The 144,179-nt window shown below is 36.4% G+C and overlaps 2 long non-coding RNA genes across 2 annotated transcripts; one reads left to right on the plus strand and one right to left on the minus strand.

Moving 5' to 3' along the window:
• The first annotated feature begins 21,901 nt into the window (after positions 1 to 21,901).
• On the plus strand, positions 21,902 to 60,991 carry LOC128315532 (uncharacterized). Its single transcript, XR_008298366.1, has 3 exons — positions 21,902 to 22,082; positions 60,004 to 60,065; positions 60,585 to 60,991. It is a non-coding gene; the product is annotated as an uncharacterized LOC128315532 (long non-coding RNA).
• Positions 60,992 to 91,068: 30,077 nt separating this feature from the next.
• Positions 91,069 to 106,273, minus strand: LOC128315417 (uncharacterized). Its single transcript, XR_008298159.1, has 3 exons — positions 106,101 to 106,273; positions 92,516 to 92,562; positions 91,069 to 91,550 (listed from the first exon to the last, which is right to left on the minus strand). It is a non-coding gene; the product is annotated as an uncharacterized LOC128315417 (long non-coding RNA).
• Positions 106,274 to 144,179: the final 37,906 nt, after the last annotated feature.

Raw genomic sequence — 144,179 nt, forward strand, 5'->3', positions numbered from 1 at the left:
TACTTGCACAATTCTAAAGTTTACTAAAAATCATCAAGCTGCAAAGGGTAAATTTTATGGTATGTGTATTGTAGTGCAATAAAACTGTTAAATATTTGTTTAATTAATGGAAAAAAACAAAGAATATGATTTATTGAAGTAGTTAATATGTTTAAAATAAGCACTCATTAATATAGAGGTCTCTTTTGGGATTTTTGACTTCTAGTAAATTTCTGTGTTCTCCTTATCAGTTGAATGAGTATTTTGGCTTCTGTCAATAACACACTGTATTTACATATAATTTCTCATCTGCTGATCTTAAACATTTTCTTGTCATTACATCACCTGATAGGAGTGAAAAATATTGTGCACAGTGTGAGACTTCTGAATTCAAAGAAAGGACAAAACAGGCTTTCTTTGAATACCTCTGTTGATGAATTAAAAACACGGAGGCAGAAATGCCACGATCTGATCTCTGACTACTTCATTCCACCATTACACATAAAACTATGATTCATTATCATTAAGAATCATAACAAAGTCTGTTTGTCAGTTAATTTTCTTCATAAATATAAGGTAAATATTTGTTTTATAGTTTCCCTTGCCTGACAAGTAGTAGCTCACATCTCTGAAAATTGTATGTTTTCCCTAAGTAACTTATTATAGATAGTCTTAGTAATTCAAAAGACTATATAGTTGATACACATTTACTCCAGAAGTACCCAGGAGTGTTATTTTACTCCGGTGAGGAATAAAGGGACATACTTTGCCCATTTATTAATGATGACTCATTAATTTATTCTCATTAGCCTTAAGGTTTTGAATGAGTCAGCTGGCTGAATTGTGTGAAATGGTGGGTGGTACAGCAGGAAGTCTGATGCTGACATATTTAACTGTAAATGTTAGCGCCTGGTTATGGATATTCCCATGATCACATCCATTCTGGTTTTACTTTGTGCCTCAAGCTCTCCCAGAACTGGAGGTGTGATGTTTATATATTGCTTTGAAATGAAAAGTATACCCAAAGAGAGGCGATTACTGTACTACAAAAGCATCCATGTAAAGCTTGCCAAACAATGTAGACAAGAGTGAGGGCCCTAAATGGACATGCCAATATCATCTCATCTTGAAGTACAAAAATGTAAAAATCAACACTTAATCTCCTAAATCAAGAAAGCTTGACAGTTTGGCTGATTTATTTCCTTTTATTATTTCTTTACTCCATTCTTTCCTATTTTTTTTTTCTTATTTCCTATTTTACTCCATTTTTACTATTTTGGATTTTTCAAAATCCCTTAACATTGCTGGTCATACATTGGCTTTTAATTTGGAAGGTGCTAATGTATTTTCTTACAGGGCTGTTTTTTTTTAATGTTTATTTATTTTTGAGAGAGGCAGAGACAGAATGCAAGTGGGTTAGGGACAGGGAGAGGGAGACACAGAATCTGAAGCAGGCTCCAGGCTCCATCCTGTCAGCACAGAGCCAGACATGGGCCTCGAACTCAGGAGCTGTGAGATCATGACCTGAGCCAAAGTGGGACGCTCAACTGACTGAGCCACCCAGGCGCCCCACAGGGCTGTTCTTGAAATCACAGGTGTCCTGGAATGGATAAAATGAGGAAGGAGCAAGGAGAACCATGTGAAAATTTCTCAAGAGTAAAACCTGTCAGAAATGTGCATAATTCTTGCATTTTCCACACCTACTTTTTGGCTAATTAGAATGACTGTGGTCAATAGTAATTCTACTACTGGATATTTATCCAAAGAATACAGAAACACTAATTTGAAGGGATATGTGCACCCCTATGTATACTGAAGCATTATTTACAATAGACAAATTATGGAAGCAGCCCAAGTGTCCATTGATTGATGAATGGAAAGGGAAAATTATATATGTATATATACACACATACACACAATGAAATATTATTCAGCCATTAAAGAATGAAGTCTTGCCATTTGCAACAACACAGATGTAGAATCTAAGTGAAGTAAATTAGAGAAAGACACATGACTTCATACATACATACATACATACATACATAAGACTGAGTAATGTATAGACTTGTTGAATGACTATATTGTACACCTGAAACTAACATAACACTGCATGTTAACTACTGGAATTTAAAAACAAACAATTATTGGGGCGCTTGGGTGGCTCAGTCGGTTAAGTGTCCGACTTTGGCTCAGGTCATGATCTCACGGTTTGTGAGTTCGAGCCCCACATCAGGCTCTGTGCTGACAGCTCAGAGCCTGGAGCCTGCTTCAGATTCTGTGTCTCATTCTCTCTCTGCCCCTCTCCCACTTGTGCTCTGTCTCTCTCTGTCTCTCAAAAATAAATAAATGTAAAAAAAATTTTATCAAACAAACAATTATGGTCAGAAAGGACATGTAGCTTAGATGCTAGCACTCATTTAATGAAAAGGAGAAATGGGAAAAAATTAATTCCAAAAATGAGGCAAAAACTTTAACTTTCCCCTGGCTACCCCACCCCCAGTGAGGCCAAACCAAACATTTGTGGGGTTTTGCCAATTAGAAGTACAGTAAAACCTTGGTTTTCGAGCATAATTCATTCTATAAACATGCTTGTAATCCAAAACATTTGTATATCAAACCCAATTTCAAGAACCATTGAACCATTGGCTCAGCTGTGATCATGTGACATCCGGCATCATGTACTACTCACATTGCAAGACATTCATTTATCAAATTAAACTTTATTATAAATGTTTGCTTATCTTGAAGAACACTCACAGAACAATTACTTGCAATCTAAGGTTTTACTGTAAATAGTTTGGGGTGCAGGGGTGGCTCAGTCAGTTAAGGTTCTGACTCTTGATTTTGGCTCAGGTCATGATCTCATGGTTGGAGATTGAGCCCCGCATAGGGCTCTGCATTGGGCATGGAGTCTTCTTAAGATTCTCTCTCCCACTCCCTCTGCACCTCCCCTGCTCCTGCTCTTGCTCTCTCTCTCTCTCTCTCTCAAAAAGAAGAATAGAAGAAGAAGAAGAAGAAGAAGAAGAAGAAGAAGAAGAAGAAGGAGGAGGAGGAGAGGAAGAAGGAGAGGAAGAAGGAGAAAATAGTTATAGCTATTTCAGTTTAGAAAACTTCACTGAGGAGCATTTCATGGGACAAACTCAGACAAAATCCAAAAACTGTACTCTACTAGCATTTTATCCTGGTCTTATCTTAATGTTCTTTTGACCTTGTTTCAAATGTCTTAGTTCAAAAGCCAAACATCTAAATGGCAGAACAATAAGGAATTATGTGGAATCGTAGCTTGATAAAAACTAGAGGAGACATTTTAAGCTGGTGGCTGTATTGGTAGTCACTGCTGATCTCATGCCTGGCACAGTGGTTGGTGCATGGAGCGGACCTAAAGATTTTGGACTGACAGATAGACATATCTAAGTAGGCTTAATTTAGGTCAATTCTATCCCTGTTCTCTGGGCAAGGGGTCATTCATGTAAGTGACAAACAGGAGTTATGGGAATGGTTTATTTAATCTCTTTCTGTGTCTGTCTCTCTCTCCAATCTTTCAACTAACACTGATTGCTCTCTGCACCTTCTGTGACCATATTTTCCTGGAATGTCTACATCACCAATATTACTTAGGAGATAGAGCATTTAAAAATAACAAGTCCTTTGACCAGAATGTCTGTTACTCGACCCACAACTTGAACTAAATCATCAAACCTCAAAGCCCATGGAATTTTAAAATTGGGGGTTGCTAGTGCTGAATATTTTGTGATTTTTTTTCCTTTCTTGCACTTAAAATAATTCTGTGTTTGGTACAAATAAATATTCCATAAATACTTGACAGATAAATGACTTTGACTGTAAACTGTAAGACAAATGAGGAAAGATTTTATGGTGAAATTTGGCTGGTTTTCACAAAGCCTAAATGCTTTGTAGCTCAGTCAAATTTATCTATGTTCTCAGATTGACACTGGTTTACCTCATGCCACATGGGCAAATAAAGTTTCAAGAGTTTATCTCCAGAAGGAAGAGCTTCTTGTCCAACACAAAAATAGGGAGCAGAGAGAGGTGGAGTTTCCTCATGAAATCAGCCATCAGCATGCTGTGTTTGTTATGAACCCTCAAATTCAGTAAAGTTGAGAATGTTAGGGTACTATAGCAAACAGTTTTGTTGAAGATCAAAGCCAAGCAAGCTGCTTTGACTTTATGTTCTTTCTTTTCATTTCCTGTAGGTGGTGAGCTCCTGAACTGTACTAATTACCAAAGTCTCTGATTAGAGGTAATTGGTTTCCTTCCTGCTACTGAAAATGTCAAAAAGCAAGCTGCCTCTGGATGAACCTCATTTGTGATGATTCCAGTTCGTTCTAAGGTGGTAAGAATCACAATATACTTTGTTTCAGAGATTCTTTGACATTATTTATTGCAGCTTATTTTTAATTATCTTGAGTAGTTTGTTTCACATTCATAAGCAAATTCATTTGATCACTGATAATTCTAACTTACCAATTTTTAATGAGAGTGAGCAGTTAACAAGAAAACTGAACCTGATCCAGTCATAATTTTATGAAAAACTTTATTTCATAATTCTATGATGTGCTAATTAAATTGCAAAGTTTAAATTGGGTATAAGGTGCTTTTTTATGTTGAAGTTTAAAAAATATGTATTAAGAAAATACTTATATTTTTAAATTTTCAGATAGAATGATTTACACATAATTTTTTATCTTATGCAACTCCAAAGATAAAATTCCTAGGATCCATAGTACCTACAGATTATGATCACTTGAGATTAATTAAATCACATTTTTTGTGGCACCTGGGTGGTTCAGTAAGTTGCGTGTCCAACTCTAAGGATAGTGGGAATCAAGCCCTGTTGGGCTCCATGCTAAGCGTGGAGACTATGATTTTCTCTCTCTCTCTCCCCCCCCTTCCACCCCTCTTCCCTACTCTCTCTCTCTCTCTCAAATAAAAAAAATAGGGGTGCCTGGGTGGCTCAGTCAAACATCTGACTCTTGGTTTCAGCTCAGGTCATGATCTCACAATTTGTGAGATCAAGCCCTGTGTCAGGCTCCACACTGACAGCGGGGAGCCTCCTGGGGATTCTCTCTCTCCCTCTCACCTGCTCTCCCTCTCTCTATCAGAATAAATAAATGTAAAATTGTTTAAATAAAGGGCACCTGGGTGGCTCAGTTGGTTAAGCGTTTGACTCTTGATTTTAGCTCAGGTCATGATCTCATGGTTGGTGAGCTTGGGCCCCATATCAGACTCTGCACGGACAGCACAGCTTGCATGAGATTCTCTCTCCCTCTCTCTCTCTCTGTCCCTCCTCTGCTGGTGATCTATCTCTCAAAATAAATAAACACACTTTAAAAAAATAAAATAATAAAACAAATAAATAAATTTTTTAAAATCACATTTTCAGCAGATGTTCTAAGCAAATGCAATAATAGTAATTAATATTATTATTAGCATGTGAGATAGTGTCTGAATTAGATAAGGTTTGAATAAAGAACTATGAGATCAGTATGGAAGAAATTTAGACTGGAAAGTTAACTAAAAACTTCTGGTCTAATTCCTGCATTTTATAGGTGAGAAGATTAAGTTTCAGAGGAATAAACTGTCTCAGAAATAAAGTTAGTTAGTGGTCACATTGAGACAACAATCCATGTCTTCTACTTTGAATTCACTACCTTTACTCTCTGTTTTTTTCTGTATATACTCTCATAACTATATTATTGAGCTATCCATGTAGTTATTAATTTAAATAGAACCACATCAAATCTTGATATCCAGAATTGTCCTTTAACGTATTTTGTATAGTGCTGTACATTTTGTAGATAAAAGTTCAATTATGTATTGCTTACACAGTACTTCTATCTGTTGTACAAACAGAATTATGACAATACAGAAAACATAAAAATAAAGGAAGAACAAACACAATTTTCACCATCAAAATACACAATTTGCAGTTTTTACTTCTAGCACCCATGCTTACATATTTTCTGAAGTTGTAATAATGAGGTAATATGATCTTTGCTCTGTTTTATTTAATTAACATTATATCATAACATTTTCCTGTTATTACATAATGTTCAAAATTATTACTTTAACAACTACATAATATTTCATTGACTTGTTTTGATATTTATTCAACCATTCCCCCCTTGTTGAGCAATTAGATCATCTCTAATGTTACTATAAATAACACTGCAGTGAATTTCTTCATGCACATTGCTTTGGCACATTGCTTTTCTTTGAATTAGTTTTCTGTGAATAAATGATAAGTTACTGAATTTTAACTGGATATGAATATTTAGCTATCAACAAGACTCATAGTACATTTTGCCAAATTGTTTCCCAAATCAGTTATATCCCATAACTAGAGAAAAAGTCATATAGGCTGGTTTGGTTAAATAGCACACCCCCTGAGCCTGCTTGGGATCCTCGCTCTCCTTCTCTCTCTGCCCCTCCTCTGCTTGTGCTCTCTCTCTCTCTCATTCAAAATAAATTAAAAAACTTAAAAAAAATAGCACAACTCCTCCTTTCCCTGAAGTGGACCATGACAACAGAGAAGCCACAGGCAGGACTGGCCTTGTCTGCAGAAACATGTCCAGAGATCTCAAAAAATAACTTACAGGACATTCCCTAAAAACGACCCCGAGTGATCTTTCCTGAAATTTCCAACAATGCAATTTCTCAGTTAGTACTTTCCTAAGGAGCTAGATTTTTAATAAAGTTAAAACATTTCTAGACCCAGAGGCACCTGGGTGACTCAGTCAGTCAAGAGGCTGACTCTTGATTTCAGCTCAGGTCATGATCTCATGGCTCATGAGATTCAGCCTTGGGCTCTGTGCTGACAGTGGGGAGCTTCCTTGGGATTCTTGCTCTTCCTCTCTCTCTGCTCCTCCCCACCCTTCTTTCTCTCTCTCAAAATAAATAAATAAACTTAAAAAAATTTTTTTCTGGATACTAGAAGGGTAAAGCATGAGCTTATACATATACAGAGTCTAGTTTATATGATTAATTCCCATTACCAGTCATATATATTTAGACAACATAGACTTAATGCTTCAAGTAAGTCTTAAGAATAAAGGTTGAGCATATGAGACTTTTTTGCCTGTTAGGTGAAAAAAGCAGAGAACCAGAGTTAAAATTCTTATACACCATAAACATGTGTTCCCCAACACACACACACACACACACACACACACACACACACACACGTCAATGAAGCAGCCATGCTTTTTTAATTTCACAAGTTCTTTAGGACTCAGTCAGACCCAAGACTCACAGGGTTGTGGTGATTTATTTGCTCATTATTGCTCAGCATTTTTCTTCCTGGCTATAGCTATATAGCTACCGTTTATTGAAAACCTGCTGTGTCCTACACTTTCTTAGGTGCTTTGTGTTCAGGACCTCATTTAATCTTCAACAACAATTCTATATAGTACTTTTTCTTTTTCTCTTGTACATTTGTGGAACCAAAGGCCCAGAATATTTACATAATTTGCATAAACTCACAAGTTCTGAGTTAGGAGGTGCAGAGCCAAGATTCGCCCTTCTCTGCATGATATTACTCTAGGAAGTACCTCCTAGTGTGGCACAGTCAGAGCGAGGTGGGGCTCTCTACATCAGTATACTAACAGTTTATTTTCTGGGGTATCTTGATCCTCTCAGGATTTTTCTATTCATAAAACTTGAAAAACCTTTCAGTTAATTCTTTTTCTCATAATGTCAGTCATATTGGACATTTATTCTGTTGTTAAATGCATATCCAGAAAAATACAAATGGAAACCCAGTAGTGACCCAGAATGAACTCTATAATGTTTTATGAAATATTATTTAATATTTTGCCCTCAACCTTCATGACTAAATACACTAAAGTCACAAAAGATATTCCAAGTCAACAGTTTTGTTGGCAATGAAATCTCAACAATATTAATTCAGATTTTAACAACCACTCTGATTTATCTCTTTAGATTCAGGTCCCATAAAAACTAAAGATGAAGTCTCATAACTGAAATGCCTCTAAATATAACTCCTAAAAAGTAATTAAATCTGATAAAGTGTTTAGGTCTGAGAAATTTTTAGAGAAAAAAAGTGTAATAAGAATGTACCTGTATCATAGCACAATGACCTCAGATTTAACAATACTTTTCCTCAATTAAGCTGATCTCTTAGCAAGTTATTTAAAATCACTCACAAGAATTTGAATATGTACTATTAGTGAGAATGATCTCAGTGCAGAGTTGAAAACAATCTTTCCTTTCACAGCTTTGAAAACTTCACCCAAGGAAGGATTAGATGAATTCTAAGTTTTTAGAATTTGAAACAATTCTATCACAAATTTAAACTCAAGAGGAAAACATCATAAATGTATAATTATGTTATTAGTGAATATTTAGGATGAATAAAACTCATACTCAGAACTCCCCCTAAATTCACTTTGTGTCTGGCCATAAGTATATCTTGAATATTTTACTGTGAAGAAAGAAATTTTACTACATATTCAGCTTGACTTTATATACGTAGTTAAACTCTAAATAGTTATGTAGTTATAAATATAGTTATATGACACATTAAGTCCTCTAAGGGAGAAAAACATGACTCCATGTAGGTACACACAACCCTCAAAATTTGCTTGTAAATGGTTTGGCTCTTAAATGTAATTTCTCACAGAAAAATATTTCAAATTATAGCCTCTCTCCACCTGAAACCCATTGAATGTATAATTAAGTTGAACTGTGGTTATTATATTTGAGACAGAGCTCTGAGTTCAGGAAGGAAGGAGGCAGAGAACACACATTTACTTCTTTCCTGTCTATAGGGCTGACTGTGCATAAAATTTTGGGATAGGCAGTATATGTTGGGAATCTTTGACTTTATATTTATATAAATATATAAATATATAAATGAATGTTGCTTGGTGAACAGTTCTTTGAATATTCTATACTCATTTGCTGTTTTAAACTCTGCTTGTTGGTACACTACCCATCACCAACCTACTTCCCAAAGTACTCTGTACTTCAAAATGTTCTCCCACCTCTCTTGTCCCTACTGCAGTGCCTTGCCCATAGAAGGCATTCAATAATTAGTCACTGAAAAAATAAATGAAATCAGAAATATAGGAAGTAGGGGCGCCTGGGTGGCTTAGTCGGTTAAGTGTCTGACTCTTGATTTCAGCTCAGGTCATGATCTCATGGTTGGGGAGCTGGAGCCTCGCGTGGGGCTGTGCTGACAGTGTGAAGCTTCCTTGGGATTCTCTCCCCACTCTCTACCCACCAAATAAATAAATAAACATTAAAAAAAGAAGATACGGCGAAAGTGAAAAAGAGAAGAGGTGGCTTTAATTGATCCTTAATCTTATAGCCTCTTCACTTTCCCTACATTTACATTCTCAGATATTTTCCTAGTTTCATATGGTGGTTGTTACTGAGAATGGCTTTCCTGGAAGCACGGACTTGATTTCCAACAAGTGTGTGAAGGCAGGGTGGTAGGGCAGCAGTGTGGATATTTTATGCAGATTTTTAGATTTAGTGTTGATGAATTTTAAATAGTGATGCTGTATGACTCAAAAGGCCCTTAGGAATCATAAGGCAACAAGGTAAACACCCAGTTGTCATGGGGCGCAGCAATTCTAGACTTGCTTCATATATGCTCCGGTGACGGGATCTTAAAGCAGTCACAGCTCTGTCCTATCGGTCACGTAGAGACGCACAATGGAACAGTGTCTCCACAGCGCTCCTTTTCCCCAACTGCAGTTCACAGCCAACAAAGCTCAGTGCTAAATGTGCTGCTGTGGTAATTCATGGGCGAGGTGCCTCCTTAGGCCTTTCCTGTGCCGCATACCTATCTTATTGCTAAGCTGCTTCTGGTCAGAAATCCCATGCACATGCTCTTGTATGGTCAAAAGGAGACTTCCTCTGAACAGAACTCACTCAAGGCCCGACATGGGCACATGGCAGGCTGCTGGCCAAAATGTGCCCACTAAGCCCCTGACAAATGAATCATGAATCTGGATGACTAGAGAGACAAATGTTTACCATGGAACAGTAACAAAAAGTCTGGGCTTTTTGCCATTTGGGGCGGGGGGAAAGCATATAAACATTCTTATCCTTTCCTGGATAGAGCTCTAAGAAGGTACAGTGCACTCAATTCAGTCTTTGGATAAGCATATTGACAAAAAATGAGACTTTATAGGTTCCCAATGAAACTATATATACATATATAAAGAAGTGATTTTTCTTTTTCATGATGACTAATTTACTTTAGCATAAAACAGAGTAGGAGGATATTATTATAACTTCACCCTTTCCTATTACATCCCCTTTTTGTTTAAGACTATAGAGCAACCAGCCTGTGTTATTACTCGTTGAACACCAAGAATGAAAGTGGAGTAAGATAACGCTTAAGAACATGGACCTCTGGGGGCGCCTGGGTGGCCCAGTCAGTTGAGCATCGACTCTTCACTTCGGCTCAGGTCATGATGTCACGGTTTGTGAGTTGGAGCCCCACATCGAGCTCTGTGGTGACAGTGCAGAGCCTGCTTGAGATCCTATGTCTCTCCCTCCCTCTGTGCCCCTCCTGCATGTTCTCTTTCTCAAAATATAAATAAATGAATAAATAAATAAATAAATAAATAAGAAGAAAGCACACCTTAAAAAACAAAGAGCGTAGCTTTTGTAGTCAGGCAGAGGGGTTTTTGATTTCAGCTCTGCCTCTGTCTGGTTATGACTTTTAGCAGGTTGTTTAACATCGTTCTCTTTGTTACGGTCGTTGCAAGTAGACAACATGTGTTAAGCACTTACAACAGTGCCTGGAACAGATTAAATGCTCAATAAATGCTATTTGAAGATTATTTGTTTAGTGACATTATTCCTAAAATTCATGTTAGCATAAATTTCCATTGCAAGCATTATGGCCAAAAAGGCAAAAATATACACAAATGGCATTATGGTCTGTTAGGCTAGATTTGTTTGTTCATCTAAGGGAAGCTATTTGGGAAGAAGTATTTTAAAATTAAAAAAATAACATTTATTATTTTTTTGAGAGAGAGAGAGAGTAGGGGAGGAGCGGAGAGAGGGAGACAGAGGATTAGAAGCAGTCTCCACACTGTCAGTACAGAGCCTGACATGAGGCTTGAACTCGCGAACTGTGAGATCATGACCTGAGCCAAAATCAAGAGTTGGCCTCTTAACCGACTGAGCCACTCAGGAACCCCATGGCAAGAGGTATTTTAAATTAACAATTTGTTTATTATTTACCTTTTCTTGGCTTAAGATCTTATTCCATCCACTTTGTGCTTTTATCAGCCTTTCTCACTGTACCTGGTGAATAAAATGTTACTCTAGAAAATGGAGGTAAGATAAATAAGAGCTTCAAGATAATAGGATATCCAGTATGGTTACATATTCTATTTCAGTGGGAGAAAATTAAGAAAAAAAGGTTTTAGAATATTTATGAAAAACTTTTATTGATATTCTATGTTATACATGTATATACATACATATGTAGCTAAGCCTAATCTTTGGGATGGAACGTGTGACTCAGGTGTGCTCATCTTTCCTTCTGGTCAACAGAATACTTTTCCTTCAACTGCAGTTTGCTTCTATTTGACGCCCTGGCAAGCTGACAAGCTATGTGATGATCCCACGTTCAGCATACAGAGACTTTGCAGGTTCTCTAATATCTTCATTCAAGTATTCAGGGAGAATTGAGAACATCAAACTATTTTCAGTTACGCTGGAAGTGTACCAGGAAGTTTCCCACTGTGTAGCAGAGTGGAAGTGATTTATTGAATGAGAAAATGAACCATTGGTCAATGGAAATCTGACAGCTGATAAAAAATTTATAGTTGGAACTCATCTCTTCATGCAAAAAATATCTAAGAAAAGCCAGGGGAATTAAGGTGATGTGGACTACTTACGACACAAACTTCTGACACTCATTCTGTAAGACTATTAATATAAAATATGGTTTTCCAACTTCAAGCTGAGTGATGAAGGAAAGAAAGACATGAAATGTTAGAAACTTACTTCACAGGAGATTTATTTCAGGTCCTCTAAAAATATCTGTAGGACCTCATGTAAAATTTCCTTGTAAGGTCCCCTTCTTAAAGAATTTTGCTTTGCAATCCAAACCTCAAGTTCAATCACAGTGTGAGCTAAAGAAGAAAAAGGTAGGAAAGGAGAGATGGAAGTTGATACCATCAAAAACACCCTCCAATCACATACCTGTATGATCTAATAATTACTTAACATTTTAGACAGCTTTTTTTATTATTTATAAAATTAACCATGCTTTGAATGAGAACATCAGTAAGATGGCAGAATAGGAAGCCTCAAACCTCTTTACCCCATGTACAAACCTCTTTCCTCCATGTAGATACCAATTCCACAACACACAGACCAATTCCTTTCATGAAAAATCTAGAAATCAGTTAAGAAATCCCTTCACCCAAACAAGTATGAAACAGGTTGCATCAAACCTGATAGAAAAATTAATGGCACTCACTGGCCAGAGTCCTCCCCACTGGTTCAGTGCAGTACAGTACAGCATGACTGGGAGAAAATCCCCAACTCCCAGCCTCCCCTGGGGTGGGAAAGAGAACACTGAAACATACATCAAACATTTAGACTTTTTAAGGGTGGGGTGGGAGGGCTTGCCAGAGGGATTGGTTTCTGTCTTGCTTGAATCTAAACACTGACAGGAAAGGAGGCCAGGTTGAGTGCCACTAAGAACAAAGGTGGAAGTTTTGTTTACCTCACTCACTCATGATTGCCTGTCCCCAGGCTCAGCAGGGAGCAAGTGGGAGAAAACCTTCAACTTCCAGCTTCTTCTTAGAGAAAGAAATAGTTGGACCATGTGTCCAATGTTCTGCTTTTTGTGGGGCAGCGGGCTTGCCCAAGGAATTGGATTTTGTCTCATTTGAGTTGGGTGTTGACAGAACCTAGACTACACTAGATGCCTAGGGATCTTGAGAACAAAAAAAGAGCTGGGCAGTTTATGGCAGTTCCAGAGAACTTGTAGTACCACACACAGACAGCAGACAGAAAAAGAGATTATGAACTCTTGAAGAAAAAGCCTACAAATCTTCTCTAATTGGAAATTTAGCACTATAAACTTCCCTCTTAATACTGCTTTTGCTGCATCTCATAAGTGATGACAAGTAAGTCCAGGAAAGGTATATCCACAGAAAAGACTGAGACGCTCCCCAGAATCTCTAGTCAAGATAATTGGTGAAGGTCTTTCCTGTACCAAGCCAATCCATAAAGACTGGGAGAGATGGCTATTGTTTTGAATGTACAGGCCACAACACAAAGTAATAGGTCACATGGAGAAACAGGGAAACATGGCCCAACCAAAGAAACAAAATAAATCTCCAGAAACGTACCCAAAGAAATAAAGGTATGTGAATTACCAAAGAATTCAAAATAATCCTAATAAACATCCTACCAAACTGAAGATGTGATGCATGCACTAAATGGTAATAATTACAAAGAACTAAAAAATAGACCTTAAGTGAAAAACTCACAAGAGACAAAGGAGGGAATTATATAATGATAAAAACATTAATTTACCAAGAAGATATAGCATTATGATTATATATGTTCCCAACACCAAAGCACCCAAATATAAGAAGCAAACAATGACAAAGCTGAAGGGAGAAATAGATAGCATCACAATAATAGATTTCAATACTCCACTTTCAATAAGGCCTAGAACAAACCAGACAGAGATCAATATGGAAACATAAGACTTGACCAACAATATAGACCAAGTGGACCTAACAGACATATAGAAAACATTCCATCCAACAGCCACAGAATACTCATTATTCTCCAGGAGCATTATCCAGGATAGATCATATGTTAGGTCACAAAACAAATTTTAACAATGTTAAAAAGATTGAAATCATACCAAGTATTTTTTCCAAATGCAAGTGAGTAAAACTAGAAATCAATAGTAGAAGGGAGACTATAAAATTCACAGATATGTGGAAATTAAACAGCATACTCCTAACAACCAATGGGTTAAGAAACAAAGCAAAATGGAAATTAGAAAATATCTTGAGACAAACCAAACCAAAAGCTATAAACTAAAAAATAACATACCAGAACTTAAAAGATGCAGCAAAAACAGTACTAAGAAGGAATTTTAGGGGCACCTAAGTGGCTCAGTCAGTTAAGGGTCCAACTCTTGAATTTGGCTCAGGTCATGATCTCACAGTTTGTGAGTTTGTGCCGCACATTGGACTCTGTGTTCACAGCATGGAGCCTACTTGGGATTCTCTCTGCCTTTCTTTCTCTCTGCCCCTCCCCTGACCACTCATGCTCTCTCTCTATCTCAAAATAAATAAATACATATTTAAAAAAAAAGAAAGCAGTTTATAGAGATAAACCCCTGTGTTAAAAAAGAAGAAATAACTCAAATAAACAACCACTTTATACCTCAAGGAACTAGACAAAGAAAAAAGAAAGCAAAGAAAAGAAAAGCAAAGAAAGCAAAGAAAGCCCAAAGTTAGCAGAAGGAAGAAAATGATAAAGATGAGAGAAAAAAATAAATGACATAGAAGATAAAAAAAAAATCAACCAAACTAAGAATTACTTTTTCTCAAGATCAACAAAAGTGACAAAACCTTAGTTATACTTAAAAAAAATACTCAAATAAATAAAATCAGAAATGAAGGAGGAAATAGAAAATCTAAACAGACCTATAACTAGTAAAAAGATTGAAACAGTAATTAAAAAAAAAATCTACCAGCAAAGAGAAGCCCAGGACCAGATGGCTTTGCAAGAATTCTACCAAACAATTAGGGAAGAATTAATATCAATCTCCCTCAAGCATTTCCAAATAATTCATTTTCATAAGGCCAGCATTACTCTGATAACAAAGATAGACAAAGACACCACAAGAAAGAACTACAGACCAATATCCCTGATGAATATAAATGTAAAACACTTCAACAAAACACCAGCAAAACAAATTCAACAGTATGCTAAAAGGATCATACATCAAAAAATAAAATAAAATAAAAATAAAAAATAATTTTAAAAAATAATAAAAAGGATCATACTTCATGACCTAATAAGATTATTCCCTGGGACACAGGATTGTTCAACATACAAAAGCCAATCATATTAGCAGAATGAAGTATAAAAATCACATGATCTTCTCAATAGATGCAGAAACAGTGTTTGACAAAATTCAACATGCTCTCATGATAAAAAACATTCAATGAACTAGGAATAGAAGAAAATTATCTTATAGACCATATATAGACACCCCACAGCAAACATCATAGTCAGCATGAAAAGCAGAGAGCTTTTCTGCTAAGATCAGGAAAAAGGCAACTGTAAAACTGCTACCATAATGTATATTTCTATCTCAAAATTTTGAGATCAGAATATATTTATACACAATGTCCATTGTCTTTATTTTATTTTGATTAATAGTCATAGCTATAGTTAAGAACATAGTAAACAGAAATAACTAAATATTTTAGATATTTTTACATAGTTAAGAGGACTAGGTTTTGGAAAAATCATAAAGTATTAATAATGATCACATTCCAGACAATACATCTATTCTTGCAACAACCATATAAGGAAGTTATTTTATTTCAACTTTAGAAATGAGATTGAAACTTTAAGAGTGTAGGTTATTTGTCCCAAGCTAACTATCTAGTAAACTATGGAACTGAAATCCAAAGCTACTTCACAATAGAAAGAGATTACCAGCTCAAAACATCACAAAACTTAAGGAGATAATATAAATCAGTGAATAATGTAGTAGATGTAATGCAATAGGAAGTATAAGGATCTGTGGATTGATGGCTCTTGAGTGATTTTTCCCATGTGATCTGCTCATTTGTGTCCCTGGTTTTGACTTTTCATTTCTCTTTGACCTTGTCAATTTCATTTAGTAAGTTCTATTTTGTTATTTTAGTGAGTTTTTAGATGAGCAAAAGAAAATTTATGTTTAATATGTCATATTTGGTAGGAAATCACCTTGGTTAAATCTTTCTTCTTAATTTTTTAAATATTTCATCCATTTTTGAGAGACAGAGTGTTTGTGTTTCATCCATTTTGAGAGAGAGACAGAGTGTTTGTGGGGGAGGAGCATAGAGAGAGGGAGACACAGAATCTGAAGCAGTCTCCAGGCTCTGAGCTGTCAGCACAGAGCCCCACATGGGGCTTAAACCCACGAACTGTGAGATCATGACCTAAGCCGAAGTCCAAGCTTAACTGACTGAGCCACTCAGGCACCCCAACCTTGGTTAAATCTTAAATACTTAAGAGTAGACATTCAGTGATTCTCAGCATTTGAGGAGGACTGCTAGCATAAAAGGCATAAATATTCCAAAAGAAGAAGAAAGCAACTTGGGTATTCAGTTTATACAAGGAAATGAGAAGTAAAAAGAATACACACACACACACACACACACACACACACACACAAACACACACACATGAGAATCATCAGTGTCATGAAGGATATGAGAATATGCAGTATGTATGAAATAAGAATAAGGAACTATTAAATGGAAAATGAATGAATAGACATTTTATATCCTAAAATAATCTAGAAAACAGAATCAAAAACAAAAACAAAAATCCTGAAAGTAAAAGATATTATTGTAAAAATTTTAAGTCTAATAGAAAGAATGAAAGATGAAGATGAGAAGGAGGAAAAACAAGATATAGAAAGGTTAAAAAAAAGGTAAAAAAAATAGAATAAAAGAAAAAAGAAAAGATAATTAGAATGTTGGTTCAGAAGACTCAACATTTCACAAAAAACATTTAAGGGGGAAAAAAAGAACAGAGAAAATAAAGTGAAAGAAATCATAAAGCAAATAATTCAAGATAATTTTACAAAATTGAAAACACCAATAAGTACCCAGCACAGATAATGGACTCCACCAAGGCACACTATCGTGAAATCCAGAACAATTAGGAAAACAGGTCTTAGAAGCTTCCAGGAAAAACAAAAAGTTAGCTTACATAGAAAAGATCCAGAATCAGAATAGCTTTATAGTTTTTAATTGCAACACTAGAAACTAGATGTCAGTGGAACAAAGCATTTGAAAGTTGAGTGACAATGGCAATAAACCTAGAATTCTATACCCAAATGACCGATTTATTAGATTTGAGAATATGAAGATGCTTTCAAACTCATAAGGTCTCAAAATTCTTATGTATACCTTCTCAGAAATTTATTGAGAAGATGTCTCCAGCAAAATGAGGGAATACATCCATAAAGAGGAAGAAACGGAACCCGGAAAATAGCAGAACTCAAGAGAGAAACAAATGGAATGCCCAGTAATAGTGAAGAGAGAAACCACAATCACAGCTGTGGACTGGGAAATCAATTCATATTACAGCAGATCAAAAAGCTATGGGAGAAATGTATCCACAAAAATAAATCGATGAAACAGTTATATGCTATTCATAATAATGGGAATGGTTAATATTTATTTAGCCACATTATGATCTAACTACATTGAGAGTCTGGGAACAAAGTGAATGAGGAAGATGTTAAGTGACACGAGCTCAATTTTCATTTTCCATGGTAGAAAGTCAATGTATAATGCCTAAAATTGGAAAACCAACGAACACTAAGTATGTTATTTAGAATAGCAAAGGTAAGCAACAAAGGAAATAGCCAAAGGACTACAAAGTTGCTTCTGGGAGAAGAAAATGGCTTAGGGTCAGGCAGTGTGCCGCCATTCAATAAAAATAACGTAGAATGGTTGAGCTATGTGCCTGTGTTATTTTGATTTAGAGAAAATGATTTTTAATTGTAATAAAAATAATAGGCAGTCATACTATTGAAAGATAAATTGGATTAGTAGATCTTTTTATTTTAAGTCAATAAAATATTTGTGTACAGCAGTGTCAAGCTTTGACCCAGTTGAAAGGAAATAAATATGCACTTCCTGAAAAAGTAAATAAAGAGAGATGTTTCTTAATCTTCTGCTAGAGCAGTGATGTTCATTTGTTTGGATTTTTTTTTATAACAACACAGCTTTACTGGCCCAGGACTGCCTTTTCTGAGGAAGGAAAAGTTATTCCAAACTGAGTGCTAAAGTCAAAGAGCTGCAGCCCCACGCCTGCTGTTTTCAATTAGCGTGCCAGTCCCAATGGCATGTCCGGCAGACGGTGTTTTATTAGGGGTTGGTCATCTCCTCCTCTGAGCCACGTGAACAGCCTGCGGTTCTACATGCTTCCCTTGACCTTCCGGTCCCTCTGGAGTAGTGTGACCGCTGGAAGCTGAAACCACAGCTGTCTGTCACTTGACTCCCAAAGCTCAATCTTCTCTGCTCTTTCCCCTGGGGACAGAGGGGAAGCTAGTTGATGGAAAGAAAGTCTCTTCCCTGAAATGAAATAGTGCGTCTTTCTTAAGCTGTTTGAAAACTGGAATGAATGAGCAGTTGCCTGGCAGAGGTTTGGAAGGTGGTTCTGTGAATATTCAGCAGGGGTCAAGTGCTCCTCTCAGCCAGGAGTCCCATTCTGGGCTGGAGGAGAAAGTCTCTTTATGGGCTCAGAGGAGAGCAAGGATATATAAAGCCTTGGCACATAAAACTCTGAAGAAGAGCGAGTGGACCTGGAATTTAGCCTAAAGAAGAGAGGGTTGAGGGTGATTTAAAAAGGATCTCTGGAACAGGAAATGTCATTATTTTAGGAATGAGGACCAGATGTTCTCAATCTCATCAGAACAGGGAGAAAGAATGACCTTATAGAATAATACAGAATTTCATGACAGTTGTTAAACACTGGAGTGGAGTGTCCATATAGTCTGTGGAATTCTCCATAAAAATAAGACCTTGGTCTAATATGTGCATTTGTGTGTAGCTTTGCCTCAAGCAGGAGGTATTAAGGTAATGGTGTCTTGGAACACTGTCCATAAGCATTCTTTGTATCAGAGCCTTTTAGATAAAGTACCCCCATTGATAGCCACCCTTGGACCCCATGGCTGTAAGGACCTGATTGAACAATACAAAGTTAAATTTTCTTCTTTTATCCCCTCTATTTTCCACATTTCTCCACCTACTTTTAAACATATTTTTTTTAATTTTTTTAACGTTTATTTATTTTTGAGACAGAGAGAGACAGAGCATGAATGGGGGAGGGACAGAGAGAGAGGGAGACACAGAATCGGAAGCAGGCTCCAGGCTCTGAGCCATCAGCCCAGAGCCCGACGCCGGGCTCGAACTCACAGACCGAGAGATCGTGACCTGAGCTGAAGTCGGACGCTTAACCGACTGAGCCACCCAGGCACCCCTACTTTTAAACATATTAATTAGAGTGATAACAGAACAATTCTCTAACTATACCTTTTCATTAATGGATTTGTTATATTTTGGTGTTAGAGACAGAAAATTTTATTAACTAAGATAAACGTATCTTCATATCTTAGTTCTTGAGATCGGCTGAAATTCTGTTTGGGCACTTATATTCAATGAGCTGAAAGCTAATAGGGAGTATTTTATAGGGTTGAATGAAAATTTTTCTCTTATTTGTTTTTTCCAACTTTATTGAGGTGTGATAAACAAAATAGAAGGTGTGTAAAGTGTAACATCATGGTTAGTAGAGTATACATTGATAATGGATTCCCACCTTTAGTTAATTAATACATCCATCACCTAATGTTTTTACCCATCGTTTATCTGTCTATAATCTACTTAAAGTGTGAACATTTAACCTCTACTCTCTTAGCAACTTTTAATTATATAATAGAATGTTACCAACTATAGTCACCATGTTTTACATTAGATTCTCAGACTCATTCACTTAATAGTGGAACTTTTATCAACCTTTGTTATCTCTTGGGTCTTTGATGAAAGTTTCTAACAGATGTGAGGTGATATCTCATTGCCATTTTGTTTTGCATTTCCCTGATGATAAGTGATGTTGAGCATTTTTTCATGTACTTGTTGGACATCTGTATGTCTTCTTTGGAAAAATGTCTGTTCGATTCCTCTGCCATTTTTTAATCAGATTGCTCTTTATGCTGCTAAGTTCTTGGAGTTCTTTATATATTTTGAGTATCAACCCCTTATCAGATATGTGATTTGCAAATATTTTCTCTCATTCCATAGGTTGCCTCTTCCTTTTGTTGATAGTTTCCTATGTTATTCAGAAGCTTTTTTTTCTAAATAAGATGACAGTAAAATCTAAATGTATTTTTTCAAGTTTATTTATTTATTTGGAAAAAGAGAGAGTACAGGAAGGAAGGGGCAGAAAGAGAGGGAGAGAGAATCCTAAGCAGTCTCTGTACTGTCGGCACAGAGCCTGACATGGGGCTCGAACTCACAAACCATGAGATCATGACCTGAGCCAAAATCAAGAGTCAGCCGGTTAACCGACTGAACCACCCAGGCACCCGTAAAAGTATTTTTTAATTCTTCCATTTACTGTAACACTTAACTGGTAAGTAATTTTACATGCAGGTCCCATAAGGTGGAAATGCCCGCAGGAACTATATGTCATCTCATAGAAATTTTAACAAGCAAACCAATAATGGATTGGCCACTATAATCTGTAGTTAGAAAAAATCGTTTTCAATTTATATTTCCTCTGCTCCAAATTAAAGCTAACATTTTAATTAGTAAAATGACCATGAAAAGGAGGCTGACGGCTAATTACTACTGATTACTCCACTGTTAGTTGATTAATGAATTCAGTTAGTAAGATGGCCATGCATTTTGATCATTAAAGTCATCTGTGTATCTTTTAATCAACTAAATTATACAGGTGTGTTTAATAATCTGGCACAATTTTCATGAAGTTTTTTATATTATTTGACAAACAAATGTTTTTCAAAGAAAAACAAAGTCTACAAATGTATGAACTAAACTGGTATGTATAAGTTGTATATAACTATCTTTTCCTCATGGCTAAAGCTTCTTATCAAGATACCATTTTTCATGGTACTCATCTTTCACAGGGTTACACCAATGTGGAATAACTAACTGTACTTACTTATCAAATAATTTTTTCTAAACATATGAATAAGTAAGCAACATTTCTATAAATGGAAGTGTCTTGAAATCTGTTTTATCTTTCTGCTTCTGACAAGATTGAATTTAAAGCTATGTCATGAAATGACTGGCTCTCCTGTTAGCTAATAGGCAGTGAAAGGAATGAAGAGGTGGGGTTAGAGGAAAGAGTATGAAAGGCTAATAGCACATTATTTGTGTCATATGAACCACCAAGATTAAAGAATCATGGATGCCAATAACTTGTTACTCACAGTATCAGAAGCAGTTGCTGCCCCCAAAGTATGTGATCAATCTGAGAAGCCAGGACAAAAGATATGACACCTTGAGAACCCCTTTAAAGCATTACAAAAGTAGGTGCTACAGAATAGATTCAAATGATTTGTGTGCTTTATTCCGTATATATTTATTCCATAAGTATATAATTCTCCCATAATATATAATTCTCTTTTTATCTGGCTGCTGATAATCCAAAGCAGGAAAGATTGCTTTGGCACTAGTAGATATATCTACCTTTAAACTCTGTCAAGGTAAAGAACAAGTAATGAGACCAAACTTGTAGTAACTGTTTCTATTCAGAGTGATCTCTATACTAGTGGAATTAATATTTGTATTCTAAAACAACTGACTTTTTGTTCATTCTACTCTAGAAGATACAGCATGTCAGAGAACTATGTCAAAAGAAAAAAATTGGTTATTTAATGATAGTGAGGATAGGTGCGGTAGATCTAAGGGAGGAAAGATAAAGGAAATAAGATGACTCCAACATTCCTGGCTAGAGAGATTGGGATAGACACAGTGCCCCTGAATGCAGCCCAAATTTGGAGTGGAAAGTCAGTGTGAGGGAGAAGCAATGAGTTTTAACTGAATTGTAGATAATGACATAGCTTCTCCACCCTCCCCCCCAAAAAATCTTTTAGGAAGTACAAAATTAGGATTGACCATGGGTGAGAAGAGAACATTCAGGTTCTCCTAGGGATCACCAAAGAAATACAGTGTGTGAAAGCATTAGATTGGAGGAGAAGTTTTCGGAGTTAACACATGCATTGAGAAGTTGGGAAAACATCCACAAGGAGATTGTTGGGAAAACAAGAGGCAGATGTGAGAGAAATAGAAAAGGTAAGCAAGTGTAGGAATGTAGAAACTTTATTTCTCCAATATTTTATGTATTTTTATACTTTTTGGACTCTTTACTAAAACTTTTCCTTAAAATTATCTTGTAAAGAAGATTGGACAGAAATATATGCTATATAGTATTACAAATTGATAAAGGCCTATAAAATGTTACGGAAATTATTATATTCTTTCCATGAAAACATCATGGAAAAAATGCAAGGTTAAGGAAGTCTAAACTATTCCAAAATATCTGCAATTGACCCATATGAAATCAGAACTCATAGTAGTTGTATTCTGAAAGAGCCTAAATTATGTTTTGTGGGGTTTTTTTTTCATGAGAAATAGAGCTAAAAATAGAAACAGAATTACTCATGAATTTTTATCAAATCTGTGATTTTTATCAGAAGTTTCCATTGACTTAGCTTCAATTTAAGAAGAAAACAATTCTCTGACAAAATTAATTCTCTCAATACAATATTTTGGCTTGACTATTTAACTTTTTTCTCTTTCTCTTTTAAACCATTCCTATTTACTTTTTAAGTGTCCCAGATAAGGTATAACTTTGTAACTTGTTATTTTATTTAAATAACTGAATTTGACAACTTTCAATCATTTGTCACTATTTGAAATAATTTGCAGCAGTTTTTAGACCAATAGAACCAGGAAAAATTCCATTATAAGAAATGAAATAGGGTGAAACTTTTCTTTCAGTATAATTTAATAATTTATACTCAGTGGCTTTTAAATCGTTTGACAATTCAGGGGTGAATTTTTGGCTGACCAGTCTGTTATGTTTTGATGGGAACCATGTGTTTCTCAGTAGTTTCTAAGACTTTTGACCCTAAAATCAGTTAAGTTTTGATTTTTTTAAGGTTAAAAGTATGTTGAAACTGAAATTTTTTTTATGATTTTAAGAGTCCACTTTATATGGAGTTAACCAAAGAATTTCCTATAACCTAACATGTTTCACAAATCCCTAAAAAGCTTCAAAATATTTTAAGTTGGCACTTGGATTTTTCCCATGATTCATGCATAATTGTGTCAATGGCCTCATTTAGTGACTCATCCATGGAGGGACAATGATGTGCTCAGGATTTGTCTCACAACTTAATGGGCATTTTGGGAAATTAGATCCAACTCTTGATTATTTGGGGATTGATTAATGCTAATTTGTGGAGGCAAACACTAAGAGGACGCATTTGTGAAGTTCTATAATTTCTAAAAATTATCAAAAAGTTTACATTTTAGAAGGCATTTTCTTTCTGAAAGTAAACATAACCAGTGGACAAAGGATTCAATTTGATGGATGAATCTGGAAGAAACTAGATGTGTATAAACTAGCCTCTTTCTCTTTCCACTCTCTTTTCAGGAGAAAGTGTCTGGTGGTCCAGGACTGATTATGCCTATGTATACATTTCTCTAATTCTGAGGGCCAGAATTAGGAAGTCCACTTGCCCACACATTTAAGCCATATATTACTTTATCATGGATTATTTTGTTCTCCATCTTACTATTTTGCCCTAGTTATCAGTTGGTTTATGGAATCAAGCAGAGTAAAGAACCATTTTCATTGACCCCCTCAAGTCCTAGCACTCTACTCCTGGCCAATAGCCCATCATTCATGCTTTTTATACAACAAATATTTATGAAACCTTAGCTACATTCTGGGTCCTTTGCTAAGTGCTGATGACTGTAAGAGGGTAGGCTCAGTCCCTGCTCTAATGGGGACTAACTTTTGATTGAATTACAGGGTCAGCATGAAACCCAGACAAAAGCTACCATATTGGCTATAAAGCTGGAAAAATGTGGTTGGAAAGGGACTCCGATTCTGCTTAACTTGGTTCCTCTTCCTGTAATTAACAAAGAATAAATCTGTTAAAATGTAAACAGTTCAGTTCAAACTGTTTAATGGTAAAATTTTTGGACATTATTTATGAAAGAAATTGAAGCTTAGTGTCTTTGAACTAAATTTTTATTATTTTTGCAATTTTATTTTTAAATTTTTTTCTTTTTTTTCTTTTTTTTTAATTTTATTTTTTTAAATTTACATCCAAATTGTTAGCATCCAGTGCAACAATGATTTCAGGAGTAGATTCCTTAGTTCCTTTTACCCCTTTAGCCTATCCTTCTTCCCACATCCCCTCCAGTAACCCTCAGTTTGTTCTCCATATTTATGAGTCTCTTCTGTTTTGTTCCCCCCCTGGTTTTTATATTATTTTTGTCTCCCTTCCCTTATGTTCATCTGTTGTGTCTCTTAAAGTCCTCATATGAGTGAAGGCACATGATTTTTGTCTTTCTCTGACTAATTTCACTTAGCATAATACCCTCCAGTTCCATCCACGTAGTTGCAAATGGCAAGATTTCATTCTTTTTGATTGCCGAGTAATACTCCATTGTATATATATACCACATCTTCTTTACCCATTCATCCATTGATGGACATTTGGGCTCTTTCCATCCTTTGGCTATTGTTGATAGTGCTGCTATAAACATTGGGGTGCATGTGTCTTCAAAACAGCACACCTGTATCCCTTGGATAAATGCCTAGTAGTGCAATTGCTGGGTTGTAAGGTAGTTCTATCTTTAGTTTTTTGAGGAATCTCCATACTGTTTTCCAGAGTGGCTGCACCAACTTGCATTCCCATATTTTTGTAATTTTAAATGATATCTACCAAATAGAGTATTTGCTCCCAAATGTTGGATATGCCCTAAGTAATATTTTAATTAAGTCCATTTAGCTACTTTTCCTTTCATTGTAATTTGGCTTATCTTTATGCACATTCCTTTTCCCTCTGTCTCTATTTTCCAATGATAGGGAGTTGACTGTTCTCTGCTTGTTTCTTAGTCTATTCATTATATAATTAATAACTGACCACATTATGAATTTATACCTCATTTACAAGTCCATCTCCAAAATGGTTTTCCTCTTTCTTGAACAGCCTTACAGAATTCAGGGGGGAAAAAATTAAAGGAAAATGGATGAGTCCTGGAACTTTCCCTGTAGTGGGTATAGAACTACACAAAAAGAATGTCTTTGGAGAATATACTGTTAATTCAGCTGGGGAAAGTGAGTGGAGACATTTCCAAAACCCAGCCAGTGTTTCTTCCACCTGGAACCCACATCATCATCATTTTGTCTGAGACCCAGCCTATTCCAAATTCCTCTTTCACTCTCAATCTACTTTCAGGCCAACGTCTACCCAGGCCTAAGTCTGTCACCCTTAACAAGCTGGATAACGTCAGTGTCCTGGGGATGGATTTTTGCTTTCTCAAAAATATACTGTTCCAAGAAATATAATGCCTTTTTATTAATTTTGAATAGTAAATGTATGTACTGTTCATAGAACATGCCAAAATAGTTTAAAAATGACACTATGGAAAATCATTAGCCAAGCCCTTTGCAACTTTAAAAGATAGAATTTAAATACAGTTTTAGGTACTCTCCTAAAAACAATCTTTATCTGTTTCTGACTGTGACTGATTTTGACTCTGCTAAGAAAAATCTCAGGGTGGAAATTTCCTGAGCTGACATCAGGTCATGCTGAATTGAGCCACCACTCTTGGGAGGTGGCAGGAGTTAAAGAATGTAACTGGATTTATTTCTCATTAGTTATATATCCATAAAAGTATTGAAGAGTAACTTCCTAATTTCCAAGTTTTAGAAATAGTGGATCATTTTTTCCATTCAGCTTTTCATAGTAGGATGGGAGCAAAATATACCTAAATCAAAGTTTCAACTCATTTGCAGCACGTTTAAAAAAATTTTCCCTCGAGAAGAAAGTTGTCCTTTTCTTTTTGTTTTTTCAATCACCTTTTCCATGGCATGTGATTTGGATATCAAAAACAGATATGTTGTACTCTATAAATGGATCTCTAACATTTAAACCTAATTGAGATGCACACAGAATTTCACTGGAAATGGTGATTCATGTAGACTGAACCATAGACCCTGTGCCTACCCTCCATCCTCCAATTTATTCTTTTTTAAGAAAAACTAGTTCTTTGCTACTAGCTATATTTTATTCATTACTCATATTAGTAGACACCCTATAAGCTAAAATTTTGATATAGTAAGATGACAGTTTAACCCTGTATGTGAGAAGAGGCCAGGAATTGAAGGCAAAGGGGACTTTCATTCTTTTTAATAACTTCCATTCCTTTCTCAGCTTTTCAAAGTTCTATCTTGTGCTCCTCTCCTGGCATCACCTTCAGCTTTTTTAAATCTCATCTTCAGAATTTTTTTTTACATTTATTTATTTTTGAGAGAGAGAGAGACAGAGCACAAGTGAAGGAGGGGCAATGAGAGAAGGAGACACAGAATCCGAAGCAGGCTCCGGGCTCTCAGCTGTCAGCACAGAGCCTGAAGCAGGGCTCAAACCCATGAACCGTGAGATCATGACCTGAGCTGAAGTCAGACGCTCAACCGACTGAGCCACCCAGGTTCTCCTTAAATCTCATCTTTTGGTATAAATTTTCCCCTAAAACCCAATGTAACTTTACAAATCAGGGATAGCTACTATAATGCTATGTAACAAACCACTCAAAGGTCTAACACTTTGTGACCACGCTTGTTTATTTTCCCTTTCATCAGTCTATAGTTTGTCTGGGGTGACTCTGCTATAGGGGGTATGTTGGCTGGGCTTGGTCCCAGGCTATAGGTAAACTGCAAGTTGGTCTGTCTCCATATATTACTAGGACCAGGAGTTGTATGAACCAAGGTCTCTTCACAGTGGTTCACAGGAGGCCAAGAAAGCAGGCAGAAAAGTGTGACCCCTATGAAGACTTTGGCTCAGAATTCTATGCCCTTTGGCCAAAAACTTCACATGCCCATCTCCAACATCAATGGAGTGGCAAAATCTACTCTGCACTGGCAGGCTCATGCACTGCCAGCCTCATGGCAGATGGGGGAATTGAGAAAAATAATCAGCTGTATTATAATGAGCAATAGGAAGGAATATAGCTGGGCAAAATATCCCAGTGTTTCTTGACTCCACTTCAGTCTATACATTAACCTGACATAACTTGCCATTGGTCTTATAGATCACAAAAGGTACCATTAGGAAAAAATGTTTTATTCAATTTAAGAAAATTGTTTGTATACATTTTATCAGCCCCATGTAATAATGCTAATCATAGATAAACACAGAAGATTTCACAGTCATTCACACAGATGTGCAAACATTTACTCAAACATTTGTCATTTTCTCACATCCATTCAAATGTAATTATGCTTCTCAAATTCTAGTATATCCTTAGATATTACAATGACTTTCCTTTAGTCCATTTACCTCACTGTGTTTTAGGTAGAGCATGAATTAGACAAGTTGTGCAAACAAACAAGACACAGCTAAAAAGTTAGGCAATGAGGAAAGGAAAAATGTATAGAAATATGTGGATGTTAAGTACATAGGGTGAATCAGCTCTGGTAATACCCGTTGTGAGCCTGTGCAGATGGAACAGACTGGAATCTGTGGTCAGTATCCAGTGAACCCTAGAGAACATCACAATGAAGTGGATTCCCGCCATCATCCTAAACATGGAATGTTAAATGTGTAGACAAAGCTAGTAATGGTAAAGTCCCACTAACTAATCAGGAGCCAATTCTAGTAAATAAAACAACAATTTGACCCAGTATGTATCCTGTGCCTGGAATGTAAGTATGTGCTCGTAAGTATTAACCATTACTGTGTTGTTGTTGGCCTTGTTGCTGTTGTATACTCAGTACTGTGCGAAGTGCTGCAGATAGACTGTGAGCAAAATGGATATAGTTGCACTTATGCAAAATGCCCAGTAAACTCAAAATTTATTTTGATAATATCAACCTGACCTATACACAGTGACTTGGATTTGAGAGCAGTTTTGTGAGTCAACAACTGGGTATGGCTACAAAGGAAAATCATTTTTACTTATAGGTTAATTAGTAGAGATATAATTCCCCAAACAATGGAAGCAGCTATCCTACTTTTTTCTTGACCAGTCAGTCAACATATGGAATATTATATTAAGTTTATATCATTGAATTCTAACATTTAAAAAAAATACTTAAAAATTAGACTATACAGAGAAGAGAGTACCCAGGAGGATAAAATACCTATAAATTAATTTACATGAAGAAAAGCTGAAAGAACAAGTAACAATATCTTAAATAAGAAGAACAATAATTATACTGTTTCTTAATAAGTATTTAAAAGATTGCTGTGATCAAGATATTATCTTTAATATTATAGAGGTTAAATTTTGGATAAAGACATAACTAATTGCCTTTGGTATAGATATAACTATATTTACTGGTGTATTTAAACAAGGGAATAGCTACCTATATAGTTTGAAATGGATTTCCTGGAAATATTCAGGAAAAGTTAAATGGTATTCAGGATTATTTACAAATTTAATATTGCTGGATACAATTCTGTGCTCCAGTTTTTCCAAAGAAATATGCTTATATCCTGACCCACTAATTTATTCATTTATTTACTTTTTCATTCAACAAATATTCTTTGAGAATCTACTAAATATTGTGTACAGATCTTGGTACCAGAAATATAGCAATAAACAAGACAAACAAACTCTTTGTCCTCATAAACCTTGCATTCTAATAAGGGAACCAGTTGACACACTTACAAGAAGTAATCTTAGATTGTGATAACTTCTCTTAAGAAAATAGATGCCTTTAAAATTACTTGTTTCAAGAATATCAAAAATGCATGCTTTGTTTGTACCTTTTCCCCATTCCAACTCCCTTGCTTTCAGTCTCCTTCCATTTCCATGCTCATATCTAAATGTTTAAGTCATTATATGGTATAGAAGAGGGAGGAATATAAATATGCACTAGACAGGACTGTGGTCATCCTGGTCTTGACCATTTGTTTGTTATGTGATCTTAGGCCATTTACTTGGCCACCTTGACCCTCACTCTCCCTATGTATAAAATGTGGAAAAGCAGATAGTATTAGTAAAAGGATAAGATGAGATGCCACGAGGAATAGTTATCTTTGCTTCTAGTTCTTCTATTGCATCTCCCTTCCATGCCACCACCAGGCACCTCTTCATAGTTCCATTTCTCCATTCTCCTGCCTAACTCTTTAGCCAAGAGACTTATGTCCAAGGACTGCATCTTCTAGTTTCCCTAGTTGATTGGCTTCCAATGACATTCAGCCAGGGGAAGCCCTGGCAGAAGATTGGAAAGTGCAAGGAGAGAGAAGTCAGAGTTATTTTTTCCCCGATGCTTCCATGGCTTGGCAGGTATATTCAACACTAGCTTCATCCCTCCAAGTCCAAAGCTTCAACCAGGTGGTACCTTTTTTTTTATAATTCTAACTCTCTTTGTGCTTAAGGAACTTCATTTCCTCCTTGAACTTCTGGTCCTAGGACTATACATTTCCCTACTGATATTAGTGTCTGGATGCCTTACTTCAACCTACATATACACACATTGATAGCCCTTTGTTGAAATCTCTTCATTTGAACCATCTGGGGAGAATCGTGTTTTCTGTAGGGATTTCAACAAATACAGTCCTGGGCACCAAACATAGCCTCATAAAGTAGATCCTCAATATGGTATTCTGAATTGGTTTGTTAGCATATTTGATGAACACATGGTCTTCCTGGAGGAAAATGGGAGACTAGTAATGGCATGTCATGGAATCATAATTACTCCGTGCTGATGTGGGATGAAGAGCCAGATATCAAATGGCTGGAGCATTTGTTTTTGATGACAATAATGATAATTACAAAGAATATGGGGTATACCAGCTGTTTTTGACCATCCTGGGAACTTACGAAAACAAAAAGATAAGTACAGGACTTAAATTTCAAACCCAAAACACTAGTGGGGAACTAAAAAGCTTCTGTGGTGACCTTAAAAAAAAATCCCTTATTTTTAGTAACTATAGGGCACCATGCCTGAGGATTGGACCCAAAATATAGTAGCTTAGGTTTCAGAATTGCTATATTATATAAATGTACAGCATCAGCACAAATCTAATGGCAAGTTTAGAGCACTACTTGAAAAGCTGGACTTGAGACTTGGGATGAACATATTTGGATATACCCACTTAAAGGTATGAACTCTGATTCCCAAATCACCTCAAGATTTTTGTGTGTGAAGCAGTAGCCTGTCTTCCCTTGAATGAGAAAAATAATCTTTCCGTGCATAAAGACTTTCAATGACCTCATCTGAGTTGTGCCTCACAAAGGGATGTCAGTTATTAATACACACCCCTACCACTTCTCTTCACATATTTATCTATAACTACAGCTAGATCCCAGAATGGCTCAGGTGGAAAATTGATAAGCCTGCTTCCAGAAGAGATAGAGTACGCATTATTATAAGACTTAGAAGGTCTTTTAAAGTTGGATCAGTAGGAACCTGATGAACTGTGTGGGGATGGGTTCTAATAGTGTTATGCTGAAGGGAGTAAAATGTAAGCGTGAATTGGGCCAACTTACTTATAAGGATGTGTGTACCTAGGATTTTGAATTTAGTGTGTCAGCCAAAGCAGCTTTAAGTACATTTAGTAGTTTCCTTTGTTGACTACAGAATCTTGGATTTAATGAAAACCAACATTTCATGATGTCAAAATGCCATAACTTCCTTATCCTCCACGTTAGGAGGAAGGAAACCAAAGATTTCGAGCATTGAGACTTTTGAGGTAGATTTATTGCATATAACCTACACACCTTCCTTCCATGTCCATCAGGAGATTCCAGAGAATACTCTTTCCATCAAGGCAATAAAAAATTAAGAGAATTCACAAAGAAGAGAGTGGCATCCTTGAGAACTTTTAAGGTGACGGCCTTTGTAAAACTGAAAATAAAGGCAAAGGATGCTGCTATTGTATAGGATCTCTCATTTTTTGGAATCTCTCATTTCAGTGGGAATAACACAATCCTGGAATGGCAAAGACCATGTGGTAGTGCTTAACCATCATAGAAAAGGTGGTTGCAATTACCATAATCAGCCACAGAGACTGAGTGGCAACCAGTGTTTTGACCTCCAGGAATCTGTGGCTGTGGCTAATTGATGACAATGTCCCCTGGTATAAAGTGGATGGGCAGCCAAAGAGGTATTACTTGATCTGTATAATTGGCAAAAGCATATGTCTGGTAAACAAAAATCTAACTTGAGTTGCCAAAGGGGGAATTCGTTACTTCTTATAGTCCCAGTCAATTTCCAGACCTAGGATGTCTTTAAACAAAGACCCAGGAAATCCACCCCTAGGAAGATGGTTAGATGGATTTTGGAGAATGACTAGATTATCAAAAACTTTGTATGATTGTAGTTATTATTTGGAAGTGATATCTTTACTGAAGAAAATTAACACAGTCCCAGGTTCCTTGGAAAGCAACTACTCACCTGGCAAATATTTTTTTTTCCTCAGTCCCTCAGGATGCTAAGTGAAACTTCTGACACAGGGCAGACACACAGAATTTGGGGGCAAAGCAACCATTTCTTCATTTGAGAAGCAGATATCAGGAAAATAGCTAACATTTATTATTTTTGATTTTGAACACTTAGATGTTAAGCTAGAGACCATATATCTCAGCTTCCCTTGTAGCTACATACAGATAGTTGACTACATTCTAGACATTGGAATGTGAGAATACGTGGTGTGTGCAATGTCTGTCTATTGTATTTATATATCGGAAGTTGCTTGCCCTGGAATTTCTCTCTATTCCCTTTCCACAAGCTGATATGTAGATTTTCACAGCCCAGCTGTCACCATGCAGATGGAGATAATTTGCTAGGTATACTAAATGCTAAGAAACTGAGTCCCCTGGATGACCACATGGAGCGGAGCTGCCCCACCAGCCCAGACTAGCAGAAGGTTTTATGAGCAAGAAAGAGAAAGAAAAAAAACTTACATAATATTGAAGCTGCTGTTCTTTGGGGTCTCTCCATATCACCAGCTAAACCTTAACTTTAATACAATTTGAAACCTGAATGTTGTGTTACACCTATTTCCCAATTTCCCCCACTGTTAGTAGGATGCGTTCTTCATTATCCCTTCAACTTAAGTAACAATCAAATAATCATAAACTTAAAGAACATGAGATGTCATTTTTCGCCTATTCATTTGGAAAAAAATAAATATTTTAATCATCACTGTTACAGAAGAGGTAGAAAACAGAACATTCACAACATTTCGGTGGAAGAATAAATTGGTACAAGCTCTTTGGAGGACAAATTGGCATAATCCATCAAAACTTTAAAAGCAAATAATCTGATCAAGCAATTCTGCCTCTAGGAAGCTGTCCTGTATGTGCACAAAGTTGTGCTGATAAGAGTATTCACTGCTGCGTTGTTTGCAGTTGCAAAAATTTGGTAAGAAGCTATTGATAGCAATGTCTTAAATTAAATTAGTGTATCTCTGTATTTTGAAAGTTGATACCACTAATAAAATGAATGACAGGTCTACATATCATGATGTAGAATACAAATGTTGACAATGCTACATGAAAAATGTAAGACAAATTAATATATGTAGTTTATGTTCCAACTTTTGCAAAGGAAAGCATCTGTATATTTATACAAGTAGATATATAGATAATACAATACTTCCTCAGAAGTATAAATAGATTGATTAATAGATACAAGAAAAATATCAGCCCCCTTGATTTTTAACTGTATGTCAGAATTTCATGCAGGTACATAATAATAGTTAAAAATAGTAAACATAAACTATCAAACTGAAAGAACTTTAAAGGGCTTTTCAGAGTCCTAGGTTCTGCTTTGGGAATAATTATTCTAAATCCAGTGACACATTTTTCTTTTTAAAAAGCAAATTTATAATAAATTCCTTCAAATCAGTTATGTGTTTTAGGACAATCATTATTTTTTTAAGATTTTTAAAAAATATTTATGTATTTTAGAGTGCAAGTAGAGAGAGAGCGGGACAGAGGATCTGAAGTGGGTCTGCACTGACAGCAGCAAACCAGATGTGGGGCTCAAACTCAACTCACAAACCATGAGATCATGACCTGAGCTGAAACCAAGAGGAGGATGCTTAGCTCAACCACCCAGGCACCCTATTATTAATTATTATTATTATTGACCAATTTGACTTCAAGTTTCCAAATGTAAATGATGTTTTCTCAAAGTTAATTTATATTTTTAAAAGTTTGAGGTTTTCAAATCTAAGAGGAACCTTATAAACAGATAATGGCTAAGTCATGTGATAAATCATTCTGGATAAATACCTGGTTTATTTTAATTTCAACTAACATTAGGGATAGAAAGAATTCAAATTGTCTGAAAGCTTATTGATGTTCACATTCAAGATTTTAAAAATCACATTAGGGTGGCATCTGAGTAACTCAGTCAGTTAAGTGTGGGACTATTGATTTCAGCTCAGGTCATGATCTCACAGTTCATGAGATTGAGCCCTGTGTAGGGCTCTTTGCTGATAGCATAGAGCCTGCTTGGGATTCTCTGTTCCTCTCTGTCTCTTTGTGTCCATACTCTGTTCTCTCTCTCTCTCTCTCTCTCTCTCTCTCTCTCTCTCTCTCTTTCTCTCTCCCAAAATAAATAAATAAACATTAAAAAAAATCACATTAGGAACAGCGGCAACCTATGCTCACTGACCCCAAATCCCATCCTGTATAAACATCGCCAGGAAAATTTAATTTTATTCCTAAAGGAATTGGTTCAATCTAAAGAATCACATGTACAGACTCCAAACAAAGGAATTATTACTACTAACCAAAGTTCTATGTTTGCCTCTCCTTGATTATCTCTGTAGCACTTTAGTCCCCCTGATGCTTGAGGAAGGTAAGCAGTCACAGAATTTACTTTATCTTCTTGTATTACATAAAAGGTTATGTTTAAACCTGAGTACTTAATCTCAACAGTCATGCCAAGGGAACAGTTATGACATATTTTAATATAGATGCAATACATATCAGATTTTTTTGTCCATTTAAAATTTACAAGATTCATCCTTATCAATTATCACTGTTAATAGCAATGCTTACACATCTTATGAATGTTTCTTTTTCTCTCTCTTTCTCTCTTTTTTATTTGACTATAGATGACACACAATGTTACATTAGTTTCAGGTGTTCAACATAGTGATTCAACTTCTCTATGCTATGCTCACGACAAACATAGCTACCATCTGCCACCATACAACACTATTACAATATCATTGACTATATTCCCTATTCTATGCCTTTTATTCCCATAACTTAGTCATTCAATAATTGAAATCCTGTATCTCCCACTCCCCTTCACCCATTTTGCCCAGGCCCTCATCCTCCTCTCTTCTGGCAACCATCAGTTTGTTCTCTATATGTATAGGTCTGATTCTGCTTTTTGTTTTTTTATTCGTTTGTTTTTTTTTCAATTCCACATATGAGTAAAATCATATGGTATTTGTCTTTGTCAATTGAACTTATTCCACTTAGCATAATACCCTCTAGTTTCATCCATGATGTCACAAATGGCACAATCTCATTTTTCATGGTTGAGTGATATTCTATGTATATATTCCACACCTGCACCCATACCCCTCCCCCCGCTACACACACACACACAGAGAGCACATCTTTCTTATCCATATTTCTGTCAGTGAGCACTTCGGTTGCTTCCATATCTTGGCTATTGAAAATAATGCTGCGATAAACTTAAGGGTATATACATCTTTTTGAATTAGTGTTTTCACTATCTTGAGGTAAATATCCAGTAGTGGAATTATTGGATCATATGGTATTGCTATTTTTAATTTTTTGAGGAACTATCATACTGTTTTCCTACAGTAGCTGTACCAATTTACATTCCCACCAACAGTGCACAAGGGTTCCTTTTTCTCCACATCCTCGTGAACACTTGTTATTTCTTGTCTTTTGATTTTAGCCATTCTGAAACGTATAAGATGATATCTCATTGTGGTTTTGATTTGCATTTCCCTGATGATTAGTGATGTTGAGCATCTTTTCATGTGTCTGTTGGCTATCTGTATGTCTTCTTTGGGAAATGTCCATTCAGGTCCTCTACACGTTTTTAAATCAGATTGTTTCCTTGGTGTAGAGTTGCATAAGTTTTTTATATATTTCTGAAATTAACACCTTATCAGATATATCATTTGCAATCTTCTCCCATTCAGTAGGTTGTCTTTTTGGTTTGTTGATGGTTTCTTTCACTGTGCAAAAGCTTTTTAATTTGACGTACTCCCTATAGTTTATTTTTGCTTCTGTTTTCCTTGCCTTGGGTGACATACCAAAAATGTTGCTATGGCTAATATCAGACAAATTACTACTTGTGTTGTCTTCCAGAATTTTTATGGCTTCAGGTCTTACATTCAGGTCTTTAATCCGTTTTGAGTTTATTTTTGTGTATGCTGTTAGAAAGTGGCCCAGTTTCATTTTTTAACGTGTAGCCGTCAGGTTTACCCAACACCATTTATTAAAGAGACTGTCTTTTCCCCATTGTAATTTTTTCTTCCTTGTTCATAGATTAATTGGCCATATAAACATGGGTTTATTTCTGGGCTCTCTATTCTGTTCTATTGATCTATGTGTCTATTTTTGTGCCAATAGCATACAGTTTTGGTTGTTACAGCTTACTAGTATATCTTGAGACCTGGAGTTGTAATTGCTCCAGCTTTGCTCTTCTTTCTCAAGATTGTTTTGGCTATTTGGTGTCTTTTGTGGTTCCATAAAAGTTTTAGTATTATTTGTTCTAATTCTGTGAAAAATGCTGTTGGTATTTTGATAGCGGTTGCATTGAACTTATAGATTACTTTGGGTATTAGGGACATTTGAACAATAATTCTTCCAATACATGAACGTGGAATAAATTTCTCTCCATATGCTTAGAGTTCCTTTCATCAGTGTTTTATAGTTTTCAGAGTTCAGGTCTTTCACCTCTTTAGTTAAGTTTATTCCTAGGAACTTTATTCTTTTTGGTACAATTGTAAATGGAGTGGTTTTGTTAATTTCTCTTTCTACTGCTTTGTTATTAGTGTATAGAAAAACTACTGATTTCTAAATATTTCTCCTGCTTTAGGGGGTGATTGGTATTTTTTTTTTTTTGCACATCTGCAGTTCTCAGCTTAGGTATGGGGCATTTTCAAGGAGCGCCCTTAGCTTTGAAGTTGTTTTTCCAATCTTATTTCCTTTGTCTTCTGGAAGGATTGAAAGGACCTGTTTTTCCAGTTTGAACTATTCAAATAAGAAATATATTTCCTTTGCATTTATTTGAACTTTTTGTATTTTTAAAAATCACTTAGTATTGGCATGAGTTTGTTTGTTTTGGTTTGGTTTTCTTGCACATAAACTATTGCATAAAACAGTGGTTTTGAAGTATAGCCCCTGACCAACAGGATCTGAATCTCTTGGGATCTTATTAAAAGTGCAAATTCTCACCCTCCTCTCAGATTTGCTGAATTAAAAAGTCTGGGTATTAGGGCTAGCAATCTGTTTGAGAACGCCTAGCATAAGAAAATGGAAAAGGTAGCTTGGTGTTTCCATATGATGCACACAGACCTAAGTAATTTGTACCTGAAAGGTGGGACATTGCACTGAGCTGGATTCTGAGTCAGATTATGGGGTCATCAGAAAAAGTGCTTTGGGTTTGAATCCTGTTGGCCCTTGGTGGGGAGGGGTGTGAATGGGGGGCAGAAATGGTCAATTCCTTAATCTCTTGTTTCAAGTACTACTTTAGCAGGAAGTTCTTGAGCCTTGGTATTTCAAGTGTGATTTGAGAGCCAGCATCTTCAGAATTACATGGGAGCCTTCAGGAAATTCATCCAAGAATTTGCACTTTAAGTAAACCACCTGACGATTCATAATCACCTTGAAATGAGAGGAGCCACTGACATCGTGAGTAGCTGGTAGCCTTTAGTTCAGTGTCAAGGTGTTTCTTCCTGCGCATTGGTTATGATCCACATTTTTCTGATGACTGCTTTGCAGGATTCCCAGCCTGTTGCATTTATTGACTTTTGTTAACTGAGATTCAAAACATGCAATTGTTGTGTCAAAGACTGTCTTTTAAACTTTGATAGATACTACAGAATTGTCCTCAATAGAACTGTAACCCTTTACCCTATCACCAACAGTTTGTGAGACTTCCATTTTTTTTCAACCCTTTGCCATACTGGATATTTTTAAAATATTTCCTTATTTATATATTAGCCAAACTGTAGGTGAGAAGTGGCATCTCATTTTTATTCTGATTTTGCTTTGTGTCTTATATGTGGGAATATTTCTCCATTTCTGCTGTTTGTGTTCAACTTTATGCTACCATTGATTATCTATTATGTGCCATTGCATTACTAAGTATTTTAAATATATAATAGTTAATGCTTACAATAATCCTACAGGGTAGGATTTGCAATTTAGACTTTAAGGTCTTCAGGCTCAGAGCAATGAAGTCATTTATCCTCTAAGTCACACACATAGGTAATGAATGACACATATGTAATATATACAAATTAAAATTCAAGTTCAACTCACATATCTATGCATTTTCTAACTTATGCTATCTCTCTTTTCAAACAATAAGAACACGAAAATTCAGAAATTTAAAAAAAATTGGATTTAAGAGGTTTGAGAAAGAGTAAAGAGCTGAAACTAACTATCATGCGTAAAAATTGTCTAGAAAATATTGTGAGTTAAGTCACTAGTGATATCATGTGAGAAATAAAAATAAGAGGGGACATTATTCAGGTTATGCTTTAATATTAGTATAACAGGTTGAATGTGAAATTAACAAAAAAAGTGAGTTGATAGTTTCACTTGGGCAATATCAAAATATTTTTATATAACTAACTTTAAAACATTTGTCACTCAATAATGCAATGCAATAATAGTATTAACAATAATGATATTTATCAAGTTTCTACTATGTGCCAGACCCAACCGAAGTTCTTTAGATATATTAACTAATGCGATACTCATGTCATTCCTATGAGGCTGGTATTAATATAGCCCTATTTTACAGATGAGAAAACTGAGTCTCAGCAAAGTGAATTAATGTGCACAAGGTTACACAATAATCAGCTGTAGAACTAGGATTCATATAAAGGAGCATGGCTCTTAAACACTACTCCATAACACTACCACTGTAAAGATAATTTTAAATAAGATTCTTAAGTGGTCCTTGTTTGCAACAACAGAAACAACAAAATAATCAAAAATAGTTATTTGGAAAATAAGGGTACTTAATATTCAAGATCTGAACATTTATTTTTCCTTATTTGTTCACTCTATGGTAGAATTTAAGAAGAAAGAAAATTGTGTCCCTTGTCACCCTGGTTTTCCTTTGTTATTTCCAGGCAATTATTCTTGGATAAAACACATATTTGCAATTCATGTAATGCTTTACTCTTACTTGTTGCTTTTATCTACTGGGCTTCTGATAGACGAGATGGGTAAAAATTTGCACTATCCACAAGGTGAATGAGAAAGTGCCAACAGGCACAATTTGTCTAGTCGTGCTGTGGGTCCAGCTAAGGTTAGAGTCAATGAAAGTGTAAAAGTAACCAGACCAATTTGAGTTTCAATAATTAAAACATGATTTAATTGTTGTTAGAATAGCTAGTTGGATTAATAAAATAAATAAGTTCAGAAAAAGTCAGGAGAATATTTCTAAAAATTAACTTAAATAATAAATAATAAAAATAAGATTTCTCAAGAATAGGAATAATGTCTGTTTCATTATTTTAAGTGGAGACAATACTATCTGGTGCTTGATGAACTGCTAGACATTTAAAAATTCTCTTTCATATTATATTAATTCAAGAATGTTATAATTGTATAAGTAAAAATGAAATTATAGCATACTATAAAGATATATGAAAGAATCATTTTCAAATCTTAGAGTAAGAAAAATTTATTTAAGCTAACTTCAAAGGCTGAAACCATTTTTTTTTAATGTTGATTTATTTTTGAGAGAGAGAGACAGACAGACAGAGAGTGAGCAAGCAAGGGGCAGAGAGAAGGAGACAGAGAATCTGAAGCAGGTTCCAGGCTCTGAACTGTCAGCACAGAGTCTGAGGTGGAGCTCAAACCCACAAACCATGAGATCATGACCTGAGCCCAAGTCGGATGCTCAGCTGACTGAGCCACCCAGGTGCCCCCAAAGGCTGAAATCATTTTTTTAAATGTCTATATATACATTTAAAAAAGTGGGGAGAGAAAACTCTACCATATATCATTTTTTCACATATTTATAAAGTGGGCAAATATTTTTAACAGAATTAACTAACACAGTTTCTTAGTATATACATATGTCTTATTCGTCTTTTTTTCTAAGCTACAAATTGCTTGAGAATAAGGACCTATGCTATTTGACATTGGATAAAATTGCCAAAACTTCTTGAGTGAATAAATTGATGAATAAATGTCAGAGAATCAATATAAAATCAATATAGGCAAATATTAAAACATTTTGATGTGTTTAGTTGAAGAGATTTATTTTTCTTCAGACTGCAAACTATTGGCAAATACAGTTATTTTTGTATGAGATCGAGTGTATGATGATTCACTGACAGACACATGAAATATTGTTTTAAGTGATGAAAACAATCTTCAACAGTATCTAAAGAATGATTGTAAACTTGAGACTTGGTGGCTCCTTGTTTTAGAATTTTCTAAGCTATATTTTTTACAATTAAGTAGTGGCATTGAACTCAGTGTCATAAATAGGCATATCATCTTAGAAAAGCAAGTACTTTTCATAAGCTGAATGTTCTAAATGTTTTGTTACATTTCATTATGTTGAGCTTTGGGATCAAGAATAAGTAGCAAGTCATAAAAACAGTGCCATTCTTGCTACTTTGGGGGTGAGCCATCTTCTCATCTATGTCATCAATTGTCCTTTTACTGGGTTTTAAGCTTAGTCTCTCACAAATGCAAACCCATTCATTGACCTGATCATAAATTGAATATATAATAGCACCACACCAATTTGCCATACAACTTTGAGCAAGAGACTTAATCTCTTGCCATGTCATGCCCATAAAAATGCATTTTTAATATATTTATTTCATACCACACTAGAAGTGTTGATCTAGTCACAAGGTCTCAAAGTCAATACAACCATGTACAAAGAAGCCAACAGAGAATTCTTTAAATTATAGCCTTTTCTTCCCCAGAAAATTTATTTCTCATCACCAAAATAAAATATTCACAATTGGCTATCTTTATTACAAACTTAATTAGTAAGATGTAAAAACTGGTTACCCATAGGGTATTTAAGGCTCTAGGATCTTGACTTGCTCGGGTTAGCAAGTAATTATAGAAGTATCCATATATGTTCTAACTTGTTACAACTTTACCAATCCCCTTTCTTCCCACAGGCTTTATTAAAGGTCCTTTGTAAAATAGTTTCCCTCTTCCAGTCTGCCATTGCCTCAGGGTGTTGCAGCATCTACTCCATTTGGCAGAATGTTAATTAGTGCTTTTAGATACAGTACTGCTCTCCACCTATTTCCACAGACTTGAAAGTTTGAGTGCTTGCTTCCTGAGACTGCTGCGCCTAAGACATAAATTCTGATTCCCCTTATCCTATACCTGGATTCATGGACCAACTTCATACTTTCCTACACCTAGCTTCAACACAAAGCCACACACAAAATAATCTACAGTAATCACTATGGCAAATTTTATTTTACTCTCTAATGACCTCCTCATTTCCCTACTGTGGAAGCCATATAGTGAGTGGTCTCAATGTATTGATTCTACTGAAGAGGACATTTCTTAGCTATGGTCACAAAAGAGGGACCAGAAGCAAAAATAGGCTTGAAAGAGGATACCAAGTCAAGCTGGAAGGGGTTGTCATTGTCTAAAATGGATTATCACTCAAACTGCAAATAGTAACAGCTATGAGGAACAGACTGGTTTCTTTTCTCTTTGTTTCTATTCTTACCTCTTCCAGTCCAATCTCTGTACTATAGCCTGAGTTAGCTATTTAAAATACAAATATCAATTACTAGTTCTCTAATGTAAAACCTTTTAATAATGCTTTCTTCTTAATTAAAAATGAAATAAAGTCCTTTTCTATCCTTTGCTTTGATGACCCACATTCCCCTTGCCTACTTGTTCTTTTTTTTTCTTTCATGTTCTCCCATTTCCCAACATCCACATGTCTAAATCCTTTCTAGTAGACCTTAAATCTCACTTCACATATGTGTCTTCTGTTTAATTCCTCCTCTCAAAACAATCTCTTCACTGTCTCTGTTATAACATTTTATTCTAGCACTTTACTCCTTGCTTCTTCAGGCTGTAGATGGCTATGGCCCTGTCTCATCTCCCCTTCTTGCCTGAATACTTCTTCATATGTAAACAAGGAGCTACATCTGATTCATCAGTTATTTCAAAATATCTAGCAGGGTGTCAGGAACCTAAGTTGGCATTCACTAGATAAATATTTGTGCAACACTTGACTGTCTTCAGCAATCAGAAATCAATCTCTATAAGAATCTACAAAACCAAATGACTACTGACTTCTTTTGTCTACTATTGCCTAAGTGAAGAGTGCCAAATAGTCCTAGAATAAATGAATTAAGTTCCAAAAGATGAAAAAGCACAAAGTGGAGAGAAAAGAGGGAGATGATCACACCATGTGCTGATTGTTTTGCCCAGAAGCCTTTAAGGCCTTTAATTAAACAGTTTAACCATGGGAGGCAAAAGATGGAATGTGTTCCAAATTAATGCTTTAAACTTCTGTACTTCCAGGCCAGGAAATGTAATAACTGCATAAGAATTTAAAAATTATTTCCAAAGAGATCATGACAGTTTTTAAAAATTTTTTTTTAATTTTTTAATTTTTTTATAAATCTCAGTCACTGTGCTTCAAAGAAGTCTGTGCTATTAGCTGAATTGATACCATGAATCAAAACAGGACAGGTCTTGAAGATGGCTGTTCGATTTAGATATATTTAGATGAAAAAATCACCATACTCAAATCTCTTTTTCCCCTCTGTCTTAAAATTTCACAAAAGTAGTGCATAGTGTGCTTGAGATATATTGAGTAACTGGATCCTAAAGACATTTATGGGGAAGGGTTGATTATGTGAAAATTAACCTTGAAGTCCTTCATACTATGTATGAAGTAAAGTAAACATAGTTTGGATATCATTCCTTCTCCAAAAAGTTCAGTACAGTAAATTATTTTTCCCCTAAAGTAGAAATTGATACTGTTTCTTTGCCCATCAGAGTAAGTGATTGCTTATGGCTAAGGGCCTTGTTTTTCAAACACCACTTTTCTTCATCTTTCCCTTAACTTAAAAAATTGACATACATAAAAAATATACATAAAATTAAACACAACTACATGTCCTCAAATAAATGTTAAGCATTTTTAGTACCCTTGTGCAAAATTTCAGTTGAACTCCATAATTATAACTGTAAGCAATGGATTCATACAAATAAATTTCCCCAGTTTAATTATTAATACTGTACTATTTAAAGAAAGATGATTTTAAGTTAAAAATATCAATTTAAGGGTGACTGGGTGGCTCAGTCGGTTGAGCATCCAGCACTTGGTCTTGGCTCAGGTCATGATCTCATGGTTCATGAGATCGAGTCCAGTGACAGGCTCTGAGCTGACAGTGCAGGACCTGCTTAGGATTCTCTCTCTCCCCCTCTGTGCCTTTCCCCTTGCTCATATTCCCTCTCTTTCTCTTTCTCTCTCTTTCTCTCAAAATAAATACATAAACTTACAAAAATATCAACTTAAAAGAATGCCTTTAATTTTAATTATTCTTCTCGAATTATGTGAATGGACTGGACAATTTTTAATCCTTCTTTGTGTCCTTTTTCCTTCCTCTATCCTGAAAATTTTAAATGGAGGAAGTGTTTGAAATTTGGCCACAATTCCACAAATTTTATTCTCTTGATTTTATTATATAATGTTCAGAAGATTTTGATAAATCAGGAACTATTAGGCAATCAAACTTAGCCAGTCGCATCCTTAGAGTGAGTCTTCACAAGGCCAGCGTACCACTTATGATTTGATGCTGAGATTTTTTTCTGTTTGTTAGATGGTAAAGGGTATACCAAGAAATATTTTCTATTTTTGTAGACCTACTCATCACATATTATAGGGAAATCTTGTTCCCTACACCACATGTAATATTTTTAGAGCAATGCAATTCAACAAGAGTACCACTAATGTAATATGAAATGCAGTAGCTCGAGTTCTGCAGGTGGCACAAAAATAACCAATACATTATTTATGAGCTCAAGTTTTTACAACGTTTACAATTTTTAGGAGAGCTGTGATAGCCAGCTATTAGGATAGCTCTTAATGATCCTTACCTTCTGGTATTCCTACCTTTTAGAGTATCTTCCCACATTAAATCAGGATTGACCTATGTTGGAAATGTGGAAATGATGATGTGTGGTTTTCTCTGTTAGGTCAAAAAAAAAATCATTTCAGCTTCTGTCTTGGCCTGTTGGATCATTCACTGGGGTGGAAGCCATCTGCCTATAAAGAACTCTTAGTGAGGAGATTTAACCTGACTTGCAAGCTAACAAGTTACCCTGCTACGGGTTCTTAGATGACAGTAGAAGACACAAGACTCCAGGGTCACATTCAAAGGACAGTTTATCACTCAAAACAAAGGAAGTAACCAGAGTACCAGCATTGTGCCAGTTTCTTGAACCCCAATTCCCACAGTCTAATGTAAAGTGGAGATGAACCCCGAGTTTAGGGGACTCAGTTTTTTAAACCTGCCTGATCTTTGCCTTAAAGAGATATTACATTTATGATATGAGGGAAGAAAAATAAACTGTCTTTTACTCTGGAGGGAGATTATTATCTCTATCCTACAAGGCTGCTTGCTATGCAAACATCCTTGAAAAGGTAATTGAGAACAAAGTTCTCAGTTCCTCTGCTCACAAGATATGAGAGACACGGAAAGAATTATCTTCCAATATTGTAACAAGACACTCAACAGCTTTCTCGAGAGAACCATGCAGTGACGAACTGAACTTTCTTTCGGGAAACAGCACCACCCCATCAGCCCAACAATTGAACCACCTTGAAAGAGGATCCTCCAGCCCCAGTGAGATTTTCAAGTGACTTCTTTTCTAGCTGAAATCTAACTACAATTGTAGGAAGGACCTGAAACCAGAGCCATCCAGAAAGTTGTTCCCAAATTCCTGATCCTCAGAAATTACAAAGGATAAAAACACTGTTGTTGTAAGTTACTAAGTTTTGAGGTGATTTGTTACACAGTAAGACATAAACAATACAAATTTTTGTGCTTGAAAGTGGTGTGCTAGCCCAACAAAAGTTTTAAAATATAACAGTAGCTTTGGGATGAGGTAGTAGGAAGAATCTGGAGGCACCTAAATGGAGAGTTGAGAGAAAATGTAAGAGGACTTGAAGAGATTTTGAGCAAATCCTGACCTCCTTTTATGATGCTGGGAGAGCTGACAGGAAAGGTGAGAGAATGCTGCTAGATATAGGAGGGAAAGGGTCCTTGTGATGCAATGGCAGAGAGTAGTGACTCTTTTGCCTAATAACACAGGCAAGTAGAAAATGTACGTAGGAAACTAGGGGTCTAGCTAAGGACATACCCAATGCTGTTGAGGGTCCCCTCTGGCTGCTTCTTGCTACTGGGGGGAAGTGAGATGGATAGCCTTTTTGGTCATCCTTGAAGAATACATACTGTTTAATATTATAGACAACATAAATTTGTAAATAATTTACCATTTGTGCATAATGCAGTTTCAGAGGATAAATTGTTTTCTACATATAGCAAACAAAAAAGGGAACATTTTTTTAACATGAACAAACACTATTTTTTGAAGAAAAATTAAACTAGAGAGAAAAGAAAAGTAAGAACATTTGTTTCAGTTGACTTTTATTAAGTGGCTTTAAATATGAACTTAAAAGAAAAATGTTAGAAATGATAATTTCATAGTTAGTTTCATGGAATTAAAGTGCACTATCTTATAGTGCTGGAAGTCAACTATTATGAGCCAGAGTAAGACAGAAGTTTTCAAGAATAGAAGTGTTGCAGCATAACTATATATTCACCAGCATACAAAAGAAAAATGAGGAATCAAAATAGAACATTACCCTTAGAGGAACAGTGTTAAAACTTACTTTCACAGGCAAGTGCTGTTCTATTTTCAATTATTATTCTGTCTTACTTTGAAAAATCCTACACAGTAACAAAACACTTGGTCAGAAAGATTCAATAAGCTCCCAAGATGCCAACTTTAATTTGGCAGTGATACTAAGCTGGTCTGTGAAAGCTGAACACATTGGGCTGATTTAATGATGAATAATTTGGAGGCTTATGCAAAATAGTTTTTGAACCCTCAATCACCTGCTGTTACAGTCAGCAATTACACACCTTTCAAAGGCTGCTAAACGTGCTCTTATTTTAATTTTATATTTGATTTTTAACAAATAAGATCAAACAAAATAGTCAAAAAGTGAATATGGTTTGGAACATAAAAAGTACATTTGGAATATTTGATTTAATGAATAATTCTAAAATTTTCCTTTTTTATTTATGGGCCATAAACTTAAAAAATACTTTAACATAGTTTGTATATGCACATACACACATGCACACATACACACACAGAAGAAAATAATTGACAAAGAGATCACTGACATAACTATAACCATAATATCTTTTTCTTATTTTGGTTTTGTAGGAATATTTGTCCTCAGAAAGATATTGTCAATTGCTAACAAAAACTCATCAAAAAGATAAAATCGCTGGGAAAATCATTTCTTTCTTAGTAATTGACTTTCTGCTTCTGTTTAAAAGAGAGTAGAATATTCCTTTCACTCTACACTTATTTAAACTTGGCTGCCACATGTTTCTGGGCTCAGGAGAGACACTGCCACTATTTCCCTACGGAAACTTGGTTTCACATCCACTTTAGTTTCTTCAACTCAAATCTAGGTGCCTCTCTTTTTCTAACTCTGGATGCCAGAGATACTGATATGGAATGAATACAAGTATATAACCCCAAAGCTATATGAAATGTGCCATAGTGTAATGTGCATGGGGGCTACGGGGAAACAGAACCTTGACCACGCTTTGTTTATAACTTGCTATGTATCGCCTGGTATCATTGAACCTAACATTCCTCATCCATAAAGGAATATAATTATATTGAGAGATCTAAGTTTCCTTCAACTCAACTCGTCTATAATTCTGGAAGTTTCTACCTTTAAGATGACTCTAACCTGGTATCACATAATGAAGTCTGGTTTTACTGAGCAGTATCATTCATAGGTAATTTTTTTCCTCATGATGTATTTTCCCATGAAGTTAATGTCCAATTATTTTGAAATTTAAATACTCTTTGAAATGCATCACTAGTCATTATGACTTAATGACATTTTCTGAGAGTACCATGCCTTGATATTATTGGAAAGGCCTTGGTTGTGGGTTGTTTTACATGTGTAGAGTTGTTTGACTTCCTTGTCACTACAATATAAACTTGTACAAGTTTTCATGAAGGTATTCTTCATGAAAGTTGATGTCTGCCACTGAACATATGTTCTTTCACCAGATACCTGCCTCTGATTCATTATTTCAATCACAAGTCCTGATAGAGTTGGCATGACAGAGGGTATCTGTTCTGCATTCAGAGGATCATGCCTTTGAGTGAAAATATACATTGTATTTTGTGTCAGATGGTTATCTGCTCAAAAGGAAAATAGCAAGAAGTAAGACAGCCATGAAGCGGGCTTCTGGCTTTTTACTAAGACCAAACGCTTTCAGTCAGTGGATAACTTCACAGCACTGCGAAGCAAATGAACCTTTCTAAAATCCCTAGGATAAATTGAGGTTTTTAGAGTCAAACATTTTAAGGGCATGCAGCATACTGTAGAGGGGCAAAACCACTGCACCTGAAGAAAAGTATTTTGATATTGAAGAAGGTTTTGCCTGTGTGTTTTCTTAAAAAGACATGCTTTCTTTTGAAAATATCAGATTAGCAATGTTTTCCAAAGGCCAGAACTCTACAGATGCTTGTGTTGGTTTGCTGGCTTTTAAAGAAACTTTAAAAACTGTTTCCCCAAAAGAAAACAAAAGTGAGCACGTTTTCTAAAGCGGAACACTTGAATAGTTGTTCACCCATACTACTTTTATAGTCTTCTTCTTTTATGTTCTTAACATAGAGAAGAATCATACTTTAAAAAAGCTTTACCAAGCAAATAAAGTTGACTAAGAAATCTAAAACATCTGAACAGGAGCCAGACGTGTAGGTAAAATTCATCTTAACCCATTTGATTCACACATGTTCTCTCTCTGACAAGACAAGACAAGCCAAACAGCATCCAACAGCATTCCTCCGTTTTTCCTTTTGTTGTTTGCCAGTTAATTTTTATTCACTGGAAATGCCAATTTTCCACATGCTATTCAATGTGGTGTGCTTGTTTGAAAAGAAGCGAAGAAAAAGAACTTAAGATGCTGAGAACTTAACTCATTCCTCCCTTCTTTTCCCTCCCCGCCGACAAGTCCCTTTCTTCCAGGCTTAGTGAGAAACAAAAGCAGACTCATTCAACTTCAGAACTTGAACCCATGCCAGGTGAAATATTTTAGCGAGGCTTATCCTCAACTCGGTCATACTGTATAGGTGGGCCTAGTTAAGTGGTTTTTGTTGGCTCCACGGTTTATTATGACTTTACAGTCACACCCTCTGTGCCAAAGTGCAGCTCAGCAAAGTGTGTGTGGGGGGGTGGGGGTATGTGTGTGCTTTGTTTCAGAACATAGAGCTAAAGAAAATATGTGGTTCTAGACATTGAGGAAACTCATCATTTCAGAATACATTTAATCTCTAGTGAACCCTTACTAACATGTGATCTTTACTGTATACCTGCAAGTCAGCAGCTGTCACACTCTCCTTATTTTTTTCTAATTAGGTAAACCGGAAAAAGGAAGTGCTCAATCACTCGCTTCAGTACAGGTTAGAATGTTAGGACAAAACACAGGAGTACAAAACAAAACTTCCAACTTCAATTCTTTAGCCTGAGCCACCAGACAAGTCTCTGCCTGGAGAAACATGGCAAACTAATGCCAGTGGTGCAATTAACCCAAAATTTCTTATAGAAAGTGCAACATCTCTCTAGAGTGACTTAATGTGCAAGGAAGGACCCCTTTTCTCAGGCTTGGCACAGTGTAGAAGCAGTTATCAGTATGCATTAAACAAATGTAATTCAGCACAGTTGCTTATGAGAAGAGCCTAAAAAAACTATGGAATCCAAACCTAGGTTGTAGATGATTAATAGCAGATGAAATATAAAATATTGGAATATAAACATGTTCCACAGATTTCTAGTGGTGTTATGTTAATAAGGATGACTGATGCTTGGTTATTGCTGTCATACACTCTACAGCATTTTAGGACAGGAATGGGTATTCGTGATTAGCTAGTTGAACTCCTTCATTTTACAGATGAAGAAACTGCGGCCCAAAAGGATTAAGTGGTTCATCAAATATTACATGGCTAATTAACAACAAGAATGGGTTATAATGTGGTTCTCCTAACAGTCAATTCAATTCACCAAATTTTGGGCATACCTTTTATATGAAAAAAATTTTTCTTACTGATGCAAGAGATGAGAAGATACATAAGCCACAAACCCTACCTTTAAGGATGGAACAATGAAAGAATAAGATGAGTATAAAGTTAGCTATAATACAAAGAAGATGAAGATATTAACTTCTATGGGTTCAGAGGATGGAGAAGAGAAATTTTCCACAATTTCTCACTACTCTACATGGTAATGATTCCTTTTTCACAACTGTAATAGAACAGTGATTTGGAAATGACCTCAGAAAACCCACTGCATTCATCAGGTGGGTACCTAAATTAAGGGTCACCAATTTATGCCTTAGTATGTGGGGTATTGTCCTTAAAGCAAGAGGGGTAAAATTGCTATTACAATGAAATAGTACTGCATTGCACAGTAATATATAGTTTGTTAAAATTTTCACATGAGAGGGGCACCTGGGTGGCTCTGTTGATTGTGTCCGACTTCAGCTCAGGTCATGATCTTACAGTCTGTGATCTTGAGCCCCGTGTCAGGCTCTGTGCTGACAGCTCAGAGCCTGGAGCCTGCTTCGGATTCTGTGTTTCCTTCCCTCTCTGACCCTCCCCCATTCATGCTCTGTCTCTCTCTGTATCAAAAATAAGTAAACATTAAAATTTTTTTTAATAATAAAAAAAAATTTCACATGAGAGCAATGTAAAGAAATATCACTACTTTCAAAACCCCAATGATGTTTTTTTTCTCTTAGCAATAAAAAAATACTGTATGATACAGCTCTTTGTTGATTCTGCAGTCCATTATTTATTATATTGGTTACTTTTGAACAAAACTTATGTCTTATGACTTTAACAAATCTCTTATGTACTTGAACATAATAAACTCTGTTAGATTTTTATAGGACCATTTTTGCAAAGTATTAAGGCCAGTTTATTTATTTATTTTATCTTGTTTTATTTTTTATTTTTTTAAATTTATATCCAAATTAGTTAGCATATAGTGCAACAATGATTTCAGGAGTAGATTCCTTAATGTCCCTTACCCATTTAGCCCATCCCCCCTCCCACAACCCCTCTCGTCACCCTCAGTTTGTTCTTCATATTTATGAGTCTTCTGTTTTGTCCCTTTCCCTGTTTTTATATTATTTTTGATTCCCTTCCCTTATGGTCATCTGTTTTGTCTCTTAAAGTCCACATATGAGTGAAGTCATATGATTTTTGTCTTTCTCTGACTGACTAATTTCACTTAGCATAATACCCTCCAGTTCCATCCACATAGTTTCGAATGGCAAGATTTCATTCTTTTCGATTGCCGAGTAATACTCCATTGTATATATATACCACATTTTCTTTATCCACTCATCCATCGATGGACATTTGGGCTCTTTCCATCCTTTGGCTATTGTTGATAGTGCTGCTATAAACATTGGGGTGCATGTGTCCCTTCGAAACAGCACACCTGTATCCCTTGGATAAATGCCTAGTAGTGCAATTGCTAGGTTGTAGAGTAGTTCTATTTTTAGTTTTTTGAGGAACTTCCATACTGTTTTCCAGAGCGGCTGCACCAGCTTGCATTCCTACCATTCCTATACACCAACAATGAAGCAACAGAAAGAGAAATCAAGGAATAGATCCCATTTACAGTTGCACCAAAAACTGTAAAATACCTAGGAATAAATCTAACCAAAGAGGTGAAAAATCTATACACTGAAAACTATAGAAAACTCATTAAAGAAATTGAAGAAGACACAAAAAAAAAAAAATGGAAAAAGATTCCATGCTTCTGGATAGGAAGAACAAATTTTGTTAAAATGTTGATACTACCCAAAGCAGTCTACATATTCAGTGTAATCTGTATCAAAATTACACCAGCATTCTTCACAGAGCTAGAGCAAATAATCCTAAAATTTGTATGGAACAGAAAATACCCTGAATGGCCAAAGCAATCTTGAAAAAGAAAACCAAAGCAGGAAGCATCACAATCCTAGACTTCAAGCTATACTACAAAGCTGTAATCATCAAGACAGTATGGCACTGGCACAAGAACAGACACTCAGATCAATGGAACAGAATAGAGGACCCAGAAATGGACCCACAAACATATGGCCAACTAATCTTTGACAAAGCAGGAAAGAATATCCAATGGAATAAAGACAGTCTCTTCAGCAAGTGATGCTGGGAAAACTGGACAGCAACATGCAGAAGAATGAACCTGGACCACTTTCTTACACCATACACAAAAATAAACTCAAAATGGTTGAAAGACCTCAATGTAAGACAGGAAGCCACCAAAATCTTTGAGAAGAAAGCAGGCAAAAACCTCTTTGATCTTGGCCGCAGCAGCTTCTTATTCAACACGTTTCCAGAGGCAAGAGAAACAAAAGCAAAAATGAACTACTGGGACCTCATCAAAATAAAAAGCTTCTGCACAGAGAAGGAAACAATCAGCAAAACTAAAAGGCAACCAAAGGACTGGGAGAAGATATTTGCAAATTACATACCAGATAAAAGGTTAGTATCCAAAACCTCTAAAGAACTTATCAAACTCAACACCCAAAAAACAAATAATCCAGTGAGGAAATGGGCAAAAGACATGAATAGACACTTCTCCAAAGAAGACATCCAGATGGCCAACCGACACATGAAAAAATGCTCAGCATCATTCATCATCAGGGAAATACAAATCAAAACCACAATGAGATACCACCTTACACCTGTCAGAATAGCTAACATAACAACTCAAGCAACAACCGATGTTGGTGAGGATATGGAGAAAGAGGATCTCTTTTGCATTGTTGGTGGGAAGGCCGGTTTATATCTGCCTGTGTTTTGTTAATCCTAAAAATTTAGAATTTTCTAAAAATTTCATAAGCAAATTCCTGTAATCTCTGTAATTGAAATCATCAACAGAGATGGTGAATGGAAACCATCTTTAAGAAAAAGTATCCTTTCCTATGAAGAACATTGTTAACTATCTAGTTAATACTAGATCATCTTTAGATAAGACACTTGGTTTCAGCATTTATGCAAATAAAAGGACTACAGTTAAGAGCACTTTTTCTAACTTGGTTTTAAAAGTATATCTAATTTATCAATTATATATTCTATACTCATTGAAGATCCAGGTATAATGCATTGAAGATTAACGTTTAATCAATGAGTCACTTGCAAGAGTTGGCCCAAACGCCATTTGAAATTAGACAATATCTGAGAAGAGATTAATCAGTCTTGTTCAGATACAGATCAACATTAAGGACCAATGAAAGCTACAATAAACCCGTTTGAAAGAGAAGGAAGAATCTACTCTTGTTGATTTAAATGTGAAGTGAACTTTAATAAGCATAAACATAGACATTCATAAAATTGATTAATTGATAGAGGTATATTCTATACAATATTATACATTAAATAATGCTCAACAATGGCTTCATCTTTTTGTGTTATTCTTTTTCTTGATGTGTCAAAGCACTGTGAACAAACTCCTAACAAAAAAGTGACTTCTCACACACACAAAAAAGCTTAAAATGTACCTGCCACCACTGAGGTGAGAACAAGCAGATCACCATAGAGAGGATGCAGCCACCGAAGGGAATGTGTGGAATGGGCAGAGGCAACATTGTGCAAAGCACATTAAAGAAATATACTCTGATTTTTTCAAGAAATCAGGTGACAAAGATGCCATCCTCAAAGACTATCTGTTGAAGAAATACTTAGGACAGTAGTAAGAATTCAGTAATAAATGCCAGAAGCAAAATTTGGACATATCAGTATGTGTGATCAGAATACACATTATGTATTCTGTGACCAATACAGAATAAAGTATAACATTGATAGGATTCATACTATGGGACATACTAGACTCTGTTCTTAGCCATACTGATACCAGTGGGAAGTTCTCATCAATTCCTTTGAAAAAGGGAACAGGCATTGAAAATCTAATACCCATAATATGTGATTAACAAAACTAAGATAATGAAATTCCATTTGGTTTATAACATGTCACCCTTTTACCCAACACTTAATATCATTTGAACATGATGATTTACTCCAGTGGAAAGAAGTAAAGATAACATTAACTGAGCTTTTTAGAAAATGTGGTGCTAGAAAGAGGTTACTTCCATTACTTACGAAATGATTAAATTTTGAGAATTTAACATAAGTGCCTCATGGAAAATATTTCCACTCCCAGGGATGAGCCGTGGTCGGTTCGAGAGTGGGCATGTGACCTAAAAAGTTGCAATCTCAGTAAATCTCAGAACTCTTCCTTCAAATGCTGGGATAAAGGCCTTTTCTCTCTCTTTAAACCTTGTAGTATGTAAAGAAATTCTAAGGACAATGACATTTATTTCTCCACCCCCCCCCCCCCCCCACCGGAACATTTTCATAGCTTGAGATTGGGTCCAAAACACAGAGGAAAGCAAACCTCAGGAAATGACAGGAAGCTCCTGGATTTAGCTAGCCCTGAAGCCAACCTATGATGGATTTACAGCTACACCCAGCCACTACATTTCCTATTTTTAAGCCATTTACCATAAGGTGTTCTTATTCTTCCAACCAATGGCAGTCTGAATGATATAGTCCTATGGATAAAGTAAAAGCTTTGTAGCTTTGCTGCCGTCTTCCTATGCTTTGTGACTAGTCAGTCACCTTTTGATAGTTACCCTTTTATCCAGCTATAAAATACCACTGGAAGTTCCCTGACCACATCATGCTATGTTGGATCTCTGCATCTTTGTATGTGTTTGTTCCTCTCCTAGGAATGTCCCTGTCCCCTTTCTTGGCCTATCTAATTCTATTCATTCTCCAACATTTTTCCCGCTATGTGATGTCCCTAAGAGTTTCTGGACCATCTCCTACCTGACTTAGATGCCCTTTCTATGTCTATCCGTGGCTTATTTTTACCACGGTACTTATCTTGTGTTAAAATTTTTCGGGGCTCCTGGGTGGCTCAGTCAGTTAAGCGGCCGACTTCCGCTCAGGTCATGATCTCGCGGTCTGTGAGTTCGAGCCCCACGTAGGGCTCTGTGCTGACAGCTAGAGCCTGGATCCTGTTTCGGATTCTGTGTCTCCCTCTCTCTGACCCTCCCCCGTTCATGCTCTGTCTCTCTCTGTCTCAAAAATAAATGTTAAAAAAAAGTTTTTTTTTTAAAAGTAAAAATTTTTCTTCCAACCTGGTCGAAAAACTTCCCACAAGGAAGACTCATGTGTTATTTGGTTTTTTTTTCCTTACTCTTTTTCTTTTTTGTTGTTTTTACCATTACTACCTAAACTAACACTTGTTGATGTTCAAATGTTGGCTGAATTAATAAATGTGTCAGATAATTTTTTAAAAAAGCAACAAACCTAATTCCAGCTTAGGACAAATGTTTTCTATTAATTTGGTTTGGTTTGGGTCTTTAGATAAGAGAGCAAACCTAATGGATTTTAATAATGTGTTTTTGCACTTTGATACAGTTTACTAACCATTAGTAGATAGGTAGCCAGATAGAAAACCTAATTGCAAATGAGTTACCTTCTCTGATTACTCACCATTAGTCACTAGAGACAAATAAACAAGAGAGACTGAATGAATCAGCAAAAATCTACCATTGTTAACTAGAAAACTCTGAAAGCACATGATTTGCATGGTGATGTCATGCTTATTTAGACTGAATACACAGATGTAAAATTAAAAGAAAGAATTTGAATGTTAATTATGGTAAATAGTTTTGCATTAGTTGGTATGGTAAATGGTTTTGTATTAGTAGACCTTTTTAAGGTTGCTAGAAGAGATTACCTTCACTAAATGTTTCCAAAGTGTTACTACTCTAGACCTCAGTCATTCTGTGACCTGGACATTTAACGACCCACATAGAGAATGTCAGTATCATTTTAGAAATGATTGGAGCTTGGAACCTATGTTCTCTTAGATGGTGACTCACTGATGTCTTTTTCAGATAATATACACAATAGTACAAAATAGAGAAAAATTCTTAGTGAGTTTTTTTTTTTTTTTTAACGTGAAGCTTGCCAAATTTGTCTCTGCATATTCTAACGTTGGTTTTGGCATGTTTGTTATCATTCATCTAAGTGTCATGGTCCTTCCTCACAGGAAACAGATGGCTCACTCACATCAAAGTAACTAAAGCAAAGTTTACTTACAAAGGGACTAATGCCCAAGGTGTGAATGGAGTTTAGGAAATGACTTGATCATGCGGGGACCTAGGCACAACTGCAGTAGAGTTCTTCCTCACCTCTCTGGACATGGGATGGAGAGGGGAGGACTCTCCGGGAAAGATTTGCGAACAAAAGTCCACCTGGTGAAGAGAGGAATTTCTCATTGAGAGCACAGCCAGCCCTAGGTAACTTCACCAGAATGGAGCCAAAGGAACAAGTTTCCTGACATCATTCTCTTCACTACTTCCTATTTTCTGCTAGGCTCCTCTGTGATGGGAAGTAGAAGGTATGGGTTGCTTTTGTTGTAGTATGAGTTAGCTTTTTTTTTCCCCCTTAGCACCCAATATTGCCTTTGTCTGGGTGGAAAGCCTGTGTCTGCAGTGGGAGTGAACAATCTCATCATGGCTAATATCAATTTAGTCATATTCCTGCTCAAAGTCATGTCAGCTACTAATGTTATTCTTCCTATAAGAAATTCATGGGAAAAGAGAAGAAAAAATTAAATAGAGTACTAGAAGTCACAGCTTCTAAGTTCTTTGTGGCCAGCCACTAGCATAAATTGATGATCATAACTGCCTTCTTCCACCAACCATGTCCCTTTATTTTCTGCAAACACTTCTGCTAACTGAGGGTTTTTAAACTGCTGAGATGATTTAAAACTTCATTCCACTTTCTGTGGACTCAGTCCTGGTTGTGCTGGGTTCCAACTCTATGGGCTGGTGGGTGAGAGTCTGAAGAGTTAATATTTGCTCTTGAGTTGAGGGAGGTTCAAGAGAATTTAGAGATTCTAGTTTTCAACTTCATCTGTGTCTACTCATATGTCCCATCCTATGGAGGTAAGTCTCTACTGTTTACTGATAATTGCCTTTCCCTTAGTATATTAAGGGATCTGGCAGGTCCAGTCTACAATTAGTGCTATGACTCTGCAACCTTCACAATCGTACCCTGAGCTTGGTTATCAGCTGTGTCTTTCTAAGTCACTCAGGAAACCTGTGACTCAGCACATTCGTAATTACATGTTCATAGCCTGAAGCCTCTTTTTCCCTATTTGTATCCTCTAGGACTATAAGAAGAAGCTAAGTGATTCTAAAATCTTAAGTATCAGAGCAGCTAAATGCCACAGCCACTTGATCTCTGCCAACTTATCATCCCATGAAACCATAGTGATGACCTGAATATTTGAATACAAGTTGCTAAAAATCACCCCCATCTGATTCCACACACCCCCAACAAAGAGGTTTTCCCTGCACTCCTCACGTATATGGCATACCAATCCTAGAATTCCCTTCAAGGCTCCTGTTTCCTGGGGCCACCTCTGGTGCCAACTAACATATCAGCCAAGGCTCCTCCAGAAAAGAGATCATTGGATGAGCATCTATTTACAGCGTGACATATTATGAACGTTTGAGTGGAGTGGAAATTGGTCACCACAGATAGGGCAGGAGTGGGGGCTGGAAGCAGTGAAGTATTACCACCCTTAAACCCAAAGGGCTGAGGAAAGGAGAGATTAACAGAACCTGGAAGAAATAAAGTCATCCAGAAGCTAGAGTACACCAAATCTCTACTGATGTAGTTGGTGCAGACCCATTTTTGAGGCAGAGGGAAGATGAAAAAGAAGGGAATGGCTCTGGGTGGTCACATGTAGACCATGTACACATGGTATTTCTTTGCTTTCTCTCTGCAAAATCACTTTCCTATCCTCCTTCTAAATGATGTGATCTCATCTTTTCCTTGAACTATATGGTTTAATTAATCTATTGTTTCCAATTTCCCATTTCTGTGCATATTTTTATGACAATATATTAAAATCCACCCTAATTTTTGTGTTTCCTAAAATGTGCTCTTATATTTACATATCCTTTCTCATACCCTTACATATGTACATATGAATATACACATTCATTTATTTCTCCCATTTGGATGCAACCAGTGATCATGTATAGTGTGTCATTTGGATCATGCGATAGATGGGTGCACAGTTGATGCTGTACATATATTAATGAATTCTTGAGTTTAAAACGTGAGAATTAATAACTGTACTTGGAATTGCATATAGTTTTAAAGATTATATCTTTTCCTTCCCTCTCCCCACATTGCACAAGCATTCTTTCTTTGATTTAAAACATTTTTTCAACTTATTTCATCATCTGGAAGAAATGCTGGCTTTGAAAATGAAATTTATGAAAGCATAGCTTTCAAAAAGTGGCAAGAGATATTTTTAATCTTAAGGAGTTCATGGTGGGTTTTTTTAAATCTTGTTTCAGTAATGAATTCTGATTTTCTTAATAAGAATTAGAGATTTTTTTAAAAAGTCCCATTTCATTACCCTAAATTTTTATTTGAAAGAAAGTGGGCTGATCTAAATAATTCTCTCAAAGAAAGATCATAACAGACCACAACTAAATTATTTAAAAACGAAGGATATATGTTGGCCATCTTGATGTCTAGTTCCAGATAATTTTACCTCTGAATATTTTAAGTGTAACAATAACAAAATATATGGTAAATACCTTAAAATAGCATTTTGAAAAGATTATTTTATATTTGTAAAATGTTACTGATATGTAGGCATTAGGAAAAAATTCATAGTAATGGTGTTCTAAGTCCATTTTTATTTATAACAACTTAAGACAGATAACAATGATTTTATCATGGTTTCCAGACCCATAAATCAGCATCATTTACTTCCATCCTTGTTTAAAATTTGTTTTCCAAGGACCTAAATTTAATCCATAGATAGACCAATAATAGTAGTATCTATTTAACTTTACCATGTGAAAAGCAGAATAAGAAGAGCACATTCTTGACAATGAGATAACTTACTCCAAGTCCTATCCCATATCTATGAGAAAGAAGTAAATAGAAACTTAGAAATTGTGGTTCTGGATTCTCTACTGTGGCCATTTAGACTCCCATATTTCCATTTTATACTTTAGTGGGATAACTTCACAGTTCTAATCAGTCCTTTTTGTTGGCTCAGCAGTTAAAGGAGACTTGCCCTCTGTATACTACTTAGGTTTTGTGAAGCATGATTTAAATAATGCTGGTTTCAAATCTACATATGTATGTAGGTGGATGGGTTTCTGCCATTCTATACAAGCTGAAATAAATATTAAGGAATATATAAAAATTTAAGTTATCTCCTCTTTCCAGTTTTGAGAGATGATGGCAGATGGGTAGATTGACTTTACTTTTCCTAATTAAAAAAAGAAAGAAAAATCTTACTTTTAACATGTTGGTACCTAAATTATCAATATGGGACATACAGATAGCTTTAGAACCAAATATTTTTCTGTCTGGATAAAAACAAGATTGTCACAAGCCTCTATAGTTACAAAGATGATTTTTCAAACTCTCAACATAGAGCTTGGCTTCTGATAATTTTAAGTAATAAGAACATATCTGATGTTAAAATAACACTAAATATGAGTTGGAATTTATTAGTGACAGAGCAATTTAATGATGGATCTGGACAGGAAATGGTCATTTAAAATGTAATCATATGCTTTTAATTGTGATGTAGTAACCTACTGTATGCTGAAAGGCAATGTGACCAACTAAAGGAGATTGAGCAATAAAGAAATGGAAAAAGAATTAATAGCAGACAGGAAAGTTTGGAACCTTTTTGAGGATTCTTAGGAGAAAACATCTTTTAACCTGTTTTGTACTCTTAACCTGGAGGAACACTGATAGAAATCCAATGAAATAAAAATGTGGCAGAAATGGTTCCAGAAGCAATGAAAAAGAGCCAGGATGTAAGACAATGGCTTCGCCTGCCATGCTGGCCCAAAGGTAGGTCCAGAAAAGAGGCCTCGCATTCCAAAGGTCCTCTCTTGACTCCCAGACTCATACTTTTTCCACTGCACCATGCGTGTCCAGTAAGCGTTGCCTAAGAAAACATTGGCTGAAAGGCCAATTTGGATTAGAAATTGGTTTGTCTGAAGCTAGAGTTCACAGTTTTTACCACATTATTCTCCAGCTCAAAAATCCTTCAGTGGCCTTCCTTTTAAATATGCTGTGTTAACAAAGTACATCATTCTCTTGGCATTCCATTTAGACTTGCTCGGTCTTGCCAGTTTCATCCCCCACTACTTCCCTACAGGAAAGCTCTGCTACATCCGAATTAGTCCACGGCTTAGCATTTGTTCTCTACCACCTCTCTGCATGTTCATTCCTCCCACTGGAACCCCACTTCTTTGTCCTTTCTTCATTTCATTCCTACACAATATGCAATACTGGGGTCAAAAACCCATCTATTTGTACATGTTCCCTAAAGAGACCAACTGACCCCTAGCTCTCATTTCCATTTCTGGACACCTACAGTACACATTCTCAAGACCACTTATTTAGCCTTTATCAGATTCTACTTAGTGTTCTGTGCTGTCTCTCCTGGAAAAGCTCTATCATGTTGCAAAACCCCAGATCATACCACAGTGCCTCCATCATAAGGGATTAAATAAATAATTTCTCATAAAGCGTCATCTGTAACATAAGCACTTTGTATATGGCTTCTAGGGGTTTTCACTTATTTTATCTTATCTCTCACCATGAAGTTTTAAATAAACAAGCTTTCATATTCTCAGACTATAATATTTACAGAGAGTTTCCACATATAATATCTTATTTCACAATATCCTTGGAGGAAGGCCTGGCTGGTATTATGATCTTTATTTTACAGATGAAGAAGCTGAACCAGGGAATCATGAGATTTGCCCAAGGTCACACCGACTGAAGGGCAGCAAAGAATTTTGAATACTTTTTTCTCATTTGCTAATGTTCATTTTGCTGAATAGCTTTTTTTCCCGTACCTGACAATTTTACTTTTTTGGTTTTAAACATTATGATTTGGAATTTGGATAAATCATTAAAATGATAGAAAAAATACTAAGAGATCACAGAGATGCAAAGGTAACAAACATAATAAAAGTATATGATTAGCATTTTAAGAGACTTGGCAATTGATGTAAAACAAGAAAGGGAATGAGAGAATGCTTACTGTTGAACTCAATCATGAATACTAAACAATTATGACGTATAGAACAATGAGATGAAAGTCTAGGAGCAATCATTTTGACTTAAGTATGTCTGGAGTTTTTTTCCTGAATTTAAATCATGTACTGCAAGGTGAAAAGAAATATACAAGCCCATTAAAAGTTAAGAGTATATATTCACAAGTTATGGATTCCATTGATTAACTTGTTCTAGTGTTGAATTGCTAACATTTCTTAAATGCAAACCATGAGTCAGGCGTTGTCTTGAGTACTTTTCATGGATTATCCACTGTTCCTCATAACAGCACTCGGAGGTATTATCCTGATACTTCAGGGAAACTGAGGTAAAGTGCAGGTGATGATACAGGTGAGATATTCAACATATGCTGCTAACCCCTAAGCCCAACCTAAATTTTGTATAATCACCGTAGTAATCAGGAAAATCTGAACCCAATTATTGTAATCCATTTTAGGTTAAAGCAAATATATTTGAGCTGCATTATGCTTCTTAATTGTTCATTTGTTTAAAAAAAATAAAACCTCTTGTGCTCTTGCTAGAACTGCATGCAACTTCAATGACGTAACATTTCCCTAGAGAAGTTAAATGTCAAGTTTGGGACAAAATAGTCTGCAGCACAAGTTCCTCTGTGCTTTGCAGTGTCTGCACATCTGTTGGCTGCCACATATGTAAGAAATGAACACATGTGGCTCAGTTAGGATTGCCAAATGTCTCTGATTGTGAAAGGCGACATTTGCTTTAGAAGGACATCTAGGTCTCAGTGGTCCCCAGCCTTGTTGAACTTAACCATATAAATGCATTAACATTTTTCAGGAAATGTAACCCAGTTTTTTTTTAATTTTTTTTTAATCTTTACTTATTTTTGAGAGAGAGACAAAGTGTGAGCAGGGGAGAAGCAGAGACAGAGGGAGACAAAGAATCCGAAGCAGGCTCCAGGCACCGAGCCGTCAGCCCAGAGCCGGACGCGGGGCTCCAACTCGCGAACCGTGAGATCATGACCTGAGCTGAAGTCGGACGTTCAACCAACTGAGCCACCCAGGCGGCCCCCAGTTTTTCCCCTTAAGTGGTTGTCACCCTTGCAGATTATCCATCTTTACACGTGTTTGTGTTTGTGACCTCCCTTGCAGTACTGGCAATAAACAGTAAGAACTAGCAAATTGTCATTGTCACACAGACGTAGGTGTGAACTTCAATCCTTCCTTTACTGTGTGGTATACGGTTTTGACTGAACTTCTCTGAACTTCACTTCCCTCACCTGTAAAATATTGTGCCTAATTCATAGGATGTGGATGAGGATAAAATAAAGTAATAGGTAGAAAATCTAGGGATCATGGTTAACACATGCTCCATAAATATTTACTCAACCAGTAATTGGTAATAATACCAATAATTACTCAACCAAGAAAATACAAGGCACAAATATAGAAAATGGATTTTTTAGGCAGACAAATACAAATATATCAATATAGTTGTTGGCGATTATAAAATCATAGACATTTTGTTTTTCCTTTTTCATTCTTATTTTTTTGTCTTCCAGAAATTTTATTTAAAAATAAAATAAGATTTTGCCATGATCAAAGGCTAAGGAAAGACATCATATTACTGGCAGTAGCAAGAAATCTCAGCACACAGAGGCTGACATCAATATTCATCTCAGTTCATTCAGAAATCAGACATAGTCTCTTGAAGTTTTATATTGAATTCATTTTAGCAATCAATTTTATTTACTCCAGTTAGTTTTGTGAACATGCTTCCAAAGGCCCAGCCACTTATAGTCTCCTAGACTAAATTTTCAGGGGTAATGATGTTGAGGAAAAAAATTAGTTAAGTATAAAGGACATGAGAAGTTAAGTTGGACAGTGACAACACTGAACTTGGAAAGATGCTTCTACCATAGACCAAGGAAACTCTGAGGTTGTAATTTCAAACAGGGAGTCCAAACCTTTTGGTAAGTAGTGGTCTAGGATGAAGAAGACTATTTTACCTGGCAGCACCCATGTGCGGGGTTTGTCAGTCTAGCTGGCAACACTTTCTTTTCCTATAATTGGTAACCTTCTTTCAGAAGAATCTTGCCTTTCAGCAGGAAATCCACTCATAGCACCTGCTGTAGCACCCTGTGAATACCAGCTATTCTTGGCATGAATTTTACTATAATATGATTAAAACGACTCTTACATAGATGGTCTTTTTAAGGATGTACCTAGAATAAGGTAATGAGCTGGAAAATATGAATAAAGTACAGTTCCAAGCCAGGTGAACCCCCTGAGGAAAAGAATTTTATGAAATGGGACACTCTGAACCATATTGAGGCATCCTTTTTTTTTTTCAATGTTTATTTACTTTTGAGAGACAGAGAGAGACAGAGTATGAGCAGAGGATGGGCAAAGAGGGAGACACAGAATCCAAAATAAGCTCCAGGCTCTGAGCTGTCCACACAGAGCCTGACAAGGGCTCAAACTTGTGAATGGCGAGATCATGACCTGAGCCGAAGTCAGACACTTAACCGACTGAGCCACCCAGGTGCCCCTAAGGCATCCTCTTTTGTAATTAGTCCAGTGCAATATATTGAATATTAGTAAGTGCTTAAAAATTCTTCATTGGTGGAATCATTGATTCTGGCATAACCCAGGCTCATGTAGGTCAAGTCCATGTGAGTCAGCTCTTCCCACAAAACCCTAAAGAGCTGACAATTATAGTTATAGATGTTTAAAACTAAGGTTTAAGGAGATAAGAGGTTTAGCAAATGTGCTAAGCTAGCAGAGAATCCACACAAAAAGTGCGTGTTAAATTGCACTAAATTAAATGATAAACCAAAGTCACCTATTGTTTTCATCCTTTTCCCCTTGTCCTTTCCATTTTAAATCTGCCATTTATTAACTTTGTAACCCAGCAGAGCTGGAAGCTGAACTTTTTGGACTAATGCTTTCAGTGGTAATTCCAGTTAGCAAAAGTCAAGGCAGCTCTCCTGCACTGCTTCTCATACTTCCCTATGTCTCAGTGATTGTTATGGTTACCAGTGCTTTCTCTGCAGACAGTAGCAGCTGTGACAGTCATTTCCCAGTAGAACTTTCTATACATCTAGTGCCCTTTAAAATCCTCAATTTGGCCCTCGGTCCCTTTGAGGCTGGAATGCTCAGTATGGCTATCCCTATAGGGCAGTTTATAACATTCATTACATTCTCTAATCATTCATTGAAAACCTATAATATTATAATTACTTCAGATACAGCAGTGAATACACCAGATGGGATCTCTGTGACAGGGAGCATACAGTGATAGTGGTATAAGGAGAGGCACTTGCCCTGTGACGTTCTCTAAATAACCATGTTCAGCATTCCCCCTAGTAGCATCTGAAGTTGACCTGTACATCATGTTCTCTTTGGAGGCTTTTGAAATCTGGAAGCTCATTATACCACCCTGGATTCCATGTTCCCTTAGAGGGGCTGCTGTGACGGCTAATGTTGCCAGGATGTTCAAGCCTCAGAGTGTTCCAGTGTAAAGTCATTCACTCTCTGCTAGGCAGGTCCAAACTCCACCAAGCACCACAAGGGGAGGTGGTGATTCCTCTTCATGTACCTCAGGACACATAGCACATGTAGAAAAAAAGTGCTGATGGGTCTTTTGTTTTCCTTTAGTTTTCCAAGATGCTTGTACAAAATGAACTTCATGCCTTTTCAAAACCGATGAGCACTTAACCTGTGTTTCAGTCTTCTCCATGAGTCCTACCCAGTGTCATTGAAAAATAAAGAATCTTGGGGCTCCTGGGTGGCTCAGTCGGTTGAGTGTCCAACTTTGGATCAGGCCATGATCACACGGTTCTCTCCATCTCTCAAAAATAAACATTTTTAAAAATTAAAAAAATAAAATAGAGAATCTTAAAAGAAGTAATTCACTAATTTTTCTGTCTGTTGGTTGGCAATTTACATTTTTGAGCACAGATAGGCAAATAATATGGAGAATGAATGTTATACAACTCCCTGTGATTCAATTCTATTTCAGTGGGTTTACTGTAGATTCTATAATTTAAACTCAGATTATTGGGTCTAAGTGTGCTATTATCAATAGTCTCCATATAAACAAAATTAATACATTATTATTGTTGTCATATTCTGGCTTCTTCTAAACCTTTTATAATTTATAAAAGTAATTTGCATATTCAGAAGCAAACACATAAATCAAAATATATATTAAAACAATTCTTCATGGATTACCAAAATAATTTCCTTCATATTATATTGTATATCACTGATTATCATTCTAGTTTTGTTTGTTTGCAATATATAGTTCTATCATTTAACATACATAGTTCATTTTACAGAAGGTGATAGACAGATAGATAGAAAGATAGTTGATGATAGATGATAGGTAGATAGATAGATGATAGAATTATTGGTACACACATAAGGCTACATTCTGCAGAGCATATTTATGTATATCATTTTCTAAAGTAATAATTCCAAGAAAGACATCCTGACTAAGTATGGGAGCCTACATTATGCTAACATCAAGAAGCAATAAAATAAAACTTTCCAAAGCTTTTAGCTTTGGAACTCTGAATGTGGTCAACTAAAAATGATTTCCTGTTTCCAAAAAGTTTTTTTCAACAGAAAATCCTCTCTCTGGAAATATCAGATGTCCTCATAGTTATTTGATATTACTGCCCAGAAGAATCTGGGAGAAAAAGAAAAGAAAGAAATTGGGGAAAGCTAACAGAGCACAGGAAACCCCTCTTGAAATTTCAAAGGCAGTGAAATGTGGAATAAGTTAGCTATGCCAAGAAATTTTTATATGGAAAGCCTAAAGAACTGAGTAAAGAAAAAGAATATTCATATGAAGAACCATATAGTCATTATGCATACAGCTTCATATTATATAAATTAAACCAAAAAAAGAGAAGAGAAATCAATTAAAACCACTTATAAGAGACATTTAGGAAATATTAGTACATATAAATGGATGAATAATTAGAAGGAAAATGGAACTATCGAGTAGCCACACAAATATGTTCCTAAAATGCTACAGCTGTTACTGTTGCAGCTTTTCCTAATATTTTTATACCAAAGTTAGTTGTATTAGGGTTCTCCAGAGAAACAGAACCAATAGGGTCTATAAAGGTTCAAAACAGGAGGTTTATTATGAAGAATGGGCTCACATTGTGAAGGCTGAGAAGTCCCAGGATCTGCCACCTGCAAGCTGGAGACTCAAGAAAGCCAGGAATGTGATTCAGTCTGAGTCTAAGGTCCTGAGACCTAGAGGAGACAATGGTGTAAATCCCAGTTAGAAGGTAGGAGAAGACATGAGATATACCAGCTTAACATGAGGCAGGAAAAAAAGAGAGTGTGAATTCTCCTTTCTTCACTTCTTGCTCTATTCACACTGGGGAGGGCCATCTATTTTACTGAGTCCACTGGTTCAAATACAAATCTCATCCAGAGACACCCTCCCAAATACACCCAGAAATAATGTTTAATCTGTATACCCTGTGGCCAGTCAAGTTAACATATAAAATTAACCATCACAGTAGTTAATGGTTGTTAATATTTGCCAAAGGAAAAGATAGTAGATGATTTTTGAGAACAAAAACTTTTATGACATTTCATGACAACCTCACAATCCAAAATGAAGCAGAAGATATTGTATCACCTTGTTTTTGGCCAACAATGGATGTTTTAGCACACTTAATAGCAATCTTGCTGAAAATTAAAATATATTAGAACTCTTGTTCTTTTCAAACTAATACTAGGTTTCAAATTATTTCAAAATAATAATAATAACTATAAGAAAGAGTGGTTAGTGATTTGGAAAGAAAAAATAGTATTTATAGGTAAATTATGAGTGGATACATTAATACTTTCTGGATATCTTGTATCCCTCCTAAGATAAAAACATAAATTGAGGGGCACTCGGAGCTCAGTTGGTTAAGCTTCCAACCTTGGCTCATGCTATGATCTCATGATCCGTGAGTTCTAGCCCCATATTGGGCTCTGTGTTGACAGCTCAGAGCCTGGAGCCTGCTTCAAATTCTGTGTCTCCCTCTCTCTCTGCCCTTGCCTACTCACACTCTGTCTCTCTTTCACTCAAAAATAAATAAACATTAAAAATATTTTTAAAAAACATAAATTTAGACATTGTCTAAGAAACAAGAGTTAACCAATACTATTACATATGTCAATGTAAAGCACTGTGTAGGGTATGTGGTACATTGTAGTTGTTCAATAGAGTTTGGAGTCTGGACTCTGAGATGGAGTTTGAACTCTGTCCAAAGACTATTCAATACTGTATCATATATTTAAAAGTTGCTAGGAGAGTGGATCTTAGAAGTTCTCATCATAATGAAAAATAACTATATGTGAGATGATGGATATTAACGTAATGGGGTAATCATTTCACAATGCATACATATATATTTTTCCTTTGTATGAAAACTTTTAATGAATTATGAGCCTTTAGCCATTATAGACTTTAAGCCTATCTCAAGTGTGACAGGAGACCATAGTATGAATAAGAGATAGTAATGTTTGCTTACATATCTCTTAAGAGTCAAAGAAAACCCTCCAGTTTCCCAAGTCAACAAAGTAAATTCAATTACACATTTCTCTTTCCTGATCATAGTTTCAGTTGCAATACCACAAATACTACTTTGCCTTTGTATGATGTTGTATACCTAAAACTTATGTTATATGTCAATGATACCTCAATAAAACTGGAAATCCTTGTGGAATGGTGAAAAAAGAAAAGGCTAGTCAATGCTTTCTAACAGTTTACACATAATTTACATATTTACCTGCTTTTTTTGTACATATTTACTTATTTAAGAAGAATTTTATTTTGGAAAAGAAGTGTGAAAAAGAATAGTGAGTATCTCCTTGCTGTACTCTACCTTAAACTATATAATTTTAATAATTTAAAAATTCCATAACTGGTACCACAATAAAAGTAAATTAGTGTAATATACAAGAAAACCAGAAGTAACCAAGTATATGTGAAAACCTCATGTATGATAGAGGTGCAATTTCAAATGATTAAGAAAGGAAATTTTATTTGGCAAGTGAGCTAGCCAACCACTTGAGAAAAAAAGATCCTTACTTTATACCATGTAGCAAAAAAAATTACAAATATACCAAAATCTCCACACAAAAAATTGAAATGGTAAAATACTACAAGAAATATAATGTCTATGTGATTTTTAGGTGAGACGTAGTATTTTAAATCATAAGTAATATATTTATGAAAAATTAGCCATACTTTCCAAAACAAACACAAATTTAGTGAGAAGAGTAGCATTGTTTTACATTTTTGCAAATCTCTTTAATGTCTTGCTTAATAGAAAACATCTGGATTCTCATATCTGCCTCTGCATTCATCTCTGGTGATATCATATGTCATGTAGCTTCTGGAAAACTCCACTGTAAACTTGTGAAGGAATAAAAGTGAAAAGGCAGATATATCTTAGTATTATTATGAAAATAGTTTTGACCTTTTAGGCCTCTGGAAAGGGTCTCTGTGACACTGAAGGGACTCTGAATCATACTTTGGGAACCACTGTTAAAAGGTGATGTTAATTTTTAAATTGATTATATCTCTAAGGGATAATTTCATTTGCACTACTATGGAAAAGATTCTGCATTCCCTATGGTCTCCTGTAAGTTATCAGTTTCCTACCCCTATGTAGTTGCAAAACAGCCTAGGCAATCAAAGATGTACATGCTCTTAAAAAACTGGATAATCCCCTAACAGGTCTAAAAGGACACCTATGATCCTATTTTTCTTCTGCCCATTTCTCAATCTATCCTCCCCCTGAACACCCTGCATCACTAGCCTTTGCTTCATTAAACATGCTTATATGCAAAATTCATGAGTTAGGGAAATTTCTGGATGGTAATAAAATAAAAACTAAGGAAAATTGAACTGCTTCCAATGTAGTCAATGCAGCTACTCCTTTATACTCCCACACTTAGGTGTTCACAAAATTCCTTCCTTCTCAATCCTTTTCTTTATCTTCCTATTTTAGTCCTTTACCCCTTGTTTGGGAAATCTTACCACTTTCCTCAGCAAACAGAAATTTCTCTTTTTGGTATTTTTATATTCAGCATCTCTGACTTTGGTCAAACATTTATTAGAATCTCTTGTTCAGGAAGTAGAGATTCATTCTCATTACATGATTAAAAGTATATATGATTGTTTCAGTTCTGGTTCAGTACATTCTCCAGTAGAAGATATGGCTTCTTTTCATACTAGATCATCTAGTAGGTAATGCTTATCAAGATGGGCACTAAGATTACAAAACCAAATCTGAAATACATGCATTCATACATATGTGTGTGTATGTGTGTGTGAAAAATGAAGGGCTATTTTAAATATTTTATCTTTACTTTGGGCTGCTTTTTTTTATAGGATCCACTATAGATATTAAGAGGCATTTGACCCTTTCATGCCCCAACTAAGTGTGATATCATTCCAACAACATCATTCTAAACATAAGTGGCTTAGCCTTAGTTTCCTTTAAGAAGTAGCAGCTCCAATAAAATTCATGATTTAACCTCTAACAGTATGTGCTTGAAAAGGGAGAAAACATAGTGGAGAACACTCCAGTTTATATATGATACATGCACAACTTACACCAACAATACGGACATGAGTAAGATTGAACAGTCCAGACATTTGAAAATTTAATAACATTATATGACTTTTTCTTTTGGTTTTTATTATGGTAGGCAGGATAAGTCATGGCCTATTCTTACTGCCAGTAATCCTAGGAAATTATTTCTTTTTAAATTTATTTATTTATTTATTTATTTATTTATTTATTTATTTATTTTGAGAGAGGGGCTGGGGAGGGGCAGAGAGAGAGAGAGAGAGCAAGAATCCTAAGCAACACGGAGTACAACACGGGGCTTGAACTCACGAACTGTGAGGTCATGATCTGAGCCAAAACCAAGAGCTGATGCTTAACTGACTGAGCCACCCAGGCACTCCAATCCTAAGAAGAGGAAGCTATTAATCCTAAATATGACTTTGGGATTATAGGAGCTCATTCTTCCTTCATAATCTCAGTATAAAACTAGAGTCATGAGGATGTCCAAGTGTGATTTTAGAGGCAGGAAATGAGCTAACTTTGACCACAAGGAGCAGACTTTAGCGTGTTTTACCATAAAATCCCTTCTCTTCTTCCTCTTTCTGTTCTTCCTTTTCCTCTTTCTCCTCCACCTCCTCCTCCTCCTCCAGCTTCTCCTCCTCTACCTCTTTCTTCTCTCTTCTTCTCCTTCCCTTTCATGAATAGTGGCAGAAATGGCACCAATATGAAGCTTTAGTCTAAATAAGAATTGGCAAATTCTGACCTATGAATCAAATCTGACTCTCTGTTTTTGTACAGCCCATGAGCTAAGAATAGTTTTAATATTTTTAAATGGTTGAGATTAACTCAAAAGAATATTTATTGACACATGAAATTCAAATTCCAGTATTGATAAATAATGTAATACTGGAACACCACATTCATTTGTTTATGTACTATATATTGTTGCTTTCATGCGATATTGGCAACGTTAAATTGTCACAACAGAGACCTTACATGACACCCTCATCACTTCAGATTCCTGCTCAGCACACTGTGAATCACAATGATGTAATTATGACTCAACAGGATTTCAAGTGCCATACATATTGCTGTACCACAACATGATTTTTATAAATTACCAGTGTGTACCTATCATGTCAACATAAGAGAAAAAGAGAAAATTAGATTTTGAAAGTTATGCTTTTAAGGTACAGTGGAGTGTGGGTTATTTATTATTGAATTAGATAGTGAATGATGGTGTTTCCTATGTAGTGACACTATAGCTATGCTAGAGAGTACAATGTACATCAACATTACCAAAGTAAGCATTCTAGACAATATTTCCAACTCAAAGAAAAACATGATCAGACAAACTAGAAAATTTAATGTGGAATATCTTTAAAAATAAGAAAAGAAAATGAGACTGCAACCAAAGTAAGTATTCAGTTTGCTCACTTGTTAGTCAAGCAGGAAAGACACTTACAAATGGTGAATTAATTAGATCATGTTTGATTGATTGCGGCAGTTGAGGAAATGTATCTAGAGAAATGAACCTGTTTAAGCTAACTTTTAGTGAGAATATTCTTTAAAGAGTTGAGGATATAGGAAGCAACTTCGATAGTCAATTAAAAATGAAAGAAATGGGAATGCAAGCTGGTGAAGCCACTCTGGAAAACAGTATGGAGGTTCCTCAAAAAACTAAAAACAGAACTACCCCAAGACCCAGCAATTGCACTACTAGGCATTTATCCAAGGGATACAGGTATGCTGTTTCGAAGGGATACATGCACCCCCATGTTTATAGCAGCACTATCAACAATAGCCAAAGTATGGAAAGAGCCCAAATGTCCATCGATGGATGAATGGATAAAGAAGATGTGGTACACACACACACACACACACTGGAGTATTACTCAGCAATCAAAAAGAATGAAATCTTGCCATTTGCAACTACATGGATGGAACTGGAAGGTATTATGCTAAGTGAAATTAGTCAGTCAGAGAAAGACAAAAATCATATGACGTCACTCATATGAGGACTTTAAGAGATAAAACAGATGAACATAAGGGAAAGGAAACAAAAATAATATAAAAACAGGGAGGGGGGATGTGGGAGGCTCTCATAAATATGGAGAACAAACTGAGGGTTACGGAAGGGGTTGTGGGGGGGATGGGCTAAATGGGTAAGGGGCACTAAGGAATCTACTGCTGAAATCATTGTTGCACTCTATGCTAACTAATTTGGATATAAATTTAAAAAATAAAAAATAAAACAAGTTAAAATTAAAAAAATTAAAAAAATGATTTTTAGTGGTTTTCCTTGGTTCTTGAAGAGTTAACAGATATCACCAATACTCGGTTGTTATTTATTTGAATTGAATCAATGCAGAGTTTGGTATGACAGAAGAATTAGAATCTGTGAACAGCCTGTGTGGGATAATTACAGAAGAGAATATTTTCTTTCCAAACTGAGAAGGCAGTACAATGTGCAACGGAATCTGCTAAAATATGTTACACCTAATGGTGGAAATAAATATGTGTGGAGTAGAAAATGTCTTTGTTGAACACATTTACTAAGCTTATAAAATTTCTAAAATAAGAACTTCCCTCAATCATTATGTTTAATATTAAGTAGTTTTGGATGTTAGCTTTTGCTGTGGCCTTGATAATGTCTCTTAATCAATTAAATCTAAAATTTCAAGGCAATACAGAGTTTATATGTGACACAGACAGTAATGAAGTCATTTTGACAACCAATGTTTTCTTGAATCACAAATAATTTTAAACTGCTTATACACACCATTTGCTGGCATAAGTTAAAACAAGGCTCAAGATTTCTCTCTCCCTACAACTTTGCAGCACATGTATTTTCTGAGCTCATACTATAGCTCCAGGAGCATTTTTCAGACCCTGGTGCAAGTGGACAGAAAATTTCATTATTTCAAAATACATTTAACTGTGCAATTGAAAAGCTTTCACCTACCCTTCAGTTGGAAGTGATTAATCTGAAATGTAATGACATGCTAAAAGGCAAACATCAAAAGAAGAATCTAATAGAATTTTGTTAATGTATTTCAAGTTTTAAATATGATTAAAATCATATGCTGGTGGATTGATAACAGTATTTGGCAGTACTAACGCTGTGAAAAGACATTCTGAAAGATGAAATACATAAAATCTCATTACAGATACCATTAACAGATGAATATTTGCAGTTGATTTTGACGATAGGGAACACTAACTTTGAATTCCATTTAGCCAAAATGTTACGCCCCTTCCCCCCAAAACAGAATTCCATTCTTTTCATTTATAGTCCTGTATTATAAAATATCATTTTGTAGTTCTCAAAATGATTTGTCTACTCTAGTATGCAATTATTATTATTATTATTATCTCATTTCATCAATATAGAAGTGTAGAAATTTTTTCTCTTATTGTGAAAGTGCCTACATTATACCCCTAATATTTTCTCTTGGCCCACAAATTTTAAAATATTTATTATCTCAACCCTTACAGAAAAAGTTTGTTGACCTCTGTTCTAAATGAAGTAAATTTAAATTCTGTTTCCACTAGCAGAACGCAAGGGGGAATGATGACAGGAAGAAGGTACTGGAAGCCACAGAACACTGAAGTTGAGATGGTCACTATCTTGAGGACTGTAAGGAAAGAGATCGCTTCAGTCATAGCTGAGATTTTCTTCTCCCAAAAGAGAGGACAGGCTAGCGTAAGAATGGATTCTCCTACAGTCAGAATTAGTCAGGGACTTTTGACAGCCTTTGGCCACATGACCCTCAGGAAAGGTCCACAAGATTTTTAAACTTGCACAAATAAAGAAAGGTAACATTATGTTATTTTCCAAAACTGCTAACACCAGACACTGATTATGCATACCTAGAAAAAATTCCGAAGGGTGCCCACCAACATGTTAATATAGGTTCTGTCTGAGTCAGGGATTATAGGTTATGCTACTTTTTTTCTCTTATCTAATCTTTTTCCCCCTGATTTTTCAACAATAGATATTTTGATATTTTACTTGTCTCTTGTCTTTTTCCCCTGATGTTTCAACAGTGATTATATTTTATTTAAAATTTCATACTTTTAAACATTACTTCATTCTAAAGATATTTTCTTATTCATTAATGTTCTGAAATCATCCTGAGAGAGGACAAATGTTTACCATTTACTTTCAGGTTACTTACAAGAAAAAAAGATTATAGTTGAAAAAAAGGAGGCTCACGAGGCTAGATATCCTGTTTTCTCTGCAAACATGCTCTTTCATTTTGTTTCTTCAAGAACACCAAGATTTTTAAAATATTAAAGTAATGCCCACTTAAAGACTAGGAAATAATGTTCTTAGGTAACTAAATATACCCACATCAGCAAAAACAGAAGGCACTATTGTTGCCATAAGAAACATGAGATTGCTTTATCCAGAAAAAAAAAAAAAAAGTATGTGTGGCACCTGGGTCGCTCAGTTGATAAGGGTCAGACTTTGGCTCAGGTCATGTTCTCACAGCTCATGGGTTCGAGTCCCGCATAGGGCTCTGTGCTGACAGCTCAGAGCCTGGAGCCTGCTTTGGATTCTGTCTCCCTCTCCTCTACCTCTCCCCCAATCATGCTCTGTCTCTCTCTCTCTCTCAAAAATAAATAAACATTAAAAAAATTTTTTTTTTATTTTTTTTTCAACGTTTATTTTTGGGACAGAGAGACAGAGAATGAACGGGGGAGGGGCAGAGAGAGAGGGAGACACAGAATCAGAAACAGGTTCCAGGCTCTGAGCCATCAGCCCAGAGCCCGACGCGGGGCTCGAACTCACGGACGGTGAGATCGTGACCTGGCTGAAGTCGGACGCTTAACCGACTGCGCCACCCAGGCGCCCCTAAAAAAAATTTTTAAAGGATATGTAAGACAGTCTAGAAAAAAAGTTTTTTTTATAGAATGGAAATTTACTTGGGTGTACATTGGTAAAAATTGTTTTATATTTTAAAAATCTCTTCCTTTTACATGATCTCAGTTTGTTCACATCCTTGAAAGTTATGAATTCCTCTTAGATTTGATTTCATGATGTGCTAAATGCCTCACATGTTAATACAGTCATACGTATGTAACTATGAGCCTGAGAAAGCATCAGTTTCGGAAAGAAATCAGTTGATCTAGAGCCAAGGTAAATCATATTGTCATGTCCCAGGATATTGGGAAACTATCATTTTTCCTTTCAATGACTTTCTGTTTGTTTCCATAGAGTTATATATTTATAGGAAAACTTTATGTTTGCTCTAAACAGATGTTTGTGTTTGTTTACTCTGTTGACATAGGGAGCCCTTAGATTTTGGATAATTTCAATGTTAAGAGATGATATTGACCAATGTGAGTATCATTAAAACACACTGTAGGTGCCTAATAACCAGCATGTATAAAATCACAAATTTACTTTTTCTGGAACTAAGTTCCTTGCTTCAAGTTTCCTTATTAGCTTCCAGTATTTTCAGAAAGAAATAAAAAAGATCTGGATAAAATCAGAACAGAGACTATTAAAATAGTTTTTCACTTCATTTCCCCACATCTTAGAAAAGACTTAAGACTTTATCAGACCAGTGTGAAAAGATTATGTCTCGTCTGAACATAACCAGGCCAGGAAAATAATCACTTTCTGCTTAGTACTTCTTTGCAAGTTCATAATAAAAAAGATGATATTTATCATTCTTAAGTTCTTCAAAGTTATGGAGGATAAAGGAAAGCTTTTATAATAATCTCTTTAGAATAGATTCTCATGTGAAGGAAGGAGAGAATCACCACTGTTTTCTCTTTGTTAGCATACCTCTGGGAGGTACATTAGGATTAAGTCTGCCCTAATCACTAGTTATTCTCTGACAAAGGTGGGCTTTGAACTAATGAGTTCAAACGGGGAGTTTGCTCATGTATGAAAAAAAGAAAAAAACGAGATCAAGTCAAAGCTAGTCTATCACTTGTTTGGCAATCAGTTGCGGGCCTTCCATGGAAAGCTGTTTGTTTTATTTGCCTTAACATATTTTATGGAAATGTAAGATGTGCATTGAAAACAGTCTGTCTGTTTTTAAAAAGTAGCTCACCTTTGGGGTACCTGGGTGGCTCAGTTGGTTAAGTGTGTGACCTTTGATCTCGGCTCAGGTCATGCTCTTAAGGTTTTTGAGTTCGAGCAGCATTGGGCTCTGCACTGGCAGCGTGGAGCCTGCTTGGGATTCTTTCTCTCTCTTTCTGCCCCTCCCCTGCTCTCCCTACCCTCTCAAAAGAAGTAAATAAGCTTTAAAAAAGTAGCTCACCTTTTTAAAAAGTTTAATTCTTTATCACATTTTATATCATTATCCTACAGTTAAGTCTTTCCTTTTTGTTACAAGGTACAATAATAAAATCACACAGTTGTCACAGAAGCCTTTCCTGAGGATGAGAAATAAATACCAAATACCATTTTGCTTATTAAATAATTTGCTCTACTTCATAAAACACCTACAGACATTTAACTTATTCAATTATTATTTCTTGTGAGGGTAACTTTTGGAATATGGAGCTTAAATAGTCATTTATGTTAAATACCAAAGTGAAGGTTGTAAACCTAAAGTAGGTTTAGCTTCCAATTTTGAAATCATCCCTCTTAAAGGACTTCTAGGTCAAATTTGCCATAGTGGGAGCAGCCTTCCCCAGGGAGCATGAGACACAAGGCTATAGAAGAAATGAGTGGGGAGGAGACAGGATAGGAGGCCCAGGACAGAGGAACCCCTTTCTTAAGGTACAGTTTGCTCAGTGGAGTCAAGGAAAAGAAGGGGACAGAGCTAGTGTTCTGGATGCATGGTAGCAGAAATGTGCTTAGCAAAGCTTTCATCAAAACCAGAATTGGTAAAGGCTTCTCTTTTATCTCTCCCTATATGTAATCAGTTACTAACTCCTGGTGGTCCTACCTTAAAAATTACTCTAGGACACACTGAACAAATATAAAACTGTATTAACTAATACATGGATGAAAGAATGAACAAATGAATGAATGAGGCACAGCAGTGAAAGGTTTTGACTTCTCTCTCTTTTTTTAAGTTTATTTATTTAGTTTTGAGACAGAGAGAGAGGGAGAGTAGGGGAGGGACAGAGAGAGAGGGAAAGAGAGGATTCCAAGCAGGCTCTGTGTTATTAGTACAGAGCCTGATGCAGGGCTCCATCTCACACCCCGTGAGATCATGACCTGAGCTGTAATCAAGAGTCAAATGCTAACTGACTGAGCCACACAGGAGCCCCAGGTTTTAACTTCTTTCAGGCGAGATGCTGCATCCTAATTTCTCAGAGATGTGTCCAAACAAAACAATGTGCCAGTTGGTGGGTGGGCCTAGCGATCAGCAGGCAGTTCTGGAAAAGGGGAAAAGGGCAGTTCTGGAAAAGTTTGAATCAGTCTCAGTATCAGGGCTTTCATTTGAAGATCAGGAAGATATTTAGGAAAATTAAGACAGAAGAGAATGTTGAAACTCACTAACTAGTTAGTAAACTTGATTCATCTCTGGCACAAAAAGCATTATGTCTTGCTGGTGACATGACTTCATTTTTAATGCTACCTGCTAGTGGGCTAAGCTTCCTAAAAAACTTTTTGAGCTACCAGGGCTCCTGGATGGCTCAGTGGTTAGGCGTCCGGCTTTGGCTCAGGTCATGATCTTGTGGTCTGTGCATTTGAGCCGCGTGTCGGGCTCTGTGCTGACAGCTCAAAGCCTGGAGCCTGTTTCGGATTCTGTGTCTCCCTCTCTCTCTGTCCTTCCACTACTCATGTCTCTGAAAAATGAATAAACCCTCAAAAATTAAAAAAAAAAAAAACAACTTTTTGAGCTACCAAGATGATCTCTGTTGGTCTGCATGTGGCCTCTAGGGGACAGAGTGGCAGGAGGTTTGGAGAAAAGAGACAGGGAACGTAAGCCAGAAACCAACCAAATCAATTTAACTTCAACCACTCTTCTCCCTTTTACAGTATATTAGGCTGTGTTTTTAAATTATTATGCCATTATTATTATTATATTTTATAATTTGTTAAGTAAGTTTCTATGAAATTTCTGTTGGCATTATAAAAGCCTTTTTCTTTTTTGTTTTGACACACAACTAATTTGTTGACCATTTGACCACACAAAAACTGATGAGTGGCTGTCCTTTTTGAGACCTCTTGAATTATCTTTTACTCAGCTGAAAGTAAGAAGACAGAGATTTTTCCTAAAACTTCACAATATTTTCAAATGAGTTGAAAAATTAAGGGGTTTGGATAACTCAGATATACCCCAAACATGTGAGTGCTTGTCAAATTCAAGCCCTTGTTTAGTTTTTATAGTATCAGTTACAGAAAACAGTTCAACCTCCAGGCAGGGCCTGGATTTCTTTCATATTTCTATCAGCTGGAAATACAGAAAAAGAAATGCATTCCATATGAAACACATTTTTGAAATTCAACTTATGCAGAAATAGTTTCTCAATATTTTCTATTTTAGATATCCCTAAGAAAGGTAAAGTCAGTTTTGTTGGCAGGGGGGGGACTATGGGACACCTAATCTGACATGCATAATAATGTTCATTCTGGTTTATTTCACAATGCTGTGCTTTGCTAAAACACTACTTACCTTGATTTGGGGTTTTTCATCTTTTCCTTTTCCTGGCTTGGCTTTAGCTTTTAAACTAAAAATAAAAATAAACGAAGGCAGAGAACAATTTTTACAAGCAAGTGTCTTACAAGAAATAACTGTAGTCTTATAAAGTTTTATCTTTTTTGATTTGTTGCAATCTGAGATGTAATAAAAAGTAAGGCAACTTTTAACATCATGTCCCTTAGTTTAAATATAGTACTGTCCTAACTACATTCATCAATGGAACTTACAAACTTTTAATTTTTAGTACACTAAGATTTTTAGTGCTGCCAACATCTGCTAGGATTCTCCTTACAAGTTTTTTAGAGGGACAGAGACCGCACAGAGGAAACTTGGCATAACTTCTAATGTTACCAAATTAGATAATGTGTGACAGAATGTTGAGTTTTTCAACAAATAACGCCTCAACAGATACTAGATTTGAAGATAATCCACTGAAATATGAAGTACAATAGTCTGTATCAGGTAGAAGATATACATAAAATTTTGATTTAAAATTTTGATTTAACTTCAAATATGTTTTATACACTAAGATTTACACATACTTGGGTACTTAATATCAGATAATGGAAAACAGTACGTTGAGTGTTAATTTTTCCAAGTAAACGTGTACTCTGCAAACACTAAAGTAACGAGAACACGTTCTGTTTCCTTCAAATGTATTATATTTTTAAAACCAAGACTTTAAAAAAAAATACTCTGTTCCTCACATTAGGGGGAAAATTTATAGTCACTCTTATGTGCGCAATATTAAGACAATAATATTAGAGAGGTGCTTGAGTGACTCAGTTGGTTAAGTGTCCAACTTGGGCTCAGGTCATGATCTCAAAGTTTGTGAGTTTGAACCCCAAGTTGTTGGGCTTTCTGCTGACAGCTTGGAGCCTGGAGCCTGCTTCATATTCTCTGTCTGCCTTTCTCTCTCTCTTCCCCTCCCCCACTTGCTCTCTCCCTCTGTCTCTCAAAAATAAACATTTTTTTTAAAAAAAGCAATAATATTAGAAATCTCTTAACATGTTGGCCTAATTTTTAGTAATTTTCTGAAAGATTTATGAGGCATCCACTTCACAAACATTTCTGTAAATAAACTAATTTTTCAATTAAAAAAAATCTTACTTTTATACTGGGGAGAAGTTGAATGGTCTAGGAAACTTGGTAGGTCTTACAAAACCAGCAGTTTCTTGGCTAAAAAACAGATGCCACCCGAAGCCATTCCTTCCAACTGAGTCACTAACTCAGAGGCAGAACATGGCGTTTAAATGCCAGTGAGGACATACCCCTTACTTTCATGATAATGTGATCCTTATTTTTATAATACAGTATCCTTATTCTAGTGAAATTCATATCATGTTATTTGTCACAATCTGGGAGCTCCTTAAGGTGTACATACTGCATCTAATTCCCCTTTGCATCTCCACAAGCATCTCTATAGCAACAGGGCCTAATCGAGTGTTTACTGAGTTGAATTAAACTAAGGGGGGCTTTTTTCCTCTTCTAATAATTTCACGTTGTGACTTCTATGCTGTTTTCTTTATGGTGTGCCTCTGGGTTAGACCACTGCTTACCGATTTTTTTCCCTACTTAATAGGAGCAGGCTAGTAATACAAAATTGCATCTTTGATTTTCAGCCTGAAGTAAATAAACAGTAAAATTTTGGAAAACTCCAGGAAGGGGTAGGAGGCAGAAGGAATGATCTGTCAGGGATCTTTCTGTCCACTGGGGGATTTGGTGCAGAGGAAGAAAACACAGGTTTAAAAATAAAATACGCTTGGGGCACCTGGATGGCTCAGACAGTTAAGCGTCTGACTTCAGCTCAGGTCCTGATTTCATGGTCTGTGAGCTTGAACCCCACATCAGGCTCTGTGCTGACAGCTCAGAGGCTGGAGCCTGCTTTGGATTCTGTGTCTCCCTCTGTCTCTCTGCCCCTCTCCCATTCATGTTCTGTCTCTCTCAAAAATAAATGAACATTCAAAAAAATTGTTTTAAATAAAATAGGCTCATTTTCGAACACTTGCCATTTCCCAGGAGAAGTGACAACTTTTCACTGAGATTTGTTTTAGCATCTGTGAAATGGGAAGAACAAGGTTTAGTCTTTGGTATGTCAGGAAGATAAAATAAGATGTTACATGTAAAGCACTCAAGATAACACCAAACACACACATGGTAGCTGTTAAATTTTGAACCATTAAGATTATGGTGTGACAAAATAAGAGATTTCTTTTTAGGTCACATTCTTAGCTAGAAGTGACTCAACCTGTCAAAAAGTGGGTTTGTTTTTAATGTTTACTTACTTATTTTGGGAGAGGGTGGAGGATCAGAGAGAGAAGGAAGACAATCCCAAGCAGGCTGTATGCACCTGTTGTAGGGCTGGATCCCATGACTGTGAAATCATAACCTAAGCCCATATCAAGAGTCAGAAGCTCAACCGAATGAGCCACCTAAGCGCCCTGTCCTGTTAAAAAAAGTTTTAAAACACTCCCTTTTCCTTCAACAATGCGTGCAGAAGGCTGACGCCCATCCAGAGAACTCACTTGCCAGTGAGAAGACAGCTGAGTGCTCCAGCATCACATGGAGAAACCCCTGCCCCTCCCTGCATGATAGGCTGGTGGTCTATGTCAGAGGCTGCATTTCTGACAAACATGTCAGAAGCACGCAGTGTTCTTTAGAATCAATTCTTAAGATACAACTCCTTGGAAATCTCTCTGACAAGACAAAGAGTCACATGTTGACTTGTAAAATAAAATCCAACCATAAAAGCAGCATACTAAAAATAAAATGATACAAGATCAACAAAAATGGAAGGAAAAAAAGAAAGAGAGAGGCAACAGAGGTTGAATACTAAACTAAAGGAAATCTAAAAGTATAATTAAATGTTAAAAGCATCACCCTTTCAGGAGGTAGAACTTAATTTCCTCCTCTACCTCATCGTAAATGTGGACGGCTCTTAATGATTTACTTCCAAATAAGAAAGTATGGAAAAGTGGGAGATGGGGGAGTAATTTTACAGTGGACAAACCTAGCAAAAACTACTCTGGCCAGGTGATAAGTGTTAACTACACCAATGGTAACTCGTGTCAATAGCACATACACCTGATATAATGTATTAAAGAGGGACCATTTACCTCTGTATATTCTTCCCTAAAAGTCAAGTCCAGTGTAACCAAACCACCAGACATACTCAACTTGAGGGGAATTCTACAAAACACTTTATTAGTGTTTCTCAGAACTGTCAAGATCATGAAAAACAAGGAGAGAATGAGAAACTGTCACAGACTAGAGGAGATTAGGGGAACACAACAATTCAGCAGCACGGCTTATGTGGGATGAGATCCTGGAAGAGAAAAAGGACATTAGTGAAAAGAAAACTTGTTAAATCCAGATAAAGCCTGAGGTTTATTTAGTAGAAATGTACCAGTGCTGGTTTCTTAGTGTGACCAATTTATCCTGGTGATGTAACATGTTAAAAGGAAAAACGGCAGATGAGTATTAGCTTTACAGCTTTTATATAAATCTAAAACTATTCTAAAATTTCTGAAAAAGATTATTGTAAAAGAGAGAAAAGTACTTATCAATCAAAAGCTTTTTCGTATGTTGAAAATTTGCATCCTGTAATCATTTATAACAGTCACGGCAAACATAAGCATATAGTGGTATCAACTTAAAAGAAGCCAAAACTTGGAAATACAAGTGGTGGAAGACTTTTCCACTCCTATCACAGGTTTGATCTCAAATAGGATAAGTTAAAAATGAAGATAATTGTAATAAACTATTTAATGCAGTTGAATTAGGGTGCCATATCCATATTAAAGTTTGCACAATAGTTAATCATGTATAAGGATATAAAGAAAACTATATATTCCCAAAAAGTGAGAGTGAACAGATCAAAGTAGCTGGCTATAATAAAATTAAACCACATACTCGAAAACAAATGACCAACTACCGAAAGCACAAAAAACATTTTTCATGTTTTAAAATACTCTCTGATTTAAAAAAAATAGGATAAGGTATTAATATAAATAACACTGGTTATTTTGAAAATAAAAACAATAGAAGCTTAAGGGATGTGGCCAGACCAGCACTTAAACAAGAATTCTATTTTAATTATACAATGTTTTTAATATCAAAAAGAGACTGAAAGAATGTAAGTGCAGCAGCGTTCATTGAACTCAAAAAGTCAGGGGAAAAATACAAAATAAATCCTAGGAGAGAAAACAGTATATATTATAGCAGAAATCCAGCATTTGAAAATCAGAAGGTAGTAGAATTAATAAACAAACTCAGGATGTAAATCTTTAATGAAAAACTGTAAACTTTTGTAAATATAATTTTATTTAAAAAGTAAGATGAGGGACGCCTGGGTGGCTCAGTCAGTTAAGCGTCCGACTTCAGCTCAGGTCATGATCTCACGATTCATGGGTTCAAGCCCCGCATCAGGCTCTGTGCCGACATGACAGCTCAGAGCCTGGAACCTGTTTCAGATTCTGTGACCTCTTCTCTCTCTGCCCCTTGCCGGATATCTCTCTCTTTCTCTCTCTCAAAAATATATAAACATTAAAAAAAGTAAGATGAAAACACAAAATTAGAAATGGGGAGAAGGACAAACAATGAATATGAACAATTACTATGAATATCTTTATGGATGCAAACAGCTCAATAATATGAAAGATATTCTACACAACATAAGTTACTTGTATTCACCTAAATAGCCATGTTATAATCTGAAAAATCTATAAATGTGCTTGATAGAATATCAGTAGATTTCCTATAGTGATTCCGCCTTTTCTTCTGAGGGTCTAGGACCAAGTATCTGACATGAAGATGAGTGGGCCTGGTCTTTATGGCCATGGACTAAAGAGGATCTGGACCCTAAATGGCTGGTACAGGTGGGCTCTGAAGTACCAAGTCCATGAGAACAAAAGCTGGATTCAAATAAAAGAGTATATTACATATAAAAGACAAAATGGAGCTGAGGGTTTGCTTGGGTGAGCCTAGAAAGACGGTCAAGGAGAGATCAAGCCATGGTTAAGGTGCAAGCTATTAACAGCTCAAGCCAATTTGCATTTGGAGGTCTTTATCAGTGAGAAGATAATTATTATATATTATTTTAATTCAAGGAAGAATCTCAATGGCAAGAAATAGAGTTTTCCACAAATGGTGTTTCAAGGAATAACAGAAAAAAAATATAAGTTATATCTTTAGCTCACAAACACCACAATACATCCAAATGGATTAAATGTGTGTATATATAAATAAATACATGTGTATGCATATACAACATTTAAGTGTATTTAAGTGACTAACAGACATGATTCTATAAGCCCTGAAGTGATTTCATAAATTAACAAAACAAAAGATCTATATGCTTATTATATGCATTTTTTATATCTGCATTCATATATTCAGCAAATATTTAAGTCCTTACTAATTGCCAGAATTAAGGCAATTAGTCCTTACTAATTGCCAGGACTAGAAATACAAAGATAAGCAAAACCAGATACAGCCCTGTCTTCATTAGAGATTATAATCTTGTGTGTGTAGGAAGGTCAGGGGAAGGAGAAGTATATATCAAATATAAATTATATTTTATAAATGTATATTTATTTTATATCAAATATGTTAAAGAATTATAAAATTAAATGTAAAATTAAAATTATGATAGGAGAGTTCAAGGGAGGTGCATGGTGCCAAGATAACATAAAATGTGGAGATTTGTTCTAAATTGTGGGCTTGGGAAAGGCCTTCCTAGAGAATCAATGATTGAGCTGATTCTGAAAGATAAGTAGGAAATAGGTTGATGAACTGGGAGTAATTCATGAGTATCCTCAGCCTTTCCTTTGTTATTAGTATGGCCAACTGCTTTTTATTTGTTTGTTTTGGCTCTTTCAAAAGATTTATTGGCCATACTTATATCTATTGTGTTAGTGAGGAGGCAGCAGGGGCTGAGCCTCAGACATCATTTCTGCTCCTGAGTTTGAGGACCAGGGCATGTCTGGGACTTATGTCCCCCTGGGAGAGACCTGAGCTGCAGAGATTATTTTTCTTACTTCTTCTCTTGTGGTTTTGGACCACCTTCACTCCAGAGATTTTGGGCTCAGGGGTTGTCTTTTCAGTTCAAGGCACAAACACTATGATTGGGGTGGACAGGGAAGGCAGAAGTCACTCCCAGTAAGCTCAAGCTGACCCAATCCATTTTCCCTCCCATGGTCCTTCTCTTTTCCTCCAATTGTCTCACACTGGGCAGAGCCTGGTTTGAAGGACATTTATACCCTAGACCAAGGTCCTTAACTGCTGGACCATAACCAGCCTCCCTTGGAGGCTGGAGTCTAAACACCATTAGTACCCTATACTAGGGCAGCTTCCCTGTCCTGGCCTTTCTATGAAAAATAAACAGCTTTTTGGTGAAGGAAAAGGAAGAGCAGGTGGACATGCTACATTTGAGGCACTAAGAATATTAAAGCAGTAATCTAGTAGAAAAAAAGAAAAAAACTAATATATTAATCAAAGATATTTTTAAAAATCTAATCATGAGAGTCAGAAAAGATGAAGGTATTTGGAATGCAGAGATCAAAAGTCAGTGTATGCAAGCCAATGAGGCTGGAGAAGTAGGCAGTAGTCATGCAAGGCAGCATAAGACAAGTTAAAAATATTTATTTTACATTATAAATGATAGGAAAGCAGAATTATGTGGGAAGTGGGGTGAGCAATGGGAAGTGGGAAATATAATTAGGTTTTTATATTGAAAAGAATAATCTGGCTTCAGTGTGGAAAATGGAAGAGCATTAGGAAGACAGTGCAATAATATAGACAAGAAAGTATTACAGTTAGAATGTAGGTTGTTGCAGTGATGATGGAAAAAAATTGAAGAAAGTAAGAGAACTGTAGACAGTGAAATTGGCAAAGCCTTTTGATAGACTGAGAAACTGAGATCACATGTTTGCTTTTAGACATGTTGAGTGTGAAGGGTCCATTTACTATTACTGTATAACAAATAGCTTGAAAATTTAAGAGACATGAAAAATATTTTATTTTGCACATAGATTTTGTGGATCAGTAACTCACACAAGGCACAACAAGGATGGCTTGTTATCGCTCTACAACACCTGGGGCCTCTAGTAGGAAGATTTTGATTCTATATTTGAAGGCTAGAATCTTGTAGAGATTTCTTCACTCAGTATGTCTGATGGTTATGCGGTCAGCTGGGAGCTCAGCTGGAGCCATTGACCAGACTACTTGTGTATTGGTCTTATCAATTGGCTAAATTTCCTCACAACATGGTAGCTTCAGTTCAGTCAGACTTCTTACAAGATGACACAGAGCTCCAAAGAGAATCTTCTTGTAAACAAGGTGGAAGCTTCATCACCTTTCTGCCACCTTCCATTGGTTATAAGCAAATTAGAAGTCCATCCAAATTCAAGGGAAGAAACATAGATCTACCTCATCATGTGAAGAGTGCCAAATAATGTATGGCCCTATATTATTTTTATTCTTCCCACATGCAAAATACATTCAGCACCTTCCAAGCCTCTTGACAAGTCTTTTTGTATGACGGCATCAGGTTTAGTCTCAAAACCTAAATCCTCTAAATCAGATTCAAATGCAGAGAAGTCTCCTCAAGTATACTTCCTTGGTTATAACTCCAAGAATGTAGTTAGAGATCTCAAATAAAGATCTCAGTTAAAGATCTATGAAATAAAGACATAAGCTATATACTCCCTATATTAGTCAGGGTTCTTCAGAGAAACAGAACTAATAGGATGAATATATATATATATATATATATATATATAATATACATATATATATATATAATATACATTATATATATATATATGTTCAGGAGTTCCAAAGGCCTCTCCCAACTTTGTTCTGTTTTTTCTCTTTTAGTTCAAACTGACACAGTGTCTTTTAAAACCATGGTCCTCCTTCTCATCAATTTACTTTCCATTCTGTTACATAAAAAGCATAAAAACATATATATCTTCAAACATATAGTCCCTCTCTTTCTTGAGCTCCCTGGGCTGGAGAGGTAAGTCTGTGAGTCATCAATGTAATAGGTAGTAATTGCAGCCATGTGTGTGGATGAACCTGCTTGGAGTAGCAGAGTAAATAGAGATCACAGAGTGCTTATGACAAAACCTGTGCTGTCAAAAAAAAAAAAAAGTTAACAAATTAAAAGGTAAAGAAAAAATAGGCATTTGTATTCACAGTGAATATGATGAAGCAAGATTTGATAGCCTTAATATATAAAATGCTCTTGGGGAGCCTTGGTGGCTCAGTCAGTCAAGTGTCTGACTCTTGACATCAGCTCAAGTCATGATCCCAGGGTTGTAGGATTGAACCCTGTGTCGGACTCTGTGCTGAGTGTGGAGCCTGTTTGGGATTCCCTATCTCTCTCCCTCTTCTCCTTTCCCCTGCTCTCTTTCTCTGTCTCTGAAATAAAAAGAAATTAAAAATTAATTATAAAATTTAATTTAATTAAAAATTAAAAAATATATATAATGGTCTTATAAATGAAATTAAAATTATTAATATCTAAGAAGAAAAATGGTCAAAGGAATATACGTGTGTGTGTGTGTGTGTGTGTGCATCTTAAAACAATGATATACAAATACCCTGAACAAGCTATCAATAAAAATAAGATAAAAACAAATAGAAACAAAAACTGCTTAAAAAAATCAACCAAACTGAAAGACTCTTGAAGCATTGAACTCAGGAAGGGTGAGGTTAGGTCATCACTCACATATACCGGGGCTGTATTTTGATACTGGAGGAGAATGTTTGGGCAAAATCTAGGGTAAGCATTAGAAAGTTTATTTACTTAGCAATTCCATTGCTAGAAAATAAATTTAGGGAAGTGGTTAAATATTTATGTGTGGCAATGTTCACTGAAGCACGATTTTTGTACAAGAATGATAGCTGAAACATTATTTTTAATAAAGGAAAATCAGAATTGGTCAACATTTCCAACAATAGAGAAATGGGCAAGTAAATTATGAGACATACAAAGAATTAAGAATTAAAAAACTAATAATAATTATGCTTTAATAAAATAGAAATATGATTACAATATGATGGTAATTGAGGAAAGCAATAAAACAGTATAAAATATGATTCCAATTTAGTTTCAAGATACACATATTAAAATTCAGAAGGAAATCTATCAAAATGTTAACACTATCTCTGTGTGATGCAATTATGGAGGATTCTTATTTTCTCCTTTATTCTATCTAGTTTTCTTTTTCATTTTCCCACAATAAGCATGAATTATTTTAATAAACAAAAAACAATAAAAACAATAAAAATGAGCTTAAAAGATGTGGTACTTAAAGCGTTTCTTTGAGCAATTGCACAAGAGAAGACTAAGTGCTTAGTAATAAAGGCCCTGAGGAAAAAGTGGACAATCCCAGCACAGACAGCAGGATGAAAATGCAATATGGGGAGTGCAGAAAAAGATTCAGACTGAATCAAAACAGAGACAATTCCCTTAGGTGGGTGGTTTTCTAAAAATTTGGCACAGAAAACACTTATCCGTACTAGATCTTGCCCAGAAGCATTAAAAGAAAAACAAACAGAGCTGCTGTAGCTGAAGACAGAGATGGAGCCTGGAGCTCTGCTGCCTACTACCCTTGATCCACACTCCCCTCCCTGCCTTCCGCCCAGGGTCCCTGCAGCAGGCTCTGCAGAGGAATCAGGTCTAAGAAACACAGTTTGAAAATCAAGAAAATCATCTTACGTTAGGGTTTATCTTCAGCCACTCCTGATAAAGATGAGCCAGAAATTATTAGAATTCATCATGTAATCTTCATGATTGATTATATATTACAATTTAAGAAAACATGTAATTCTCATAACAGTATAGGTTGGTTCACTAATTCTCCACCATTTCATTGGCCCTCTGTTTTAAAATTTTCATTAAAAGCATCATTCTGGGGGGGGGGGGCGGTGCCTGAGTGGCTCAGATGGCTAAGCATCCAAATTCGGTTCAGGTCATGATCTCACAGTTCATGGGTTCAAGCCCCGCATTGGGCTCTGTGCTGGCAGGTCAGAGCCGGGAGCCTACTTCATATTCTGTGTTTCCCTCTCTCTTTCTCTCTGCTCCTCCCATGCTTGTGCTCTCTCTTTCTCTCTCTCTCTCTCTCTCTATCTCCAAAGTAAATAAACATTAAAAAAACCATCATTCTAGGTATCAACATCTATAGATGTTAATATATCAATACAACTTGTCCTGGAAATAGTCTACCTGCACTTCACAGTTGTCCAGAATAAGAAAAACAGAAAAAACAAATGTGAGTGCATTTAAAATGGGACGCAACACTGAGATGCGGGGTCAGCTTTGGCTTGATCACCCTCAGCCATGCTTAACACCAAAAGGAAAAGAATCCTTCCATATGCCTGAGCCACACTGCAGCCTGGATGGGGACATGTAATGATAGCTGCAACAAGGACAGCATTAGCCCAGCTGAGCTCAAACTAGCAACTGCTGGGTGGTAAGCAAGGCCTGGAGACAACTGAGATGTTTGGACAGATCTTACTGAATCTACTTAGAACTTCTCAGAGGTCGCCATTTCTCACAAGAGTGCCAGTGGCTGGAATGAAGATGAACGGGGACATTTTTCCTGACTGTATGAGAAAATGTAGCACAAAAACACATTCTAAAACTATACTGCCTAATGTGTAACCATCAGCCATATGAGGCTTTAAGCTCTTACAATGTGGCTGGTCTGAACTGAGATGTACAGTAAGTGCTAAGTGCACACTGAATTTCAAAGACTTAGTACAGGAAAAGAATGTAGAGTCACCTCGGTGACTCAGTAGGTTAAGGATAGGACTCTTGATTTAGGCCTCAGGGGTCATGATCTCACAGTTCGGGTTCGTGAGTTCAAATCCCACATTGGGCTCTGTGCTGACAGTGCGGAGCCTGCTTGGGATTCTTTCTCTCCCTCTCTCTCTCTCTGCCCTTCCCCTGTTCATGTTCTCTCACTTGCTTTCTCTCTCTCTCTCTCTCTCTCTCAAAATAAATAAATAAACTTTAAAAAATGAAAACGAATGTAATATACCTCATTAATAATTTTCATATCAATTACATGTTGAAATGATGTATTTTGGGTATTTTAAGTTAAAATATATTAACTAAAATTATTTTGATGTGTTACTCTCACATTTTTTAATGTGACTATTAGAAAATTTAAAATTACTTATGTGACTCACATTTATGGCTGGCATTCAATTTCCACTGGATAGTACTGTTATAGAACAAACAGAATTGGGTCTGAAGTTGTTAGTCTCACTGGTCTTACTTGAGATTTTTTTGTGGGGAGAGGAGAGGATTCTTTGTTTTATGGATGAAGCAAGAGAAAACAACACTGTCCTGTTGAGTCTTTAATGTATCAATTGGGGTTTGAGTTTCTTTGTAGAAGCAGGAAATACCAGTCGCATTCCATAATAAATGAGGGAGATGTGGACTAACCCAAAAATGCACTGAGAATGAGCTTTCTGTTGGCTTGTGCAATGGTTAGAAACTGTGTTAAGTCCTTTAGTCAATCTGATTTTGTTCTGTTGGCAACATTAAACGGAGGCAATTATTAAACAGATTTTTTATTTTTAAAAATGGGTACTGACTATTAAAATGAGCTTAAGAATGCTCTATATAATGAGAGATGGTGCTAATTTTATTCAGGGATATGTCCTTTTATATGTAGGCCTAAACCTTGCTCTTCTCTGAAATTAAACAAAAATCTTCTAAAACCCAATGGACTGTAGCATAACATTAAGTTATATATTTCTCCAAGAATATCTTCACTCAAGATATCCATTCATCTCATTCATTATTTAAATATATTTTATAGTCTGAGTAACATAATAGTAGATTCTAAGATGGAGTTGACATTACACAGCCCCACACTTCAAGGGCCTTAATATTTTTATTCATTGACTCAACAGATATTTATTGAGCACTTACTATGTCCCAGGCACTCTGCCAGGCATTAGGGATGCAATGGGAAGTATAAATAGAATAAGATCACTGACCTCTAGAAATTACAGTTCTGTGTAGGTGGTGGACATTTATCAAATAATCATATGTGAGAGTTCTGAGAAGGAGGAAGCAAGGAGAATTCAAAGCTTGTAAATAAAAGGAGGTATGGCTCTTCCAAATGTAACAGGAAGAGTAATGCCCTGAATCTAAATAGGTACAAAACAAGCCAACGTGTTTGACATAAAGTGTGTGCGAGGAGAGCAAATGTAGATGGGATTCCTAACATATCACAGCTACATGATCTAGACATAATAATCATTCATTATTTAGACATGGCTAACTACTCAAAGCAAAATTTAATTTCACAGAATTGTCAAGAGTTAAGAGTAAACTCATCCATTAGTGCTGAATTACAGTTTGGTGGAGGGAATACCCAGCTAATAACAGCAGAAGGAAACACTTGGCAATACAGACAGGCTTGTTGTTATCATCTAGGAAATCCATTATGTACTAAGACTGGACTCCCATACTGCCAAAGACCCTTCAGCAGGTCTAAATAACAAAGCGGGATACCATTGCAAAAACTTTGAAACATAGGTCAAGACAGAGGTCCAGTGACTGGGCATGCAGAATGGGGATGAATGGGGCATGGAAGGAGAGAAAGATAAGACCTAAGATAAAAACAAAGCCATAAGACCTTTTCTATAAGGAATATTCAGGAACAATGTTGACCTGGAGAACATTGAGGAAGCTCAGTGGCCAGTACTAGACATGATCCAGATGATATTAGCAAGTGTGTTCAATGTTGGAGCACTATGACCAAGTTCAGTCTGTCAGGAAGCATTGCTTAATACCAAGTCCCCAGTTTGGAAGAGGACATAGGGTTGGAGAGTCCCTAGTTTTTTCTTCTTTAAGTCACTGTTGCCTCCAATGATTTTGATATACTTTTAAAAACACAGCTTTATGTTCAAATACTTCCCAGATAGATAGAGTTTTGTGTGTGAAGTTGTGTGAGAGACTCTTCAGAGGAGACTCTTTATGGTAATTCTGATGTGCACCCATCCCTAGAAAAGTACAATTATTTTAGGAACTGAGGGGCAGAAAATGATTCATAATCTTACCGCCATAAAAACTTGGGAAGGCAACCAAAGAGGAAACGCAATGACAGAGAGATACAAGTCACGATCCTGAGCAAGTTTGTAAAAAGGAAATGGTACTTTATTTTTTTTACTTATATATATATTTAACATTAATTCATTTTTGAGAGAGGGAGAGATGGAACGTGAATGGGGAAGGGGCAGAGAGGGAGGGAGACAGAATCTGAAGCAGGCTCCAGGCTCTGAATTGTCAGCACAGAGTCCAACACAAGGCTTGAACTCATGAGGTAATGACCTGAGCCAAAGTAGGATGCTTAACTGAGCCACATAGGTGCCCCTATTTATTTATTTTTTGAGAGAGACAGAGACAGAAAGACAGAGTGTGAACCAGGGAGGGGCAGAGAGGGAGACACAGAATCTGAAGCAGGCTCCAGGCTGTGAGCTGTCAGCACAGAGCCCGACGCAGGGCTTGAACCCACGAACTCTGAGATCATGACCTGAGCTGAAGTCAGACGCTTAACCAACTGAGCCACCCATGTGCCCCTATTCTTTGGATCTTTAGAAGGGATCCCGGGAAATATTCCCTCCTCATAAACTTTCTTATGTTGTGCAGGGATTGTCAGTCCTACCCAGTGTAAAGTCTTCCACTAAAGCAAAGTTTCCCAATTATACCTGAATGGTCACTATCACAATTGAAAAATTAAGACCCACTTGTGCTGCCTGTGCCTCAGCCTTCTCCCAAAATCTCCAGTCATTATCGTGTTTCTCCTCCATTCGTCTGTGTGGGTCTCCTTCTCCCAGCTAATGACCTTTCAACCCAAAAGAAATTCCTCAACACCTGAATCAAATAACAGAATCCCTTTAGCAGATCTCCCCATTCTATGCTCCAGTGCCCCAACCAAACCAAATGTATATATGTGTATGTATATTGTGTGTGTCTCTCTCTTTATATATATACTCATATATATATATATACTCATATATATATGAATATATATGTATATATAGTGTGTATGTCTGTGTGTGTGTGTCTATATGAATCATAGCGGTATATGGTTTCTAAGAAAATCCAATACCGCATGTGCTGGAATTCATTAATGAATTTTAGTGCTTATCACATTTACTATTATACCATTTCCCAACTGGTAGAAAAATATCTCAATATTTAATAAGTAGTATGGCTGCTGCTTGATGTGTGCCCTCTGAGTATAATCCCTGGTTTATTATATTTCAGACAAATAGATTCAACACTCCAAGGAAGAGTAAACCTTCATAAGCCCTGCCAAAGAGATTTTAAATAAAATATTCATACACATACATAGACACACAAGCAAGCTGTGTACACACACACACACACACACACACTAAAGTGACCCTATTTTAAGTATATCCAGTATTTCTAAACATAGAAATCTTTCTTTTCACAGATTTGCAGTTTAGCAGTCCCAGCGGTGAAGGTTCTCTCTGCCAACAGGAATACTCTCCCTTGCAGCATGAAAGGCTCTTTGTTACTGTGTTCCTGTGCTACTTTTCCATTCAGTATGTTGCAGAATACCACAGTTATTCTCCACTCTGTTACAAAGAAAAGAAAAGAAAATGGTGTTTCAGAACATGAGTAGAATTGCTAGAAAGGGGGGGGGGGTGGATTTTTAGTAATCTGTGCACTGCAACATTATGGATTCTCATCTTTATAGTGAAGTCAAGGTCATGTCTTCCAAAATTATGAGGGTCTCTGAATGTTAACAGCACACTTTGAGATCCTCTACCTATAACTAGGTGCAGTTACACAATTCCTTGGGGACCACCAGACCATTCTAGAAAAGGCTCCAGGATGCATGGTAATCAGAGCCTACAGGAGGGCAGGAGACTTCTCTTCCCCACTCTGTAACACCCTTTATTTGGTAACAGTACAATGGTATGTCTTTAAGGTACCTCTCCACTCTTGCTCTCAGTCCATGCATTTTAGGTGGGGCTAACTTTGCACCATAACTTTGCTCTAGAAATGAGCTCATGACCCCCAGACAAACTGATAATATTCAATTTCAGGTCATTAACTGAAACTTTTGTAAGAGATTCTTTCTTTAAAGTTGCCAAACTGGTGAAACATAAATCTGAAGCTTTGGGTGAATATTTTTGCCCTAACTGGAAATTTCAGAATGGATCCAGCACATAGAAAAAAACTCAGAGTCAAAGATGGTAAAGTAGACATGGGCATGTGCCATTTAGGTCTTTCTTCAAGGAAGGACTGATTGCCCACCTGCAAGGAGCATGGTCAGCAGATGGCCTCCAGCTGTCAGCTTCTTCGGAGTCTGCCTCAGCTACAGAAGGATTCCCCACCTGAGGGCATGCCCTTCCTGGCTCAGCCCACATTAGTGAATGAACAAGGTCAGATATAAAGCCTGGCCATTTTGGCTGACCTTGGGAAAGATGCCCTAGTCAATATTTAATACAGAGCTCCCCATTGTGTTGGCTGCAGTTTTGCAGGGCCCACCCCCACCCCACCTGTCCGTTCACAGGTGTTAACCCCTAATAAATACCTTACACTCTGAGCTCCATCTGAGGATCTGTTTCTGGAGAACTCTGCCTGTGATGGGTAGAAGAAACAGATGACTGATATATCATTTGAGAAAACTGCTGTGGCTGAAATGGATTCTCTTTCAAGACTTTCAATATATTGAGTCAATAAAGTCTCTGGAAACTGAGATATTCTTGACAAAAAACAGGCTCTACATACCGTAGCCCAAAGGTGTCATGGAAATTCTGAATATATCTGTTTTTACTTGGAAATCTCCTGTTTTCGCATTTCTAACCACGAACTCTCCACTCTCTTCAAACTAATCTGGTAATCCATCTTAATCTTCTCAGGTTTATGAGAAATGAAATCTTGCCACCCAAGTTATTGAAGAAAATATAAATCACTAATGAAGGAGAAGGACTTGAGTCTAGAAATTTCTTATTTCAAAGCCTATTGTGAGCAACAAGGAAAAGACCTCTTTAAGAAGGAAGAGTAAGTTTGTTCCTAAGGTAAGAAAACCAATATGCCCAGCTGCAGGGAGCCAGAAGCAGAGATGGAAGAAATGAGATTATGAGCTAACATTCATCCCTAATTTATATTTCCTTCCATTCATAGCTTTTGTTTATGACTTTCAATTCTGTCCTATGAGGCCCCATTCTATTAAATGCAGACTTTATAGTTCCCCAAAACATTTTCTCACTCCTTGTTCTATTAAAAACCTGCTTATGTATGATAACACAATGCTATCCTCTATCCCATTTTCTATATAATGTTCACATCCATACCACACTTAGACCTTAGCAAAGGAGCCCCTACTCTGAGCACTAAACATTAGAGGACCTCATTGGACCTGCTTTCAGCTATCCTTCTTTCAGTGAGGTGAGCTATATGTAGGGTCAAGCTATATGTTTGTGCTTTCCCTTTCAGAGCACACTCTAGGTTCCAGGTACAACAAAACTTCACATTCCCTGCATAGACCACTTCCTGTGGCCATTCTCCAAAAGTGCCTACCATACTGCTAGCGTGTACAACTCTAGGCCCAAGGGGATGGCAAGGATGTGGCTGTTTGTGGAGAGTGAGGACAGAGATTACAATAGTGGGCTAAGATTAGGAAGAGAAAAGGGGTGTGCTGTGCACCAGAATCCAGCATGGAACTCTAAAGAGTTCCAGAATTTTAAATTGGAACTGAGCCAAAAGGTAAAGGCAAGTTTTTTATCACTATTATTTTCATTTGTCTTTGTTTCTTCTTCTAAATCATTGAATTGCCCTATTATTTCCATCTTTAATAACTTGAAGTGTCAGATTTATAGAAAGTCAGCATTGTAGCTTCTTCTGAGAGAAATCATAGGTCTAAGAGACCATTAGTCTGTATAAATTCATGATGTTAACTTGATTGTATCCTTGTTACTAACTAGAATTATTATCGCTCTCCTGTCTCCTAAACCAACTGAGCAAAATACTTGTTGAGTACCACTTACATTACTGAGTACCTATTATGTTAGACACTGAGAATTCAAACGATATGGATCCATTTTCTACTTTTGAAAGGTTGATATTCTAGTGTTTGTAGTGTAGTGTTTGTATGTGTGTGATGGAGCCTGAAAAACAATGGTTAAATTATAATGTAACTATGAATAATTGATAATTAGTTAATGATGATTTATAATAACTGAATTTGGGAGAGGTAGGTGAGAAGGGCTGGCAGGGAGAGGAATGGGTCTTAGATGATTTCAGAGAAAAGGTGGCAGTGTTTAAAATAACATTCTGTGTTCAAGAAATACCAAGTAGCTCTATATTGCCAGATCTTCAAACTTAGGGGGTTAAGAAAGACATGATTAAAAAATAGCCCAAAATGCCAGGAGGCAGGTCATGGAGGACCTCGGGTGCCCTTGTATTATAAGGCATTGAGATTTTGCCCTATAGATTGAGGGAAACAATTAAAGAGTGTTATATAGGAGAGGGACATGATCATATTTAAATCTTAGAAAGATCATTTGAGGACAGAGGTGGACAGGGCAGGATTGATTCAAGGTAGGGTGACCACATAATTGTTGCCCAACTGGAATACCAAAAAGGGAGCACTGTGATCATCCCACTCAGAAAATAGGCATAATCTAGAACTACCCCTGGAAAAATAGAATGTATGTTCACCATAATTTGAGGGGATTTAAGGGCACAGGGACCATTTACTAAGTTTCTGAAATGATATATGTTGGAGACAAAGAAGCCTGAAGGAAAGCAATAGTGGGGGGGGGGGGGGATCAAAAGGAAGGACAAATCTAAGAGATAGAAGATAAAACCAGGAATCTTTTATTTATTGGTTGTAAAGATAAGAAAGAGGACAGGACTTCTGCTCTCATTTCAGGCATGTATAAAATTTGGAAGATGTTCCATCTGTCCTTATAACAACAACAGAAAAAAAAAAAACAAACCTGAACAAACTGAAAATCAGTGAATTTTCTTGGACCCATCACAGAACTGTAGTTGAAAGGCAAACCTTCACCACCAAATTTGGCAAGACAGAAAAATCCAGAGTCACAGCTAAGATATATTTACCTGAGGTAGAAGCCTCTGTAACCATAAACTACTAGGAAAACTTAAATGGTAATTTTAATGAATTACTGAAAGCTGAGTGTGTATTAGCATGAGACAGAGAAACTCCTTAGAAGTGCAGTATTGGGGGACCACTCACACTTTCAGGGGTTCTACATCCAGAAATCCCAAGAGTTTCTTTTTGTTAAAAGCTAATAAAATCCCCTTGTGACTCTGGCAGGGACCATTTGAAACAGGTGCAGAGCTCTATAAAAAAAGTCCTACTTCCAGAGGAAAAGACCTTACCAGAGCCTTATCCAACCTGTGGAAAGGATCTTTTCCCAACTCCTGCCTTCTGTAGCCTTCATGTATAATATAAGGAGATGAAGAAGGTTAAAAAACATATCTGGAGGGGCGCCTGGGTGGCTCAGTCGGTTAAGCGTCCGACTTCAGCTCAGGTCATGATCTCACAGTCCGGTCCGTGAGTTCAAGCCCCACATCGGGCTCTGTGCTGACCGCTCAGAGCCTGGAGCCTGTTTCGGATTCTGTGTCTCCCTCTCTCTCTGACCCTCCCCCGTTCATGTTCTGTCTCTCTCTGTCTCAAAAATAAATAAATGTTAAAAAAAAATTAAAAAAAAAACATCTGGAGGTCACAACCCAGAAACTCATGCCCACTCAAAGACTGAGATTACTTCATAAAATTGAAGAATTCTTACCCTCTGCATCTTACCATCACACTGACAAGGCTTCTGACAATAGCAGTGGATTATGGGTTACAAGCTGCAGGATGCAGATTCTATCTATGGAGGAGTGCTTAGGAAGGCCCAAAGTCAACAAGAGAGACAAAAATCAAGAACACTAGAAGAATTTAAAGCCTCTGGCTTCTACGGCTACCACAAATATTAAATACAGCCAACCCAACTTCTAGCAGATAAAACCTCAAACTAAAAAGCTATTTACTTCAACTCTTTTTACGCAATACAGTATAGATTTCAAAAAAAAAATTATAAGGCTCGCTTAAAGGAAAGAAAAAATAGTCTGGAGAAGCAAAGTAAGCATCAGCAGCAGACCCTGGTGTGGGATGATCTTTGGAATTATCAGACAGGGAATTTAAAATAACTATATTTAATATGTGAAAAAGCTCTAATGCAAAAAGTAAAGAACATGTAAGAACAGCTTGATAATGTAAGTGGAGAGATGGAAACTCCAAGAAAAAAATCAAAAGGAAGTTCTAAAAATCAAAAACATTGTAACAGGAATGAAGAATATATTTTATGGACCCATTAATATACCTGGATATAGTTGAGGAAAGGATTGGTGAACTTAAAGATTTCCAAACTGAAATGCAAAGACAAACTGAATAAAAAAAAAAAAAAAGAGACATTTCAAAGAACAGTGTGACAATTTCAAATGATGCGACATATGTATATAACTAGAACACAAGAGGAGAAGTAAGGGAATAGAAATAATAAGGCCTGGGAATTTTCCAGAATTAATGACAGACACCAAACCATAAATCCAAAATTCTCAGAGGACACTAAGCAGGATGAATTAAAAATATATGTATACTTAGGCATATCACGTTCAAATTGCAGAAAACCAAAGACAAAGAAAAATCTTGGAAGGGGAAGGAGAGTGAAGGATTAAGAATAATTCTCAGGTATCTCGCATGGGTGGTCTTTACGCAATAGGGAAAGCAGACTGGAAAAATTCTCATCTTAAATTCAGCCCTAAATTATTTCTTATATCTCCATAACCTCTCCACAGACTCTGGGATCATCCAGACCAAGCCCTAGACCTGGATTTCTAGACCACAGTTGTAGGTAACACTGCCACCTCCCCCCTGCTAGAATTTATTTTCTCCCCTTCCCTTCTATTATTCAGCTTAAGGACTGCCCCATACAATTTTTTTTTAAATAATATTATTCTCAAGTACAACTTTTTTTCCCAGTGTCACTGATGTTATATTTTCATGTGTACCTAAACATTTTTTAAAAATGTTTATTTATTTTTGAGAGAGAGAGCACTCAAGCATGGGAGGGACAGGGAGTCACAGAATTTGAAGCAGGCTCCAGGCTCTGAGCTGTCAGCACAGAGCCTGATGCGGGGCTCAAACCCATGAACCATGAGATCATGACCTGAGCCAAAGTCAGACACTTAACAAATTAAGCCACCCAGGTGCCCCTGTACCTAAACATTTTTAAATAAAGAGGTAATGTGGTCTCATTGCAGAAAACTATGAACGTTAAAAAAAGGTATTAGGGAAAACAAAATCACCCATAATCTTATAGTCGAGTAACCTGCTATTAAAAAATTTATGTAGTTTTGCAGTGTTTTCCTCTGTCTAAACAGCCATATCTCTCCTGGGTTTTAAGTCTTTACATACGCAGTTCTATATGCCTGGAATACTCTTTCCCTCATTTACATGCTTTCAGGAACATGGTGATATGTGCCTTGGCACATAATAAAGGGCATCTCTTTCAGGGCATATCTATACACATACCAGCAAGAGTACCCAGCAACAGTTCACAAACACTGTTCCTCAGGCTGTGCACGCAGAATCCTTAAAGTCAATCTTATGTGTTGGAGGGTGGGGGGCAAACAATAGCAGAAGCAGTAATCAGGCACAATTCTTTCTCTGCTTGCTGTTGGAATCAGGACAAACTCTCACTCTTACTTCCTTTGCACTAGGTTTCTACATTCTTGGATAATTTTTTTGGGGGGTAGAGGGCTTAAAGAAGGATATTGCTGTTGGAGTTATTGTTTCTAAAAAGAAGTGTAGACAAATAAGTGATTGACTCAGGAAGGGGTGGAGATAACTATATTATAACCATATCTCTATCCTGAACTTTGAAACAGGTCATGCTAAGTCTCTAGTCTGGGCATGCTTCTCATTCTCCAATGGAGCAGGAACTGTATGTATTTCTAAAGAATATATTCCTAAAAGCCAAATGAGTACTCTACGAAAACTTAAGCCAAGTGCATTAACATGTATTATTGTCTTGTTCTATCTTTAAAAACAAAACTTTTTTATTACATCCCTATACAAGTACTAGCTTATAAACTAGTGAAAATTGGGAAAATTCCTCTTTCTTCAAATGCTTATTCATTTATTCATCTAGGCTAAATTTTTTGTGCCGTTTGGAATTAACAACAACAATAATAACAAAAATACATAGCCCTTCATTAAAGAGACTCACCAAATAGCATTTCAATTAAGAACAATGCCAGTATTATGGCAAACAAGTCATGATACACAATACTGTCCAATTAATTTCAATAGGTGTAATTATAAAAGATTTCTTTCATGACAGTGGTTGATAAATCTTTAAAGGAATTTACTTGCCTTGCAAATGGACAATTTTCTATTCAAAGGCTACAAATAAATAAACATAAAATTTACAAAACTCTTATAACTGTCAATGTGGGAGCAAAGAAACAACAGGACAGTGGAACTCTTCAATGGAGCCTATTGTTTTTTATTGAATTTTCTCAACTGTATTGCTTTTTTAATAAACTGTCTCAGTATAACTTCTTTCACCCCTGAGGCTATCACAGTAAAAAGGATACTTCTTTCTCATGAAAAAGTTCCAAGCAGCTAAGATTTTTATGGTGTATCTAGTTGTACATTAAAAAGAAAAAAATCATGCTCTTAATTATCTGCAATTCTGCGTAGAAAAGTGACTGCTATGATTAGTCAGGGAATAGAAAAGCCTTTCTGCATCCCTTCCCAACAGTAACATTGCATAAAAGAAAAAGAAGAAAAACATCTTTTTATTTTGAAGTAAGTGTCAAAAGAACTTGCCTGATGGGATTATACAAAGTCCAATTTGTGCTAAGAGTTACTTAAGCTGGAAGTGCCACCGCAAGGGAGGGAATGGAAAGAAGGCCCTCCTTTTACACAATTGCTGGGCAATGCTGGGAGCCTCAGAGGCTGCGTTCAGCTCCTTGGCTGGGACAAAAGCAGAGCCAGATCCACACGCTCAAGTGGATGCAGAAGGAATAAAGAAAATGCCTGGTATTCAAGAGCCAACTCTCAATGGGCCTTCAGGATTGCCCTTTTTGGTTTTCAAGTGTAGAGAAATCCACAACTGTTTAAGAAAATACGTATATTTCTATTGTGAGTGGAATGTGGCTGGGTCCTTCATTGAATATCTGGTCCTCAATCTCTAAGTTCTCCAACTGGGAAGGAAAAATCAGATACAGAGAAAGAGATCGTCATAAGGCACATTTTCATTCTTTTTTTTGTTTTCATTATAACAGAAGTCAAAATTGAGCTTGGGCATTTAAAGTATTGAGGCAGTAGAAAAATTCTGCATTTAAAGAATGGCAATAGATGTACTCCTATTCACCACCTGTTCTCTTGATTTTGTTCATGCTGTTGTCCACAAACAGCCTTTTGTTCAGAGTCTCGCTCAGGTCAATCTCTGTCATGAGACTTTCCCAGTTGCAGCCTAAAGTGATCTAGATTCATAGCACTTATCACTAATAATGCTTGTTTGGTACTAAATGCATATGGCCATAAATTATTCTTTGGGTATGTTGGAGTTGAAGGAACTTTGAAACATTCTAGTGAAGAATTCCAGTAAGGAAGTGGAAGCATGAATCTGTCACTTAAGAAAAGTCCAGTCTAGAGATAAAAGGATGGAAATCTTTAGAAAATAGGTGGTGATTGAAACCAGAAGAATAAATAGAAGTACATAAAGGAATGTAAATAGATTAAAAAGAGTTTGAAGAGAATGTTCTTCAGAACACCATTCTTAAGAAATATATAGTAGTAAAATTAGTGAAAGACAATTTTAAAATGTCAGGAAGACAGAAAGAGCGTTGTTTTTTCTTGTGTGCTCTGAAATGTTCCAAAGGACGAAGGATAAATTATTATTGGTTATTTCAGTATTTTTCAGAACATCTGTTAGATTTCTTTGCATATAGTAAGCCTTAAATTCTTATTTAGCATACAAGACATGAGGAATAAATTCAAATACATATTTTTTTCCTTTTGATTGTTATTTTCTTAGCAATAATCCTTGTGTTACTCTGGTTCCAGGGAATTTATCCCATCTTCACTCAGAAGATAGTGGGTGGCAGCAGTGGGCCTGTTAGCGGAGGACCTTCACCTCTAGGGGGAGCTCAAGGAGAAGAGTACTGGATAAGGTCAAGTCTGAGACCTTATCAGGTCAAGGAAGTAGTGGGTTGAGCTTTTGGTAAATTAGGAAAGGGTTAGAAGGAATTAGCTTCCACAGGGCTGAATCCTTCATTCTTTTGAAACTGCACCTTCTAAAAAATTTCACATGACAAGAAGCAGATCCAGGCTTGACTCTCTAGCCTGTGTGTGTGTGTGTGTGTGTGTGTGTGTGTGTGTGTTTTCAAGAATTTGAATAACTCTGAAATAGGCATAAGCTTACCTCTCCCCACACCATGCCCCCCCCACCCCCCAGTCTCTACCACTCCATTCATCTATCATCTGGCCCACTTTTCAGGTCTTTATTATCCTTTTCATCATTAGAGGCATTTGAGTTTGCAAATATTGTTTAAGTTTGTAAAAGTACAGTTTTACAGTTTACCCTCTCAAAGCTTTCATGGTTTAGATTTAAGTGTTCAATACCGCATAAATTCCTGAATTTCTCCTTAGGAAAAAAGAAATTTAAGTTCCTTTGTCTGAAGATGTGTTTTGCTCTATGTAGAAGAGCTTAGCAGAATAGACAGATGATCCTGGGCACAGGCCATGGAATTTGCTACAGATTGTCCTCTCTTTCCTTTGGATTCAGTGTCTCCCTTTATCATGTCCAGCTTGGCTGAGTTGAAAGCATTGGAAGCATCCCTCTTGAAGGGAACAAGTGTGAATCCTTCTTACAGTTTGTGAGCTGTGTTATTATTGCCATTAAAAGTCAATAGAAAAGACAAATATGATCTGAAAACAAAGTATCCAGTACTACCTGTTAGTCAACCCCTGTTTTCCATACACTTGAAAAGAAAATAAACGGTGCTGAAATAAAAGTCCTTTTCTATAGTTCTACAGTCACAGCCACGATGGGATACTTCACATATGAACACAAATGAACATTCTAAAGTAGCAAGGATCAGGACACATTCACAAAACAGACTTACTGCCATGGACTGGATTTCCCAGTGTAAAAAGCTCTTCTTCTGTCCTAAGAGGACAAACATTTCAGGTCTCACCATGGGTGGCTGAAAAAATAGAGTCTAAAAGGGTCTTCCAAACAGTGAACCACCTATTTATTTGAAGCATGTTTTGCAAGTTCAGAAACCAATCTGCTGTTTGATTCATCCATCTAATAAAAAATATATTCCTTAAGTGTCTACTATGTATGGGGCTCTGCACCTGCACAGAGATATAAGACAAAGTCCCTGCCCTAAAACCTGCTGGTCTAATAGTGTTGGCAAATGTAAATGGATTTGCTGTTTTCATCATAGTCCACATCAATATTTTGCTTTGAATCCATTTATCTGAGAGTATTATGAACTTATTGGTCATAATTGCTACAGTAAGAACAGGTACCTAATATATCAATTCCCAGGTATGAGCATTCCAGACATATTTCTAAATGGCAATTTTCAGGATCCCATGGCAAAGGTTTTAAATGGATTTGATCAAAAGTCAAAAGGAGCCCTTTCACATGCTCTTGCTGAGAAACTTGGCATTGGGACTGTACCTAATTGAGAGACTGTTGGCTGAAGTGTATTGGCTTCAAGCCCAATCACAGGACCCCTTGGAACAAAAAGTAAGGCCATTAGTTTGCATGTTTAATCCCAAGTGATCTTGTATGAGTCTTGGGATTTGCAGGTCCCATGGTTTGGTAGCATGGGAGAGTGACATGTTAATCCTCCTTTTTTTTCCTCTCTCATCTTTACAGATTGCTGCAGGCCACTGATTATCCTGTAAATGGAGATTGAGTCTTCTTTTTCCTTTTCTTTTCTTTTTTTTTTTTTTTAACAACTTGGCAGTGAAGCTTACTTCAGAGCCTATTAAAGTTACAGGTGTTATTAACTTTGATCATCAATCTCACTATAATTTTTTTTTCTTTGGGCCTTGGTAATAACTCACCTTCTATTTTTAAGATGGCTTTATTGAAATACACCCCAACTATAGCTGGTTTAGATTCTATCAATTAGTCCATGTTTTCCCTTTATTATTCCTTCTTCTTAGAGTCTTATTACATATTGGATTTGTGCTTTTTTTTTTTTTGTATCTGCAGAATGACTAACCAAATGTAGAAACTAGCTATCTTAAATATACCTAGAGTATTAATCCCTCGGAGAAATTTTTCTCTATTTTTGTCTTTAAAAAAGCAAAAGCAAAAAAAAAAAAACCCACCAAGTAACAAGCAGACCCAGCACAACAAAACCTTTACAAGCAATATATATTTTTTCTTTAGGTAAAAGTAAAACCTGGGCAAATGTGAATCATGAACTCCATTCTCCCATTATCATTGGACTGGCCTTGACAGCCTCCTCTTGCCAAATTATTTGTTCCTGGTTGCATGGAAGATATTTCTAGAAAATAACTTGAAAGAAGCAGGGGAAATAGTTCTCTAAATAAAGTAAATGTACACAGTTGTATAAGATCATTAGCAGATGGGTTAGAGTAAATTTTTAGGTTCAAGGTGATGGAAGCAGACTGCAAAAGGGAGTTTTCCAAAGGTTTTCTTGATAAGAAAGTTCTCTCCCTGAAGCCTGGCTGGGATTGGAGAAGTCAGATGAAGTGTGGGGAGCTTTTCCTTCTGAATATGGATTCCCAATGAGCTGCGTGAGGACATTCAAGAGTGGATACTGGCACAGAGATCCACCACTATCCCCTTTAAGATCTTGTTGTAAACTGTCATAAGTAGACCTGTTTAAAACTTGTGAAGAAGAGGCCCCAATTTAGAAATAAGTGGGAAGCATGGATTTGTCCAAGAAGAAAACAAAGTAAAAATTATCTTGAGATTTTTCAAGTAGAATTACTACTAGTTTCAACAAATAACTATGTATGTCTTTCTTTTAAGTTTATTTAAAAAAATAATCTAACCTGAAACAAATAGAGAAATGGTAAGTAATTTCTTGTCCTGCAAAAATAATCATGGTTTTGCCTTGACATTCAAAAGCCATCATTTGTGCAAGAGCTATAGACTTACTTCACCCACACACCAAGCATCCCTCTCCCCCATTTGTGGGAGAGTTCAACTTGCTCCCCTATTCCCTACCCCACTTTCTTCAACTGGCAGAGGGTTAAACTTGGACCAAATATATGTTGTGGAGACATGTACATCACTGAAGAGATTTTATATAACTAGCTTTAAAAGCCTAGCTCTGTAGCCATATTGGTATGGCCTATATGAATCAATCTTCTGCTGTTTGTGATAAAAATGAAATTTTGTTCTTTGTTTTAGTTTTTAGTCTTAAATTTTAAGACATGTAGAAGTTTAGAACAAAAACATTAAATCAAAATCAGTAAAAAAAATTAGCTTCTTTATTGAAAGGTATATCAAAGAAACTCATTAAACACATATTGAATATCAAAACCAGGAAGGCCAAATAATAGCATAAAAGTTTTATCTTTGTGGGTAAGTATGTTATATTATCAAGAAGTAGTAAGAAAAGACTATATAGAAAAGGAACTTTCACTGTTGGCTGTTACATATTAAATCACTAAGTACTTAAAGATATGCTGAAAATTAGGACATTGTTCATTTAACAAATTGATTTAATATGTGAAAGGATTTGCTGCTTTCAATGTAATCTTTTGCATTTCTTTTTTTTTCTTTATTACTTGTAAGAATTCATCAACTACCCTTCTAAGGGTTAAAACATTCCACCAGAAAACAAATAATAATAATTAGACTTATTTACAAATAGAGAATCTAATTATAAGAAATTCTTTTATAAAGATTGTTTGTGTCTTGAGTTTCTTCTTAGGAAGTCTAATATGGCTTTGGTTACAGATGTGTACTCCCTATGGACAAAAACCAGGCAGCCTGTTTTTGAGTGCCTTTTATCAGTTCTGACACATCATTGCTCCTGCTTCTTCAGAAGTACCAGAGGATGTAAATGAATAGTGCCCCACCTCACTATAATTAGTGCCCTTATCTAATAAAGGTGCCAGTTTTCCGCTCTGTGCTTTATCTGAACTCACAGCCTATTTTTTGGAGGGGAGGGAGAAGTAGTGTCATCAAGTCCTGCTTAGTGATCGCTGCCACCCTGTACTCTTTTAGAGATTTTGACTCACTCATAATTCAGGGTGACAAAAATGGAAACCACTACTTTGGATTTTGAGTTATGACAAATGAAAATGCTATTAAATGTATAATAAATTATAAGAACCTCTGAAATGGTAATTTTTTTTCCACTGAGATCATGAAAAATAATCCAGAAAAAAAACAGAAAACACACTCAGCCTTTGGCAAAATCTAAATGCATAAACATTTTGATAACTTATCTGAAGTAGCTGTATTTTGTTTCCTTGTACCATGGTAACACCACTTTCCACTTGGGACTTCCCATTTCTGCATTATGATTATTACTGTTATCATTCTCACCATAAAATTTTTTCCTAACTTTTACTTACTCTTAACCAATATTTTCAACTTCCCTAATTCATCATAAAGCCCATCCATAGGTAGTGAAATATAGTATTCCTAAATTCTTCAGGCTTCAGCATCTGGATGCATGCTACCTTACCCTAATGATAACTGATTTCCCCCTTCTTCTTCTCTGTGGATGTTAGGCCTGAACTGTCTATTACAGTAGCCAATAGTAGTTGATTGTAGAAACTGATGAAACTCAAGTCTGATCCATCTAAGTTGAGCCTCCTAAAAAGATACCCAAGTGAAGTTATATGGTTGCAAACAATCAAGACATATGATTCACAGTACTAAAATCTGGATTAGAAATGTAAGTGGTATCAGGACTTGGGGTTGAAAAAAATCACTGTAGAATAGAATGGAAATTAATAACACAAACTCTGGGAAATATTTTTTTGTAAAAAACTAAAAATAAAATATTTAAGTTTCTATATCTAAATATAAAAATACAATATTTAAAGTTTTACATCCAAATACATTTACACAAAGAAAAGTCCATATGCTGAGTGTTAAGTGACTGCTTTTGAGACATGGGGCTATGTCTGTAATTGGCATGTATTTCTTATGATGCTTTCCAAGTGTTTTGTTTTAATGACACAAGAAATAAGACTAGTATACTCAAGTCAGACATCTTCAAACAAGGTAGAAATGCATATAGTAAAAAAAAGAATATTTTCCTTCAACTACCTCCAATACCAAACCCATCACAGAATCAATGTTACAGCTTTAGCTTGTAATTTTCATGCACTTTTCCAATGCATTTACAAATATTTGAGAGAAAGATGGATAAAGAAACATTGTTTTTTGAACTTTGGTTTTGGTTTTGCTTCATCATAATCAGATCCTGAGCCTTTTTCTCTTCTTTACTTATATTCTCTACTTAGATGATTGCTCCTTGTCCATTGGTTTTAAATGCCTTTATATGACTGGTGACACTTAATTTTATATGCCCAAGCCATGACCCATACCCAAAGATCCAGACCTACTCACACTACTTGACCATTTGATATTGATACTTGGCTATGTACTAAATACCTTGCACTAAGTAAGTTCAAAACGGAAGCCTTGATACCTGTTCTTTCCTGTGGCCTCAACTCCAAATTATTCTTCCTGACCTCAGTATAGAGTACTTGCTTTTGTCTATCCAGGCTAGAGCCAAAAAATCAAGAAATTGTCCTCAATTTCCCAACTTCATATCTAATGCATCAGCAGAAACTATTGTCTCCACCTCTAAAATATATTCTGTACCCATCCACTTTTTTTTCCATCTCTACTATCATCACCCTAGTCCAAACTATCATGGTCACTTGTCTGAATTACCTCATAGTCTACTTCTCTTCTACTCATATCTCTTCAGAACCCATTTTCCATGCAAAAAAGTGATTTGTAAAAATGTATGTCAGATCACCTTACTCCTTGATTTAAAACATCCAGTGGTTTCTCATTTCTTTCAGAATATAATCTAGACTCCATATCATTACCTGGAAATCCTACCTTGGTGTGTGGCTTGATCTCCATCATTCTGGTCATATTGGTTTTCCCTTCATTCCTAAAACAAAAATATTCATTCTGGCCACAGGAACTTTGTATTGTGAAATACACATCTATCTGAAAAGCTCTTTATCCAAATATAAGTAAGCCTGACTCCTTTCTAACTTCTAGGTTTAAACCCCATTACCATCTTCTCAGGGAGCTCTTCCCAAGCCCTATTTCCCTCATACTATACATGTCTTAATGCATATAAAGTATAAATACTTAAATTAAGCACTGCATGAAATCAACTTAGAAAAATCCTGTGATTTTTTATTATATAGTCATTATACATGACTTTACCTACTTGGCATTTTGTCACAAATCATTACTGCAATAAATGTTCATTTATTAACTTGGGGCCCAGGACCAGATATTTATCCACAGTGCAACTTAAAAAGGCAAAAAAAAATCCCTTTTTAGTTTATGAATTAGTCTAGTCTTACTTGTAAGGCTGTCCCCAACTCCACCAGCTAGTATCAAGGAAAAATGAAAAAGAAAATATATGAATTATATTCCACTTTAAAATTTAATTCAATCCAACTATTTAGTTTGGTACAAGTATTTCATCTTTTACATATGTCCCCTCAACTCCTTAATTTCCTTGAGTAAGAGTAGGGGGAAGAATTAATATCACCTCAAAACAATATGAAAAGGGGAATCTCTGGCCTCATGCTGGTTTTTGGGTAACTCAACCATAGTTAACGAATGATTATATAACCCCAACATCACTTTAATTGACTACATGCATTGCTTAATTTAATCCTTGCAACAGTACTATAAGGTAAATACTTTTATTACCCTGGTTTTAAGTTGGAAAAACTGAGGCAGAGAAGCAATGTTATTTGTGCAAACTTTTACTACATTGTAAATGACAGAGCCAGAAATTGTACCCAGGCAGTCTGCTCCATAACTGAGGCCTTTAGCCACCATCCTATACTGCTTTCTTAGTGAACTGGCTGGATCCAGTGAGCTATGATTGGCTCGGTCCCATCTTTATGCTTTCTGCTTGTGTCTGCTGCTGACATCTATACCTAATGAACTTGTGGTGAAGCCTTCTTGGCTTGGCAAGAAACTGGCTGTCAACTTAGCATTCACATTACACAGGACGTGGGGAAATTCAGAGGGAAAACAAAACCCTGTCTGGGCCTGTCTATGCCATTCCACCCACTTACCCAGTGTGGGTCATTCCACATTTTTATGTGAACAACTCTGTTCAGTGGGCTCCTCCCAGGGATCTAATGGGGAGTGGGGCCAGAGCCCTCATGCCCTCTTCTGTTAAAAGTCCATGTCTGACCATCTCATTCCCCTAAGTCTGTCTAATCTTTTATTTCTCTTTTTCTGCCCATAGCTGCTGGGCCAAGGGGGTGTGGACTGGCTGCTGACTTTGTAACATAGACTATCACTGCCATATGCCTTCCTTCTCCCAGAGGTAGCATTTGTCATTTCCCCTTTTCCTTGGCCTACATCAACAGAATTGCGGTGATGTAACATGGTGGGAGAAGGATTAAAACTCATTGTTTTAATATTTGTCAGATAGTATCCATATCTCTCTTGTATGTCTTCCCTGGTGGAACACAAGCTAATGATAGCAGAGATTTTGGCTGCCCTTTGTAGACCGAGTTGCTGACTCTTAAATCTCAGCTGTTTACTTCATTAAAACATATGGTCTATTTGTCATGGATATGACCTTAATAAAGATCTGTGCAATACTTAGAAGAATAAAATACATTGTAAAACCTTTCATCCATCAAATGTCTGTCATTCTGCCAGGCCAGGTGGAGTAATAATTGTGCTTACATGTATCAGCAAAGAACAGTGTAATAGATGAACCCACTTCAAGTAATTAACTTACTCATGGCTTTTTTTTTTTTTTGACAGAGGCTTGAAAGACTGAAGTTACTATGAGCAGAAAAGAATGAGGCATGTAGAAAAGGTCACTAGAGCATCACACTGTTTAAACACTGGAAATACAGCATGATTAAATACATACATGTACACACCACACACACACACACACACACACACACACACACACAGAGCTAATCACTGTAGTTACTAGCTGAATAAAGGAATGAATGAATGAGTAACCTTGGTTATATACTTAATGTAAAAGAGAACAATTTAATGTATATTATATAGTTATTACTTGCCCACTGTGTTAATTTCCTGTGGCTGCTGCAAGAAATTACCACAACCTTGGTAACTTAAAACAACAGAAATTTATTCTCTCACAGTTCTAGAGGCCAGAAGTTCAAAATCAAGGTGTGGGCAGGTTCTGTGGAGGTTCTCCCAGATGTTGTGGGGAGAATCCATTCCTTTAGTTTTCTAGCTTCTGGTGGCTAGCAGCGTTCCTTGGATTCTTTGGTTTATGGTTACGTTTCTCCAATCGCTGCTTCTGTCTTCACATCATCTTCTCTGTGTGCCAAATCTTCTCATTCCTCTTTCTTATAAGGATACATGTAATAGCATTTAGAGCCCATCCGTATAATCTAAAATTATCTCTCATGCTAGAGAGAGAGAAGACACAGCTAAGGGGAAGAGAAATATCTGATTTTTCTAGTAATATATCCACCAGGGTCTAATGGGATGGCTTTTTGAACTTGCTAGAGTTCCATGTCCAGGAAATCTTAGGCTTCATTGTTCCAACTCTCCCAGAAATGTGCTTACTACTATCTTTTCCCTACATTACTCAAGTTCACTTTTCATTACTTTATGCTTACTTGAAATTAATTGCTTAGTGACTTTGGCCATTATAAATTAGTATTTACCAAAATATGCAATGATGTAAGTACCTACTATCTCAATGCAAATGAGGCATAGTAAATACATGTCCATAGAAAGGAGAGTGGAAACTTATAATTCATTTTCATCAGTCTTCCAATTGTGCTCCACATCCCTCCAAGTAAAATAAACATAGGTGAAGGGGAGAATAACTATGCCTGTATGGCTTCAGTGTTGCCCATTTGAGGGAAAGTTTGTAACTACTTTTGAAAAACTAAAAAACAAAGAAGCTCCTCAAGTGAACATACAGTTTAATAATGAAGTTGTGTTCATCATGTCGGATTATCTGGATACTTTTTGTAAATTTTTTCTTCATTTAATTGACATTAGTTATCACATCAGTTTGGTGCTGGAACGGAAAGAGATCCTAAGTGAGCCACTTGGCTTGCATGCTAGCTCCACGAGCTTCAATCACAAAGTCTCCCTCTATTTCACTGCTCCAATCTTCATCACATGTGGCTTCCAACTCATGTTCAATTGATGGCCCAATCTGCTCCTTCCCATAACTAGAAAAGGCAAAGGGAGTAAGAGAAGGACATCCCGTTAAGGGAAAATCCTGGAAGCACACAGTATTTCTGCTCTAAAAGCCAAAACCAAATCACATAACCACAACCAGCTGTTAAGGAAACAAAATGCACTCTTCATTTTGGATGGCCTTGTAAGAGTTAAAATTCCATTACCATGGATGAGGAGAACACATATTGGGGATCAATTAAGCCTCTCTTCCACAATACCCATTTGTCTACCCAAATATCTGTGGTATTTCTTCTGATACATAGAGCACACTCACACCCTCTGTAAGTCTCATTCAGCATCTGACAACCTACAAAGTAAAAGACAAGTTATGTGACTGCCCCCCCAAACACACATGCCAAATCTACAATGGTGGAATATGACTAGGATAACTGTCATAAAGTCTCTAATTTTAAACAGGGAAAGATGGAAACATGGAACAGTCATCTGTCTATAAAGATTATAAAGGGCTGTTGGGTAAGAACCACCAAGGTTCTCTGCCTTAGAATGAGTACTTATATAGCCACATTGACTGCTCCTGATGCTTCATTCCAAGAGGAGCCCGTGGCTTTGCCTTTTGGGAAGTTCCTTTCTAGTTTATTGTCCTCTGTGGCCACCTCTGAAGCATGCTTCAGAGCTGACCAGCTTTTGCAGTCTGATTTCTTCTGGTACAGAATGATCTAATTTAGAGCTTGAACAATAATAAATCTTTATAAGTTTAGCTTGTAGATTCTTTGACAATACAATGTCTTCCAAAACTTAGTAGGTTTTTGTGCCTTCTCAGTTTCATTTTCAAGTAACCACAGCCCATGTTTTGGACATAATTCTAAAACCTGAAATCACTGGTTTTTTGTTTACTGGTTTCTGAGTTTTACTCCCCCACCCCACCTTCTCAAAATAATGGATACTATCTAGAGGCTGTTCGACACATTTGCCTTGGGTGAGAAAACAATGCCCTTGATCTGACCTTTGCCACCTGGCTGGCCTCCACTATCTAACAGATATTGTGAGGCCCTAGATCACCAGCATAAACATCACCCATCCAGGAGGTGGCGATCTTGAGGGGTAGAGGAGAAAGGAAGTAGAGTTAGGTGAAGGTGTGAGGGAAGGTTATGAAGTTAGAGGAATAAGAACATGAAGGTAAGAAATGTGGTATATGAAAAGAAACATTGACAAACAGTTAAACTAGAGATAGGACTGAAAATGTAGCTGAGTTCAGATGGTAATGGAAAGTTTATATACTAAGCCAAAGAGTGCCATTTTATGGTTTGAATAGAGTGGCAGCAAAACTGATTTTTGGTACTCTGTTCTAACAGTGTGAAGGGTAGACTTATGGATCAAAAATTTTGAGACAGAGGGATTATCTAGAAGGTTATTATAGTAAACCAGGCAAGAGATAATGAGACAGTGATAATAGGGTCAAGAAATATTTAATGAATACAATTGGTAGGGCTCAGTGGTCGTTCAGTTGTAATAGTGTGAGGGACAGAAAGAAAAAAGGCAAAGTCAAGGGCTCACATAAAGAACAGTGAAAGGAGACTGATTCCATCTCAGGGTTATTAAGATTTAAAAAAAAACAAACAAATAAAAAACCCCTGTATGAATTCCAAGTGTAAATGTTCAGTGGAGGTAAATACAAGAAACTTTTCCTCAGGAGAAGACTATCCTAGAAAAATCTACGGGGGAGCCATTAGCAAGCAATAGTTAAAACCTTGAAACAAAAGAATAGCTCTCAGAGTATATACAGTAAGAAGAAAATTTGAAAATCATCAAAATTTTAGAGGAAGGCAGAAAAAAAACCAGAGTCCCTGAAAAAAACAAGAAGGAGTTGGAAGAGTAAGATGAGAATCACAGGAGAGGGGGAAGAGAATTGCTGAGGGGTAGGGGGAGGCCCAATGGCAGTAGGATGAAGAGTGAACATGGAAATAAACACTGCTATGACATCTATGGGGAGGAAAGAAGGAAAGCAGTGTAATAATGAGAAGAGAAAACAGGGTCAAGATGGGACTTTTTTTTGAGGGTAAGAGATTTGTCTATAACATAGGCCAAAGGCAAGGTAAAGAGAAGGGGGTTGAAGGTGTTGGAGAGGCAAGGATAACTGATGGAGTAAGATCTCACTCCAAGAAGAGAGGGAATCATGAGCATGGGGGAGAAACTGACCTTGGCTGTGAGGGAGGTCTCATCCCCTGAGACTGGCAGGCATGCATCAAGTCAATATATCAGAATTGTGGGGAAAAGGAAGGTGAAGGAATTCACACTTATGGGCTCAGTCTTGCTGCCGAATATGAGTTGTGAGTGGACATGGCTTGGGATCTGCTGCCCTCTTCACAGTCTCTGAACTTACACACCATTTGGATCAAGCCCAAAGACATGGGGTTTAAACATCCTGTAACACACAGGAATGTAAGAGAGTGAGCAAGACAAAAACTTACAAGTTGATCCCAGCAGGCCCTACTATGAGTGTCAGGGTGCTGTCACTTACATCTCTAGGAGGTGCTACTTGGAAGAAGCAGAACCCACTTTTCCTCCCTTGGCATCTGCCATTACCTCCTGCTCTTATAGAGTGGAGTTCCCTGAGTTTCCATTTAATCTATGATCAGTCCAGAATACTCAGTAGGGCAACCTGGACATAGTTATATTTGAAAACTGGGCTTTAAAAATCAATAGAATTTGACCAAAGTTGTGCTAATTTTCAAATAACACTTCTTTGATAATTGATCAAGCATCCAGTACATTTAAACTGGCATTCCTAATAACCATTCCGTGATTGTAATGCTTAGCCCATTTTCTTTCTTTTTTTTTTTTTAACATTTATTTATTTTGAGGGAAAGAGAGAGAGAGAGAGAACGCGAAAGTGAGCAAGCATGAGCGGGGCAGGGGCAGAGAGAGAATTTCAAGAGGGCTCCCTGCTCAGCTCGAACTCACAAACCTGAGATCATGACTTGAGCCAAAATCAAGAGTCCGACACTTAACCAACTGAGCCATTCAGATGCCCTAGCTTAACCCATTTTCTCACTGAGTTTATCTGAGCTTAGTCAATTATAAGCCAGTAGTAATACTATTTGAAAGCCAGAAATAAAAGGGAAAAGAGAGGGAACAAAAGAGAGAAAGAGAGAGAATGTTATGAGAATAAAAATAAACATATGAGCTGAACTTGCAGAATCAAAAATATTTCACCTGGGAAAGAAAGACTCTGCGTAACCCTCCACAATTGCCGTGTGGGCAGGAGTCTGAGTTTACGCCAAAGCTTTTTAGAACCCATACCTAAACATTCTTTTTCCCCATTCTTTTTTTTTAAGTATTGCAAAATTTGAGTCTTTTGAGATCTATAACGAGATAGGGGACAAATCAAGAAGTTCTGGGGATTCTGGCATTCAGGCAGGCTGTGACAATGAATGCTAAGATGCTATGGAATTTCATTTCTTATTAGAAACGCCTGCACCTACTTCTATAATTTGGAGAGTCTAAGGCTACAGCACTGAACTGCTCCCATATAGTTACCTAAAAAAAAACCCTAATATTTTATGTTAAGGCACAGGGTATCCTTTCTTGAATTTAGTGATTTGTCTTAGTATCTATGCCCCTTTAAGTCATTTCCATTCTTGATTTGATTCCTGTCCTTGAGAAAATTTCTCATGATACTATCAGTGAGCACAGTGCTTAGAAAATTTATAGAGTTAAATATCATTATTCTTTTTTATCAGTGTCTTCTATTCTTTTCTTCCCATGATCACCAATATAGCATCAGTTCAAACTTCAGATCAACGCAGAGAAACCCAATTTTATCATTCTCACATTTTGTCTCTTTCTCTTTGCCAAGGAATAACTTCTGTCTATAAAGGCAAAATAGTACATAACTGCATAAATAAGTCCCCCTCACCACACACACACACACACACATACACACGCACATGCACACATGCACAGACACACACATACATGCACAGACACACACATACAAACACAGACACCAGACTCCTACAGAAAGAAGAGAAAGTTTGAGACAAATGAACTTTTGTGACAAATTTTCCAAAGTGGACCAAAAATAGCCCTTCTGCACTAAACCACCAGTGCAAAAAAAACTACCATCTGGTTACTGTCAGGTCTGCTAGTGCATAAAAGAAAACTCTGTTTTTATACTTTATTTTTCTTTCGCCAAACATGCTAGGTTTCTTTCCCACTGTGTGCGTTGTGTCTAAAAAAGGCCTATTTGGTGCTCCTTGACCAGATAGTCTTAGCAGAACTCTACTGAAGCACTATCATTGGTTTGAACTTGCCACCCCTGAATGTGATGCGCTACCTTCACTATTTTAAATGATAGAATCTCAAATGCTGAGAAAGTCCAGTTCTGACATAACCTTTCTTACTGCTTTTATGCAAATGAAGGCCATCATAATTTTACCTACCTTTAGCAAATGTTCCCACACAGAACTTTGATCCCAGAAAAACTGAACTAATGTGTCCACAAAGGAGTGAAGCCCTGAACAATGCCCAGGAATCATCTCCATTGGCATTGTTTGAAGATAGTCTTGATGTAAATCCTGGTCTACAATGCCAAATTTTCCAACCCCCAGAGTGTGGAGGCCTCACTGAGCGCTTCCCTCGCACACAAGTCCAGCACAGCTGCTTTTATTTCCCTAATAATGAAAATAGCAGAAACACATCTGTTTTCATGCTTTGCTGTTGACAGTTCACCAAAAAATGTGCATCCAATAGCTTTTATCCAAATAGACAGAGACGTGTTGGGTCCAAAACACAGAGAGGTTATACGATGTTTTGGTTTTAAGTTTGTGCAAGAAATTCAATTTTTACATTTCATGTCACGCCTAGAACAAATCCCTCTCAAATTCTGACACTATTCTTAGTGAGGTTCCAGACAATTTCTTAGAATGTCTGCAGTGTGTTAAAAGCTCATTTGTATTTTTTATAAAGTATATTTTGAGATAGATATTTGAAAAAAATGAATTATGCCAAGCATTTCAGTCTTCAAAGCAGTGAATGGTAAAGAAGTACAAATGCATGTATAATACATATATGATGCAACAGAAAAATGTGAACAAAAAGAGAATTGCTTCTTTATTGTTACTCAGCATATCTGTATTTGTATCTGTATCATATTTAGATTCTCTCCTCCCCCCCCCAAAAAAAACAAGCCAGCTTGGAAATAAAAGGTTATTTCTCTTTAGTAAAAACCTGTGTAGAAAAAATGTTTATTTTAACAGACAAGTATTTTTCACAGTCTTGGGATAACAATGCATGCAGTGTAATTTTACCACTCATAAAGTAGAGAGAGGGAGAGGGGCGTAAGACATATAGCTCGTGAAATTTTGTGTCCCTCAAGTAAAAGACATTTTCAAACATGTCTCTTCAGGACACCCAGGGTAGATGAGTGTCAGATGAGTAACTGTGGTCAATGAAGAAGGTTTTGGGAGGAGAACAAAGAAATGGAACATTGTCAGCTTTCATCTTAGAGTTTGTTTCAACCACATCAAATAGATATTGGAAATATATGACCATATACTCCTTAATAATAATAATTATGTCATTATTATTATTTCAGATTATTAGAATCTAAATATTTTAAACACACACCTAGCTTGTCTACCTATGCTATTAAAATTCTGTTTCAGAACTAAATCTTCTGATTAATCTCTTTTTTGTTATTATTAATCTGAGATTCTTCCATCTAATAGTAACAGTTAATTGATTATCATGATGAAGAAGGAATATAGCCTTTGTTCGAGATGAAAAGATTGAAGAACTTGAAGGGAATCTCACAATTATCCACTCATGTCCCCAAAGTTTAGACTGCAGAAGAAACTACATATACCTAAATAGACTATTGAGAAGAGTTTAGTTTCTTTTCTAATATAAGAACAAATCATGCTTTTTCAAAGCATTAGATTACTTTGAAGTAAGAGTGTCAACACCTTCATTGCCATAAGGACCAATTAATACACAAAAAGATCTAATGCTGTTACTCCAGAAATGTGCAGAATTATTCACTTGAATTTTAGGTTAATATTTTTCAAAGATTTATTTCAAGAGAAGTAGAAGTTTCATTGTTGACACATACTTTGGTCTACAACTACATTTTTTTATCAAGACAAGCACAATTTATGATGAGTGTGAGTTTCCAAACCCACATGCACCTGCTTGAACATGTTGAAACTGAACTTCAGATGTGATGCCTATACGCTTTGGACAGGCATTTATTAGCTAATAAACCAACAATACGTAGCCACTGTCCTTTTCTAATTGCTTGCATTAGAAAAAAAAAAACTAAACTAAACTAAATCACCTTGTGAAAACATTTGTCACATATTCACACAATATACGGTACACTGTACAGATGCTGTGCCTGCTTTCCAGATGATTAAGATCGAAACTTTAAAAAAAATCTCAAATCAGTCGACATGGTTAAAATTGAAAGAAATACTGGGGCGCCTGGGCAGCTCACTCAGTTAAACGTCCTGCTCTTGATTTCAGTTCAGGTCATGATCTTACAGTTCATGAGATTGAGCTCTGCATCAGGCTCTGTGCTGACAGCCTGCTTGAGATTCTCTCTCTCCCTCTCTTTCTGCCCCTTCCTTGCTCTCGCTCTCTCAAAATAAATGAATTTTTTTTAAGTGGAAAGAAGTATAGAAAGAAAAAAAAACTAATATTAGGACCAACCTCCTCAGTTATAAAGCAGGTGTGAGTGAGATACCAGGAGTTAAATTTTTTTTCTTGATCTTAGAAAAGTCAGAATTTTCCAGAAAAGGGAAAAGACTAGAAATGGGAGAAGAAAGGCTTGCCTTTAGGCATTTCTTACTGCACAGGATGATGTTCTCTGCAGCTTCTCTCTGTGGTCTTGTTCATACTAAGCTCAGAATTTTGTTCTGCTAAACATTGTTCTCTGTGATGATTCATCATTTACCAAAAATGAAAGGTTTACTAGAAAAAAGCTCTGTACTGAGAAAGAAAGGACCTGAATTCTAATCTTAATTTCTCCATTAGTTGGGAATTCATTTTGGCCAAGTCCACAAAACTGCTCCATGACTCATTTTAACTCATTGATAAAATGGGTATAATAATGTCTGTGTTGTCCTACAAAAATGTTGAAAATGGAGAGAATTTTGAACATTCCATGTGTTCTAGATTATTATTGTTAGTAAATCTGCCAAAAATTATTTCTAAATTTAAAACCAAAGTCACAAATGAATTTTTCATTTACTCAGTCATGTGGAACCTTGAAACACAATTAAAAGATCTCTAAGTGGCTCTAGGAAGTAAGTCATAAAACAACCCAGCTTTGCTAAATACCGGGAATTATAAAAATTTACTCTGTCCCCAGTCACATTAGTCTTCCTCCAGTTCCAACTTACAACTTTTAACCTAATCAATGAACTTGGTGATTTAAATATAGGTCTAGGACAACATAATGAGTAGTTATTTCATGGTTCTGTCCAACTGTATCTCTCAACATTTCCCCTCCCTCCCTGTTCCAGTCATAATGGGCTCCTGTTTATACCAAGCCTTTGTCATGGTGTCAGGACTTTTCCCTTTGGACTATTCACCCTTGCCCCATAACTTCACCTGGCCAACCCGTTCTCATGCCTCAGATCTCTGCTTAAACATTACCTTCACATTCCTTCACATGGAAGGAACCTTCCATGACCGTGCTATTCCCATAGAACGAAGTCTCTCCCGTTACTCCCTATCACATCATTCTCACAGCACTTACCACTTTTATTTATCTCATTCATTTTTTTGCCCAGTATTTGACTGGATGAAAATGGAATCATCCTTTAATTCTCTCTTTTCCTCACTCCAATGCCCAGCCTATCAGCCAGCCACCTCTATCCCCAAAATGTATTCAGTAAATGTCTATTGATCTCCATCTCTACTGTTATTTTGCTATCAAGTTACCAACATCACTCCTTTAGATTACTGCAATATCTCTCTAATTGGAGAACCTGCTTATGCATCTATCTCACATATACAATTTTTTCATGATAGTCATAATGATCTTTTTTCAAAAACTTAAGTCACATTCCTCATGCACCTACTTAAAATCCTCCAGCAGTTTCCCAAATGTAGGAGATTCAAACTTTTTACCATGACCTGTAAGGCCTAACCACTTCTCTAATCTCACCATCTACCTTCTCTCCTCACTCTAATCAGCCATACTTCAGTTGGCCTTCTTCTTGTTCCCTCAGGGCATTCACTTATTATCTGTGCTTGAACACTTGTCATCCTGGCCTTCACATGATGGCTTCCTCTCACCATTCAACTCTTAGCTCGAATGCCACCTGCTTAGACAGGTATCTGTCTTGACCTTTCTTCATTCTTTGTCAATTTCTGTCATTTCACTATGTGTTATTTTCTCCACAGCACCAAACACTATGTGAAATAATCTTATTCTTTTATTTTCTCACTTAAAAATTTTCCATCTCTCCCATTAATATGTTAGATCTATGAAAGCAGGGACATATTTTTTTGTCTTATTCATTGTGGTTTCCACAGTACTTACAGTAGGATCTATCAAAATAGTAGATGCTTAATTCAAATATTAGCTAAATTAATTAATAAGTGGCTTATTGCCTGTCTTCCTCACAAAAAACGTAACTTCCATGAGGGCAGGAACTTGCCTGTCATGTACACTGCTCTATTCCCATCATGCAGCCTACTGCTTGATGAGTACTCATTAGTTATCTTTTAGGTATTTGCTGAATGCGAGATAAATTAATGAATGAGTCTGGAAGAAGGTAATATATGTAAGAATTTCTAGGCTACAAATCAAAATTTATTTGTAATGGATATTGTGGTAACAGAAGTTAGAAACTCTAATATCTTTTGGCAGTCTATGCAAAAGGCCTGTAGCCAAGAATTTTCGTTGAAAGATGTGATTCAGTCAGTAAGTATAGACTCTCATTCCAGGCCAAAGTACTCAATCCCTTAGCTTCCAGGACCATTGCATGCTGATGGCTCTCAGCTGAGTCCTCTCAGGGATCACTCTCTGCTGAATGGAACCACCTCTTCAATGTTATGCCTCTTCCAAGGAGAGCCTACATCCAGTGACAAATGGTGAAGAGGTAGAAAGGCTTAACCCTGCACCTCAATTTGGAACGTTTCCAAAGTGCAGTCCCACTTCTCAGAGCTCTCTGTGGGTTGGCTGAGGCCTCTTTTGCAATTGTACTGCAGTTCTCCAGAGCTTCTCTCTGAACCCAATCCAACCTCTCTTACTTTCAAAGTGCTGCTACAATGAAAACTCACCAACAGACCACCTGCAGGCCAATTTGCATCCAGGAATCTGTTTCCAAGAGAACCTGGCCTGTGCAATTATTAAACTAAAGTTAACTTAGGACATATAGTTTAACTTTGAGTTACTAATGATTTTGACTCCAATTCCCACATGTAGTTTTGTCTCCACACCACTAAAAAGTTCTCTGACATCAGCTGGGTGTCCTATAATTCAACTCAATTCTGAAACTGTCTACCTGGAGATGGCATCAGATTCCACAGGTTAAGGACTCAGTCCCACAAGACTGTCCACTCCATCACCTGTGCTTCTGAGGAACCAGCTGTAGACTGAAGGTCCCAACAAGCTCTCCTTGGATTCAATTAACTAGATAGAGGGCTCATAGAATTTAGAGAAACATTTTACTTAGTTGACCACAAGTTTATTATAACTCAGTAACAGCTGGATGGAAGAGATGCCTAAGGCAACGTATGGGGAAAGAGCATGCTCTTCCCAGCTTTCCTTGCATCTGCATATGTTCACCAACCTGGAAGCTCACTGAACCCAGTCCTTATGGGTTTTTTTGGAGGCTTCATTATACAGACATAATTGGTAAAATCATTAGCCATCAAAGATCAATTCAACCTCCAGCCCCTCTCTCCCCTCTAGATCAGGGAGGTGGAACTCAAAGTTCCAACCATCCAATCGCATAGTTGGTTCCCCTGACAACCAGCCCCCATCCTTAGGCAGGTCCGAAAGAAACAAAGAAAGAAAGAAAGAAAGAAAGAAAGAAAGAAAGAAAGAAAGATGTTGGCAGCCCCTTGTCAACTTCTTTTGTTTTTAATTTTACTGACCCATGAATCCCACAAGGATAGGAACTGCTGCTGTAGTACCGTTTCTCCATACTGCAGGGGAAGACATGGGGGCCCAGAGAGGTAAAGACACTCTTCGCAAGATATCCTAACCAGTCGGTGGCAGCGTCAAGCCTGGAACCCAGTCATTTTTAGTCTTGTATCAATGGCTGTTAATATAATTTTTTGAAGAATAAAAATAGCCTCAATTTTATTCAAGATTTTGATTTTTTTTCTAAACTAGAAAGAAGTTCCAGTGTTTGTTGGCTTATCCAAACTTAATTATGCATATCTAAATTTATTTATATCTCTGCAGAGTCTAATATAAAAATATTGCCTTTCCATTGGTGTTTGCTTTAGTGTTGATTCACATTTTTGGAAATACCTTAATCCATAGGGCACTTCTGTCCCAATAAATGGTAGAAGCTAAGTGACAGTGTAACAGCCCAGCAGGTGACAAACATTCACATCCCAGGAGGGCAAGTGCTTAGAGTTCTCAGCTGGATTTTAAGTGGTTTGGAAATGTTAGCAACAGTTAGAATCTCTAGTATCTTTTGGAAGGACAGGTAACCAAGAATTTTACTTCGAAAAATCTAATTGAGTCAGTAACTATGGGTGATTTTTATTACTAATGTTGCTAATGGTAAACATAAGCAGCATTTGTTTGGAGGTAAGGTAAACATCTCTGCTCTGAGATAACTTCCATATCTGGAGAGATGACAAAAGGGAGCCTCCCCAAGTGCATGACACTGGCTTTTCCAGGCCTTGAGAAGTGACAGACTTGTTTCCTTAGCTGCTAGTAAGCATTATGTTAGGTACATTCTTAAATAAAACACAAGGGCATAACTTGAATCCCTAGGCATGCTACACTTAGATTGGTTTATTCCTGTTGTCTGATAATGAAAGTTTTTATAATTGTGTACATAATGTCTTTGAACTCTGAGCATCTGTCTGAAACAGCTATTTCTGATTAAAATTAAACCAAAGCTTTTTGCCAGTGGAGAATCTGCAGCAGATATAAAGCAAAAATCGTGGGTGTTATTGGGACTGTGCAAGCTTCAACTTTCTTCTTTTCACTCCAGATTATATGCTGGATACCCTTGATCATTTTATTTTGATAAATAGGAGTTTCATGTTAAAAGTTGAAAACCTTTGAAGACACATTACATTTTTTTCAGATACACTGCTAATATTTAAACTAATTTACTAATTAAAAATATTTCAATTCTTCAACAACAAAAAACTATCAATGTCTAGTTGACTTCTTTCATTAATTGTAGGAGCATTTACTATGATAATCCTATTTGGGAAATTTATAATTCCTACTCTATGGGAACTGTGTGTCTAATTCTATTTTATCTTAGCTTATTTTATTTTATTTTATTTTATTTTATTTTATTTTTGTTTCATTTCATTTCATTTCATTTCATTTCATTTCATTTCATTTCATTTCATTTATTTTAAATAGGATTCATGCCCAGCACCAAACCCAACACAGGGCTTGAACTGATGACCCTGAGATCAAGACCTGAGCTGAGATCACGAGTCAGAAGTTTAACTGACTGAGCCACCCAGGTGCCCCATGTAAGTCTAATTTCTATGATGGCTGGTTTTATGTGTCACCTTGGCTAGGCTGTAGTAACCAATTATTCAAGGAAACACTAATTTAGGTATTGTTGTGAAGGTATTTTGTACACATGGTTAGCATTTACAGTCAGCTAACTTTAAGTAAAGATTATTCCCCATAAAGAAGGTGGGCCAGCCCAATCAGTTGAAAGGCTTTAAAAGCAAGCACTGAGGCTTCTCTGAGAAGAAATTCTATCTAAAGACTGCACCATCATCTCTTGATGTTTCCAGATTATAGACCTGTCTTACAGAGGTTAAACTTGCTAACCCCCACCACAGCATGAACCAATTCCTTGAAATAAATCTCTTTATATTTACATATATATGTGTTCTTCTTGTTTTTCCTTTGGAAAACACTGACTGATATACCTTCTAAACACAGTAGTATTTATCTATGAGGGATGTGTTCCAAGATCCCCCCGGTGGATATCTGAAGCTACAAATAGTACCAAACACTCTATATACTATTTTTGTATATATGTATATCTATGATAAAGCTTAATTTATAAATTAGACACAGTAAGAGATTAACAACAATAACTAATAATAAGTTAGAACAATTATAACAATCTACTATAATAAAAGATACATGAATGTGATCTCTCTCTCTGACTCTCAAAATATCTTATAGTATTATACTAATCTTTTTTTTATGAAGTTTATTGTCAAATTGGTTTCCATACAACACCCAGTGCTCATCCCAAAAGGTGCCCTCCTCAATACCCATCACCCACCCTCCCCGCCCTCCCACCCCCATAAACCCTCAGTTTGTTCTCAGTTTTTAAGACTCTCTTATGCTTTGGCTCTCTCCCACTCTAACCTCCTTTTTTTTTCCTTCCCCTCCCCCATGGGTTTCTGTTAAGTTTCTCAGGATCCACATAAGAGTGAAACCATACGGTATCTGTCTTTCTCTGTATGGCTTATTTCACTTAGCATCACACTCTCCAGTTCCATCCACGTTGCTACAAAGGGCCATATTTCGTTCTTTCTCATTGCCCTGTAGTACTCCATTGTGTATATAAACCACAATGTCTTTATCCATTCATCAGTTGATGGACATTTAGGCTCTTTCCATAATTTGGCTATTGTTGAGAGTGCTGCTATAAGCATTGGGGTACAAGTGCCCCTATGCATCAGTACTCCTGTCTCCCTTGGGTAAATTTCTAGCAGTGCTATTGCTGGGTCATAGGGTAGGTCTATTTTTAATTTTCTGAGGAACCTCCACACTGCTTTCCAGAGCGGCTGCACCAATTTGCATTCCCACCAACAGTGCAAGAGGGTTCCCGTTTCTCCACATCCTCTCCAGCATCTATAGTCTCCTGATTTGTTCATTTTGGCCACTCTGACTGGCGTGAGGTGATACCTGATGTGGTTTTGATTTGTCTTTCCCTGATAAGGAGCGACGCTGAACATCTTTTCATGTGCCTGTTGGCCATCCAGATGTCTTCTTTAGAGAAGTGTCTATTCATGTTTTCTGCCCATTTCTTCACTGGGTTATTTGTTTTTCGGGTGTGGAGTTTGGTGAGCTCTTTATAGATTTTGGATACTAGCCCTTTGTCCGATATGTCACTTGCAAATATCTTTTCCCATTCCGTTGGTTGCCTTTTAGTTTTGTTGGTTGTTTCCTTTGCTGTGCAGAAGCTTTTTATCTTCATAAGGTCCCAGTAATTCACTTTTGCTTTTAATTCCCTTGCCTTTGGGGATGTGTCGAGTAAGAGATTGCTACGGCTGAGGTCAGAGACGTCTTTTCCTGCTTTCTCCTCTGAGGTTTTGATGGTTTCCTGTCTCACATTCAGGTCCGTTATCCATTTTGAGTTTATTTTTGTGAATGGTGTGAGAAAGTGGTCTAGTTTCAACCTTCTGCATGTTGCTGTCCAGTTCTCCCAGCACCATTTGTTAAAGAGACTGTCTTTTTTCCATTGGATGTTCTTTTCTGCCTTGTCAAAGATTAGTTGGCCATACGTTTGTGGGTCTAGTTCTGGGGTTTCTCTTCTATTCCATTGGTCTATGTGTCTGTTTTTGTGCCAATACCATGCTGTCTTGATGAGTACAGCTTTGTAGTAGAGGCTAAAGTCTGGGATTGTGATGCCTCCTGCTTTGGTCTTCTTCTTCAAAATTACTTTGGCTATTCGGGGCCTTTTGTGGCTCCATATGAATTTTAGGATTGCTTGTTCTAGTTTCGAGAAGAATGCCGGTGCAATTTTGATTGGGATTGCATTGAATGTGTAGATAGCTTTGGGTAGTATTGACATTTTGACAATATTTATTCTTCCAATCCATGAGCACGGAATGTTTTTCCATTTCTTTATATCTTCTTCAATTTCCTTCATAAGCTTTCCATAGTTTTCAGCATACAGATCTTTTACATCTTTGGTTAGATTTATTCCTAGGTATTTTATGCTTCTTGGTGCAATTGTGAATGGGATCAGTTTCTTTATTTGTCTTTCTGTTGCTTCATTATTAGTGTATAAGAATGCAACTGATTATTGTACACTGATTTTGTATCCTGCAACTTTGCTAAATTCATGTATCAGTTCTAGCAGACTTTTGGCGGAGTCTATTGGATTTTCCATGTATAATATCATGTCATCGGCAAAAAGTGAAAGCTTAACTTCATCTTTGCCAATTTTGATGCCTTTGATTTCCTTTTGTTGTCTGATTGCTGATGCTAGAACTTCCAACACTATGTTAAACAACAGCAGTGAGAGTGGGCATCCCTGTCGTGTTCCTGATCTCAGGGAAAAAGCTCTCAGTGTTTCCCCATTGAGGATGATGTTAGCTGTGGGCTTCTCATAAATGGCTTTAATGATCTTTAAGTATGTTCCTTCTATCCCGACATTCTCGAGGGTTTTTATTAAGAAAGGGTGCTGGATTTTGTCAAAGGCCTTTTCTGCATCGATTGACAGGATCATATGGTTCTTCTCTTTTCTTTTATTAATGTGATGTATCCCGTTGATTGATTTGCGAATGTTGAACCAGCCCTGCATCCCAGGAATGAATCCCACTTGATCATGGTGAAGAATTCTTTTTATATGCTGTTGAATTCGATTTGCTTTTATCTTATTGAGAATTTTTGCATCCATATTCATCAGGGATATTGGCCTGTAGTTCTCTTTTTTTACTGGGTCTCTGTCTGGTTAAGGAATCAAAGTAATACTGGCTTCATAGAATGAGTCTGGAAGTTTTTCTTCCCTTTCTATTTCTTGGAATAGCTTGAGGAGGATAGGTATTATCTCTGCTTTAAACGTCTGGTAGAACTCCCCTGGGAAGCCATCTGGTCCCGGACTCTTATTTGTTGGGAGATTTTTGATAACCGATTCAATTTCTTCGCTGGTTATGGGTCTGTTCAAGCTTTCTATTTCCTCCTGATTGAGTTTTGGAAGAGTGTGGGTGTTTAGGAATTTGTCCATTTCTTCCAGGTTGCCCAATTTGTTGCATATAATTTTTCATAGCATTCCCTGATAATTGTTTGTATCTCTGAGGGATTGGTTGTAATAATTCCATTTTCATTCATGATTTTATCTATTTGGGTCATCTCCCTTTTCTTTTTGAGAAGCCTGGCTAGAGGTTTGTCAATTTTGTTTATTTTTTCAAAAAACCAACTCTTGGTTTCGTTGATCTGCTCTACAGTTTTTTTAGATTCTATATTGTTTATTTCTGCTCTGATCTTTATTATTTCTCTTCTTCTGCTGGGTTTAGGCTGCCTTTGCTGTTCTGCTTCTATTTCCTTTAGATGTGCTGTTAGATTTTGTATTTGGGATTTTTCTTGTTTCTTGAGATAGGCCTGGACTGCAATGTATTTTCCTCTCAGGACTGCCTTCGCTGCGTCCCAAAGCGTTTGGATTGTTGTATTTTCATTTTTGTTTGTTTCCATATATTTTTTAATTTCTTCTCTAATTGCCTGGTTGACCCACTCATTCGTTAGTAAGGTGTTCTTTAACCTCTATGCTTTTGGAGGTTTTCCAGACTTTTTCCTGTGGTTGATTTCAAGCTTCATAGCATTGTGGTCTGAAAGTATGCATGGTATAATTTCAATTCTTGTAAACTTATGAAGGGCTGTTTTGTGACCCAGTATATGATCTATCTTGGAGAATGTTCCACGTGCACTCGAGAAGAAAGTATATTCTGTTGCTTTGGGATGCAGAGTTCTAAATATATCTGTCAAGTCCATCTGATCCAATGTATCATTCAGGACCCTTGTTTCTTTACCGACCGTGCATCTAGATGATCTATCCATTGCTGTTAGTGGGGTGTTAAAATCCCCTGCAATTACCACATTCTTATCAATAAGGTTGCTTATGTTTGTGAGTAATTGTTTTATATATTTGGGGACTCCTGTATTCGGCACATAGACATTTATAATTGTTAGCTCTTCCTGATGGGTAGACCCTGTGATTATTATATAATGCCCTTCTTCATCTCTTGTTACAGCCTTTAATTTAATGTCTAGTTTGTCTGATATATGTATGGCTACTCCAGCTTTCTTTTGACTTCCAGTGGCATGATAAATAGTTCTCCATCCCCTCACTTTCAATCTGAAAGTGTCCTCAGGTCTAAAATGAGTCTCTTGTATACAGCAAATAGATGGGTCTTGTTTTTTTATCCATTCTGATACCCTATGTCTTTTGGTTGGCGCATTTAGTACATTTACATTCAGTGTTATTATAGAAAGATATGGGTTTAGAGTCATTGTGATGTCCGTAGGTTTCATGCTTGTAGCGATGTCTCTGGTACTTTGTCTCACAGGATCCCCCTTAGGATCTCCTGTAGGGCTGGTTTAGTGGTGACGAATGCCTTCAGTTTTTGTTTGTTTGGGAAGACCCTTATCTCTCCTTCTATTCTAAATGACAGACTTGCTGGATAAAGGATTCTCAGCTGCATATTTTTTCTGTTCATCACATTGAAGATCTCCTGCCATTCCTTTCTGGCCTGCCAAGTTTCAGAAGAGAGATCGGTCACGAGTCTTATAGGTCTCCCTCTATATGTTAGAGCACGTTTATCCCTAGCTGCTTTCAGAATTTTCTCTTTATCCTTGTGTTTTGCCAGTTTCACTATGATATGTCGTGCAGAAGATCAATTCAAGTTACGTCTGAAGGGAGTTCTCTGTGCCTCTTGGATTTCAATGCCTTTTTCCTTCCCCAGATCCGGGAAGTTCTCAGCTATTATTTCTTCAAGTACCCCTTCAGCACCTTTCCCTCTCTCTTCCTCCTCTGGAATACCAATTATGCATATATTATTTCTCTTTAGTGCATCACTTAGTTCTCTAATTTTCCCCTCTTACTCCTGGATTTTTTTATCTCTTTTTTTCTCAGCTTCTTCTTTTTCCATAATTTTATCTTCTAGTTCATCTATTCTCTCCTCTGCCTCTTCAATCCAAGCCGTGGGTGTCTCCATTTTATTTTGCAGTTCATTTATAGCATTTTTTAGCTCCTCCTGACTGTTCCTTAGTCCCTGGATCTCTGTAGCAATAGATTCTCTGCTGTCCTCTATACTGTTTTCAAGCCCAGCGATTAATTTTATGGCTATTATTCTAAATTCACTTTCTGTTATATTGTTTAAATCCTTTTTGATCAGTTCGTGAGCTGTTGTTATTTCCTGGACATTTTTTTTTGAGGGGAATTCTTCTGTTTCGTCATTTTGGATAGCCCCTGGAGTGGTGCAGGACTGTGGGGCACTTCCCCTGTGCTGTCTTGAATAACTTGCATTGGTGGGCGGGGTCGCAGTCAGACCTGATGTCTGCCCCCAACCCACCACTGGGGCCACAGTCAGACTGGTGTGTGCCTTCTCTTCCCCTCTCCTAGGGGCGGGATTCACTGTGGGGTGGCGTGGCCCATCTGGGCTACTTGCACACTGCCAGGCTTGTGGTGCTGGGGATCTGACTTATTAGCTGGGGTGGATCGGCAAGGTGCACAGGGGTGGGAGGGGCAGGCTCAGCTTGCTTTTCCTTCAGAGATCCACTTCGGGAGGGGCCCTGCGGCACCTGGAGGGAGTCAGACCTGCTGGAGGGATGGATCTGCAGAAGCACAGCTTTGGGTGTTTGCTTGGTGCAAGCAAGTTCCTTGGCAGGAACTGGTTCCCTTTGGGATTTTGGCTGGGGGATGGTCGAGGGAGATGGCACTGGCAAGCGCCTTTGTTCCCTGCCAAGCTGAGCTCTGTCCCAGGGCTCAACAACTCTCCCTCCTGTTGTCCTCCAGCCCTCCTGTTCTCCAAGCAGAGCTGTTAGCTTATAACCTTCCAGATGTCAAGTCCCTCTTGCTATTGGAACACACTCCGTCGGGACCCTCCGCTTTTGCAAGCCAAACTCGGGGGCTCTGCTTGGCCAGCAGCCCCCCCCTCCGCCCAGGCTCCCTCCCGCCAGTCCATGGAGCGCGCACCGCCTCACCACCCTCCTACCCTCTTCCGTGGGCCTCTCATCTGCGCTTGGCTCCGGAGACTCCGTTCCGCTAGTCTTCTGGCAGTTTTCTGGGTTATTTAGACAGGTGTGGGTGGAATCTAAGTGATCAGCAGGACGCGCGGTGAGCCCAGCGTCCACCTACACCTCCATCTTCCCAGGATCCCCTCAGTATTATACTAATCTTTATTGGATGATAAAATGCCTACATGATGAGATAAAATGAGGTGAATTGGAAAGAGAATCATCTACTTCCAGCCAGCAGTTGACCACTGGTAACCAGACCTCAGAAAGCAAAACTGCAGATAAGGAGGGATTGTTTTAATAAAACTTTTTTACATGCATGAAAACAACCATATTATTTGCAACATGGGTATCACTGTTTATCATAAACCAGCAATCACTGTAAATTAAAACCTTCTAATTCATCTATCATTCAGGCCACATGATATTTCTATACCTCAATTCTTCATTGATTACCTTCAGACAGATTTTTGACTGATTAAGTATAATCTGAAGTCAAATATTAAAAATCAAGGCAATTCTCTTAAATTTTCTTTCAAAAGAAAAAATTATTCCTACTTTAAATATGGGAGGAAATGCATATAGTTATTAAACTTCTAAAGCTATTACTCATCAATAATAAAAATATTCTTAAAACTCTCCTCCACTCCATCCTCAGCTAGTTATTTGAAAAAAGAAGGGGGGCAAGAGAGGAAAAGACAGAAACAGAGAGATTGAAAATAATTTTACAGAGTTTACTAAAACTGTAATAGACTATTACTTAATGTGGGAACTTGAGTCTTAGAAAAAGTGGGTATTATGCTAGCTATCAGGGAATTATTCCACCATTGAGAATTTATCATAGGAATGGAAAAAAAAAATAGATTATAGTGCTTGCTCATCTGGTTCAGATTACCAAATACAAAGATAAGTAAACTCTGGTCCCTATCTTCAATGTGTACAGAGAAAAACACTATGACACCAGTTGAAGTGGCAAAGTCCTAATTTCTCTACGTGTTTGTCTTTAACCTTGTATATCTATTCTGTTGTTCTCCTATGCCTGAAGGATTTGTGCAAAAAAAAAAAAAAAAAGGAAACAAATGGCAAATTTTATGACCACAAGTAGCTTAAATGTTAGAACATAATTAATTATTACAGTAGCTATTTATTGGGCATAACTCAATACCATAAAACTAAGTAGTTTAAGACAAAGTACATTTATTATCAGTTGCTGCAGGAAATTGAGAGCAGCTTAACTGGGTGGTTCTAGCTCTGGATGTCTCATGAGTTGTAGTCAAGATGTCATCCTGGGTTACAGTCATCTGAAGGCTTGCCTGGGACTGGAAGATCTTCTTCCAAGATGGCATTCTCACACAGATGCTGGCAGGAAGCCTTATTTCCTTACCACATAAGCCTCTTCATAAGGACTTCTTGAATGTCCTCACATGTCAGAGTGTATGATTCACAAGAGCAAGGGTTAAGCTTCAATGTCTTCCATGACCTAGCCTCAGCAGTCACTGCCTGCCATTTCCACAATATCCAATTGGTTATCCAAGTTAGCCCTATTCACTATGGAAGGGTAGTAACAGTGTCATGAATATCAGGAGGGGGGATATTTGGGTCTACCATGGAGGCTGACTACCACAGTCATTAAATAACAAGGACAAAAAGCACATTTTTAAATCAACAAATTCATATTAACAGCGTTAAAAATGAACATAGCCGTTCTCAATTGATAATCAAAGAGAACTCATCATGCAGGGTTTTCTGAAGGAGGTAAGGAAGTTTTAAGTGGATTTTTAAAGAGGTGAGGGACTGATTTTTAAGGTACAGAGAACATTTGAAGTGAGTGGACATTCCAGGTAAATGTACATGACTATCTCAGTAGGCTGCTGCAGGGTAAGGATCATCCCCTAAGACAGTCTGATCACCTAGCATTAAATCAGAGTTTGCAGCAACATTTCAACAGTGGGTAGAATAGATCCCAAAGTAACCTTCTCCTACTAAGGTAGGAATCTGAAGCATTACCATCACAAATATCCAAATGTTTCTTTAAAGTAGATGTTTTCTGGGGCACCTGGGAGACTCATTTGATTAAGTATCTGACTCTTGATTTTGGCTCAGGATATAATGTCCACACTGAGTGTGGAGCTTGCTTCAAATTCTCTCTCTCCTTCTCTCTCTGCCCCTCCCCCACTCATCCTCCCTCTCTTTCTCTCTCTCTCCCTCTCTCTGTCTCAAAATAAATAAATGAACATTTTTAAAAGTAGATGTTTTCTTTACACAGATATAAACATCAAAATTACCAAAATAAACAACAGATTAAGGAGTATGTTTGGTTAAATGTAGTCATTTTTCTTTTGTAGATGTAAAAGTGTGGGTTGACTAATATCACACACACGCACAATACATCTTTTTCAAGTTTCTGTGTGCCTTTGCTTCTCATTATTTCATGTAAACTCAAATTTGCAAATTTGAGTCAAAAAACAGGTTATCAGCAGACTGCTAATGCTAACAATTTAAGTTGTCTAATTTGTCTGATGCTGATTAAATCATTTGGAGCTACTTCTTGATTATAATTTGGCATCTCTTTTATTTACCTCTCAGTAAACATAAATACTCTTTCTGCATGGCAGTTTTAGTTTTTATTACAAGTTAGTCACTGGACTTTCTTTATAAATCAGTGTCTAGTAAGTCTACTGTGTATCAGTTCACAAGATTTAATTCATCATCTCAAAGAATACTGACAAAAAATTCTAAGGATCTAGAAAACTGGAGAACCAATCTCTGGAATGCGATGCCCACTTTAAATCTTCTTCCTTCACCAAAGCTCTGTTTGATCAATTGGCCTCTCGGGACAAAATGTGACCTGAGTCCACACAAGTATTTTTTCTTTACACTTCGAATAAATCAATACAATTGGACCAAAACTAAGGATCAAAATTTCAGAAGAGAAATAATAAGAACATCTATTAGAAAGGTAAGAGAATTAAAACATCCTCTATTCTTCCACTGAAAACACTTGATGTTATATTTTCTTTTAGCGATCACTAACATACCCGGATATTTACATTTTGTGTGGCATATCAGAAAGAGTAAGATGAAGAATTACCAGACATGGATTGCATTGAAGTCCTTGCTCTGACACTATCATGTGGCCTTAGAACATCACCTCAACTTTTTTCAGCCCAGTTTCTGTGACTCTAAGAACTGGTGTTTTGGTTAGATGATCTCTAAAATTCTGTTCTTTGATAAACTCCTTTCATTTCTTTACAGGCTACTAACAGCAAATCCTTCAGGAAAATAGGATAGTGTAAATAAATCCAGTAAAAGAAAAAGTGCCAAAACCAGATATTATTTGCAAGAACAAAAACAAAGCAAAACTTCAGCTCTTATGGCAATTTAATCAGTATGCTTTAAAACATTCCATGGTTATCATTAACCTTCTAATTTATGCCATCCACATGAGGATTACAAAAAAGAACGGAACAAAATTGAGGCCAAAATTCCGGTAGCTGAGATACGATAGGCTAAGGGTCTAAAATATTGTTAAACTGTGAGAACACATACACAGGGAAATCAGACAGCGATCCTTAGTTTTTAAAGTACACCTTGCCCATTCCTGTTAACAGACTCAAATTCTGGAATGGGTCCTGGGCATTTGTACAGAAAAAAATCGTTTCTGTAAAATCAGGGTCACCCTAACCCTTCAAAAAAAAAAGGCACTATGTGCTTCTGATTTATCTGGAAAATCTTAGCTATGCTTCTGAGATCACTTTCTGTTAGGTTTTATATGAAAATGCCTCCCTTTATCCCACTGCCTACTGCATGAGCCTATGTATGCGATAAGCATCAAGCATTTTGAAATGCTCTGACGTCTTTATAAACAAACTTGTCTAGCCTCAAACTCAGCTAACAGTATGTGTTTTTCATTTGTGAATGATTACTAAATGAGTTTTAGAAATTGGGAAATTCTCAGGGAAATCTGCAGGAGAAATGTCCTTATTTTAAAAATATTCCTCTTTTAGGAATAATCATCTTCCTACCGTGTAATTCCTTTAATTTTAGTAATTAAAATTACATTTTTCTTTCACAAATATTTCTATCCTCTTGAAATAGAGCTTAAATTGCTGTGTTTTATGGAAAACACATGATGGCTGATTTTCCCTTGAATCAGAAGTATTTCTCAAGTTATCCCAAATATATTCTATTTCCTTAAAAGGCAGCTTGGGGCACAGATGGGAAGGATAAAGCCCTTTATAATCACTGAAAGTATTGGCCTCCTGTACAATTTTTTCCTGTAAAGTTCCTATCAGCATTTCTATCAAAGAACAGAACTTCCAGGCCTTTTATTTATTTATTTATTTATTTATTTATTTGATGGAGACTTTTCCAAATCAATGTTTTGCATAGTATGGTAACAGAGATATGTACAATAATGTATAGAGTGAAAACCAAAATGAAAATTTTTCTACTAGAGATAATATAATGACATAATGCAAAGTTACTATTTCAATGGTAGCCAGTAAAAGAAACAGGAAAAAAAATATTCTGTAAATTTAAGTGGAAAGAACATTGGGCTTAGGTTTGGGCCCTCATGGTCTCACTGCTATCTTGCCTTGGAGAAACTTTTGTTTTCTCATTTATAAAATGTAATCCTATTTCCCTTCAGGCTTAGAAAGCTAAAACTATATTTTTAATTCATCCTGTATATTATGAGCTGAATTGTGTCCCTTCCAAATTAATATGTTAAAGCCCTTAACCCTTTGTTCCTCAGAATGTGACTGTATTTGGTGATAGGGCCTTTAAAGACAGGATTGGTTAAAATGAGGCCATTAGGATGAGCCTTAATCCAATCTGACTGGTATTCTTAATAAGCAAACGAAATGAGAACACATAGAGTCAGGGATATATTCACACAGAGCAAAGACCATGTGAGGAGATAGAGAGAAGACAGCCATCTGCAAGCCAAGGAGAAAGGCCTTGGAAGAAACCAAACCTGCTGAAATTTTTATCTGAGACTTCCAGCCTTCAGAACAGTAAGAAAGTTAGTTTCTGTTGTTTAAGCCATTATCTGTGATATTTTATGGCAGCCCTAGCACACTAATACAGTGTACAATAGTAATAATCATTAATTTTATTCCTTCTTTATTTTTAAAACAAGTAAAAAAGAACTTTCAATTTTAAATATATTATTCAATGTCAAAAAATATCTCATGCATAAGCTGAAATTTAGACTTGCCAAATAAAAATATTATACCTTACAGTTCATATATTGTTTTGGTATTTTAACTTTTAAACACAGTTAAAAATTCCCTGTCACATAGAAAAAGGGTTGGCTAATGTTTCTGTAAAGTGCCAGGCAGTAAATATTTTAGGCTTGGTGCTGGCCACATGATTTTTATTGCAACTACTCAATTTTGCTGTTGTAACAATATATAAACAAAAATGTGTGGCTATGTTCTAATAAAACATTATTTATAGGCACTGAAATTTGAATTTCATACAATTTTCACATATTATAAAACATTATTCTTTGTTTGAAATTTTTCACATATTAAAAAAAGTAAAAATCATTCTTAGCTTGCTGGCTACAGTCATAGTTTGCCAACCCTGAAATGATATAATAAAATTAAAGTGACCAACTTCTGTTTATTCCTCTTTACGTCACTGTGGCCATTATTTATTTTGAATCTATGTGTAATTACAAGAACATGCAGGACCATGGTGGTTTGAGACCAGAACTAGGCAGATGCAAGCTCAAATGATTCCTTACCATTAAGAATTTACTCTAGAAATTAAACTATGCAGTTTAGTCTGCACGTGTCAGTGCATCTGTAAAACTAAGGGTCCTCTGAATTAACTTACATATAGAAAAAAAATGTTTACTATAAGATAAATAATAAAAATATGCTAATTTTAAGCTTACATTTATTGTTTAAACTCATCAGTAAGTAGAATATTACTTAGAATTTAGAGCACATACTAGCCTGCAGGCCAAATTCTGCCTGCTGCTTATTTATCTAAATAAAATTTTATTGGAACACAGCCATTCCCATTCATTTATATACTGTCTATGGCTGCTTTGTCTCTACATTGGCAAGGCTGAGTAATTGTGACAGAGACCTTACATTCCCCAAAGCCCAAAATGCTTACTATCTGACCCTTTATAGAAAAAGTTTGCTGACTCTAAGACCAACAAAACATTTTTTTTTCTGGTAAAAATATTTTAACACTGATATTATTTAGAATGTCTGGTGTTTGGTGATAATAGAGAGCAAGACAACCATAGAAAACATATATACTTATTGCCTGCATTTAGGGTAGACCATTCCCACTGCCCTGTCATTGGTATACCACTAATGTATAAAAGACTTTAGACCAAGTAGGGATCTAGGGCTCAGACTCTGCAGATATTTGGGGTTGTACAACTCCTTACACAACATATTAATTGGGCCTTAGTTTCTACCCAGCTGATCCTACAGAGATATTTGAATACATAAATATAGATGAGGTAGAAAAACCTTCTTGGAGAAAGGTGTTTGGAAGTTATCACCCATTCTTTTCGAAGTTCAAAATGATTAAAACAAATGGTAGATTATTTCTTTTTTATCTACCATTGCTTGAACTGTGCCTTGGACATAGAAAGCACTCAATACACCTTTACAGTCAGACAAGGGACACTCCAACTAAGGAGAGGTGTCAGCAAAGAATGATGGAGATGAGAAAGTCGAATGGAATTATCCATTGTTAGTACTGACCAACTTAAGAATGGGTATTGATTCCCCACCCAACCCAGCCAGCCTGGAACCTTGGGGGCACTTGGGGGAAAATGGGTATGTGAGTGAATCTAAGAGCTCATCTTACACCATTAAATCAGTAAACTTTGGGACCCAGGTTGTGTGTGTGTTAGACACACTTCACTGAAGGAAATAGCATCCTTCATTTTGTCTGAGAACCACCCCTATTAGTGGAAGCTGGTGATTCCATTGTGGCCAAACTTTGCTTTAGCAGACTCAAAACCCAAGATTTAATGGTGAGCCTAAAGATGGACATGAAGTCAACAGAACTAAGTCTATGAGACTGTCAAGACTTGGCCCTTAAGCTGTTACCCCAGGGAAGCAGTAGACATGGAAGTCTCAGAAGCCCTCAGTGGCTCTAGAAGAGAGTGGAGTAGGGACCTCCAGAATATAGCACTAAGCAGTCAGCTCTTTGGGGGAAAGTGGTAGATTCGGTTGGATGAATTCCTATTCAGTTGGGGAGAGAGGGAGAGAGAAATCAATTTCCTGAGCACTGAGAAATATCACAATAGTTAGAAAAATGAGCCCTGAGAAAGACTGGCAATCTTACAGAAAAAGTGGATAAAACACCAAAGAATAACAATTTGGATTCTAATGTAATGTGACATAATTTTTTAGTCAGTGACTTTTGAGATCAAAATATTTAGGTTACAGAGTTAAAGATATAATCAGCCAGAAATACCTAAATAATTATTAACTATTAATAACCTCTATCTCTATCATGCCTCTCTTCAAATACATTAAATATTCCTTCCTTCCTTCCTTCCTTTCTTCCTTCCTTCCTTTCTTCCTTCCTTCATTTATTTATTAAACTTCCTTTAAAAGAGAAATCATAGTTTGGCATATTTTGCTCTTGGAGGTTAATCTAAATTTTTACTAGTGGTAGATGGTAAAGATGAGTGATGTAAGCTCAAGGCCATCACCATCAGTAAAGGGAATTTTTCTTACTGGCATGTTACCTATGTGTGTTCTTTCTTGACACTGTTAATAGGAAATATATATTACCCATCTCTTATGTCTTCACTTTTGTTTATATTCTTATCTGGTAATAGGTTTGTTTTACAAATTTGCTACAATGGGGCTAAAGAGTCAAAACTTTTAATTTTTGCTTTGCTTTGTTTACTTTGTAGTTTTCATTTCTGACTTTGTTTTAGCCTGATTGAAATGCCGAAGTCACTGAACTGTGTCCACATCCTTTGGTGGAGATGGTTATTTTTTTATTTCACATTCAGGATATTAGTTTCATTTATTTTCTTTTTGGATAGAATTTTCTGGTGATTACTGCACTCTACCAGGTAGTAGAGAGTGATTGGCTAATCATTCTTTTGCCTTTTTAGAAGTACAGGGTTAAAATGCGAATTCCCACATAGAAAAATCTCAATTTTTAAAATACTACTGCTACTATGGACAATAGTTAATAACAAGCAGGCAATGTGTTCATTGATTTTGTATGATTACTTAAATAAATTCTCACAACACAAGGAAGCATGTATAATTATACCCATTTTACAAGTCAAGACCTTAAAGCTTAGAAAGCTTCAGTGACTTTGTATACACAAAGTGGCAAGAATGTATGGTCACATATAACTGACACAGGATTCCTTTAAATTTCAGTTTCCTCTAGTATCAATAAACTACTATTCTAACTCCATGAGTCAGAAGTACATCTTGAAAAAAAAAGTACACTTTAAAAATATATACAAAAATAAGTAAAGACAAAACTGGGAAAAAATTTCAGCTCTGGTGCAAATAAGATAGGTCCCAATATAATATTAAAATTTCATATGTATAATACGTCATATGTATGTAATATATCATATGTATATAATATAATTTGGATCATAATATGTTATATGTGTGTAATATGTCATATGTCTGTAATACGATTTGGATCAAATTGAATTGAACACTGAGAGCCATGCATCATTCCTTTGTGAGCACAGGACAGTGATGCAGAGAGTGGATGGAAGAAATGTCCAGTGGTTCATACCAGGAAAGGCACAGCCTGGAAGTGTGGGTGGATTGCAAGAAGGACAAGAAAGAGCAGACATAAGGCCCATTTCCCCTCGCAAACTGGAAAGGACAGTGGGGCTGCAGAACCACGTTCAATAAAGATATAAATCTCTCCCCACTTAGTTTCTGATCAGAAAGAGTAAGATATAGAGCTTGATAACCTCATAACAGCACATTAGAATTAAGCACATGGGGAAAAATACATGTTGATTAATAATGCACATGAAATGAAAAACTATAAATTTAATTCTTAGAAAAAATTGCTAGCTTGCCCTAAAGGTGGGAAGTTTAATGATGTTGAAAATCCTCAACCCCATGGAATCAGTTGCAGATTTATGAAACATTTAAGGAGAAATTGCACAAAGTTCTCACACTACCCATGATTTTGGCTTCCTATCACTCACATGCAACAAGAAAATTATTGAAGATAAAACATGTCTTCTATATTTAACTATCTCATTGCATGTGAGGAAGAGAAAAAAAGACTATCAAGGAGATTTCATTCATTCTATTTTAGACAACTAACAAACCCAGGTAAATTATGATCATCCAAAAAAGATGAAACTGGAAAGAAAATGAATACATATTAGAAAATATAGATATGAACAATATTTTAGGAGATATAGAAGAAAGACACATAGAAGAAAACTACAGAATATAACATCTTCATATTTTCAATGAAACTTACAAAAAACACGAACACTTTACCCAAAAATGGACTTTGTGAAATGAAATCATCAAAAAAGAAATACAGCATTCAAGAAAAGAATAGGGGCAATGACACTGAAAGACTTCTAAAATCTAACTAGGAACTTATCTAAACAGATAGTATAGATATAAAAATCAATAATATGAAGATGTGCTTGAAAAAATTGTAGAGAAAGCAAAAATGATGAAATTGGAGAAAATATGATAGCCATGATGGAAAAATAATAATGATAAAATATTTGGAGGACTGGTATGCATGAAAACACAATAGGATGGTTGAAGTTGCCAGAAATACTTAAAAATATAATAGACAAGTTCACAGTAAATTGAAGGAAATTCAAATAAACTAAAAAAAATTTAACTGAAGTACACAAAAGTAAATTGATGAACTTATGCCACAGCATCTTTAAGGGGAGAGTGAAGACAGGTATATTGTCAATCATTGTAGCTGAAGAGTTTAGATGTAGAACCCACATGGAGGCGGGAAAAGTTAGTACAGATTCACACCTCATTCATAAAACTGAAACAAACTCAATGAAAGACAGACTGCAGAGAATTCACCCTTTGGCAGAGAGGAGAAACAAAAAACTTACCTGCGTCTTTCTGGATTCATGGAAATTGGAAGTCCAAAGTTTGCCCTACCATACATAACTATTCCCAAATAGTCATGTAAGTTAAGGTTAAAAAATCTGATGCCATATTTATAATTGCTTTTTACATTTAATCTCCACATCACTAAAACATTTTGGAACCACACTCTCAAAGTCCTTGGGAAAACCTGAAAGTAAGACAACAGGTTGAGACTGAAGTAAAGCCAAAGTGAATTCTGAGTCCCGAATCTTAAATTAACAAGAGAGGTAAATCAAAACTTAGGTTTTGAGGTTTTCTGGTATGAGAGTCTTTGAATTAAATAACATTTAACCATTGGACTACCTCCATAGTATTTCTGTCAATGTTCCTATATGAAAACAGTCAGTTGTGAGGTTGTTAGAAGGTTATTACTTACAATCAGCAGAGTTAAATTTTATTAACTGCTATTCTTGGTGACCCAGAGGATAGTGGTTTACAATGCAAGATTTATACCTAAATGACCTTACTTTCTCCTTTGGAATAAAAGATAGGGTTGAAATTGATACCACTTAGTATGTATTTCTGAATGATATCTGGAACAGAAAATTTTTATTTGGGGCAAGAGATATTTTTTGATAAAGGAACATAGGGCTATTTGATAAAACAAGTAGTTGATTTCTTTTTGTGTCTCTAAAAAATATAACACAGACCCCCGGATATAATAAAGATAATGCAAACCTTCACTAATTGAGAGCCATCTATGTAAAGATTATCAGTAATTTATCACGAGTTATGAGACAGGTGCTATTATCATGCCACTTTTACAGATAAGACACTTTGGCTCAAGATGGAAGCAAAACAGGCTTAGGATCATACATTCATAACAATCCGTGCTTGATCTGTAGGAGCCCAAAGGCCTTTCACCACTTTGTTTCCACTTTGGAATTAATAGGAAAGCAGATTTTAGCTCTGGATCAGGAAACTCTTTAAATTAAATTAAACTCTTTTAAATTAAAACCAAAAATGAAAATGGACTACTCTGTCCTGGTGAGCAGGGAGTTTCCCTCATAGAGAAAAATCATACAAGGCCAAGAGTATACTAAAAGTCTAAGATCAGGGCATAAGCAGATGTGGTATCTGGTGAGAGCCCACTTCCTGGTTCACAGATGGCTTGCTTTTTGCTGCAACCTCACATAGTTGAAGGACCAAGGGGCTCTCTTGGGTCTCTTTTATAAGGGTACTAATCCCTATCATAGAGGATCCACCCTCATGACCTAATTGTCTCCTGAAGCCCCATCTCCAAATACCCTCAATTTGGGGATTAGGTTTCAACATATGAATTTGGGGGAACATAAACATTCAGTCAGTTTATAGCAGTTGTTGAAATAAACTTTCCAAAAACTAAAAATAAAAAAGAAGGAGAAGGAGGAAGAAAGAGACTTAGGGGATCTTTTAGAACAGAAAGAAAGTAAAGGCTGCCTTGAAAAGGATTGGAATAGAAACAGACCAGCTGCTTTGAAACAGGGCAACCTGTCACTAATTTTTCTCTTTCTTCATGTCTGCTCAACTATCTGAGTCTAGTTCATCTTCCCCTTGGTCTGCATCCTGGCTACACTTGACTTCATGGCCTTCCATTTAAGGTGTCCATAGGGTGGTGGGCCCTGACATCAAACTGGAAAAAAACTAATGTAGGAGGAAGAGGAAGGCCAGGGGAAAAGATTATGGAAGGAAGAGTTAGAGCAACTGGAAAAAAAAGAAGACTGGGTAATAAAATAGCAAGGAAAATATTCCCAACAGTGAGAAATAATGTTATGAGGACATTTCTAAATACAAATCAAGAAACAAATTGGGGCAACTGGGTGGCTCAGTTGGTTAAATATTCAACTCTGATCTCTCAGCTCAGGCCTTGATCTTAGGGTCGTGAGTTCAAGCCCCATGTTGGACCCCATGTTGGGCCCCGTGTTGAGCCCTGCATTGGGGTCCATGCTGGGTGTGAAGCCTAGTTTAAAAAAAAATGAGAAAAAAGTATATAATGCTTTTTATTAAGGCATAACTGAACTTATAGCTCTATATTATTTGCTCTTTATTTCTATAAAAATACTTAAAATTCAGCTTAAATTTATTAAATACAGGAAGATATTTTCATGATCCCTCTCTTCCTCCCTTTCTCATTCTTATTAACAGATTTTTCCCAGTAGAATTGGGAAAATACAGTCAGGGATCTTCTCTATTAAGAATACATGTTTCCAAGCCAACTTGTAAATTAGGTGTACAATCTATCCTGCACAGAGATTTATGCTCTATCATCTTTACTGACGTTGCCTTTCCAATGCTGGGGTAAAAAATACAAGCTGGATAACTCCTTAGTTTTGTAATACAAATGTGCTTCATCTAGGTCCACATAACAAAGTATTAAAGTTCACAATAATCCAAGGGAGATTTTTCTACCATATATTATATATAGTAACTTAAGATGTGCTTTTATGTTTTAGTTCTTCTCTGGATCAGGTAGGGAATCTCAAATTTGTTTTTGCTTTTGTTTTGGTGCTTTGTTTTGTTTTTCAGAACAAGGTTATGTCAAAGAAAAAAACAGAACTTTGTATGTTCATGATACTTATTATTATTTTCTTTTTACCTAATGTTTCAGTGACTTAAGAAAATAAGTCTTCCATAAGCACAAGTGAAGTGGATCATACAATAAAAATAGGCCTTGGGTCATGTTGTAAGAAACTGGAATTTTAAAAAATGAGGATGAACTCAAGCCCTCAATAGCTCCGATTTAATTTCCTGCAGAGTAAATCCATTCTCAGGCACCCGTGGATAAGTTTGTTATTTAGCACTTCAGTGAGTCTCTTTTTGAACTTTACAAAGAAACAGACTCGGGGTCACAGGGTCCAAGAGCTTTGCCTTGTTCTCAGTGGGAATGTGGACCATCCTCTGACACACAGCACTGACCTTTTAATACATGGTCATTGCTTTTCGCCCTTGATCACTGGATAGGAATTATTCATGTGCGGAGAACTGCTTTGTTAACTTTGGTCATACCATACATTCCTGGTAAAAACTAAAGAAGGGTTACTGGAGACAAGAGTGGAAGAGAAATTGAATTACCTGGGTGTTAATGCATTTTTTATATATTTTTGTGGGGCGTATATTTTGTGTCACAAATATCACAGAATCATTTTGTTTTCTTTTCAGAATTTTGACTTTTTAAACCATTAATGATTTTTTTTTACTTTTATAAACATATACATTCATACTAGCAAAAACCATTTTTTCTTAAATAATTACAACATAGTAAGTTTGTCAGAAGAAATCTCCCGGGTAATCTGGTCCAATCTATTTATCTTCTGGATGATGCATGTGAAAAAACCCAGGAAGACAGGAATTTCTCCCAGAGTCATGCAGTGAGTTAATAGCCAGGCTGACACTTGAACTGAATTCCTTGGACTCATGGCAAACCTTCTTCTCCCAGGACAACCAGTTGCCTCTAGGTGAGTGGATAATTGGTCCTTTTCTGTCTGGGACTCCCTGATGTTTAACATAACACACCTCAAGTTTTTACATTAAGGATATGGTTGATGAAAACATGGAGATGATTTCACGGTCAGTGCTTCTTTTCTGGTATGTTTTGAACTGCTGAGGACTGATTCACTGAGGACTGACCTCTGGAACGCTCCTCTCAGGTTGTGGCCTCCAAAAGCTGCAGGACAGAAGATTATCATGTTAGCTAAATGTCTTTCTGAAATCCAGAAGCTTTTGATTTACTCTCTCTTGAAGTAGATGCTCACTTAAGAACTATTTCTCTTTTCAGATAAAGTTGCTGTAGAATAGGAGTAAAGAATGTTACTATGAGAATTTATTCTCTAAAGAATCTTCCATTTTACATACTTATATGGCATAAAATTATCTAAAATATTAATTCTAAATATTTTCTTTATAACTCACAAAAAAACCCACATAATGGATATGACTTCCAATGGTAGGCTACTTTAATCTACTAGAAATTCTGGGAAATATAGTAAAACTTGAAATTTGCAAAATGTTGATTTTTTTTAAATTTTCTAATTTTTTCTAATTATGTAGGATGCTTTTAAACTCAGATTTTGTCTTCACATCTGTTTCATAACGTTCAGAAAAGAAACTTCCTATAAATTTAGCTGTAACATGATTTCATTTCACTTTAGTGTTCAATCAAAATAAGCTTAGTTCTACCTAACATAATAAACCAAATAATTTAAAATATCTTAATGTATTTAAATGCCTCTTGGGGATGCCAGGAGAATAATTAACTCCCCAAAGATAAAATTATTAAGTCCTTTAGCAGAACAATAGTATACAATTCTAAAGGTATTGTTAAAAAAATATTTTTTATTTTTAAACAATATTACAAAATGATAGTTACTATTTCAATGTAGGAAAACTTTGGCAAAGATTTACTTTAATTTTATATCTATCAATCACTTTATAGCCCAATTCATGAGTTATTTGGTTTATTATATAAATCAATCAAAAATATTTCAGGGTTTAGAGATAAAGTTAAGTGCTGTGACTTTTAAAATATTCAGAAATAGTATTTTTCTTTTTGATTCTGAGTTCTCGATAACATACAGAAGTAATTGTAAATGAGTGGATGTGTAACAATACAAGATATAGTTAATAAAACTCTTCCTAGTAGTCTTTAGACTGCATTACATTGCCAAAGTGTCACAAGTACCCCTGCATCCAAAGTTTGTGTTTTTAGTGCTCTTTATTTGATGGGCATATCTCTTCACAGGAAGTGAGCATTACATGAGCAGGACATCCACCAGAGACCTTTTATCCACTGACATTTCCCTTTGTTTTATACTTACTGCTATGAAAACTGCATTGAACTGGTGATGAGAATTACAGATTCCAGTAATAGAGAATAGCATGATTTTCTTACTAAGTTCTAGCTGTTGGTTCCTTCTTGGCCAGGGTACCTCTGCAAGCACATAGCCTGAAGGGGGCTGTGTCCAACAGTAAGACAGGGACTAATAGGCCCTAAAACCCGCTTGATTCCTGGCCTCTATGGGAGCTTCCCAATTTCCTGGGTCAGTGAATGGAGTCAAAAGAACAACCAAGAAGGATAGACCCCTAAACAGAATTTCAAAAAAGAACAATTATACTATTTCAATATAGTATATTTGTATATATACTATATATATATATATATATATAAATATACTAGTATATATACTGTATATACTATAGTATATATACTATACTATAATAGTATATACTATTTCAATATAGTATATACTATTTCAATAATAGTATACTATTATACTATTGATGCAGCCAGAATTCCGTGTCCTTCCTTCCCTTTTCCCCTTACAACTCCCATTCTTTGACAACCATCTTAGCATCTTCCTTTTCTTCCTTTCCTAGCTGGCAACCAATTCCTGCTAAGGCTTTAGCTGATATCAGTGTGCAGTGTGAAATCAACATCTCATGTTCTCCATTTTTTGATTCACAACTCACTTAAATGCCACTTTTGGATTTCTTCCATCCAACGCCCACCCCACCCCCCACCATGTCCAAATATAAAGGAGAAGCATTTTAGGATTGGAGCACTGCTCTCTGCTCTACAAATTGCACTATATATGTAGTGGCCTTTCATCCTATTGTGTGGCCTGCATAGGAAGCCCTTTCTCTCATATTGCCACATAATCCTTGCCTAATTCATCTTTCCTGCTCTTGAATGAAATCATAGAGAAAATTGTATGCACATATGGAAATGCAATTCATTTTAATGAGGTTGCAGTTTCCACAGATGAATTTTGCATTATAAACATTTTGTGTTTTTAGAAATAAATGTCAGCCCAGAGTTTCTTGTTTTTATAGGCTTCAACATGTTTGAAAGGTGGAAGATAGCAAAACTTGAAATTATTCTTACTGTCAAAGCAAAAGAATAATAACAACAAAAATCAATGAACAAGTGATGAAGAAGAATTTCATTTGAGTTAGCTATGATTATAATAGGGAGAACACTCTAGATCTGAAGATCAGAGTGTCTTGACAGGGTAGTTTTGCCCTAGACATTTATAGGAAGGAGTAGACAAGTTTCCAGAATGGGTAACTTTATAGTGGGATTGGTTTTGTCATCAGAAGAATCTTAAATCAGTCAGTTGAATAAGAAATGTTTATTTCTGTGTCTAAGATATTTTGTCTGGGAGAGGAAGCCTGGCTAATTTAAAAGACAAAGAATGGGAATTGAGAGGGTCCATGTCGAGTATGGTCTAAGGTAAACCTGGGAGTCATTGAGAGTCTTATGGGAATCAGCACTGACAGATTGACAGTGAGTCTTAACTGAGTCGTATGGGAAGCATGGGTCTTTGCAGTAAAAACTGAGAAATTCTAAAGATACTTATTCATAAATACATTGAAAACAAAAATAAGTGCATCACAAGATCATATAGGTGATTTTTACCATTAATATACAGTTAATATAGATAACACTTTGCAAAACATAATTATATTTACAAAGAAAAATATTAACAGAGTGTCATTCATGGTGTTTTTTTTTTTATTTTAAAA

Source organism: Acinonyx jubatus, chromosome B2, assembly GCF_027475565.1.
Source record: "Acinonyx jubatus isolate Ajub_Pintada_27869175 chromosome B2, VMU_Ajub_asm_v1.0, whole genome shotgun sequence".
Lineage (NCBI taxonomy): Eukaryota > Metazoa > Chordata > Mammalia > Carnivora > Felidae > Acinonyx > Acinonyx jubatus.